The 136,095-nt window shown below is 36.6% G+C and overlaps 4 protein-coding genes and 1 long non-coding RNA gene across 9 annotated transcripts; 2 read left to right on the top strand and 3 right to left on the bottom strand.

The window, feature by feature from the left end:
- Window positions 1-3,491: 3,491 nt before the first annotated feature.
- On the bottom strand, window positions 3,492-17,755 carry LOC126976024 (glutathione S-transferase 1-1-like). Of its 2 annotated transcripts, none has more exons than XM_050824169.1 (5): window positions 17,597-17,755; window positions 14,359-14,500; window positions 6,767-6,967; window positions 5,245-5,450; window positions 3,492-3,840 (listed from the first exon to the last, which is right to left on the bottom strand). In XM_050824169.1, exons 2-5 carry the CDS (start codon window positions 14,497-14,499, stop codon window positions 3,738-3,740), a joined length of 651 nt encoding a protein of 216 aa, XP_050680126.1. In that variant the 5' UTR covers window position 14,500; window positions 17,597-17,755; the 3' UTR covers window positions 3,492-3,737. The 2 variants fall into 2 exon arrangements, with proteins under 2 accessions (XP_050680126.1, XP_050680127.1); XM_050824170.1 differs by having other exon boundaries at window positions 17,509-17,618.
- Window positions 17,756-48,144: 30,389 nt separating this feature from the next.
- Window positions 48,145-100,892, top strand: LOC126976004 (WD repeat-containing protein 44). 4 transcript variants are annotated; one of them, XM_050824132.1, is made up of 21 exons: window positions 48,145-48,362; window positions 49,331-49,487; window positions 50,784-50,896; window positions 56,325-56,413; window positions 63,288-63,386; window positions 64,896-65,066; window positions 68,070-68,179; window positions 70,450-70,573; window positions 71,925-72,005; window positions 75,604-75,688; window positions 81,868-82,004; window positions 83,447-83,570; window positions 85,574-85,693; window positions 87,279-87,332; window positions 88,666-88,867; window positions 89,163-89,300; window positions 89,567-89,944; window positions 90,492-90,789; window positions 92,431-92,711; window positions 93,596-93,769; window positions 96,627-100,892. In XM_050824132.1, exons 1-20 carry the CDS (start codon window positions 48,292-48,294, stop codon window positions 93,740-93,742), a joined length of 2,979 nt encoding a protein of 992 aa, XP_050680089.1. In that variant the 5' UTR covers window positions 48,145-48,291; the 3' UTR covers window positions 93,743-93,769; window positions 96,627-100,892. The 4 variants fall into 4 exon arrangements, with proteins under 4 accessions (XP_050680089.1, XP_050680088.1, XP_050680093.1 ...); XM_050824131.1 differs by having other exon boundaries at window positions 83,414-83,570; XM_050824136.1 differs by lacking the exon at window positions 87,279-87,332.
- A 1,869-nt stretch (window positions 100,893-102,761) lies between these two features.
- On the bottom strand, window positions 102,762-120,094 carry LOC126976005 (paramyosin). Its single transcript, XM_050824137.1, has 9 exons — window positions 118,695-120,094; window positions 117,597-117,830; window positions 116,468-116,722; window positions 113,406-113,609; window positions 110,457-110,683; window positions 108,752-108,854; window positions 107,354-107,471; window positions 105,343-105,524; window positions 102,762-103,482 (listed from the first exon to the last, which is right to left on the bottom strand). The coding sequence occupies exons 1-9, from the start codon at window positions 119,859-119,861 to the stop codon at window positions 103,336-103,338; spliced, it is 2,637 nt and encodes an 878-aa protein (XP_050680094.1). The 5' UTR covers window positions 119,862-120,094; the 3' UTR covers window positions 102,762-103,335.
- Window positions 120,095-124,299: 4,205 nt separating this feature from the next.
- Window positions 124,300-125,721, bottom strand: LOC126976031 (trafficking protein particle complex subunit 1). The gene is made up of 2 exons (XM_050824179.1): window positions 125,355-125,721; window positions 124,300-125,014 (listed from the first exon to the last, which is right to left on the bottom strand). Exons 1-2 carry the CDS (start codon window positions 125,451-125,453, stop codon window positions 124,676-124,678), a joined length of 438 nt encoding a protein of 145 aa, XP_050680136.1. The 5' UTR covers window positions 125,454-125,721; the 3' UTR covers window positions 124,300-124,675.
- A 4,402-nt stretch (window positions 125,722-130,123) lies between these two features.
- Window positions 130,124-131,436, top strand: LOC126976037 (uncharacterized). The gene is made up of 2 exons (XR_007731822.1): window positions 130,124-130,446; window positions 131,089-131,436. It is a non-coding gene; the product is annotated as an uncharacterized LOC126976037 (long non-coding RNA).
- The last annotated feature ends 4,659 nt before the right edge of the window (window positions 131,437-136,095 follow it).

Genomic DNA, 136,095 nt, shown 5'->3' with positions numbered 1-136,095 from the left:
GTAGTGCCAAACGCGGCGGGTCGCTGGTGGTCTGCGACGTTGGCGTCGGATAGGCACTACACTCCTGACCAGGCAATGGTCGGACGTTCCGAGAGGGGCGTCGACAAAGACCTGGTAACCATCGGGATGTGTAGTCAGCAGAAGATCCAATAAGGACGGCATGTGGCTATCCACATCCGGGAGCCGCGTTGGCGACTCAACCAATTGGGACAGACCATACGCCAATGCAAAATTATGCACAGATCGCCCTGCGTAGTCTGTGGTACGTGATCCAAGCCATTCGGCATTGTGCCCGTTGAAATCACCCAAGACTACGATTTCAGCGGAGGGGATCTGTGCAAGTACGTCGTCAATTGCCGCTTGAACGCAGTCCATGAGATGATCGGTTTCTGCGTTACCACTATGGGACCTGTAGACACACGCATAGATGCGGACGCGGTCCTCTATATCTACGCGGAGCCAGAAAGTGGACAGGTCCCTACCCTCAAAATTGCCGAGACGGCGACAGCAGATATCCTCCCTAACGTACACACATACCCCGGCATGAGGCAAAAAATTGTGCTCAATTTTGTACCCGGGGTACGTTAAATATGACGTATCGCTAGGTCGAGATATCTGCGTCTCAGTAAGGAAACACAAGGCCGGCTGCGCCGTCTCAAGGTGGTGGTGGACGGCGTTTAAATTGAGTGAATTCCCCTGATATTGCAAAAGTCCACGTTGAGAGTGGAGCGGGGTGCCGTGGTGATACTGCCTCGTTTGTCCTTGGTCATGCGCGGTTCTGTGCCCTCCCCAGAATACGAAGGGCAGCCCGAGCTAGAGTGCCCGGGGAGGGATTCTCCAAATCTGGTAGAGCCGGTACCCTCCTGGGGTAAAATCTTTTTTAGTTCCGCTGTCGTATTCGGGTAGAAGGGGGGGGGGGGATGGCCACCGGTCCTTGACACTAACCTATGCGAAACATAGCGGCACAAGGCCGCTACTTCACGCCGGTATTCTGTGCGAGTGTGGTAATTAACCCGGACGAGTCTGGCCCGATTGTGCTGACGTCAAAAGACGGCAGCGTGACTCTCCCACTTGCAAAAAGCCCTTCGTCGCCTCTTACGACACCCATGGGCCTGGGACTCTACTCTACTTTTCCCGGGGCCTATTCTTTTTACGCCCCGGGAAAAGTACAGGGCAGTAAAAGTACAAGTCCATGACCTAAAGAATATCTAACAATTCAATTTTGTCGCTAACTTTATTTATTTGGTTGGTAAAATTATAAAATTAAGACTAAATGTAGCAATAAAAACGGACCTAAATTAAAAAAAATCCCCTTTCATTTAATTTTATGAGAAAAACAAAACATAATCGAATTTTTTTTACAACCAGCCAGTATGTCATCAATAACAAAAAAGTATACATACCTATGCACTTTGAGTGAATAAAGACTTAGAAATTAATTAATATAAATGGTAAATTTGTAATATCATGCATGTTGCTTAGACTTTTTTAATGTGTGTAAATTGCCGCGTTGCGTAGTAAAATATTGTAAAAATAATACAAGAAATAAGAAAGACACTGGGATCACATATCATCAGTAACTATTTTGTATTTTATTCATTTAATGTAAAATATCACGAAGCGTTTGTTACAGAATTTGAAAGATGCCATTGTGTGTCACGCACACAAACATCTAATAGTTGCCGTAATAAAAAAGGTATTGTTCTTAGGTAGTGCGTTGGAGCGCAGCGCAGCGCAGCTGAGACCAATTGACTTTATTCTTCTTGACCTATTAAGGACGTAAACAAAACGATTTATTTTGTTACAAACATTGTCAATATGTCTGATGTAGTAGAGATACTTATAAGTCTGTATTCCTAAACAATTACATTATCAATTTCATTAATAACTGTATTATTATATTTTATATTTAACGGCAATGACGTTCTAACTGTATCATTTTATTTAATTGCATTTGTTGATTTCCTTTAACCTGAAACTGTACATAATTTGTCTTTGATAAATTAAGATTTAAACTATTCATGTCAGAAGGTAGAATAATCGTAATGTCACCATACAATATTGATCGATAATTAGTCACTTTAGGAAAGTCATTTACAAAACATAAAAACAAAAGTGGCGCCAATACACTTCCCTGGGGAACTTCACGATTATTAGGAAGTTTGATTGGTTAGAAGTGACTGTATTATTATCAAGAAAAGTTAGGTAAAAAAAGGAAAGTTCCAAATGATAAGACTGGCCAGTCGAACAGTTTGGATACGCAAGTTTCAATCCAAGTAGTTAGCTGTTCTAGTACCTACAGCTGAAATAAAAAAAAAAACTATCCAAATCTTATGAGCAGTTGAAACGAGTCGAAACTCGCATCAAATTTATGAAAGACAAATCTTATCGGTATTAACACTCAATAAAAACTCATAATATTTGGATATAGTATTTTCTTTGATTAACGCGAGTGTTACAACTGTCTGTGTTTTTAAATTAGATTTTGCACATCAACATCTTACATCTAAACTTAACTTCGCTGTCCCAAAAACTCAACCAAGAACTGTTTTTTATATAAGAGCAAGCAAACGGGCAAGAGGGTCACGGGATGAGAATGGTGAGGCAACCGCCCATGGACACCGCAACAACGCAAGTTGTGTTGCCGTGGTGTAACTATTTAAGGTGGGAGTATGCTCTTTTCTTGAAGATCCCTAAGTCCTATCGGTTCGGGAAAACAGCAGTCGGTTATTGATTCCACAAAGTGGCGGTGCGTGTCAAGAAATTTTTTAAAAACTCGCGGATGTGGAATACCAGACGTCAACGTGATGCCGGTGGTATTTTCATTTTGACGTAAAGTCCGGTGGTGGAATTCGGCTGCTGGAATCAAACCGAACAGCTCCTCTGAGCACTCCCCGTGATAAATGTGGTAGAAAATGCAGAGAGAACCTACATCTCTTCGCAATGTCAAAGAGGTTTACAGTAAATTACTGTCTCGCCTTACTGAATATACCAAGCTATTAGAAAGTTGTTACTTGTAAGGAATATAATCCTGTAACTATGCAGGTTCTTATTAAGGTTTATTATAATGAATTGAATTATCGGGGAATATAACACACATCACTATGAACGTGACACATTTAATCGCACTTTACACAATAAAAAAAAAGAAACGGTTATTTCAGGACCTAGATCTAATCTAGTTAATAATCTAACTTAGTTAAATGGCATGTCATTTTCGCCTATAACTGAAGCATTACCATATGAATGTTATTATTGTTGTATTCTACTGTGTCTGTATTAGTATATATACCTTATTTTTTTCCAGAAGTGATTTTTTAAGGGTGGCCCCCGGAATGTTCATTTATCATCAAATGAATTTCCATTCTCTTTCTTCGACTACTAATATACCAAACATTGTTGCTGGTACACGCTTAATTTGATAATTTGGCTTGGTCAATAGTATCGCGTACAATTAAATAAGGGAATTAGAAATAAATGAAACAAAGAGATAAAATAGTTTGTTTTATTGTGACTTATTCCTAGTTCTTATAACGGAATGTAAGTATTGATATAAAATTTCTTCGTGTTGAACCATTTGGTTATGTATCTTAAAATACTTAATCAGTGTGGGTAAGCACTTAACCTATACAAATTTCAGGCTGCAACAACTTAGATTTTATCATTTTCACAATAAAATTTGAAAAACAACACTGATTTTGTTAACAATGTAAAGGAACTGAAATGCTAATGAATGGTTACTTCTTCATCATGCTGTTCACAAGAGCTTTGAAGGCATCTAAACCTTTCTCGTTAGCTTCTTGGTAGCCGGGAGCGGAGGTTTTAACAGACTCGTACCACCTGGAGAAAAAAAAACATTTTTACTAAAGTTATGTTTACTGAATGATCCTATATAACGCTCCCATGAAATAATTGGGAAGCTACAAGATAAACGCCGCTTAATTTGCATTCAGTCGAGTTTCGGAATTATTATCACAATATTTTAATGATGTGTAAGTACTTAAATAAAACACTTATAAAGGCTTAAGACGCGTGTAATTGTAAAACATTTACATAAAATTTTTGCGTAATTATTACATTTTTATTATTATTTTAGTTGTAGGGGGAATGTCCCCCTGAAAACGAGATCTGGAAAGGTCTTGAAAGGTCGGGTTAACTATAGAGTCACTCCAATGAAAATTGAATCCACGACTTCTGCTTCTCGTCTAGCAGACGAAACAAACTCGTTTTTTTTTTGGAATTAAAGAGGAAGTAAGTATCTTTGTCCAAGTCCAAGGCAAGGCTAAGGCTTGCAGCAAGACAAGAATTGGTTATTACAAATGCTACAGTGGGAACGAACTTGTTACATGAATAAATCATAAGAATTATCGCCATGATAAATCACATCATTATGAATCAGTTGGAAGGTTTGTATGCATACTTAAATGTTTATCGTGCAATGACTACAGATCTCCTGTTAGATTCTCAATATTTTTTTATGACAATAAGGGATGAAACGAGCAGGACGTTCAGGTGATGGTAATTTATACGCCCTGCTCATTATAATGAAGTACCGCTCAGGATTCTTTAAAAACCCAAAAACACCACAATTGCGCTCGTCACCTTGAGACATAAGATGTTAAGTCTCATTTGCCAAGTAATTTCACTAGCTACGGCCGCGGCGCCCTTCAGACTGAAACACGATAATGCTTACACATTACTGCTTCTCGAAAGAAATAGGCGCCGTTTTGATACCCATCATCTAGCCGGCATCCTGTGCAAAGGAGCCTCCCGCTGGTAAAGTAAATATAAATAAAATATGCCAGTAACTTGCTACAATTCTATGTTGAGAAGGTTACGAAAATTATGAATACCGTTGATTTTTTACGGCAATAACGGTTAATTAAAATTTAATATTAAATTATTAGTTATAGCTGATACTGGGGTGCACCAGATCAGAGATGACAGCAATTAATACTTCATATTATGTGGTAGGACCTGCCTTATAAAAAGAGTTATTATAATATGGTCCGAAGTGAGTCGCTCTATTGAGAAAATTGAAAACACCTAGTTCCTTCGTAGCTAATTTGGCTTTGCTTTCTAGCTGAAACACGGTTTGTTCTCGATCGATACGCTCTTGACAGAGCGGTCGTAGTTGTCGGCGGCAGATGTAATACGCTTCCCAATGTTTCGTCATTTCTTTCTCTGTTGGTAGTCATTTGTGTTATATTTCTGGAGTACACACACGGGATAAGTCACACTTACCGTTTAACGTTTGCGAATTTCTTGAAATCAATATCAGACGCTTCGAAGCTGGAGACGCTAGCGATGATGCTGAGATCTGCTACGGTGAGGGTGGGCCCAGCCACGAACTTCTGGCCCTCGAGGAAGGTGTCTAGCAGTTTGAGAGCATCCTCCACTTTGGTTAGCTTGTCCTTGTCAGCTGGGGCACCGCCGAACACTTGTGGGTACTATTGGAGAAGATTACATTATTGTGTCATCAAATAATATATTTATTCAAAAACAATACTATGATTACGGGGAAGTGTACTAACAATACTGGCAGCATTTCCGCGTTGGATAGCTAGGCTGATCCGTTGACTGAAATAGCTTCCAATGCTTGTGTTTCCAGTAGCCCTATTGAGGCGCGTAGATAGTACTTTGTACATTCTCCACGCCTGAGGGCCGCACAGGCCAAGTGTCTCGACACCAAACGGCCTAAAAACGACGCTTGCTATCTTTAGAAGTCGACCAACCAGCACCAACTGTCGTAAATTGGACATGAGAAGGAGCCAGTGTGAGTTCCGCGTCCCACAACAGCGAACTGCCCCGTGCCCAAGCCACCAGGGTCATTCCATCAGGAAGCTTGCCATCGCGGCGGGTAATACCATTTGGCTCTAAAGCAGCTTGTATATTAAGAGTGGCAAATGCCCTGCGTATGCAGTAATCATTTATACTGGCGTGACGACTGGTCCAGTCTGCCGATTTTAGGCAGGATAGCCCATGACAACAATAGATTTAATATAGAAGGACAAAATGCAATATTTAAAGACAGGCACACTCTTTGGCAGCAACCCGTAATGTTAAATCTTATCTCATATCTACACAAAAATCGACGTTACATACTTCACTGTCTACAACCATAAATTTTATCAGCCGCTGAATACCTATACCGCTGTACCTATTGTGGATGCGGAGGAATAAAATTTCCAACGCTGTCTTTGTTCTTTATTATTTATTTGTTCGTAGATGTGGTGCGTAGCGTCCAAAGTTAGTAGGGAGATCTTCTTATTCTACAAGAAATAATGGGTAATTTACGAAGCAATTTTGAGCAATACATTGCATTTATTCTTATCCAATTAAGTACCTTAAGTACATTCTGCAATCAATATAGATTTTTATGGCTCTCTTTACAGCATGAAATTTAAATGAATATTTTCGAGGATATTACAGATCTAAAATGCAGGAACATAGAGGTTGCGGAGGTACCGGCCGGGAAAGCATTAGAATGAGTATCATCAAGTTTATAAAGTATTGCAGTCTACGAAAAAGAAAACTTGTTTTTGTAAGTTTTCGTCGTTTGTTATTGAGATATAACGGGATCACTCGGTAACGCATTATATTTATTTAATTTTTACTATTAATTTTTGACAGAACGAAGCCTGTCCGGGCTGCTAGTCATATAAAAAGCCCCGCTAAATTTCTTGCGACTGTCTTCTCAGGCCTAACGTATTTCTTTTCGAAATGGGTGGTAAGAATCTGACCTAGTAGGTAATGAAGCACTTACGAAATAGTCGCTGAATCTCTGATAAAGAGTTCCGATGTCGAAGTAAAGGCGCATGTCGACTAGCGCCCGCGCCTTAGGGTCTTCGGGATACAGAGTGCTGCCCTTGCCATACTTGTTCACCAGGTAGGTGATGATGGCTCGCGACTCGTAGATGGAGAACCCGTCATCCACCAGGGTGGGCACGGTGTGCTGGGGGTTCAGCTGCAACAATAACACATCTTTCTATCACTTGAAAAACATTGTTTTCATAAAGACTTTTATTGAAAGCTTTAACCTAATTTGTCTCGTTTAAATTAAGTAGTTTTAGAACCAATTTACAAACTATTTTGGTTTATTATAATTATAATAATTAATTAATATGTAATTACATAATAATAATAATTTCTTGGAGCAGTTTAATATGTATTTTTAAATTATGCTTATCTCTTAGAAATATTACAAAATTAGCGAACTCAATGTATTAGTTTGGTTTGTGAATCTATTAGGATATTTTAGTACGAAAGGATCGAATATTGGAATAATTTTATATAATTAATATGAATGTATGATTAACTTTTTTATACATTTATAAAATGAAAATAATTCAATAAAACGTTGATTTACGACCTCAATATTGGATTAAGATACAATTTAGTTTTTATTTGAATATTAAATGTAGAGACACGATAGGAACGCTGACGATTATATTATCTTTATTATAAATCCAGTGTTCTGATGTTTGTTTCCAGTAAACTTATAAACTAATGAACGGATGTTGATGGGGATTACTTCATGAATTACAGTCTAGTCCAACTTGAGAGAAGGGTAGTTTTTATTTCGATTTGGGCCCATGATTATCTTTATTTCCAATATTTGTTTCTATTCTATTCTATTCTTCCTACTGTGGCTTCTGTGGAAGATATACCACAGATTTGCCAGAATCACGTTAGATTAGACTACCAAGCTTTGAGTATGTGTCTTCTAAGTTTAACGGTAATAATCGGTGTTCAGATTACATAAAGTTTAATTTTCTAATAATATCTGAAAAAAATAATATACATGCTTGTAAGACTTTAAACGACATACACAAATAGAAATACTTAAATAATTAATTAATATAAGTACTAAATAATATTTACAACTTAATCTTATTTATTTTAATATATTTACACAAAATATTTACAAAAGGAGTGTAAACTAGGGAGAGGAGACATTTAACGGAGGTTGGACGGGGGACTTCAGCGGGTATATACTCGTAATTGTGCAGAGAAGATTGCATCAAGGGACAACTACAGAATAAATGATCCATGTTTCCCTCATCAAGGCCACAATCACATAGAGAATGATCCCTAATTCTAAGTTTAGCTAGGAAGACTGGAGTGCAGGCATGGTTTAAACGTAAGCGGCATATAGTCGAGATTATAGTTTTATTATGAATCCTACATTTTGAGAACCAAGGTTTTTGAGGAATTTCTGGTTGGAGTTCTCCATAAAATTTGCCTTTTAAAGTTTTGGAAACTTGCCAAATGTTTGACCAACTCTCATACATCTTGGGTTTCAGGGTAGAGCACAAGTCATGAGTGAATATTTCAGAATACTGAAAGGAACCTGAATGAGCAGCTGATCTAGCACAGGCATCTGCATTTTCATTACCAGAGATGCCCATGTGACCTGGAATCCAAGCTAGAACTATGTTAATTTTGAGTTCATAGCACTCTTTCAAAGTTTCTCTTATTTTGAGAATGATGGGAAACTGGCTTTTTGACTTAAACGGATTTGAGAGAATTGATTGGAGGCAACTTTTGGAGCCTGAAAGGATAATAGAATTGTTCATGTTGTGAGACTTAACAAATAGAATAGCTTCAAGAATGGCGGTTGATTCCCCTGTAAACACAGAAGTGGTAGGTGGGCAGCTATAACTCAGTATAATTCTTGTTGAGGGAATCCATACTGCAGCCCCAACCGGACTCATGTCTGTTTTTGAAGCATCCGTGTAGATTTTATACCAATGTCGAAAATCTGAGTCCATTATATGAGAAAACGTTTTATTTGCTTCTATAGAAAACTTATCAACACCCAAGTCTAAAATTACTGAGGGTTGGAAAGTAAGAGCATTGAAAGGCATAGAAAATAAAGGCAATTTAGAATATTGAAAGAGAGGGTTAGAGAGCTGAGAAAATAAAAGGTAACTATTTATAACGCAAGGTCTTTTGTCTTCAGGTACAATATTATTATCATTGTATAAAACAGCTAATTGTTCTAATTTTTGGAGTAAGGGATGAGCTCGGCAGCCAGCTAGTTTAAAGAAAAATTTATTGGCAAGGAATTGTCTACGTAGTGAGAGGGGAGGATCCACACATTCTACTTGCATTGCATTAATAGGGCTGGATTTCATAGCTCCCAATACTATACGTAAACATTTAGCCTGATTTCTGTCCAATTTATTTAGACCTGCTTTGTTTGCTGGGATTAAGAAAATAGTGCCATAATCTAAATGAGTGCGAATTATGGCATTGTATAGTAATTTTTGAGTGACGGGGTGAGCTCCCCACCAGACACCAGACAATGAGCGAAGAATATTAATATTTTTCTCACATTTCTGTGAGACATAATCAAAATGGTTGACGCCAGATAATTTGTGATCCAACCAAATACCCAAAAACTTAACATTATTAACAATTGGTAGATCAACATCATAAATTTTAATTTTAATAGATGGAAGAATTCTTTTATTTGTAAATAAAACTACCTTACTTTTAGATGTTGGTAGAGACAGTCCATGTTGTGTTAAATATTCAGAAAGATAATCAAGAGCATTATTTAAATGATTAGATGAATCTTGTATAGACTTGTCAGAAGAATACAGGACAATGTCATCTGCATATTGCAGTATCTGACAGAAAGGTGTAACGGTTGAGGTCATGGGTATACAGATTATAAAGAAGGGGACTAAGGACTGAGCCTTGAGGTAAACCTTTCCAAATTGACTTAGGAGGGAGGTAAGAGGATGGACCTTTAATAGTGATGGATCTCTCCATTAACATGTTACATATGAAATTTTTTGAGAGAATTTATTGACGCTCGGTTTGACAGTTCTGCTGTCAAACAATATCATTATAGCAACAGGCAACATATTTTACGGAATATCTCTTGATGTTATGAAATAATATTGACGAATTCATTCATCAATCTACATAGTACCTATATTATATATGTTGCGAAATTTAATATAATTGTTAAAAACGGATGTGTGTTAGGCTAGTCTAATAATTTGTTATTCAGATAGAGCGGTTTTAGTCGTTCAACTGCAAATTCACATGCGATTTGAACCGTGTGTACAGATTTTGAACAAAATCGAAGCGACAAAAATCGGTTCGGTTGATACCTTTCAATTTCAATTTATACAATTTAAATTGATCATAATATTATATTCGGGTAGGTATCACTTTTACAGAGGTATTATATCCTCTAGTTATCCAATTCCCTCATCAAATTAGACACTCCCATTATAGGTCTTTCCTAAATCAACTCACGTAGGTACCGGCAAATAATATGTAATAAGTACGTACCGTTACGGATTTTTTCGAGATCTTTCTCGAGTGTGTGTGTGTGTTCTTATTAATTTCCACGATTATAATAAGTTACAAGTTTATTTAAGATATAAATTCTATACAATAAGCGCAGTTAGGAATGTCATGATTGCATTTTAAGACTCGATAGAGATCGGAATGTCTTGAAGGTAACCGGTATATTTACCGTAGGTACTTGCTATAACCGTTACATTTACTTGTAGGTACTATTAAATATTCTTTGCCGTTACGGACATTGTGGGTAGTAGGTACCTACTTATTGATTTTGTATTATTAATCATAAAAAGTATTCATATAAATTATTTAACTTTGCAACACGTAGCAGTTACAAAAATACTTCCAGTACCTACCTATCCATTGTATTATAATATAAAATAGTCCATTACTTGCCATGAAGACTTACTTAAACATTTTATTTTTATTTTACAAAACTATATTTAGTGTCCAATTGTTAAATACCAGAAAATATCTTGAGGTCTCATAACCTTTCTCAGTAGGGTAAGGGCTCTGCTAGTTCCTCTGTTATTTCCAGGGTCCTGAGGAGCATGAGGAGCAGTGATCACTGTCCACCTGTTGAGTTTACACCGTCTCTCGTCTACACCATCACAAAAAAGACAGTTTACCTATGACTTAATTTTAGTGAAATTATTTCACCTAGAATCTGTTATTTTGTGCCGCGAATAGCAACCTAAATATAAAACTGATAATAGTATCAAATAGGCACTATTTTGATTTTATCTAGTAAAATAAGGGATAATGACTTCTAAGTTGCTATAATAAAGACATAAGAAACGCAATACATGGGAAAATATTAGCAACAAACATAGCGACCCACTTGTGGTTCAACGAACTTCATGCATAAGTTGTTACATCATGCGAGATATGACCTTCGCGATATTTCAACGAGTTAACGAATCTATCCCTCTTGAAATAAGCCATAGATTTGCACAGCAGACATAAAATGTGTTTGCGTGCCATGACTACTTTTTAACTACCTACCGTCAATTATAATTATTTTGTATATTTTGACCGCAAAAGGTTGTCAGGTGTAGGGTTTGTCAGCTCTAAACCGTGGCAGTGGAATACTTATAACAATTACCTAGATATTATTTATTCTAAAAGGAGTAAACGGGCAAGAGCGTAGGTAGTTACTTATACTTCGCTCAGACTTTACTTATGTAAAACTTAGCTTAAATTCGTTCCTTTAGAGTCCTTTTTGATGTCATTTCGAATATACTAGATACTACTCCCGCTGAGATAGAAGAAGCGGCGCAAGAAACTCTCCCAGCATTCTTTTTTATTGCGCTCTTTTTAATAAAAATACCTATACAATAATGTACTGTCATTGCTATTGCTATAAAATAATCATAATCCAGTCCCAGGCTGTCCGATCACTTCCGATCCGCTGTGGAGCACTAGGATTTACGACAGAGCCATTTTTTAATAAAGCATTTAAATTTATTTATATATAATGCCTGAACAGTGGCTGGGACATTATTATAAAAGTGTATACATTTACCCTTAAAGCTATTATGTATCTTATGAAGCCTACTAGAATTAGTTACAAGCAATCCCTTACTTCTAGTTTTATTATAATGAAAATCACTAAGAGCAAAAAGGTGACGATTTTTGTCACGTTAATTTTTTTCATAAATGTACTGACAATGAACAGTCATAATATTTACTTCTTTAATTTTTTCTTTGAGAGACTGTCTATAATCAAGCTGATATATACATACTTAACATGAGTTCAGCATAATTTCAGCTGTCAAATGACTATAAAAACGAAATCAATGATTGTTCTGAACTTACACTCATCTTTGTTTAATGTAAGTAAAGTCTGAGAGCAAAGTACGCTTTACAGGTCTCAGACTTAGTGTCTGACTTAATGGAAATATTTTCGAGCACTTGAATTCAGTAGCGAGTGGTTGACACTACAATTTGTGACGATTATTTTCGCTAGACCAGAGCCGGATTTAAGGGAGAGCAATCGGGGCTACAGCCCCGGGGCCTCCACAAAAGAATCGCCCCTAATAGAGACTTCGGAAAGAAAAATTCAAATTCAGACTAGTAAACACTTGTAAGCAATTTCTTTTCCTTTTAATATCTTTTTCGCGTTTTACCTTTATCTACAGCACTTTGTACAAACATGATTATATTATCCCCCTTATTTATAATGGTCCGCTAACTTTAAACAGCCGCTTAGGAGTGTTTTTTCTCATTCTGACCTAGGTCAATAGAAGACAGAGTGAGAATTAGCAATGCTTTAGGTTAGCAGACTATTATGAATAAGGGGGTAAATATAAACAGAAATCAAATATTTAATAAGAGAATCTATACTTGGTTCCACAATAAATTATTAATTGGAAAACTTGATTGTTGAAGAAATTGTCAATTTTTTTTGGATAATAATTTGGCCCATAGGCCTCCACTCTTTAGTTGCCCCGAGGCCTCTTGATATCTAAATCCGGCATCCGCTTGACCAAAAAAAAGCTAGAGCGAAGTCATCAGTAACTAGGATCTCAATGAGAGACTGAAGCGAAGACCTCGACGCAATTTACCTTGAAATATCTTGAAAGCACGAAAGGCTGCCAGGCCGAACTTGACGAAAAATCCAAAGCTGAGGGAATACGCATCCCTTGTTGATGAACACTGTATATAGGCCGACGGTACGGACTCTTAGTAGGGAGTGTTCGTACATTATATATAATGTAAATAGGATTATATATAACCATCATCATTATTTCAACCGGAAGACGTCCACTGCTGTACAAAGGCCTCCCCCAAAGATTGCCATGACGATCGGTCCTGCGCTGCCTTCATCCAACCTATTCCGGCAATCTTGACCAGATCGTCGTTCCATCTTGTGAGGGGCCTGCCAACACTACGTCTTCCAAAACGTGGTCGCCATTCGAGGATTTTACTGCCCCAACGGCCATCTGTCCATCGAGCTATGTGCCTGCTACCACTTCAGTTTCGCAATCATCTTGGCTATGTCGGTAATTATGGTTCTCCTACGGATCTCCTCACTACTGATTCGATCTTGCAGGTAAACTGTGGTAGTTTGGACGAGAAGATTATATAAATATTGATAAATATTTCAATTATTAAGAGCAGGTAACTCTGATCAGGTAGGCACCCGAAGTCAAGGTTACATCTAACCGGTCTAGCTTGGAGGTGTTTTTATGCTTTTTTTAGTTCGCAAAAAAACTGAGACAACAGAAGCACAAGTAACGACTTAAAACTATTTTTATCGAACACATATTTTATTGAGAATGACCTAATAATTTAGTGATGTAGCACCTCTACCAATAATATCGAGACGGAGAGAAGACGAGATACATACTCGCTTGTATGTTGGTGGTAGTTATTGTGGCCGTCTTAAGTCTTATTAAACATGGAAAGACTGAGTGCAGTAGCTTATTCCAGCTTGGTTGTAGTTGGTCCTTCCACATTTAATTAAACTATATTTACTTGAAAATCGCAATGTGGGAGAATGCTATACATCTAGACGTTGAGATGATATTTAATTAGATACGATGGTTGAGATCTGCAGCAAGGATCAGCTTTAAAGCACAAAAAATCCTTTGTGATCTATAGTCATAATATCTTAAAGTACTATGTGGACTCTCAAGGGATTCGTACAACCGAACTGGGATGTATAACTAACTGAATTTTTCGTTGCTACCAGGTTGGTATAAAATTTTAAAGGGTCGCAATTGATTCTGACATTTCTCTATGAATGAATAGCATTGGCAGCGCTAAGATTAGAAGCACGTAATTGGTAACGGTAATATTAGAAAATTTCATATCCACTTATGCTACCACACCATTGGACTGAAGCGATCTCCCCCGGTGCTGTAATGACTAATTTAAATTGTTAAAGGGGCACTTTTGGTGGAAAAATTTAAAAGAAAGTCTTGCCAAGTTTAGTGTACCTACAGTGTGTCAAGTTAAATGAAAAGGTTCATTGCAAGTGAAGTGGGCGCACCACGTAAACAGATTTTCTAATAGGTTCGTTACCTTCAAGTACTCAGGCTTCAGTTGTTCCCCATGGTGTAGATCCACCAGCTTCAGATTGAGGTTGAGGTTGAGAGCCCTGGCGGTGAGGAGGACGGCTCTGCACGGAGCCGAGCCGGGCACGTAGTAAAGATCCACTGGCATTCTGGCAAAGAACAATATGACCATTAATATATTATGGAGTTTTATTTGTTAACAGGCTATGAAAATCCCAGTGGCTGGATAAGCTGAACCTTATTATAGAAATGTGATGAATGGCAGTGGCAGTATGAACTGAGTCGTATCTTACGTAATAATATACCACGATCAATGACATTGTAGAGCTCAAACAGAGAGTCATTGGTTACCATTTACTAATTTGAAAAGCCCTGACAAAAATGGATATTTCGTTCAAAATCCGGACTTTCTAGTTGATCTAGTTTAGATGTCATTTCTCGTAACGATTGAAGACTTATTTTTATATTAATTACTATGTAGTTTTATTATTATTATGTCTGGATTAATCTAGACGGATGGTAGTTAACCTTAGCTGTGATACACTCAGATTGTATTGCGGTCTATCAAAGAAATGTATCATGTGTTTGTAATTACACAAACAGTACGAGTGCACTGCAGATGGTCAGATGTTTCGCGACACAAAACCACGGACGAACACTTTACACAGTTCGTATTATTGCTACTTAAATCGTTGTGGCTAGCAAAGTTCAAAAATTCACGATGAGCCGCGATGTGTGAAAACAGGTGCATATAATTTAACAATCAAAAAAGGAGGGTTTCTATTTGTATGTAGTAAAGGAATCTGCTTGTTTCTCACCTACACAAAGACATCCGATTTACATGAAAATTCGCACATGTATCTCGCACAACGGTCATTCACGTTGACATTCTAAATGTTCTTCACGTAGAGCAGCCTCAATTAAAAGCATTCTTGAAACCATTTCAAGCAAATTTGCAACAAAATCCACACAAAGGAGAATCAAAAGTGTTAAAAAAAACCCAAGGATGTTACACCTTTGGTTTCGTCAAATTGAGTTTAAAATTCCAAACAAATAGCTGCCATTCAAATTTTCGTTGGCAACGTAAAATAATTAGAGTAGGTTTATAAATTCGAAATGTCAAACAATGACGTTCGGGACGAAACTTCCGAACGAATAGAAATGTAGTAGGAAACACCCGAAACATCGATCGAACTCTTTTTTCGTTGAATAAGAGTAGACCTACTTGTCCATTGTCATTGGAAAATACAGTATTTCTATTACTACCTACTTTGGTATTGCAGCCTAACCAAGGTCATACTATATGAGAAATAGAGCTTTTCAATAATTATAAATTCGTTTCGTTTAAGCTATAAATTCACTATATTATTATAAGTGTAACAAAATATCAGCGCAATTATATTATTAAAAAAAATATTTTATGCTTTTTAAAGGTGGTGTTTTAGATTTAAGAACCTACGTGGAGACGTTTATTGCAAACAAGCGTAAATTTGGTGTAAAGTTATCGATTAAATCAACTAGGTCATGTACATAACTCAATCATTCTTAATTCTATAGGGTTGAATGCGGAATGACTGGTCATTTGTGGCAAGGCTGAATGAACTAATGGAAAAAACTACTTTGGCGTTTTCCGTTTGATAGCCTTGAGCTAACTACTCATAATACCGGTAGGCGGAAGCTTTGCCAACTTTACTTTTACTTAATTTTTTAATAGATTTACAATGTGAGTATATTGCATTTAGTTGTCGCCAATGTAATGGTATTTTTCAGTTAACTTTACCTACCTACATACTCCGCCTTTCAGCATTAAGGATATCACAGACGGTTGATTGAGTTATAATGAAACAGTGCTCGGAAACTGTGTATAATAATACATAATTGGCATGCGTGGGAACTTGTTCTGAATATGTGTTGCACCGTTGAAAAAATTAAGTGCATACCCAAACCTTTCACTTTGCTCTAATTACAGGAGAAATCGTAGTAGGTACTTATTTAAATCGAACCAATTACTATATCATAATATACATACTGAATTATACTAACTAGGAAGGTAATATCATTATTGTACTTTCTCTAAACACCTTTGAAAGGATTAAGACAGGTGTTATTGTAACTGTGTTTCTACATTAGATTTTTGCATAAAAGTTACATTTTTTTTTAGTTAACCCGACGTTTCAAGACCTTTTCAGGGGGACAGTCCCACAGAAAACGAGATCTTAAGCCTTTGAATGTGTTTTATTAAAATCTCTATTATTTTTATTTTCAAACAACTATGTAGTTAGCGTTTATCTACGAAATAATGCAAGTCTTAGGCTGAGATCGATACATACATGAGATCGTACATAGAGTTTGCTCAGACTTTACTTACGTTCAACTTAAATATGTGTAAGATTAGTATGTTCTTTGATTTCGTTATATAGTTATTTGACAGCTGAAATTATGCTGAGCTTACGCTAAGACAGCCAAATGCAACATTCAAGTTCGCGTTTTATCACACTAAGCTAAGATTTATGTAAGTAAAGTCTGAGCAAATTCTAAGTATAGATCTCAGCCTTAGATACAGACTTATGCAATTATTTCAAATAAACAAATCTGTAGGTACCCACTTAAAGATAAAAATATTAGATATAATAATTAAGTACATACTTGATAATTTCGCAACAGATTTTTACAAACTTTCCAGTAAAGTAATGTTTGCGAATACTACAAATATTAGAAATTTAACGATAAGCACTTGATTAAACGTTTTTGAGACAACAAACAGTGATAAGCGTTTGAATCAGTCAGTTGATAATTATATTACAAACTTACCTTTCTTAGAATGAAATAGTGCATTAAAAGTACTTACATACAAATATTTATTTATAGGTACCTACTTATATCGTCATTATACCTTGACGTTAACTCAAAGTTTGCTCAATTTCATTCCAAAGTTACTCGGGTTAATTTTAGGACCCAAATTTTACTATCAATTCACTTTTTTGCTATTATGTAGCTATTTAATGAATGAAATGAATTCATAATTGAAAGTAAAATAATCAAGGATTGGTGTTATTGTAATTGAATAGTTTTTAGGAGGAAATCTAGTGATTTTATATATCTAATTATATAAATAACGCACCTAATAATGACTAATAATAAGAAATGTAATATTTACCTGTTTTTATCCTTAATGCACGATAATTAAACACAATGAATGTAATAATTACAATAGGAAAGGATCACAATAACACTATTATACTTACTTTAAGATAATTTAGGATTGACGCGTTCTTCTCTCGCGGTGTTCAAGTGATTGTAAACGTTGCCAGTGGGGGCGCCACGAATTTATACCGCGCCGTCGACTATGACGCATATACCGGTGCTTTCCAGATTTTAAATGACTTGCTCACTGTTGACTGCAAAGCTGCGGCGTGGTGCTTCATGGGTAGTAAAAAAAAAATAATTGATTACATCATGATTCTTAAAATGCATAGTCATCGTAATATGGCGTTTCCTCGTCATCAGTAAAATTAGGCTAAAGCATATATACATATAAAGAGAGATAATCCTAAATCTTCGATTAAGATTTGTCTCCAACTAGATACCGCACTACCAAACAACAATAGCTTTTTTATAACAGCAACTATTAGATGCTTGTGTGCGTGGCATATTAACACTCATTGGCATCTTCCAAATTTTGTAACATTTATGCTTCGTTTTATTTTACATTAAAATTAATAAAATACTAAATACTTACTGACAGTATTTGATCCCAGTGTCTTTTTTATTTCTTGTAGTAGTATTATTAAGTTTAACAGAACATGTGGCACGTCAACGTCACACATTGATCGAGACTGGCTCGAGTACGCCTACTTGGGTGTAGTATTAGTTGCCGCACTTTGCGACTGCGCCTGTGGTATCTAGTTGGAGCGCAGCGGAGACCTATCCTTAATCTAAGTCCTAAACATTGATAGAGATAAAAAAATCTATGATAGAAATGTAAAAAAACAAGACATATTATTTGAGGAGTCTGGTGAAACTTTTTATACTAAGAATTTCGATGATACCCTCAGAATTGCCTTTTAAATACATATAGCTTCAACCTCCTATAAAATTTGCGATTTTAATGACTACCATAGAGTAGGGATGGATACTAAATGAATTAATTTAGTTAACTTAATTAATTAATGAATTAGAAGCATTTTTAATTTATTACAAACATAATATAATTGTCTTTAAAGTCAAAGTCAAATTATTTTATGGACATAAAATCAAAAGATTGCTCGTCAACGTCAATCACAAAAAATACATACATATTAATTACACAAAAGTTTAAACATATACATATTATTTTTAAAATAATGCAAATCAGTGAAACAATACAAGTCTGAACCATAAAATCCATAAAAAACAACTATAATACTATTCAATTCCATATTGTAATATCGTTTACGTAATCTTCAATACTGTAATAAGCCTTCGACATAAGTCTGCGTTTAAATTTATTTATTGATAATTTAGATAGACTTTTTGGTAATTTATTGTAAAATTTAATACTATCGCATGCAAAAGAATTGTTTACAAAACTAAAAAAACTATGTTATGTTAAATACTTAGGTGTGGCGTACAATTATAAATTAATTTTCGTTCAATTTTTATCTAGATTAAATGATTGGCATGGCTCCAACTGTAAAAGTTAGGGGTATTTTGGTGATATTTTTTTCGCACTGTCTATAAAAAATAGAAATATGATGATAAAATGAAATATCTTCTCATATTCTGTAGATATATAATTATTTTTTGTAAAAATATAAGGTTTATGTAAACCGTCTAGAAATGGTTTCAACCATGCGCTATTTTGGCGATTACTTGGGATAGCAGCCTTAATAGATTTCACATGTAATCATCAACGCCAATGTTGAATGTAATTGGACGTAATTCCAAAAAAACGATCCAAACTCAATTTCATGTTGAAATTGAGTCAAGAACACAAAACAGGTCACGTAATTCACACCTACTGCCACTCTTTAGATGCATCGTGACTTAGTAACCCAACTGACATGTATCGAATACACTAACTCTAAAAATGAATTTCTTAAAATGTGATGTTTGTGGCTTGGAACGTTTTTCAGGAACTACATCCAATTATAATTAGAAATATTTTAGTAAACGAAATTAAATGTTATTAAAATACTTCCAGTAAGCTGATGCGACTGATAATCTTTAATATTATGATCACACATTAATATTGGTCAGAAACAGTATAAACGATCATTTTTGTACATTATAAAAGATGGATGTACTTTCGGTCAATACAATAATTAATAACAGCTAGGTATCCTTCCTCTTAGAAGTCAGAAATATGTACATTAGAATTACAGCGACTGAGCATAAATAAATAATGATAACTGCCTACGTTTATGTTTCTTATTTTGTAACGAGTTGATAGTTTTTTATGAGAATATGATCTCACAAAAATACAGTCTCGGAGAGGCGAATGCGGAAGGCGGGAGTACCTAGTAGAAACGCCATTCACCATGTTCGGACGTTTTTGTACAACGCGCGATACACTGCGCGCGGCCAAAATCGGAAATAATTCGTTTGTCGACTGTCGCCGTGGCCACCGATTTATTCATGATATAATAATTTATTTCTGTGGTCGCCACGTTGTTTTTGTGCTGGCTGGGTTATTTATATTTTAGGTCAAATGTGCTTGTGAAAAAGAACAACACAGTAATGGGCCTAACAGTGCCTATTTCAAGGGTCAGAGCACGCTTGCATATTTTTATAAGTTACTAGCTGACCCGACAGACGTTGTTCAGTATATAATAAATAAAATAATGTTTTTTTATGAACTTGTCAATAAAATATCATAAAATCAAGAATTGCTTCGTAAAAATGCACCCTGTTGTTGTAATAAAAATGTTTCACAGCATAACAGTCAAACCGTTGCGTCAATAAATTCGACGGGGTACGCATCAAAGAAAAAACAAATTTGTTGTTTTTATTTAATTCCAAGCATTTTCCTATTTATTCACCTTTTAAACCTTCCCTGTACTTTCACAAATAATTCAAGACCAAAATTAGCCAAATCGATCCATTCGTTCTCGAGTTTTAGCGAGACTAACGAACAGCAATTCATTTTTATATATATATAGATAGATATTACAAGCTACCTATTTTTAGAGCTACCATAGTAACAAAACTCCCACCATTTTCTAGATTTGCTAACATTTTCATATATTTGCCGGTAACTGTAGAAAACATTGTTGTTATTTTGTTGAAGTTATATCCGAACTTACTTTCACCCAAATATCCCAGGAGGGTAACCAGCAAGTTCATTTCAAAAATCGTCAAGAAGAAAATCGAACCATCATTTTTACCTCGATGAAAGAAAAAGACTACAGCTATGAATTCAGCTCTAAACCATATCCAAGAATGTTAGAAATTGGAGAAACAACCTGGTATTCTTGCTTCTGATAGTGTTGGTGCAAAATGGTCCATGCAAAAGGTAAAACTGGGTTTTATGAAAACGGACTGCAACATCATGAAGACATGAATTCCGCGAACTTCACAGTGGATGAAAGAAAATAATCTACGGATGAAAAATCAATAGGATGATATTTTGCCGACATCCCTAATAAACCATTGTTAATTCTGCTAAGAAGACTTTCTTAGCGGAATATGGGCGCAGAGGCATTATCTTGCATCAAGACGAATCCAGAATTCATTTACTTTGCAAACAGAATAACCATAATGTTTTACTGACAGGCTACCGAAAATCGCTCATTTACTATACAGTCGTCAATGAAAAGCACCATATCTTATTAATTCATATCTCAGAGTAAATAAAGCGGGAGGATCTTAAAATATTTGGTGGTTGACACCTATATGGATATAGGGATTCCAATAACTCGTCGTTTTTAATTTACTGGTCTTCGTGCAATCGATAATGGATCGTATTGTCGTTGCTAACTGATACGAGTACCTATCCGTTGTCAACTGGAGACGTTGTTACCTACGTTATTGTTAGTTACTTTCTCGGCGTTCTAACTCAACCGGATTAACAGTTACAGAAAGAGCTGTATCCGAACCAGGTTATTTTACAAGCGGTCTGCCAGTCTCTTAGAAGTAGTAATATAGTAACCCAATTAATAACCCATTTAGTAATTTGAAAAGTCCTGACAAAACGCCTGATATCTCAATAAAAGTCCGGACCTTTTATTTGATCTGAGGTAGGTTTCGTTTCTCGTGAAGACTTATTTGATATTAATTAATATTAGGTATGTAGTTTTATTACTATAATTCATCATATTTATAACAATAATATCCGGACTAAAGTCGAAAAGTCCGCACATGTCCGAATTAATCCGGACGGATGCCAGATACTTGGCAGCGAGTTCAAGCAATTTGGATAGCTCGTTGAAAACACTGAGATGCAAACCAACAGACCGCTACGAATTTTACATCTTGGATCATCATAAATAGGTGCAGTAATTTTGTCCATTATATCTTCATAATTAATTTAAACATTTAAAGTTGATGAAATAGGAGATTATTTTCTAAACATTTTCAGTTTTACCGGTATTCTAATGAAATTGTTTCACAGCAGAACTGTCAAACCGTGCGTTTTGTTTAGAAAATGTTTAGAAAATAAAAAAACGGCTTAATGTATAAAGTTGCCAATACTTATATTGTTTTTCGAAGTAATCTCCGTTCCTCTCTACACACTAATGTGACGATCATTCGATGGAACCACTGAGAATAGCAGTGGGCCCATTCTTCCTTAGGGGTCTTTTCTAGGGCATTTTCGTACGCTTTCACCGCATCTTCAGGGCTCGTAAAGCGAATACCTGGAATTTTATCTTTAGTTGTTGGGAATAAATAAAAGTCGTAAGGCGCCAGGTCAGGGGGCTTACTCCTAAAATCGATATTCGATATATCGTGGCATTAATCGTGTCAAATCCTACTCTTAGTTAAATTGTATTCAATGTCCATACGATGATTGAACGAACGAAACATTTTTCGATATTATCGGTCCTAACCCTACTCTTAGTTGAAAATTACAGAGTCGAGTATTCGAATTAGACAAATAATCAAACGTCACTTTTCCGATAATCTCAACGACGACGAAATGATCTTCCTAATCTTATAGAGAAAAAACATAAGGTATTATTGTTTGCAGACGACACTTCACTAATTTTCAAAGTGAAAAGAAACCAAACTATGTAGGACGAAGTGAACGATATTCTATCTGACATCGTATACTAGTTTAGCGCTAATAACCAAATGTCAAAAATGTTGGTGCAAGTGTTTTGTTAAACGGAGAGGTGATAAAACCGGTGGAATCTGCTAAATTTCTTGGCATCACTCTGGATTCCAAATTACAATGGGGCCCCCATATTGAAGGATTGGCGAACAGACTTAGTTCTGCAGCATACGCGGTTAAAAAGATTAGACAATTAACTCACCTAGATACGGCGCGACTTGTATACTTTCGTTACTTCCATAGTATTATGTCCTATGGTATATTGCTGTGGGGCAGCGCTGCCGATATTAATACAATATTTGTGTGTTTATATGGAATACGAACATTTGTTAGAGTAGAGTAGGTGCGATATATTCGGAGTATTATCGTATCGTTCCGAATATATCGTTGTTGATTTTGCGAGTAGACCTCCAGGACTGTATGGCGGATGACTCATTATCTCGACACCTGCCGTAGTTAAATATTAAACAGTCCGTTTTGCGGAGTGCGCTGAAGCATTGCCGTGGTGAAGAAGGATCCTGCTTCGAGGGCGCTGCTGTCGAATTTTCCAAGACTACAGGCAAACAGCGATTGACATACCAGTCTGCGGTAACTGTCCTTCCATCTTCTAGCACAACTGTCGCGAAATGACCTTTTCGACCAAAGAATGTGGCAATCATATTTTTTCCTTGAGTTTTTCCTTTCTTTATCTTATTTGGTTTGTCCTCGAAAGGAAACACTCACTGAGCTGATTGTCTTTTGGTTTCGGGTTCGTAGCAATTTATCCAGCTTTCATCACCTGTGACGATGTCAAATACAGCATTTGAGTCACCGCCGTTAAACTTATCTAACATTTGGCGACACAAGTCCATGCGAAGGTGTTTCTGGTCGTCGGTTAAAGTATGGGGAATTCATCTGGTACGAAGCTTCCTGACGCCTAAATGTTCGTTTAATATTTTTTGAACTTGACTCATAGGCTTGCCCGTATCTGCTGATCGGTCACTCCCTTATCTTCCGCTATCATGCGTCGCACAGCACTGATGTTGTCTTCAGTAGTCGCTGTTAAAGGACGTCCCTCACGCGGATCATCATTGAGATTGCTACGTCCACGCTTAAACTCGTTAAACCAATTGTCAATAGTGGCACGAGATGGGGCTTCATTAAGAAATTCTAATCGCAGCCTATCATAGCTTTGTTGTTGAGTAAGCCCACAACGAAAGTTATAATAAATCATTGACCGAAAATTTTCTCGCGTTAGGTTCATTTTCACGTGTAACAAGAGTTTAAGATTTGCCACCAATTCACAAAAACAAATGACAAATGAATGCAATATACTACATTAGATTACCAAAGAGTTCTAAAATTGAAATTCAAAAAAAGTTTTCATTAGCAATGTTTCTAACTGGCCAGTTCTAAACATTTTCAGTGTTACCCACGTAACAAGGAGCATATTTTACGAAATAATGCCTGATGTTATGAAATATTATTGGCAAAATTCATAAAAACAATATAATATTTATTATGTACAGAACAACGTCTGTCGGATCAGCTAGTAGTATATATTTTTCCCAGTCTTAGTCTAAATAAGAAATACCAATATAAAACGCGTTGACCCAAGAGAAAACACTATAAATACACTTAGATACAACAACATCCATCCTTACTTTGTGCCACTATCATAATGCATGCCTGACTTCCTTCCTCTTAAATTGCAGGCTTTTTCCTGCCTGAGACTTGGTATTGGTGGGGGCATACCAACACTGCGTCTTCCGATACGTGGTCGCCATTCGCGGACTCTCCTGCTCTAAGATTCATATTAATCATTATTACAACGTTTGCATCGACCGGGATTAGGGCCCAAGCACCTCTATATATTGTCAATAACACTTATAAAATTAAAAACATAAATAAAACCTATCTCCTGGGGTTTACGTGAAGTAACAAACGCTAGTGACCGAACGTGATAAATCTATTCTAAAACAGAATAAAAACTATATTAACTTTCACCGAAGTTATCATCGTTTTTTTTAGTTGGATGCGATTACTAATTGAATTCATGCTGTAAAGGTTGATGCATCCAATATAGGATAATTTAATATAAAAACAGTTCATTAATTACTTTTATGAATTATTTGATATAATTATACATAAAACGCTTTGAACACGATTTATATACCTACTGGATGTAGGACCTGCAAACTAATTTGTTAAAATATTACAGCCGTTGTAAAATACTCTCCTTGATTGAAAAGAGAGGCCGTTGAGTTTCTTATATTTACTATACTTTTATCTAACAGATGGTAATTTAAAAGAAATATTTATAATGGCGATACAAAAGCCCTTCATTTAACTAACTTGGACGGGATAATCATCATTAAGTTCAAACCTTAAAAGGCATTTATTTTCTCAAAATTGATTCCTTTAGAATTCTTTTTGATGTCATTTCTAATAACTACTAGATACTACTACCGCTTTGGAAACAAATGGCGCTCTGAGAGAAAAGAAGCGGCGCAAGAAACTCTCCCAGCATTCTTTTTTCTCTTTCGCTCTTTTCAATAAAAATATACATTATTGTACAGTTATTTCTATCGCTATAAAATAATCACAATCTAGTCCCAGGCTGTCCGATCACTTAGATATTCAGCAGTGGAGTAATAGGATTTACAACAGAGCCATTTTTTTGATAAAACATTTAAATTTATTTATAAATAATGCCTGAACAGTGGCTGGGACTTTATTATAGAAGTGTATACATTTACCCTTAAAGCTATTATGTATCTTATGAAGCTTATATTTAGTTGCTTTATCTAATCTTTGGTGTTGGACCAAACTACTCCTTCATATAGCCTAGCAGAGATGATTGATTCTTACTAGTGGGTGGCATCTTTGAACAGGTTGCTGATTAGGTGTGTACCATATAAGCGCCTGCCGTCAATCATTAGCAACAGTTCCGAAGTGTAACCTGATTCCTGCCACCGAAATCCCAATTCGTAGGACACGCCACAAATTACAATATCATCCCAACCATCTGGATGTGTGGCGTTCCTCCACGGTGTGGTTTCACAAGGAACATTCTTCCTCGTACAACCAAGCTGTGGAATGAGCTTCCTTGTGCGGTGTTTCCACGACGATACGACATGGGTACCTTAAAAATAGTGCAAACACCTTGTAAATGACCGGGAACGCTCCTGTTCCTGTAGGGTTTGCAAGATAATGTGGGCAGCGGTGATCACTTAACATCAGTTGACCCGTACCCTCGTTTGTCCTCCATATAAAACATTATTGTGTTTTAGTTGCTAGCTACTTACTGATCTAATGAGACTTCAAATCTTAAGACTCAAATTTTGGGTGATTCAAGAATCCTGAGCGGCACTGCATTGTAATATGAAGGGCGTATCACTTATCAATCAGGTGATCGTATTACTCGACTCGTCAATTGTTATTTTCATTAAAAAAGAGATCAGAGATTGCGTATTTCAAGACGGCTTTGAGTGGCCCTAATCACTTTCCAACAGCTTACTCAAGTACCGTATTTTAATTTAAAAAAAAATGTAAGTCTTAACGGTAGAGCATTAGGCATTACCACGATAAACAAAAAGAATTGATCAAGAGAGATTTATCTCAAACTGTTTATATTAACTAAGAAAACATTTACTATATTTTACGCAAAATATACTACAATCTACGATAAATTATTAAAATTTTTCTAAATAGGTATATTTTTAATAGGTATTTTAGGTAGGTATATTTTGCTTGTATTTATAAGTCCCGACGTTTCGCTTTCCTTCTTAATAATAAGCATAGTTGCGAGCGACACTTATATAATTTAAAGTTCCATTTCTAATTAATTTTTTGTACCCCTGTACCACAGCGCAAAAGCTGATTCATGTAAAAAGTCACTCAGCTGAGAGAATTAATTTGCATACAATTAATAAAAATAATTAATATTTAAGTGGCCTCCATACGACGGAGGGCTGTTTTCCGTCTATATATATTATTTTATGAAGGAGCATATAATAAGTATAAATAAGTATAAAGGTAAGGTAAACCTTATTTAAGAAGGCATAAACTAAGTGACTTTGTGTTTTCATGCTGTATTAAAAAGTAAATTCTACTTATTTTCTGAGTAACGAATAAATAATACATTTTAACTATTCAACACAAGTTTTTTGCCACATATAACATGTATATTGTTATAAACAACAACGGCATTAAGCTGCAAAAATACCAAAAACCTACAAATGAGACCCTTAATATCCAACTTAGCAAATATAAAAACAAACAAATACAACGGCCTATAAAAAATAAAGCGTTACTTAAGTAGAATATGTGTAAAATAAAAACACTTATAAAATAAGTAAACTTTAAATAATTACCTAATTACAATTTAGAATACCTTTGAGTTCATTTTGAAACAAAGCTAATTTTAATAAAATAAGAAATTCTTAAGGAGTCACTTTTGTGTGACTCCTTAAGAATTGCGAAGAACGCTTGGTCGATTTTGCTTGGTAATTTAATATCCAAGATCACTGCAATTCTTAGCAAAAATATTTCTTAATTATCTACTTAATAGGCAACCGTTGTCCACTGTATAATTAGAACCGGTTACACTGTGAGCCTTGTTGCTGGCTAAGAATAAAACCACACCTGCAACTTCTTCTGGTTCAGCGACTTTATTGAGAACTGCTTTAACACCTAGGTCGACATCCAGTGATTCAAACCCAGCATTTAAAAGAAGATTCGTTTTTGTCAATCCCGGGCTTACGATATTAACTCTAACTCCGTGTTGTCCTAGTTCAATAGCAATACCCCTGCTAAAATGGTTGATGGCAGCCTTAGACACAGCGTAAAGTGTAAAATCGGAACGCAAAATTTGGCTTCCTCCAACGCTAGACACGTTAACTATATTTCCTTTACTACGAATCAGGTGGGACGAAGTGAGCCTCGTCAAATTTATCATTGATCTAAGATTCGTTCTTATTACTTCATCAAACACATTCATCATGTTATTATCACCCAGTGTTGTTTGCCGTAAAATTCCCGCACTGTTCACCAGTATATCTATTTTGTCATAATTTTCTACAACTGTCCTGACTATTCTTTCGACATCTTCGTCTTTAGTCAAATCTGCTTGGATTATTAATTTTTTGCCAACGCCTACTTCGCACTCATTAGCAACTTTATTTAGTCTCTCTTTGTTCCTTCCAACTAATACAACGTTCGCGTTTTCCTTTGCAAAAGCGATTGCTATTGCAGCTCCTATGCCCGAGCTAGCGCCGGTAACAATAACCACTTTGGACTCGAACATTTTATGAGTTTCAATCGCCGTACTTGAAACAACTACGACATTACATTCAACTCACAGACATTTATAGTAGTTCTTATCAAGTTTATAATAATTAGCAAAGGTTATTGTGTCATCATTTATGCGTATGCTCATTCTGCGTAAGAGCCTAAGTGATGAAAAAAGGTCGTATTCTATTATGTCTCAGGAGGAAAATACATCTTAACTAATATTATAATTAATTCGAATGTGAGTTTGTTTGCTTGTTTGTTACGGTAACTTACTTCTCAACCTATCATCATTTATAAATGTCAAAAATGTCGAGCACACACGCTGTCAGAGACTACTACTTTTACCAAATTCTTCTTTTTACCGAATTTTTCATGAGTTCCCTCGAGAGGGCGATACTTCTAATGGTGTGGTCCATATTATACATATAAAGAATGGCGACGAAATAACCCTATGGAATCTGTGTGTGTAGTTGTAATTAATTGTAGAGTGTAACGTAGGTATTTATTTAAATAGCTTCGCGTAGGCAACAATCACTAACTAATAACATTAAATATTTTATCTACACCCATGCTTTCCTCTATTAAAGATACTGAAACAGTTAGCTTATTACCAACATCACCACCCAATATCGTAATAACCATTACATCATCCAAACGAGTGTTGTAATGTTGTACTGAATTTCATAACAACACTCCTTGTTTTTTTTTAGATCCCTTCATGCGCAAAGAGTATCAACAAACAGCCACATTCTTATTGCTCGATGCGTGGATCTGTATGAATTTCAAAAAAAAACATTTTCGTTTACGCGCGTTCCACACTACCAGAACGTGGTGCGCCGTAAAAAAAACTAGGTTATTCGAAACCCCGCCCTTTTTCTTGAAAATAGAGCGATTCAAGTTTTTTCAGCACACCGCCGGATATTTTAAACGCTGCAAAAGAACATAATATTCAAGTGAATTTTAATAATTGCACAATACAAAATGTAAATTACTACTAAAATAAATAATTCTTTCATTAACACTTAGTTTATTTGTATAAAATCAATAATGGATGATATTAGGTTACTACTAGGACCGGCTGTTTTAATGTTAGCAGTAAGCTGTTTCAGAATCTTTTAAAGAATTCATATTCTGGGTAGATAAAAGTCTTGTATGCAACTGTTGATAATTAGGTATTAAAACACTTATGTGATACTATTATCACACTCGGCTTCGCCTCTTGTGATAAATCCACATTCGTGTCTTAATACCCCTTATTACACAACAGTTGCATAAATAACTAATTCTAAATAAATCGAAATCTTAGGTTTTATTAAAATTTTAGGGAACGCCGGATTCAAATATTACTCTTAAAATTTAAAATTTTAATTGTGCAACATAAGAACTAACACTAAGAAATACAATATAATTAGTATAATAAAATAAGTAGAAGTAAAGTGGAAATTAATAAAAATAATTAACAAAAACAAAATTTTAATAACAGAAGAACTAAAGTATTACAAAAAATGCATAATTTTTGTTGAATAGTAAATATTCCTGTCTGTGTTTATTTTATTATTAAAAATGTCTATACTTCGATCAACTTTCGGGAGGCTATTGTATGTAAGTATGTCCGAACAATTGTATTAAAAGTAGGTACAAAAGCGAGCTTGGTTAGGTTTTTCTTAGAAAAGGTTCGTGTCTTCAAATTTTCGGGACTGTTATCGAAGCGGATACAAAAAAAAACGGAGTAATCAATTCCACTTATAACAATTTTATATAGAAAGAGAATACCTACAATAAATTCCTAATATCAGACACTGAAAGTATCGCAATGGTTCATAATAGTTTTCTTATGAATTGCATAGATTGGATTGATAGATGGCATATAAATCGTTTTTTTTATTATTTCTTATCTACTATTGCTTATTTTGTAGTGAGGTCACCACACTATAGAGTATAGAGAAATATCTTATATATAAAATTCTCGTGTCACAATGTTCGTTCCCGTACTCTTCCGAAACGGCTTGACCGATTCTCATGAAATTTTGTGAGCATATTGAGTAGGTCTGAGAATCGGCCAACATCTATTTTTCATCCCCCTTAATGTTAAGGGAAGTCCACACGATTTTTTTTTGACCTTTTTTTGTTAAATTTGTTTGATTATGAGTCAGCATTAAAAAATACATACAACTTCAAATTTTCACCCATCTACGATCAACAGTTACTTTTGTATCGCGATTTTAATATCGGCAATACAACGTTTGCTGGATCAGCTAGTTCCTTATAAATTGTAATTTTCGCTTAAATTGATTAAACTCTGCAATTCCTTGTATTTAACGAGAGTAAAACTGAACTATTTCTGGATACCTACAGTAATATAATAAGGAAGGTTAAACAACGATTAATAGTCATAAAAGTGATACAATGCTAACTGACCAATTAATTTAACGAATAACTGACAAAAATACAGACATTCAGAAAACAGCGTCTCTCGAAATTCAAGACTAAAAGGACAAAAAATACAATTACACCTTTCTCGAAAACAAGCAACAGAGTACCTACCTACAAAACAGTTTTGGTTTCACACAGGATTGTTCCACCATCGATGCTGGTGCCGACTATTTCAATATATTTTTAACCGACTTCCAAAAGGATGACGTTCTCAATTCAATCGATATTTTTTTTTCTATGTATGTACACCGATTACTCTGAGATTTACAATCCGATTTACGTAATTCTACACGGTCAGCTGCTGCGAACTATAGGCGCCACCCGACATGCGACACACAGACAAAAAAGTTTGAGACGATGTAATAAAAGTTTCACCTTAAAAATATTTGAATTTATTAGCTTTTAAATAGTGAACTGATTTCTACTGAATCCTAAATTTATTTCTAAAATTCTACTCAACATTTAATACAACTACATTAATCTTATAGGCATTATTTATAATTACAACAAGCATATTATTATTAATTCCAACTTTCTATTTAAATGAAAACTCAATAATATAAATGATAACCTCAATACATAGATACTACAATATAAATTAATTTGTAACATTTTAGAGCGTCGGTCGACGGTGACGCAGCTGGTAACCATTAACTCTCACCACGGTGCCCAGGTTGAATCTCGGCTTTCCTCATTAAAAAAACACAAGCAAACTTATTTTAATTTCCCGACAGATGACCCTGCATGGCACTAGGCTCTCCTCCAATACTAACACCAACAATACTAGTCTTGGATATAAATACTAATGTATATATACCACATAGCAAAGCTTCTACTGGAATACTTAATAGAGATTTGGAGATGTGCATATAAAACGAATTTAAGGCTGATCTTCAAATATTTCAAAATAAACTGTTAAAAATTTTGTTCCAATTAAACTATAGCTTCCCGAGGAGCCTTCCCTTAAAGGAGTCAATTATACGAATACAAAATATGCATACTAGTTAAAAAAATACTTTTAGATTCCGAAACAAACATAAACTACAATTAACTAAAGCTAGGACAAACTATGGTAAGAAAACTGAACAGTTTGAGGGAGCGCTACTTGAGGAAATATTTCAGGAAAAATCCATTTCCAAAATTGAAAGCTAAATTAAAAAAGCGCTGTCAGACACAATAGTTTGTTATTAGAACATAACGTTTTGAATTATTATTGTATAAAATCACCGTACCTTTTTAAATTATGTTTTCTTTTATATTTATTTAGAATTATTGCTCTCGTGTAAGTGAACCTTTATCCTTTTTGAGAAAAACTCTTTTAAACCTATACTAGCTTTTTAGCAGTGAGTGGGTGATCCAGTTGTTTTGGAAAAAATGGCCTATATCCGTGCCAACTGCAAGTCTTTCCTTTCACCCTTACATTTGATGGTCGTCATGAAACGATATTTGGGAAGTAGCACAAGATTATCAACCAGCTTTATGAAAGCTATACTGTGCACTACTGTGTACGTGCATAGATTAACAGTTCATAATGTTGAGTGTGATTTTGGAGAGCAGAGGGGTAATATTAATAGGGCTGCAACTAGCAGAAACCGAAGTACTACGCTTTTTAACGACCATTTTTATGGAATAGGAGGACGACAAACGAGCGTACGGGTCACCTGGTGTTAAGTGATCACCGCCGCCCACACTCTCCTGCAACACGAGGAATCACAAGAGCGTTGCCGGCCTTTAAGGAAGGTGTACGCGCTTTTCTTGAAGGTACCCATGTCGTATCGTCCCGGAAACACCGCACAAGGAAGCTCATTCCACAGCTTCGTGGTACGAGGAAGAAAGCTCCTTGAAAACCGCACTGTGGAGGACCGCCACACATCCAGATGGTGGGGATGATATCGTAACTTGTGGCGTGTCGTGCGAAGGTGAAATTCGGCGGCAGGAATCAGGTTGAACAGCTCTTCGGAACACTCCCCGTGATAAATGCGGTAGAAGACACACAATGAAGCGACGTCTCTACGCAACGCCAAGTGATCCAGCCGTTCACAGAGTACTGGGTCCCCGACAATTCGAGCTGCTCTGCGTTGCACGCGGTCAAATGGATCGAGCTGATACTGGGGTGCGCCAGACCAGAGATGACAGCAATACTCCATGTGAGGCCGGACCTGCGCTTTGTAGAGCGCTAGAATGTGGGCCGGCTTGATGTATTGCCGTGCTCTATTTATGACGCCCAGTTTCTTTGAAACCAGTTTGGCTTTGCCCTCCAGATGGCCAGGGAATTGGCAATTTCGAGACCCAGTATTCCGATACTAGGCGAGGCTTTAAGGGAAGTGTTCTCGAAGAGCGGTGATACGGCAAATGGGGTTTTTTTTGTGGTAAACGCGCAAACTTGAGTCTTCTGGGGGTTAAATTGGACAAGGTTCAACTTACCCCATTCCGCGACCTTCTCGAGAGAGGACTCGATAGAAGACACAAGTTTCTCCCGGCACTGGTCGGTTTCCCGAGAGAGACCTGCATGGCCCGTGTATACGGCATCACCAGTGCTGTCGTCTGCATAGCAATACATGTTGGCGGTGTCCAACATATCATTGATATGCAGAAGAAACAGCGTGGGAGATAGCACACAGCCTTGGGGCACTCCAGCGATCACGGGCTTGGGATTCGAGCAATAACCGTCGATAACGACCTGTATGCTGCGCCCAGTGAGGAAGCTGGAGGTCCACTTGCATAAGCTCTCGGGAAGCCCAAATGATGGAAGTTTTGCGAGGAGCGCCTTGTGCCATACACGATCAAAGGCCTTCGCTATATCCAGACCAACTGCCAGGCCTTCCCCCTTGCTTTCAATAGCCGCCGCCCATCTATGTGTTAGGTATACCAGAAGATCGCCAGTCGACCGACCATGGCGAAAGCCGTACTGCCGGTCGTTGATAAACTGGTGACCCTCAAGGTATACCAAGAGCTGGCGGTTAATTATGCTCTCCATGATTTTGAAGAGTAGAGAGGTAATAGCAATAGGCCTGTAGTTTGCCGGATCCGAACTGTCTCCTTTTTTTGGGATCGGATGGACAAGGGCTGACTTCGATGAATCAGGGACTACGCCTTTTGAATAAGAGTGCTGGAATAAACGCGTTAGCACCGGCGTCAACTCAGGGGCACACATTCTAAGCACGATTGGAGAAATGCCATCCGGCCCGCTCGACTTCCTGACGTCCAACGAAAACAGAGCTCGCCTAACAGTTTTCTGTCGGAACTGTACTTCAGGAATGGAGCTCTGACACCGCGGGATGGTCGGCGGTGTTTTTCCGTTGTCGTCAAGAGTCGAGTTGGAAGCAAAAAGAGTGCACAGGAGATCGGCTTTCTCTTTTGCCGTATGGGCCAGGGTGTCATTCCTCATGTGCAACGGCGGCATGGACGGCTGGCTGAAGTTACCAAGAGCAGCTTTCGACAACGACCAGAACTTGCGTGTTCCGGTCGGGTAACTGGAAAGCTGCTCGCCAATTTTGACGACGTGCTTCGATTTCGCACGGGCGATTTGCCGCTTAGAAAATCTGGAGGCACGGTTATATTTCCTCTTCTGAACTTTGCAGTTCGGATCTTTTGAGCCCAGCGCCGCAACCCAAGTTCGATACGCCTGTTTTTTGCAGTCAGATGCTGCTTCAACTGACGCATCGAACCAGGGCTGTGATCTGCCACCGATCGGTACTACAGAGCTTGGTATAAAAAAATCCATGCCCTGCAGTATCACATCGGCTACTGCAACGGCGCAGGCACTAGGATCATCCGAAGGGAAACAAACCCTGCCCCAATGCAAAAACGCATCCTATCCCAATCTGCTGACTTGTAGTGCCAAACGCGGCGGGTCGCTGGTGGTCTGCGACGTTGGCGTCGGATAGGCACTACACTCCTGACCAGGCAATGGTCGGACGTTCCGAGAGGGGCGTCGACAAAGACCTGGTAACCATCGGGATGTGTAGTCAGCAGAAGATCCAATAAGGACGGCATGTGGCTATCCACATCCGGGAGCCGCGTTGGCGACTCAACCAATTGGGACAGACCATACGCCAATGCAAAATTATGCACAGATCGCCCTGCGTAGTCTGTGGTACGTGATCCAAGCCATTCGGCATTGTGCCCGTTGAAATCACCCAAGACTACGATTTCAGCGGAGGGGATCTGTGCAAGTACGTCGTCAATTGCCGCTTGAACGCAGTCCATGAGATGATCGGTTTCTGCGTTACCACTATGGGACCTGTAGACACACGCATAGATGCGGACGCGGTCCTCTAAATCTACGCGGAGCCAGAAAGTGGACAGGTCCCTACCCTCAAAATTGCCGAGACGGCGACAGCAGATATCCTCCCTAACGTACACACATACCCCGGCATGAGGCATGAAATTGTGCTCAATTTTGTACCCGGGGTACGTTAAATGTGACGTATCGTTAGGTCGAGATATCTGCGTCTCCGTAAAGAAACACAAGGCCGGCTGCGCCGTCTCAAGGTGGTGGTGGACGGCGTTTAAGTTGGAGTGAATTCCCCGGATGTTACAAAAGTCCACATTAAGCGTGGAGCGGGGTGCCGTGGTGTTGCTGCCCTGTTTGTCCTGTGACATACGCGGTACTGTGCCCTCCCCACAATACGAGGGGCAGCCCGAGCGCGAATGCTCGGGGAGGGATTCTCCGGCTCTACAAGAGCCGGTACCCTCCTGGGGTAATTTCTTTTTTAGGACCGCTCTCATATTTTGTTGGGGGGGGGGGGGAAGGACGGGGGGGAATGGCCTCCGGTCCTCGACACTAACCTATGCGAAACATAGCGGCACTAGGCCGCTACTTCACGCCGGTATTCTGTGCGAGTGTGTTAAGTAACCCGGGCTTGTCATGCTCGCTTTAAGCTCGTGGCGGCGTCGTGAGGCGAGTCGTTACCTTACCTAGCATATGTGCGAGGGAAGTGATGGTCCATGGGTCAGAGATTGACCCATGGATTGATTGAGATGGATTATTTTTAAAGATTAATCCCTTCTTTTTCTTTTTTAAGTTATAGAAGTAGGTCAAAGCGTTTGAGTAATTTCGGTGCATCATTTTACATACGTCATTATATAAAATATAAGGTAGATAACTGCTTTAGTTAAACACTGTGGAAATGGTTCTTTTGTCACTTCTTCATATTTAAGATCAACTTTTCTCAATGGTGGTAAAATCTTTGACATTCATAAGTGTTATTTTAAACATTTAGGTAAACTAAATGATTTTTCTTTTTTTTCTATTTATATAATATTAATGGTTTTTACGTCTTTAATATAAAAAAATCATTTGGCATTTGGTTGCAATTTTACCTAACGGTAATCAATCCCTCAATTGACAAATATTTAGGTACTTACCAACGTATTATTATAACGTACGTTTTTATCCAATTCCGACATTTGAAACTTGAAATACAATAAATATGTTTGTGTTATTAGTATTCACAGATCCACGGTCAGCTACCTCCAACAGACGTATCGGGTGTCCGCAGGGATCTCGCTCTACAAAGGAGTCTACACTTCACGCAGACGACCACAGACAATAGCGTGACCCCTGCAATAGGAAATTAAAACCTAGCGCCAGGTTCACTTGGGAACAGTTATTTCAAGCAAATTTAAGTCAAAATCACCTTTCCTGTTTTAATACTATGGCCCTGAGTTCGTCCGTCTATCTGCTTACATCAATCTAATTAATAACAATATAATGTTTTGAATTTCACATCATAGTTCACGTTTAGTTGACGATGCGCTTTGAATGCTTTTATTATGTTCTTCATTTGGCGAGTTAAGGAAAAATTTTTAGCATGTATTATTACGAAGCCTTTTAGTGAACCACAACCAAACGATGAGAATTAAATAAACTTGAATGAACAAATAAAATTTCCAGACATACAAACCTTCACAAAATATATTAGTAGGATAATATGATAGCGATTTTGCTATCTGTCTTTTATAAAAATTAGATAGGTGTAACCTATCAGGTGTCAATATTTTAAATTTTTTATGATTAATTATATGATTGATGTCTACTATCTGTATTTTATTCGATGATATTTTATCATTATTGATAATTGATAAAGTAGCGCAAAGAATCTTTCAAAAACCGAGTTTTTTCGATCGATTAATAATTTAGTGTTATCATTTGTAAATAATGCAAATGTAACATACATGTTACCTCAATGAGATTAAACTTGACTTATAGACACCGGCGCGACTTTATATATTATCAATAATGATAAAATATCATCTAATAAAATACAGATAGTAGACATCAATCATATAATTAATCATAAAAAATTTAAGATATTGACACATGATAGATATCATACCCGCAATTCGCATACATCTCGGTTGTATCAATCTCCTCAACAACATCCAAAACTAGAATCAAACTACAAGCCAATTTATGATCAAACTCCATCGTGCTAGATTTAATTTCAGGCACAGTATATAAATTATTTATTTCTTGGCAAACTTCACGAATATCCTGAATATTTTTTAAAGTTGTAGATACTAATGTCTTACTACTCTAAGGAAGAAAATATTTGCATACGCTGTTCGTAAATAAATTTTGCTTCATTTGCTTCATTAATAAGATAACCTTTATATCTAGATTGACCTTTCTTAGTTAAATATTTTCTAATATCTAATAATTCATTTTAACATTTTAACTAACTATCTAGCATTATACCTAAAACTTAACATTTCAAAGAATAATGAGGTAAACAACCGATTCATATAACATTCTTGCGAAAGGCTACAATAAATTCCACGCGCATCAGCTTCTCCGTCAGCTAGGTATCTTCAACAATTCAATGAGTATCCTTGCACAGTTTTAATTCTATTATAATTTTCTTTTTTTTTCCACATTTTTCTCTCCTCGTTACCCGAAGTACCATCGGCGTGTCTTCGAAGGGATGTCCTTTTGCGTTGCAGTGTAGTCAGTCCAATTTCCTGCTGCATCCAAGGGAGTTGACATTTTCGGTACATCCAGAACATAACGTAGACTATCAGAAGAAAGACGGCGGTGGCTATGTCGATGTTGATGATGCTCAGTCGTTCCAGATGGGATGATCTGCCTTATTGTCTCATCGTTATTAAGTACCTCCTGCACTGTTCTGATTTATAAAAACTACATCCTTCTCGACCGTGGCACGACACATTTTTACTCTATTGCTAAATATTCCTGTTACATCACCTTAGGCATGGTCACCATGACATACTTGTCAGCAGTAAATTGACAGCGTTTGTATAATAGATTGTTAACCGAGGGTCGAAAGAACCAATCCCGAGGTATATAGGCTATAGTTCGAGTAGGAATCGATTCTTTTACCCGTGTTAAATACTCTAACTTTTCATTTCGAATATAAGAAAAATAAAACAAGTTTTGTATCTAAACTATTTATTGGTAATATATAATACTCGTAATATAAGTAGTAACTATTTAAAATGAATTGTCAAATTAGGACAATTTACGTCGACTTTTTAAATTTTAAATATGTAACTCACTGCGTAATTGTTGCGGCTTCTCGCTCAAAGAAGTTTGCGCTAAGTTCACACTGGTTGTTTAGAAAGTCACATGGCCACAGATTTTTTTTTAAATTAGTTTTTTTACATAAAACTCTTGACAGCTACAAGCAGTTCTATTTTCAAAGTTCATTCCAGCCCTTAGATGGGAAGTACAGTGCGTTCACAGTTATTTTACCTCTAGCCTAACGGCTAATATAACGCAATATAACGCTTCTATGACTCCCTCAAACGACAAGTAAAATTTTACGGTATTGATGATATTTTTTTTTTCTTAAAATATAATGATTTGAACGTAAAGTTTGTAATAAGATCTTTTGTTATCGGGACGATTGAACGTATTTAAATTTATATTTGAAGTCATTACAGAAATTTGCTAACCAATTTTAATTTTTGTTATGTAAAGTTTTATGTTTGATATATTTATTATTATAGTCTATTTTTCCTAACAAATGTGGCGTACAGAGAACCAGCTCGTACCAAGAGATAATTCGTACAGATGGGGATGATCGTACGCATGAACGATTGAACTCAATGGTTTTTATGCAGTGAATGAATAGTATCGGGTAGAAGAGTAGAAATAATACAAGTTATTTTAATAGTTTTATTATTCGGATTCCGATGATAAAAATATATCTATCTTATAATATTATTTATACCTATCTTATTATATTAATTTCCGTTCGCTTTGTTATTTAATGTAAGACTATACCTTTATATATATTTTAGAATATGCCTATCTAATAATATTATTTTAAAATAAGAAACAATTAAGTGATCGGGAGATTTCCGTCAGGAGCGAAATTCGTTATTCCAATTTAATAAACTGTTCAGTAAGATACGAAATGATAATAATTACAATATGAAAATAACTCAAAAAATATGTGTAATCTTATCGAAAGTATTAAACTAGTACCAAAGAATAACCAACCCATTTATGAGTTGCTACTTTGTATCTTAAAAAATCACGTTTACTGTATTAATTGTAACCTGTCATTTGTTATTGTATTAGTTAGTTAAACAGTAATAACCACAATATATTCATCCGGATAATTATCTTTATCGGAAATAAAGTAATCTATTTGCGTTTTAGGCTACCTGTCATTCATAGCTATCAAACGTTTTTCACGATATTTCTCTCTTTCTTTCTTACTTTTCTCTACTTTCTCACAAGAAATAGTGAAATAGAGTTTCACAGCACAGCATTTTTTCGTAGGTAGGTATAATTTTCCATAATGTAGTACGACCTCTATGAAAATTGATATCAATTTTTAACTCTGCTAAGAGTTTCTCCAAAGTCGGTACCTCCTTTCTGACGGTATACATTTCAAGTATTTTATTTCGAACTGCACACAGATCAAAATCATACAAAATAACTTTTTTTTCTCGGATGCGTTTTTTCTAAGCGTAGAAATTTTTTGAAAAATGGATGTAGCAGCTTCGCCTTCTTTAGTTATGGTGCTTACGGTTTTTTCAGATATTCCTGAAACAGGAAAAAAGTTTTATTTTATAAAGCCTATTTTATTTTAAATTAAAAATAGCTGTGTATATATGCAGCTATTTCTTACCAATAATGTTCCTATTTACATTTTTACCTAATCGTATCAAATGCTACCAAACGAAAATTGTGGTTCTAACTAAAAAACAAATAGAGGTCAGCTTGGCATTCATATTATTTATTTATTCAAATTAAAACCACTCAAGGCGACTTATACTAATTGACAATGATTACTCTATTAATTTATGAAATCATATAATATATTAAAAAGACAAATATAAAGGACATAGAACTTGTATATCAAATTGAAGCAAATGATTGATTCTTCTTCTTCGTCGGATTACTCTTGACAGAGCAGTCGTGGTCACGTCGAACGACGAACGATTCTACGCCAGTTATCCCTGGCTGTTGCTTCTCTGGCACATGTGTTGAGGGGAGTATTGGTTAGGGCTTTGATCTGGTCTGTCCAGCGCATAGGGGAGCGTCCTCTTGACCTACTGCCGTTGACCCTTCCCTGAACAACAAGTCTCTCTATGGCATGCTCTCCACGTCGCGTGATATGTCCGAAGTATCTGAGGATACGGGCTCTGACTATAAATGAAAGCCTTTCTTTCACCTTGAGCTCTTCAAGTATCGAGACGTTTGTGCGGCGTTGTGTCCAAGATACTCTTAGCATTCGTCTCCAACACCACATTTCTAGTGCGTCAATCCTTTGTCTCTCTCGTTCTTTGACTGTCCATGTTTCGGCATCATATAGTAGTATGGGAAACACTAGAGATCTTACTAACTGAACTTTAGTAGCTTTGGTGATATTCCTGTCCCGCCATATTCTCGTCAACTTCTGCATTGGAGATCTGGTAATAGCCGTTCGCCTTCTAATTTCGTCTTCCGAGCCACCAGTATTAGCGACCAGTGATCCTAAGTATATGTATGACTGTACAACCTCGCAATTAGCAATCTCGACTATATCTGGTGCATTGTTTTGACTTCGATCGACAATCATCATTTTTGTTTTCTGCCGGTTTATTTTAAGGCCATACTGGAGGCTGGTATGCTCGATACGATGTAATAATTCAGCAATGTTTTCCTTACTTGTCGCTATTAACGTCGTGTCGTCGGCATATCGGAGATTGGATATGTTTTTGCCGCCAATTGGTATGCCATCTGTCCAATCTTCTAGAGCTATCCTCATAATGTGCTCCGTATAAATATTGAACAGAAGAGGCGACAAAATGCAGCCCTGCCTGACTCCTGCAGAGGGATGAAGTGGGTCGGACGTGACATTATCCACCTTGACTGAAGCGGAACCATGTTCATAAAGGGCTCTGAGGATTTGCACCAAGTGCTTGGGCACTCCCATCTCTATAAGGATCTTCCATAGTTGTGGCCATTTAACAGAATCAAATGCCTTTTGGAAATCAACGAAGCATATGAAAGTCGGTCTGTTGAATTCCTTTGCTTTCTCTATTATTTGTCTCACAATTAGGATCTGTTCTCGTGTACCTTTGCCCTTTACGAAACCGGCCTGCTCTGGTGCTATTTCCTTCAGAATATAAGCCTTCAGTCTTTCGTTTACTATATGGAGTAAAATTTTGCTGGCATGTGGTATGAGCGCTATAAGACGATAGTTATTGCATTTCGTTGTAGACCCCTTTTTGTGAATGGTATGAAAACAGAGTGCGTCCATTCCTTCGGCCACATTCCGCTCACCCAAATTTTGTTACATATGGTGTGAAACATATCTACTCCGAAATCTCCGCAACATCTGATTGTCTCTATTGGAATACAGTCATTTCCAACTGCCTTCCCTCCTTTTAGATGGTTGATTGCAGCTTTAACTTCTTCTCTAAGAATAAGAGGTTCCAAGTCCTGATCTTCCGGTTCAGTGGAGATATAGCTTCGCGAATCAGGGTCAAAGAAGAGCGACTGGCAGTAATTCTTCCAGACTTCCAGAGTATTTTCCAGTTCGGTCGCAACCTTTCCCTCCGAGTTTTCGATGGTCCATGTTTTAGAACTGAACTTTTTTGTAATTTCACGAATCTTCTTGTGAAGGTCTTTGGTTTCATGCTTTTCGCCGTGGATTTGTATTTCGGTACATATATTTTGAAGAAACCTATTTTTATCACGACGACAAGCCGCTTGAATTCGGCAACTTAGACGGTTCTGCTGCGTAATGTCAGCCCCAGTAACTTTTAAAACACGTCTTTTTTCGACAAGCGCGAGAGTCTCGTCCGTCATCCAACGTTGGCGTTTTGTCGTCACGTCCTTCGGTCGGTCAGCAGATTTTGCGGAATCTATTATAATCGATTTGGCTTGAGACCAGACCTCATCTACTGTACACTGATCAGGTTTCTGGTTTACCCAGTTGTGTTTCTGTTCCTCCACACTTTTGGAAAATTTTTCGCAGTCCACGACACTTATACGAGCGCGTTTCTCAGTGGATCTCGCGGCCTTTAGTTTTACCTTAACTTCTGCCTCCAGCAACTGGTGATCTGTACCACAATCTGCGCCCGGCCTAGTAACGGTGCTTTTAACGGATGATTTCCATCTTGACCTGATCAGTATATAGTCGATTTGATTTTGTAATGCCCGTCTGGTGAAATCCACGTGTAGAGTCTTCTGTGATGGTGTTTAAATATACTGTTCGTAATGGTAAGACCATTATTTGCCGCGAATTGTATAAACCTTATGCCACGCTCATTTCGTTGACCAAGGCCATATCTTCCTATGACCTCTTGCAATTCATCATCCGTTGTCGTTGCTCCTATTTTTGCGTTAAAGTCACCTGACACCATCAGTAATTCCCTATTAGAAGTCTCATTGATCGCGATTTCTAAGGTGCGGTAGAAATCTCCGACCTCGTCATCCTCTGGGGCACAAGTAGGTGCATATACTTGTATGATGTTTAGATTCACCGGATTAGATCTTATTTTAATCGATATGATTCTGTCGCTATAAGACTTAGATCCCATTACGCAGTTGTTGATGTTTTTCGGTAGTACAATTGCTACTCCATTTATACTTTTTGTGTCATGACCAGAATAGTATACGATGTTTTGTGTAGTTTCAAAATGCCCATTTCACAATGATTGATTATATTACTATAAAAATAAAACATACAAAAAACATCACAAGATAGTTACTGTACTCGCAAGAACAACAAGAAGCAGTCTAACATTTATGGTGAGAGAAAATCAAAGTTGACGCGACAGAATTTATGTACTGATGGCGGTAACGCTAAGATATAAAGTTTCCACTAAAATTGGGAAAAATACTAAAGATGGGTAACCCTAATTTACATACCCGTCATGGCGGCAACTCGTTGACGAACATTTCCAAATGGAATTTTTATGAAATTTTATTTGCAGGAAACATTGTACTTAAGGTGTTAACAATATAATGGATAATCCAATATGTTTCGTCAATTGACATGCAAAATATGTTACAAAATTGTCTAAACACTAATCGCACTGTTATATTGAAACATGTCGGATTTCACAATGATATCAATAATATTTATAAAATGAAATTTTAAGATATTATAATATGAGACGTAAATAACTTAATAATTCATTTAGTACCTATGTATAATATTAACAAATTCAATGTCATAAAAGTATATTAATTTACATATATGATTATCAAATAGACTAATTCATTTTGTATTGAAAAATTCATTTAAACTATAGAAGCACTTATTTGTTAACCACTGATGCAGTCTTCTTTTAATTCACTTCTTTTGAATTAAAGGAGCATTATTTTCTTTTTCTCTTCCACAGAAATCACGCACCGATGGTATATTTCTTCCGCTACTTTGAATTTTTTCGGCATGCTAACATATGAAATATCACAAATATGAAAGAAAAACGCTAGGAACATCACAGAACGACCCGACAGGAACACCAATATAAAGAAAACATATAATGACTTCTGTCAGAGGTAAAATAACTGTGAACGGACTGTAATTTGTATGAGTTTTTTCCTCTTCACGGCCCTAAGATTTTCCACCCAATAATCAGATCAAAACAACATTACTTTCCAAGTGTGAGAAATGAAATAGTAGATTGTTAACCAAGGGTCGAAAGAATCAATTCCCGAGGTAGTCCGAGTAGGAATTGATTCTTTCGACCCGTGTTAAACACGCTACTTTTCATTTCGAATATGAGGAAAATAAAACTAGTTGTTTATCTAAACTATTTATTGATGATATATAATAATATTATTAGTACCTATTTAAATTTAATTGTCAAAAGTACAATTTGTGAAATTAAAAGTTACATTTTTGTTTGGAATGTTTATGCTGTTTGATATATCATAACAAATCTGGCTGTTCTTGATATATGTAAAAGTAAGAGATGGGTATTCCATCAGACGATGGATTCCATGGCGGATACTCCCTGGAAGTTGTCGGCTGAGCCAAATTGGGGCGTATTTTTATAGTTTCAGTTTATTTGGTTGAAATTTTAGTTTAATTTTGGACTGAATCCTCAATATAGCCTTCGGTGACTGTGCTAGATTTCCAGCCTCCAGTTTTCTTTACATGAAACTCTTCACAGGTACTACTAATATTATTATATATTATCTCTAAATACCTCGGGAATTGATTCTTTTGACCCTTGCTTAATTATTATTATTTAACTTATTTAATGTAAGAGAGTTTATACACTTCAGATACACTTGTGTTGTTTTCATACCTGTTTCACAAATGTATGGCTCAGTCACTCCTTCATAGCTGCCCCACCAAACCATCACTGAAGTCGGATAGTGCCCACGTTGCACTAGTTGGGAAGTTTTGAGCATAAAGACGGTCATTTTGTTTGTTAAAATGTTGCTCAGTCGTAAAAATAATTCTGTGACCTCGCTTTGCGTACAGCTGCATTAGCTGTTTCGTTTATACCACCCTATACTTTTTTAAATTATCAGTTAAGAAATGAGCAGTACGTCTCTTATAGGCTGCAAGTCCTAAGTTATAATTTAAAATACGCGACATGGTTCTAGGTGCTATCTTCCCGAGATTAAATCTTTTGTTTTCGGACAGGATTTCTTCGAATTCTTTTCCTTACTCCTACCACTTTTCCGTACGAACACTACGTGGACGGTCAGATCTTTTTCTGTCACAAACAGAGGTCTCATTGTACCTATTAATAGCCCGGCATACAAACATTTTACTAATACCAAGCGTATGGAGAGTCTTAAAAATTGCATTGGGCTTAGAATAATAACGCTTAGAACGTGTGTAGGCCCAAGCGAAATGAAGCAGTTTCAATGTGGTCGTTTATGACTACATACGTTTCCCGCTGCGTCAGTGTAATTCTGTCAACTTCCAGGATAATCTGTGCGCGAAATTTAATTAAAAAATGACTTACTGTGCAGTAAAAGGGTGTCACAAAGTGTCTTATAATAAAAATTAAGATTAGAAAATCACATTTCACACCTGAATACTATTTCAGAACTTCAAAATTTAAGCTAATACATTCGTCAAAACAGCAAAATATTTTGTAAACAAAACAGACGCCATTAAAAAATATGTTGTCAGCTACGAATGTTCTATATACCCCGAGTTCCTCCACTGGGATAGTTTATTGTGTTTATTGGTAGATTTTGATAGGAGGCTATAATATACGGCGCCACATAATGTTAAACTAAGGGCTTTGAATAGTAGAATAAATATTTCTCTTAAATTACTGAATTTACCATATGTTCGGAAAAAGTTGAGCTCGTGAGAACATTAACGGCCACTCTTTTTAACCGACCTCAAAAAAGAGGAGGTTCTCAATATGTCGGTATGTTTTTGAAGTGAATCTTCTTTATCGACGTATAAGAGAAATTTTATAGCAAATCATCACGATTTTCAGTTACGCGCCAATTTGTTTTTTCGTTAAATTTACGTTAAATTGACATAATTTGCAATATTTTTTAGTTCCGTCCGTTGTTTAATTGCCTTAAATAACATTCAGTGCTATTAAAATTTGATAGGATGGAAATAATGGTTTATATGTCAATCGATATGTTCTCGTTTGAAGTTTCGCTTATTAAGTTAAAATAAAGTGCTATACACTTCCGCATACCCTTAAGGGGTTATTTTTTATTGTAGGTATAGAAGTACATAACTCAGAGTATTATATTAATTCCAGCGTAATGAAAAAATGATTAAAAACAAACGGAGCAGAAGAAAACCTAATCGTGCTCGTAGTTATGCAGATAATTCCATCGAAATGTGGCATATTGCAGCAGATCGTGCCAAATAAAGTAATTTCTTCATGAGAGCAAACAAGCAATTTGGGATCCCTCGTCAGACCATTGTCAATAAATCCAAAAACATTCATAACAAACCATTTGGCTGAACCACAGAGTTATCCATTGAAGAAGAAGCGCACATCGCAGACATAATGAATCTCTCAGCTCAAATGATTGTTGAGTATGTTAATTAATTTTATGATTTATTCTTCAAACAAGCAATAAACAAGCAATTTTGTAGTGCCTGCTACAACTTTGCCTATTAGCTGAAAATTTTAAATAATACTACGCTGCATTAACTGGTGAGGACAAGCACAATGCCTCATGCACACGGACATCAAACACTGGAAGGATAAGTATATTCGAGATGTCCTTCTAGTATTCTCTTCTTCATTTACACAAAGTTGTAGGCAAACTTGCGTCTTTTACAATTTCAAAAGAGACTGCCTCAGACCTGAGAAGAATGGGCGCAAGAAACTCAGCGGACTTTATTTTATATAAAATATGGATTACAACGTGATATCGTACAATAAACCTTTATAATTAAAGAGCCTGAGGGTGTTCGTTTTATTCCCAGTCCGTGGTGTCATTAAGAAAATCGTTTATGCTATAATAACCTTTCGCATAAAATATTCGCATCTACATTTTTGACATTTGGCGCGGTGAATTTAATATATTTGATTTTGTGATTATTTAACAATAAGTTATTGGCGCTAAACCAGTACACGATGTCAGATAGAGCATTGTTTACTTCGTCATATAAAACTTGGCTTCGTTTCACTTTGAATATAAGTGAAGTGTCTTCCGCAAACAATACCACCTTGTGTTTTTTTTCTACAAGGTTAGGTAGATCATAGATCATATAGGAGGAAGGGTCCAAGAATAGACCCTTGTGGTACCCCCATACCGAGAGGAGTCCCAGGAGATCTCCTGCCATTCACCTCGACCCTCTGAATCCTATTATTTAAGTATGAGATCAGAAGATCGAGTGCAGATCCTCTTATACCATAGTGACATAGCTTCCTGGCCAGCGTTGAATGTTGAACACAATCAAAAGCCTTAGATAAATCACAGAAGATACCAAGTGCATTCTGTGATTCCTCCCAGGCCTCAAAAATATTTCTGATGAGTTCAACACCTGCATTCGTAGTCGAGCGTCCCCTAGTAAAGCCAAATTGTTTTATATGAAGTAAGTTATAAGTGTAAAAGTGAGTAAGCATTTGACTTAAAATAATTTTTTCAAAAATTGTAATTAGGGTCGGCAGCACTGAAACAGGGCGATAGTTATTCGGGTCAGAAGTGAGTCCCGATTTAAATATTAGTGTAATTTTACTATACTTCATGAGGTCAGGAAACACGCGATGTTTAATACAGCTATTAAAAATTTGTGCTAGATATGGTGCTATGTTGGAGACGTCCAACATACATTGCTTTGCAGACGACAGCACTGGTGATGTATACAGACCAGTGCCGGGAGAATCTTGTGTCTACTATCGAGTCCTCTCTTGACAAGGTCGCGGAATGGGGTAAATTAAACCTTGTCCAGTTCTTTTACGTCGTTCGTTCAGTTGTCCAGACTCAACTTTGCGCATTAACCACTAAAAAAACCATTCGTCGTATCACCGCTCTTCGACAACACCTCTCTTAAAGAATCGCCTCGTATCGGAATATTGGGTCTCGAAATCTCGAGCGATTGCCAATTCCGTGGCTATCTGGAGGGCAAAGCCAAATCGGCTTCGAAGAAACTAGCTTCGTAAACTAGAGCACGGCAATACTTAAAACCAGCCCAAATTCTAGCGCTTTACAAAGCGCAGATCCGGCCGCACATGGAGTATTGCTGTCATCTCTGGTCTGGCGCACCCCAGTATCAGCTCGATCTATTTCACCGCCTGCAACGTAGACTAGCTCGAATTGTCGGGAATCCAGTGCTCTGTGAATGGCTGAATCACTTGGCGTTGCGTAGAGACGTCGCTTCATTGTGTGTCATCGCAGTGTTCCGAAGAGCTGTTTCACCTGATTCCTGCCGCCGAATTCCACCTTCGCACGACATGCCGCAAGTTAGGATATCATTCCCACCATCTGGTTGTGTGACGGTCCTCCACAGTGCGGTTTTCAAGGAGCTTTCTTCCACGTACTACAAAGCTGTGCAATGAGCTTTCTTGTGCGGTGTTTCCGGGACGATACGACATGGTTTCCTTAAAACAAAGGGCGCACACATTCCTTAAAGGCCGGCAACGCTCCTGTGATTCCTCTGGTGTTGCAAGGGAATGTGGGCGGTTGTGATCACTTAACACCAGGTGACCCGAACGTTCGTTTGTCCTCCTTTTCCAAAAAAATGAAAAAATCTTGATATAATATCCTTTTTATCTTGCAAAAATTATCGCAATTAGTCACCCCTATCACCTCCTAACGGGAATACGCCGAATTACCAATAACCCTGTATACCTACAAGACTTGATTTAATTTGGAACGCAGACGTGTAGGTATACGTACCTATAATAGTATGATATATGTCAGATTTGACATTGAAATAACAAATATTTTGTAAGTACCTGCTTCGGCCTTCGTACAGTAAATAGTTTATTGAGATTCGAGTATTAATAAATATTAATACTTATTTTTTGAATTCAGGATAAATAAAGCAGTAAACACAACAATGATTTAATTTAATAAGTATATTTACGTGTGTTTGATGTATTCCCTCAAAAATGAGCGACAGTAGTAGTGATTCAGAAGAATTTTATGATGCTGAGGATTTCACTCCTGCAAAAGGATCAAAGTAAGTACTTCTGGATAGTTTATTAGATTATGGACTTTGAGTAAGGAGAGCCAGGTGGTTAATAAGGGCTCTTGTTGACATTTAGTAAATACAAGTTTTTGTTGATTAGCAGGGTCAGTATTGAACTATTAGTTAACAATATGTTGCACCTGCCTTTTCTGGCCTTGTGCTTATTGCTCTACTATTACACATTAAACCATCTTAATACACAGTCACACGTTGCTTTATAGTAGTTTTGTGATATCATCACATGTTAATGTATAGAAATGTTTCAATGTGTATTTATTAAACATTTATATTGCAAGTAAGAATATTTTCACAAAAAGAAACAGTGCACTGTTTTAGTATACTTTTAAGCACTGTATTAGTGATTTCTCTGGTATTGTAAGGAAGCTTGACAGTTGTGATTACTTACCATCTCTGTGTGAAGTACCAAGTCACAAATCATAATGAGTTTTCCTTTGACTCTCTGAAAATCCCAATTGAATTCTATAACTCTTCTTGATAAAACCTTGTTATCTGTATAGTGTTACAGAGGTAATAGCCAATTCAAATTGAAATTCAAATATTTTTATTCAAAATAGGATTTAAAATCACTTATTGAACATCAAAAACTACCACCCATTCAAAAGAGACTGCATCAGACCTGAGAAGAATGGACGCAAGAAACTCAGCGGGCTTTTTTTATATAAAATATGGATTACAATGTGATATCGTACAATAAACATTTATAATTAAAGATCCTGAGGGTGTTTGCTTTATTCCCAGTCCGTGGTGTCATTAAGAAAATTGTTTATGCTATAATAACCTTTCCCACACAAACGTTTTTTAACAATTCTTTTAAATTTCGTAACAATCTGTTGCTAGTTTCCACACTGTCAACACTATTACTCCACATTTTATTTAAAGTTAAGTAGTAATTTATATATGAATGTTAATTCACACATTTTGTCTATACTTGCTACCAGGAGATCATCACTATGCAAGAGTATAAGTATTTCTGAAAAATCCAATTTATCAGAAAAGGAGAAAACCCCAACAATAAAGACCGAAGATTCTTCCAGATCGTTAATAGCTGCTGCAACAAAGGAAACTCCAGTTGATGAAAAATCAACTGTTAAAAATGTAAGTTTTATATTAATTTTTTCTAAATAATAGAATGTAGCTTTACTCCTTCACATTTCTTTCCTTAGTCTCTTTATCAATAATAATCAACAAATAAGTTAATATGAACGGCATGTCTTTGTTTGTGCAAGAGCTAGTTTTGAATTATAGTAAATGGTCAAAACTGTTGTTTTATTCCTACAGGTCCAGGAATATTTCTTTTAAAATTCATGGATTTGCTGTTTGTATTAGCTTAAAGCTTTTAAAATTTCTACTTGATTTTTTTTTTATGGAATAGGAAGACAAACGAGCGTACGGGTCACCTGTTGTTAAGTGATCACCGCCACCCACAATCTCTTGCAACACCAGAGGAATCACAGGAGCGTTGCCGGCCTTTAAGGAAGATGTATGCACTTTTTGTACTTATTTGTGTAGAAGTAACATTGCAACAGTAAAATAGTGGAACACAAAGGTATACAGTACTCTGTGTTATTTTATTATTTGAGTCCTAAACATACAAGTTGTTCCTTTTATATTTTTAGGTTTTTTTCTTATGAGCCTAGTAAGACACCGATTCCGTGTGATATATTAACATTGAAATGATTCTTGACTTGAATACCCAATATTTTGATTATCACCACAATTGGACGTAGTTCCTGAAAAAACTTTCCAAGCCATATACATCACATTTTAAGGAATTCGTGTTTAAAGTTTAATAAATATTAGTGTATTCCATACATGTGGGTTGGGTTACTAAGTCATGATGTCCTTTATAGAGTGACAGTAGGGCTGCCATTTTTTGTCAGTCCGTTAATATGAATCATGTGACCAATTTTGACATGATTGTGGTTTTGGAACGTTTTTCTGGAATTACGTCCAATTGACCTTGTCACTTTGAAGCCTTCCATTTAAAGAGGCGGAGGTGATTAGAATAACACTTATCCAATTCTGTTAAAGAAGGAATCTTGTAAATAAATGTTGTGTATCTCGGAAACTTTGGATCAAATATATTTATAATAATACATGAAATTACATAGTTTCAAAATTCAAATTTCAATCCTTAATTTTACTTTTGGGGATGGTGCTTATATTTGCAAAGCAAATTAACAATATCGTATTTTTATGAAAATAAACCAACCAATTTATACAGTATATTAAATTAATTTCCCATTTAGTATATCATATAAATTGGTAAATAAATTGTCATACTAACGACAAAGTAATTGCGTTTTATCTTAGATTAACATGCTGAGATAGATTTAAGTCCATGCTGACAAAGAAGTGGGCAGAGCTACATATAAAATTGTTTTCTGATAGGTGGTCCAGGGTCGGCGCAGGTTTCAAGAGCTGCGACGTTGTATGCAGACAGAGGAGGAAGATGACAATGATGCTATTACACCAGCTGAATACACATATGCACACCCATTTAAGTAGGTATTGATGTTATTTGCCACAAACTAAACAGAGGGTACTTTAATAATTATGTTTGATTGATGTGCGACTTAGAATTTCTAAATCTAGATAGACTATAGAGCCTCTTGGTGCTAGATAACCAATGAAAATAGGCCAGTTTTATTCGTTTAGTGTGTGTGACAAGCTACGTCTTACACTCGCGATTTGTATGTCACTTTGTTTTAGTTTATTGCATTGCTCAAAATAAACTGTCAACCTCAGTTTTTTCCATAAACTTTGTATACTAGTGTAATAGACAAACACTACAGCGAGACTAAATTTAAAATGTTCACGTGTAGCTAGTCTTACAGGTGTGCTAGTGAGGTGTGTAGCATTTTGCTATTTAACCGACTTCAAAAAAGGAGTAGGTTCTCAATTCGTATGTTTTTTATATGTTTGTTATCTCAGAACTTTCGACTGGGTGAATCGATTTTGATAATTATTGTATTATTTAAAAGCTCCCGTGTACTCCTATTGCAATTTGGTGTAGTCTGACAATGGCATCCATGAGAAAACCATAAAAGTCTTAAATTTGCTGTAAGTATGTGCGCGACAAATTTACAATATCGCGCCAACCGAATTCATTGATTCTTTTTTTTATTGGAAAGGATATATTTCAAAGGTAGTTTGGTGAGAGTTTGGTTAGGTTCTGATTATGGGATCCATGACAAACTAACGGAACTATTCAATTGAATAACACTAATCTAATAGTCCCCAAGCCAATAATCCGCTATTTCTATCAGATCTTTTATGATATCTTATCATATATCTATGATATCTTCTGAACCTAGGGACTGATGGTTTAAATATGTCCACCTCCTTATACAGAGAACAAAATATGCGATACAAACTAGAATGTTGACCATAATTTGTGCGTGTTGTGGGTAGGTTGAACATTTTCCTATAAATTATGCGGCTGCAATGGCGTGGGACTGCCAAGTTAATTTTACATAATAATTGAGATAAACTGATTCATGGCCTCATTGTCTATGATACAAATATAAAATCTGAAATTTTCCTTCGCTATACAAGAGGCGTCATGTCAAAATGCACAAGTCTAGGATTCGTAGCAGACTAACTGACGACAAAGATTATTTGAATTACATTTAAGAAGTAAGGAATTTCGTTTTCTCAAAAACGAAATTCTTCACGACATACTTCATCATAAAGACTTTAGACCATACTATTACAAACGCACCAATCACAGATCGAATCAAGATCATTTTGAAGTATACTCTTCTGTAGATCGAATTTCTCGATAAATTTTTAAATCGTCTGCAACAATTGGAAATTTGGATTTAAATTTTGTGGCTAGATCGTTCACAAAGACCAAGAAAAAAGGAGCACAAAATGGGAGACCTGTGGAACCCCTGATGGCACGGTTCTTTACATTTTGGGAACGGTTCTGCCAATAGGATTGACACCACCGCAGTAGAGAGCCACATATTCTTGCGTGACCAAATTTTTCAATGAGCAGTTCGTGGTCAAACACATCGAAGGCCTTAGATAAATCAGTGTAAATAGCATGCAATTCGTGGCCATCTGTGAAAGCTTGACTAATGTCACTTACAAAATTCACCAGTTAGTAGTTTATCTACCATGTGCCATCTACCAGAAATCCGTGCTGTATGGCATAAGGTGGAAAAAAATATTTTTTTGGTTCAGTAATTCAAGCAGCTTACCAATAGCAAACAAAATTGAGATGGGCCGGTAGTTAGTAATATCTCCTAGATCTTAGGGTTCTCTCTGCATCTTCTACCGCATTTATCACGGGGAGTGCTTAGAGGAGCTGTTCGGGTTGATTCCAGCGGCCGAATTCCACCATCGGACATTACGTGCAAAGTACCATCCGCATCACGTAGACGTCTGGAATTCCACAACCGCGCGTTTTCTTCGAAATTTCTTGCCTCGCACAGCCACTTTGTGGAATCAACTACCGGCAGCGTTCTTCCCGAACAGATACGACTTAGGGACCTTCAAGAAAAAAGCATACTCCCACCTTAAAGGCCAGCAACGCATTTCTTGACACACCTGTTGTTGCGGATGTCCATGGGCGGTTGCCTCACCTCTCCCCATCCCGTGAGCCTCTTGCCCGTTTGCCCCCTCTCATATAAAAAAAAAAAGATCTCCCTTCTTGTGAATTGGACTGAAGTGCGCTACCTTCCATCTTGAAGGAAAAGGTCCACATAATAAAGACTTATTGAAAATCATTCTTAGCGGCTCAGCCAATTTCGTGCCACAGGCCTTAAAGAAAGCAGGAGATATAGAATCTGGACCAGGTCCTTTATTTGCATCTAGGCTTTTGAGCGCTGATATGACATATGGGTCCGTAAACGACATAAACTAAGTGAGAGACGTTTTACATTCGACGGTTTCGTTGTGTTTAGGTCTTAAAAATCAATCCAATTAATATCATTGTATGGTGCTTCCAGAGCGATGGTTATTTTCAAGACATGCGTAGGTAAAGCGTGCACTACCGACACGCTTCTGTGATTCCTCTAGTGTTGAGACTTGAGATTATGGATTGCGGTGATCACTTACCATCAAGTGACCGTACGCTCGTTTGCCATGTATTCTATTCTTCATCTGTGGCTTCTGTGGTAGGTATACCACAAGCTGACCAATGTCACGTTAAAGTAGACCACCTAACTTAGAGTATTTGTTTTCTAATTTTAATGGTAGTGATCGGTGCTAAAGATTTTTTTTATTACAATAAGGGACAAGACGAGCAGGAGGTTCAGCTGATGGTAGTTGTAACGCCCTGCCCATGACATTGCAATGCCGCCCCGGATTCTTAAAAAACCTACAAATTCTGAGGGGCACTACAACTGCGCTCGTCACCTTGAGACATAAGATGTCAAGATTAAGATTGAAACAAGTTTTATTTTCACAATTTTTACCTGAAACAAATATGCTGTTAGACTATAAAGGAAATACACAAATATAATTACTTAAATTATTAAATACTAGCTGACCCTACAGACGTTGTTCTGTTCATAATTAAAAAAAAAACTCGGCGAAAGGAATATTCCTACCAATTTTCAAGTCTCTAGGCCTTATGGTTCCAGAGATATCGTGATGAGTCAATACATAGGTGGAAATATCTTATATATATCTATAGATAAGTACTTGTTATAATTTACAACTTTATCTTATTCTTTTTAATATATTTACACAAAATATTCATTAATGAAGTGAAAGCTAGGAAGAGGAGACATTTATAGGTATTTGGGCGGGGAATTTCAGCAGGAATAAAATTTTACACGGTTGCTCTCTTACGGCCCTTCCCAATATTCATTCTAGCTCCGGTTGTGGTCTACTGGAGATAAAAATCGTAACTATCGTTGACTTTTCCGTCCCAGTAAACTTATCTAGGTAACTCACCTTATCCGTACACGCTGTCTGTCAATGGGAAGACGTATAGCTTAGCAGCGATAGAAGTTTGTGTGGAAATTGCAATTCACGTGTCCCAATATAAAGCGATAAGACTGACTTATCGGGTATATTGGGACAGCTTCAGATTACTGACAGTAGAAGGTAGTAATTTATCTCTATCTGTAGATAGTATATTGGGAACGGCCGTTAATCTATAAAAAACAGGGTAAGACACAAAACCAGTAGAACATGCCAGGTAATTATTGACATGCTAGATATTATGCAATAATATTGTTGTTGATTCTTGTAAAAACAGTCGCGAGTTGCGACCATCCGTAACGAAACTAAGTACCTAATATCGGATTCGAATTGTAAATTGCAATCTAATGAAGTGTCTGTAAAAGTCGTGTTTATAAAGTGCCTTATTTAATTATGTGTATAAAAGTCAGTTCTTAATTATTTTTTCTTGGTGAGTTAAAAGTTAAAGTATTTATATCTTATATCTTTTGTAGTGGTAAGCTCTGCCAAAAGTACCTATCTACATCCAATCTATACTAATATTATAAAGCTGCAGTGTTTGTTTGTTTGTTTGAACGCGCTAATCTCTGGTACTATTGGTCCGATTTGAATGATTCTTTTAGTGTTGGGTAGTCCATTTATCGAGGAAGGCTATAGGCTATGTTTTTTTTTCAAAATTAGGGATCCGTAATAAAATTGCTATTTTGTAACACAAGGTGTAAAATCGAAAACCTATTTTTGCGTGCGCTGCAAAAACTATTGACAATAGAACAAAATGATGTACAGGCTATTATATAGGCAATATTTTATTACTTATAAAACTATCGCGTGAATTATACTTTATATGGCAAAACAACGTTTGCCGGGTCAGCTAGTATATATATATAAATATGTATATTTGGTATATCTGAGAATAGATCGTAATGTATTTTTATAGCACAATAATTTTATTATTGATATTTTTTTTATTAATTTATAGGGCAACGTTTGCCGGACCAGCTAGTATCTTTATAAAGGTTTGAAATTACATTTTACCCTGAAAAGCCTTCCTCGATAAATGGACTATGAACTACTGAAAGAATCATTCAAATCGGACCAGTAGTACCAGAGATTAGCGCGTTCAAACAAACAAACAAACACTGCAGCTTTATAATATTAGTATAGATATGTAGTAAAATTGTTATTATAAACTATACATGAAAATTTATCGTACTACAATTATTATATTCAATTGCCATCTTGCAATAGAAGAACAAAATAATATAAAAATCGCGATGGGTTTGATCGTGGGTGAAATGGGTGAAAATTTGAAGTTGTATGTATATTTCAATAATAAAATAAATAATTTTGGTCAAAAAAAAATATTTTGGGGCATCATTTAGGGGTATGAAAAATAGATGTTGGCCGATTCTCAGACCTACCCGAAGTCCAAACAAAATTTCGTAGAAATCGGTTCAGCCCTTTCGTATGAGTTTGGTAACAATTAGATCTAAAGTAAAACTGCATTACTTCATGTGCCTGTTTCTGTGATTTAAGTTTTTGTGCTTCTATTCAAATCGCGATATCGTTCATTTCCTTTATGTGTGTATTCACCCTAAATAGTTTTATTTATCGGGAAGTTATGATGAACTCTTCATTTTCCATCCCTGTTGCAAGTAATGTGGTCACGGGTCGACTGGCAAATACGGGTGGATGAATCTTTATATTGTTTTTAAGCAAAGATATCTGTTTATCGTATTCCTTAAGTTTTTTGCTACTTTTACTCTTGGATTTCCCTTATTCGTCACTAGCAACAAAATATAGGGAAACATAGTTTTGAATGAGGGTTTTTACGTAAATTTACGCCACTAGTTGGCGCTACTTTGTCAAGAGATCTTGCGCGCTGTGAGGTTTTTGCTAGTGTCATAGCGTACAACAGAAAACAATAACCTTACTTATTGACTCAACCCGAGTCACTCATAACAATGTTTTGCAAGTGTTGTTTACATTTAGTTGAATGTTTGCACGTTTCAGAATAATATCGCACGACACAATGAGTATGCAGAGCATGACGTCACTGGGCAGGATCGGCAGGATCTTGAGTGGAGCAGCCGAGTCGCACCGTGAGTTACGATGAAGTTTTTTTTTTATGGCACTAAGGGACCAGACGAGCAGGACGTTCAGCTGATGGTAATTGATACATCCTGCGCATTACAATGCAGTGCCGCTCAGAATTCTTGAAAAACCTAAAAATTCTGAGTGGCACTACAATTGCGGTGGTCGCCTTGAGACATAAGTCTCTTTTGTCCAGTAATTTCACTAGCTACGACACCCTTCAGACTGAAACTAAATGCTTACACATTACTGCTTCACGGCAGAAATAGGTACCGTTGTGGTACCCATTATCCGGCATCCTGTCTTGCTTTCTATGTGTGACTATATTTTAGATGAGCAAATTCGTGGGTAATCCTCGACGCTGGCTATTAAAATATAGAGGGTATAAAATTGGTAAGAGAAATCAACAAATTGACAGTTATCTCTCTATAATATTGGTATAATGTAGGCTTATATCATTTATACGTCTAGAGTGCATAGTTTCTCAACCTTATTTTGCTCACCGCCCACTTTGAGAATATGTTTTTTTCTAGAGTATTTTCGTGTATTTTTTGCCTTTTTAGACTATATTTTTCAATCTACCCACGCCCCATCTGCGCCATCTCGATGAAATATAATATTCGATGAAAAAAAAGCCCGCTGAGTTTTTTGCGCCGATTCTTCTCAGGTCTGAGGCATTCATTTTGGAATGGGTGGTAGTTTTTTGACTTTCAATAAGTGATGTCACATCCTATCTATATACATAAAAATGAATTGCTGTTCGTTAGTCTCGCTAAAACTCGAGAACAGCTGGGCCGATTTGGCTAATTTAGGTTTTGAATTATTTGTGGAAGTCTAGAGAAGGTTTAAAAGGTGAATAAATATGTAAATGCTCGGAATTAAATAAAAACAACAATTTCATTATTCCTTTGATGTATCCCCCGTCGCGTCGTTCAGAAATCAAATTGAAAGAATAGTTTAAAATGAGTAAGCTAATTAGAATTTTTATATCTTTCCAACTTTCTCACGAGGTAAAAAATAAACTTAATTTAAACTTACTATAGTTGGTAGATTACTTACAGCTGTTAACTATCTATCAGATTATTTTTATATAAATTGATAAAATATGTTTTAAGAAATAAAGATCTTTATAAGTACTACGTGTTTTGTCATGTGTTTATGCGGACGAAGTCGCGGGTATCAGCTAGTTTTGAATAAAAATATTTGAATTTGTATTTGTATATTGGTTAAAATTTTTGTTTGTTTGTCGGTGCTTTTGTACACGCATATCAAAAACAGAAAAAAAAATAAACGCCGAATTCTATACTTATCGGACTTTTCTTAAAGAGCACAATAAGTAGGTACTTTTATTCGAATGGATACATTCTGAAAAAAAAAAGAATTGCCTAAAAAGCAATTTCATATAATTTTACAATAGCTATGTGGCCGATACATACAGTAACACGTACACTATACCTACATACATTTACACAACACATAACTGTTATTACTATCTATTTACTATTTATTATTACTAATTATTATTATCTATAATATATATTGTCTTACACTACAATAACTACAATATTAATATTCACAAACATACAAATTAATATTAACAATAATCCCACATATAATATTCAGTATTGTGCAGTGGAAATCCACCGCTTGTAACCGGTGAATATTGCGCCTGCGCAGAACGAATATCGTTCAACGACCCGCGCCCGCGCCGGTACAGTAGTCGTGTCTTGATCATTCGCCGCGAAGCCCGTGTCGCTTGTCTATAAGATTTACCTACTTTGCAACTGTCGTGTCGTAATATCTGTACCTCTAATTACTGTGTTTCTCCTTCTTTCTATATTGCAATGGTTTAACTTCATGTGTATCAGTCTACTTAATGTGTGTGTGAATTGTTAAAGTATATTAAACTGTCATAGTGTTAGAATTGAATTAGTTTTATTAAATCGCCATCAATACCACCATATCACTACTGATAGCCACTCAACGACCATAACTGGTGACCCCTGAAGAACACAAGTATACCAGATAATCCAGGTACAACTATGAGTGATAGCAGTGAATCTGTAACAGATGTTGGTTCGCGTAAGGACGACAACGTGACAACGCGACGAACTCGACGAGTGCGCGTTTCCACTGAGCGTGAAAATAAAGGAATGCAGATTTTAAAAATTAAAGTTCCCCCGTTCTCACCCGAGGATCCGGAATTATGGTTTGCACTTCTAGAAGGTCAGTTTCTAAGCCACTTTATTACTGATGACGTCACAAAATTTTATAATGTGACAAATAATTTAGACGTGCAGTTTGCAAAACATGTGAAGGATGTAATTATTAACCCTCCACCTAACAATAAGTACGACAAGATTAAGACAGAGCTTATTAAGCGCTTATCCGCTTCGCACGAGAAAAAGGTTAAGCAATTGTTGACGCACGAAGAGCTCGGTGATAGAAAACCTTCACAATTTCTGCGACATTTGCAAGACTTGGCTGGCCCTTCTGTACCTGATGACTTTCTCAAATCCATGTGGTCCAACCGACTCCCGCACAATATCCAAACAGTACTGGCGTCACAACAAACCCAATCTCTGGAGCAGCTGGCAGACCTGGCAGACCGTATCCATGACCTCACGTCACCGTGTAACGTCGCCGCTGCTTCCTCAAGCAGACATACATCGAACCAGTCAGATGAGATTGCGGAGTTAAAGAAGATGGTTCAGCACCTGAGTCTTAAGCTGGAAGAGCACACTAAGACTTCTTGCTATTCTATGGACCGCTCGAGACCACGTGACCGTCGCCGCTCATCATCGCGACACCGGAACCGGTTAGAATCCAGCTATCGCAAGTTCCCTGTGTGCTGGTACCATAGCAAGTTCGGAGCACAGGCGCATAAGTGCCTGAAACCATACGACTACAACAAGGCGGGAAACGCCGCCGGCAGTCGGTAGTGGCGACAAACGACTGTCCATCGTATAAGGGTCGCCTCTTCATCACCGACCGCAATATGAATGTCCAGTTTCTGGTGGACACCGGCAGTGATCTTTGTGTCTACCCTCTCTCTGCGCTTCGTGAACGTCGAGCCAAAAGTAACTTCGAGCTCACCGCGGCCAACGGGTCTGTTATAGATACATTTGGTTTTATTGAGCTCAACTTAAATCTAGGCTTACGGCGCAATTTTCCATGGAGATTTATTGTAGCTAATGTAACCAAGCCAATTATAGGCGTTGATTTTCTTGGTTTTTATAATTTAATAGTAGATTGCCGACATCAACGCTTACTAGACAATACTACAACCTTGTCAGCAAATGCTTGTATTGCTAATAATAATGTGTTTTCTGTTAAAGTTCCAACAGGCGACACGCGCTTTCACGCTATTTTGAGTAAGTATCCGGAAATCACACGTCCCGCAGGTACGCCTGCGTCTCCAAAGCACAATACGGTACACCACATTAGGACCACACCCGGCCCTCCTATTTCATGTACCCCTCGCAGACTGGCACCGGATAAACTTAAAATCGCCAAGCAGGAGTTTGAACTCATGCTTAGCAATGGTACAGCGCGTCCCTCTGATAGTCCCTGGTCTTCTCCCTTACACCTTGCACCCAAGAAGGAAAACGGCTGGCGACCTTGTGGTGATTATAGGATGCTTAATGCACGGACCATACCTGACCGTTATCCTATTAAGCACATCCATGACTTCACCCACGCTATTTCTGGATGTACTGTCTTCTCGACAATTGACTTAATGAAGGCCTATAATCAGATTCCCGTTTTTAAGGAGGATATACCGAAAACCGCGATCACTACTCCCTTTGGCTTGTATGAATTTCCCTTTATGACCTTTGGTCTAAGGAATGCTGGTCAAACTTTCCAAAGGTTTGTTGATGAAATGACGAGAGGCCTCGACTTTTGCTACTGTTTCCTTGATGATTACTTAGTCTTTTCAAGGAGCGAAGCCGAGCACGAAGCCCACCTTCATCAGCTATTCAACCGCATGAAGGAATACGGCGTCCTCGTCAACACGTCAAAATGCGTCTTCGGTGCACCAGAGGTAACGTTTTTAGGTTATCGAATATCTGCATCTGGCATTAAGCCATTAGATTCTAAGGTTCAGGCTATAATAGACTTCCCCATACCTGCGACAGTCAGACAACTCAGGCGATTTTTAGGGATGCTCAACTTCTATAGAAGATTTTTACCCAAGTCAGCTGCCATACAAGCCCCTTTAAACGCTTTACTTACTGGCAACGTCAAAAATTCGCATTCTGTCGACATTACAGGAGAAGCTCTATTAGCTTTCAATGAGTGCAAGCAAAGTCTGGCCAATGCAGCATTGCTAGCGCACCCCGACTGTCAGGCGGATCTTGCTCTTGTAACAGATGCTTCCGACCTGGCGATGGGTGCAGTGTTGCAACAATACAAAAATAACATATGGGAACCTCTCGCATTCTTTTCGAGAAAGCTGAGTCCTTCTCAACAAAAGTACTCGCCATATGACCGGGAGCTATTAGCTATATACGACAGCATTAAATACTTTCGTCATATGCTAGAGGCAAGGCATTTCACAGTGTTTACTGACCATAAGCCGCTCAGTTACGCTTTCAATGAAAGGAAAGCTAACTGCTCACCAAGGCAATATCGTCACCTCGACTACATCTCACAGTTCACGACCGATATCAGACACATATCAGGCAAAGACAATGTCGTCGCTGACCCACTGTCGCGTGTCGAAGAACTACAGATGCCAGTAGATTTAAATGTTTTGGCCTCATCGCAAGAGTCAGACGTGGAAATGACTCAACTTTTGAAAGATTCTTCACTTCGTCTGAAAAAGTTGAAGCTTCCAAACTCTCACATGGAGATTTATTGTGACATCAGCACCACAACGCCTAGGCCCTTTGTCACTAAAGACTTGCGGAGACAAATTTTCGATAGTCTTCATAGTCTCAGCCATCCAGGCGCTATCGCAACGGCTAAACTTGTTTCCGAGCGATTCGTTTGGCCTGGAGTACGCAAAGACTGTCGTGAATGGTCTCGTCAATGTGTGCCATGTCAACGGGCAAAGGTGCATCGCCACGTTACTTCTCCATTGGGCAATTTTGATCTTCCCCGCGCTCGATTTGCTTTTGTGCATGTCGACATCATAGGCCCTCTGCCCATTTCACAGGGGTATCGGTACTGCCTAACAGCGGTGGATCGTTTCACTCGCTGGCCTGAAGTAACACCTATGGTGGATATTACCGCTGAAACGGTTGGGAAGGCATTAATATCGTGGATATCCAGGTTTGGATGTCCTACTGATATTGTCACTGATCGTGGTCGACAGTTTGAATCGTCACTTTTCCAATATCTTGGAAAAATGATCGGATTCAAGCATCGCAGAACAACCGCGTATCACCCAGCCTGTAACGGGCTAGTCGAAAGATTCCACCGCCAACTCAAAGCAGCTATAATGTGTCACGCGGATTGTAATTGGGTAGACACATTACCCTTAGTCCTGCTTGGGATAAGGAGTGCATTCAAAGACGATCTTAAGTCATCTTCTGCCGAACTAGTGTATGGTGAGCCACTACGCCTTCCTGGAGAATTTTCCCAGGCTGGTTCTTTTAACAGCACAGATATTTCGGATTTCACCTCTCGTCTGCGCCAATTTACAGCAAAGTTAACACCGATTCCAGCTTCTCGTCACTGTAAAGACAAAATTTTCGTCTACAAAGACCTTATTTCGTGTAGTCATGTATTTTTAAGAGACGACACAGTACGTGGTGCTTTACAGCCGCCTTACACCGGGCCTTATGAAGTTCTGGAACGGGGTGAAAAGACCTATAAAATACAAGTCAAAGGGAAGAGCGTTACGGTATCCATAGACCGACTCAAACCGGCCTATATACTGATGAACCCCTCTAACGAACCTCTTCCTATTCCCACTCCTATCAACAACCACCAACCTAGCCCTGTACTTCACCCTGACCCTATAGAGCAGAGTGCCCCAGCTCAGGGTGACATCAAAAGGACTCGTTCAGGCCGCACAGTCCGATTTCCAGATTATTATCGCCCGTAGTGACGGTCTCTGGGGGGGAGTGATGTGGCCGATACATACAGTAACACGTACACTATACCTACATACATTTACACAACACATAACTGTTATTACTATCTATTTACTATTTATTATTACTAATTATTATTATCTATAATATATATTGTCTTACACTACAATAACTACAATATTAATATTCACAAACATACAAATTAATATTAACAATAATCCCACATATAATATTCAGTATTGTGCAGTGGAAATCCACCGCTTGTAACCGGTGAATATTGCGCCTGCGCAGAACGAATATCGTTCAACGACCCGCGCCCGCGCCGGTACAGTAGTCGTGTCTTGATCATTCGCCGCGAAGCCCGTGTCGCTTGTCTATAAGATTTACCTACTTTGCAACTGTCGTGTCGTAATATCTGTACCTCTAATTACTGTGTTTCTCCTTCTTTCTATATTGTAATGGTTTAACTTCATGTGTATCAGTCTACTTAATGTGTGTGTGAATTGTTAAAGTATATTAAACTGTCATAGTGTTAGAATTGAATTAGTTTTATTAAATCGCCATCAATACCACCATATCACTACTGATAGCCACTCAACGACCATAGCTATATTTAAAATTGGTACATGTACCTACATTATGTAAATAACTTGTAAATACTTTATGTTAAAATTTGACAAAAATTGAAAATTGAACAAAGCATACAAGATTTTATGACGATACGTCACTCGAACGGATAGCTCAGTTGGAAGAGCACTCACACGGAACGCGAGAGGTCGTGGTTTCGAGTCCCGCATCGTTCATAAAATTTTATTTGTGTATATTTTCTAACTTTTAGCGAACATACGAGATAACATTGGTATGGCACCCTCGGCCACATCCAGGGAACCCTCGACGATATCCGACGAGCCTACTGCAGCGAAGAGACCCCAAAATGGTGAATTTTTTTTTATTATATATTCTTGATAATGTTATGTATGTAAGCACATAAGAGAATTATCTACACACTTTAATAACTATTTTAACACCAAGATCAAACATAAACTTATACTCGACCAAGTCGAATTAGTAAATGTTTTTGGGCCGATGTACTTATAGGCTTTTACAAAAAGATCCTAGAAAATATTCAAAACAAATGTATTTAAATTAAAAAGAATCGTTAAAAACGTTTGTGTGGTAAAGGTTACTATTACATAAATGACTTTCTTGATGATATCGCAGATTGGGAATGGGGCAACCGCCCTCTGGCTATTAAATAATAAATTTTATTATACGACTAGCCGACCTAGCAAACGTTGTATTGCCATATAAAATACTGAAAAAAAAATTAATAATTAAAATTTTTGGGGTATAAAAACTAGATGTAACCGATTCTTAGACCTACCAAATATTACATAGTACTACAATTATTGTATTTGATTGCCATCTTGCAAACCTATAGCGGATTTGTGGATGGAACAGAAAATAAAAAAATTGTCAAAAAAATAAATATTTTGGGGAGGGTCACCCTTATCATTTAGGGCTATGAAAATAGATATTGGCCGATTCTCAGAGCTACCCGATATGCATACAAAATTTCATACAAAGTCGATTCAGCCGTTTCGGAGGAGTTTGGTAACAAACACCGGGACATTTTATAATGCTAAACTTTTATGAACTATAAATTTTTATAACTTACCCAATACGTCATAACACACATGCTTTTTCCTACTTTCTTCATTTTGCGAACGGCAAATTGTGGATTTATCGCCCCACGATTTTGGGTTCCGCCCGAGCGCTCTTACCAGCTGAGCCAACTGCCCGAGTGACGCATCGAACGTAAATCCTGGCATGTCTTGTCGCATCGGCCATAAATTATGGTTACAACTTTAATTTGTATAATTAATCCCAGAAGTGAGGGATGACACTGAAATAACATAATGTAACACCTTTTTGCTCTTAATAGTGATTTTCATTATTATAACACTAGAAATAAGGGATTGCTTGTAACTAATTCTAGTAGGCTTCATAAGATGCATAATAGCTTTAAGGGTAAATGTATACACTTCTATAATAAAGTCCCAGCCACTGTTCAGGCATTATCTATAAATAAATTTAAATGTTTTATAAAAAAAATGGCTCTGTCGTAAATCCTATTAATCCACTACTGAATATCTAACCTGGGACTAGATTGTGAATATTTTATAGCGATAGAAATGACTGTACAATATTGTATATTTTTATTGAAAAGAGCGCAAAAAATATGCTGGGAGAGTTTCTTTTTTCCTTGCGCCGCTTCTTCTCTCTCAGAGCGCCATTTGTTTCCGGAGCGGTAGTAGTATCTAGTAACTACTAACTAACACAATATCTGATAACTATCAGAAATGGCATCAAAAATAATTCTAAAGGAATCAATTTTGAGAAAATAAATGCCTTTTGCCTTTTGTTACTTTCGCTCTTGGTTCAGTTCTAGCGATGGCCGAGCCGGACGTGATAGCGAGCACGAAAGCGAACAGCTTGAAGCAGAGCCGGCGTGCGAGCGGGACCGCAATAGTCACCGTGTGCGCTCCGAGCGGGACGGAAGCACGGCCTGTGTCGCTCACCGGGCCCGTGGCGCCGCCTAGGAGAAAGAAGCGAAGTAAGTATGGTACCCACGCGTTATTCAAATTCAAATATTTTTATTCGAAATAGGATTTAAAATCACTTATTGAACGTCAAAATCTACCACCCATTCAAAAGAGACTGCCTCAGACCTGAGAAGAATGGGCGCAAGAAACTCAGCGGTCTTTTTTTTAATTTAAAATATGGATTACAATGTAATATCGTACAATATACATTTATAATTAAAGAGCCTGAGGGTGTTCACTCCATTCCCAATCTGTGGTATCATTAAGAAAGTCATTTATGTTATAGTAACCTTTACCACACAAACGTTTTTTAACAATTCTTTTGAATAACGTTATACTTTTGTTTTGAACATTTTCTGGGATCTTGTTGTAAAAGCATATACATCGCCCAACAAAAGACTTACTAACTCGACCCAACCGAGTAGTAGGCACAACAAGTTTATGTTTGTTCCTCGTGTTAACATTATGAATGTCACAGTTTCTAGAAAATTCCTCAATGTGCTTATGTACATACAAAACATTATCAAAAATATATTGAGAAGCAACAGTCAAAATGTTTATTTCTTTAAATTTTTCTCTTAATGATTCTTTAGGACCTAGGTTATAAATCGCGCGAATAGCCCTCTTCTGCAGCACAAATATTGTGTTAATATCGGCAGCACTGCCCCATAGCAATAAACCATCGGACATAATACTATGGAAATAACTAAAATATACTAGTCGCGCCGTATCTATGTCAGTTAATTGTCTAATCTTTTTAACCGCGTATGCTGCAGAACTAAGTCTGTTCGCCAATCCTTCAATATGGGGGCCCCATTGTAATTTGGAATGTAGAGTTATGCCAAGAAATATAGCAGATTCCACCGGTTCTATCACCTCTCCGTTTAACAAAACATTTGCATTTACATTTTTGACATTTGGTACGGTAAATTTAATGTATTTAGTTTTCTTGCTACTTAACAATAGGTTATTAGCGCTAAACCAGTACACGATGTCAGATAAAATATCGTTCACTTCGTCATACATAGCTTGGTTTCTTTTTACATTGAAAATCAGTGAAGTGTCGTCCGCAAACAATACTACCTTATGTTTAAGCATTACTGTGTTTCGGTGTAAAGTGCGCTGTAGCTATTGAAATTACAGGGCAAACGAGACTTAACATCTTAATTGTAGTGCCGCTCAGAAATTTTGCGGTTTTCAAGAATCCTGAACGACACTACATTGTAATAGGCAGGGCTTATCAATTACCATCAGTTGTAATTGAACGTCCTGCTCGTCTCGTCCCTTATTTTCATAAAAAATAATCATATCCATACACCGGTAATCATAAAAAGTCATTGTGGCACATTGCCGTTCGCAAACAGACGATTGCTTGCTGACGTCACACAGACGATAATATTACAAAGTCAAAACCGATCGGTATTCCAATGCACGGAGTTATACAATCTATACCAGGGGTGCTCAAGCTTGAATTGCTGGCGATCTACCTCTTGTTAGACTACGATCTATCGACTCTGAGAGCCTGCAAGTATGTATGATGAAGGATTGTCGTCTTGGTAGGTGCATCGTGACATGCATGTTAGTTTTGCGTACAATATGCATTTTATTCGTTGACTTATAAAATGTATATCGTGCACAGAACTACCTTGAGGTAAGAGTAGGTCTGCTCTGAAATTTCAAAGAAAAAACTCATAATTATTCAAAATTGCGATTTTATTGGCTTTTCTTTGACAAGTACCGCGCGTTCGCCGCCTTTTGCCGCTAGCAGGGGATTATTTCGATAAAAGAAAGTGATGAGGGGGTTATTGTGTGGATTGAATAAATGTTAGTAGTTTATTCATAACATCTTGTTTTAGTTACCTAAATCAATAAATAAAACAAATCTGTGAATATATCGGATTTTTTTTCTCGAGATCGACTCAAAACGCACTCGCGATCGACAGGTCGATCGGGATCGACCGTTTGAGCACCCCTGATCTATACTGTCTGTTAGGTCGAAGATCCAAACTCACACAAGAAGGCAAAACTTTAAAGGCCAATTAATTAGTCAATTCTCAAACCTATTTGGACATGAGATTTAGCTTTGGGAATCGGCAAGTATCAGTCATTTGATTTTTAAAAAGTTAATGATGTCATTTTACTGATTATGTAATGTGCTTTTATCTACACCCATGCTTTAAATCCTCTATTAAAGATTCTGAAACAGTTAGCTTATTGACAACATTAAAACACCCAATGTTCTAATAACCATTACATCACCCAAAAGAGTGTTGTAATGTTGTACTGAATTTCATAACAACACTCCTATGTTTTTTTTTATCCCTTCATGCGCAAAGAGATTCAACATACAGCCACATTCTTATTGCTCGATGCGTGGTATCTGTTTGAATTTCAAAATAGGAAAATTTTCGTTTACGCGCGCTCCACACTCCCAGAACGTCGCGCGCTGTAAAAAAAAAGTAGGTTATTCGAATCCCCGCCATTTTTCTTCGATATTTTTATTGTTTTGTTTACAAAAAATGAGCGATTCATTTTAAACGCTTCAAAAGAACATTATATTCGAGTGAATTTTAATTATTGCACTATACTAAATGTAAATTACTACTAAAATAAATAATTGTTTCATTAATACTTAGTTTATTTGTATGTAATCAATAATGAATGATATTAGGTTACTACGAGTACTAGGACTGGTGTTTTAATGTTAGCAGTAAGCTAACTGTTTCAGAATCTTTTAGAGGATTCATATTCTGGGTGTAGATAAAGTCTTGTATGCAACTGTTGATAATTAGGTTTTAAAACACTCATGTGATACTATTATCACATTCGTGTTTTAATACCCCTTATTACACAACAGTTACATAAATAACTATTGATATCAGTTTAAAGTTTTTCGATATTTGTTATAAGTTACGGAATAATCGCCTGGTCACACGTATCGATGACACCTGTATATGCATGCGGCTGTCTATCTGTAAAGTAATAGTTATGTTATAGTTTGATGTGTTTGTCAGACAAGTTGCACGGGTCGCAGTCCCTGTCGACGACGGATTGCGATAACCTGAGCGTGTGCACCGACACCGACGATTACCTGCGACGTCGTCACTCGCCGCGTCTATCCGAGGTATGTCCGTGAATACCGGGCCGCCATCTTAGTGACGTCACGTGCAGTCGGCAACAAAAATCTTCAATTAGTAGCACCGTTTGCAAATTGAACGAAAATAATGGGACAAATGATGTTGATAAATGCGACAACGCCGCAAACTTACGGCCGTTCCCAATATACTATCTACAGATAGAGATTCTACCTTCTACTGTCAGTAATTAGCTGTCAATAATCTGAAGTTGTCCCAATATACCCGATAAGTTATCGCCTTATATTGGGACGCGTGAATTGCAATTTCCATACAAACTTCTATCGCTGGTAAGCTATACGTCGTCCCATTGACAGACAGCGTGTACGGATAAGGTGGGTTACCGTCGATAAGTTTATTGGGACAGAAAAGTCAACGATAGTTATAATTTTTACAAGTAAGAGATAGACTGAATATTGGGAACGGCTGTTAGACAATTGTATATTATGTTATCTGTTTCCAGGTAGATACTTTATATGGTTACCTACTTTCAAAAAAGCGCAAACTTTATGAAAATAAGGGACGAGACGAACAAGGCGTTCAGCTGATGGTAATGGATACGCCCCCCCCATTACAATGCAGTACCGCTCAGGATTCTTGAAAAATCCATAAGATCTAAGTGGCACTACAATTGTGCTCGTCACCTTGAGACATAAGATGTTAAGTCTCATTTGCCCAGTAATTTCACTAGCTACGGCGCCCTTCAGACTGAAACACAGTAATGTTTACACATGACTGCTACACGGCAGAAATAGGCGCCGTTGTGGTACCCATAATCTAGCCGGCATCCTGTTCAAAGGAGCTTTCCACTGGTAAAAAGAAAAAACTCCTTCAAAGACCACAACTGCTTTCCCTGCCACTTTGAAGAATCATTTGCCGGATGTTCTATTCCCCAACGACATACGGACTTTAGTTTGTCATACTGCTAATTGAAAGTTGTTCCTGAAAAACGTTCCAAGCCACAAACATCACCCCCCTTATTCATAATAGTCTGCTAACTTAAAGCATAACTAATTCTCACTCTGTCTTCTTCTATTGAACTAAGTCAGAACGAGAAAAAACACTCCTTAGCGGCTGTTTAAAGTTAGCGGACCATTATGAATGAGGGGACACATTTTAAGGAATTCGTTTTTAAAGTCTAATAAATATTAGTGTATTCCATATATGTGGGTTGGACTACTAAGTCATTTAAAGAGTGACAGTATTGCTGTCATTTTTTGTCAGTCCGTTAATATGAATGTGAGCAGTTTTTTGTTCTTAACTCAATTTCGACATGATTGTGGAGTTTGGAACGTTTTTCTGGAATTACGTCGATTTCAATGGTCGAGAACCCATATCCTGATCTTTTGTATTGAAGAAACTGGTGGCTGTTTTTGACTTTTCATACTTAATAGTCATTGAAAAACTTAAAACTCGTTCGTATCTTAAATTATTTACATATTGTTGACTTACGACAACTACGTTTAATATGTGCCCTTGCAGCAGGGATGTTACTAAATTCTTTTGGCTTACGGTATTGCATCCCGTGCCAATGTGTTACTGAGAATCTGGGAATATCCTGGACACCAAGATGGTTGACTACTCACTGTTGTTGTGATGTCTAAAGTCTGTTAACTTGTAGCACACATAGAAACCCTGTCACCATAGCTGATAGAATAATAATAATAATAATAATATTGACACACACCACACAAATTATCTTGCCCCATGTTAAGCATATATAGCCTGTGTTATGGGTTACAAGACAATGATATATTTAATACAGTATACTTACTTAAACATACATAAATACATTTAAACATCCATGACTCGGAAAAAAACATTCATATTCATTATATAAATGCATGCACCTATGCACCGGGACCTCTAGCTTAGTAGGTAGGATCGCTAACCACTCGGCTATACAGGTAGTCAGAATAGTAATTAAGAAATTATGTAAATGACTGTAGTTTTTTTTAAACATGGTGATCTATAAGGTTTTGGTCACCACAAATGATTTTTTTTATTAACCCACTAGAACACAAATTATCTTGGCCCAAACTAGGCATAGCATGTGTTATAGGTGCAAATCATCGATATATTTAATACGATGTACATACATAAATACAAATAAACATCCATGACTTGGAAACAACATCCATATTCATCATATAAATGTTTGGGCCTACTGGGATTTGAAACCCGGACCTCTAGCTCAGTAGCTCAATACCAGGTTATTTATATATTAATTATGGAGTTTTTTATTCAACTACTTCATCAGTTCCAGGGTGTGTGTAGCGCGGGCGGCGGCAACAACAGCATGTCCCTTCCGAGTCCCACCAGCACCATAGAGTCGCTCACCAGAGAATTCCAGGACTCTCTCCATTTATCACAGACCAAGTATGGTGAGTACTGTTCACTTATAAGCTATTGTCAAAGATAAATGCGAACCGAAGCGAACTGAAAGCATGGCGCATGCGAACCGAAGTGCAGACCAGTGGGAGGCTCCTTTGCACAGGATGCCGCTAGATTATGAGTACCACAATGGTGCCTATTTCTGCCGTGAAGCAGTAATGTGTAAGCATTACTGTGTTTCGGTCTGAAGGGCGCCGTAGCTAGTGAAATTACTGGGCAAATGAGGCTTAACATCTTATGTCTCAAGGTGACGAGTGCAGTTGTTATGCGGCTCAGAATTTTTGGGTATTTCAAGAATCCTGATCGGCATTGCATTGTAATAGGCAGGGCGTATCAATTACCATCAGTTGAACGTTTCCTGCTCGTCTCGTCCCTTATTTTCATAACAAAAGATGTCAAACTACAAAGTACTCACAGCAAACCGAAAGGTAAGCGTTGTGAGACGCCGCTCGTGTCAAAGTTTTGTAAATAAACACAACCACCGCTCTGTTTGACGTCGGTCATACAAAGCCAGCTAATACAACTATCTCGCTCACACCTTGCTTCGCGCCCTGGCCTTTGGTTAAGGTACGGACAGACGTGCTCAAAAAAAGCGTGCTCTTAAGTATGCTTAAAGTTAGCATGCTCATGCAACTGTTCACATTTGCCAGCAATAAGCATGCTTGCTTAAGCATACTCATAAAAAAGCATGCCCAAGGCAAACGTACCGGACAGACGTGCTGCTATTTGGCACCAGGCTCTTGGACAAAATGGATGTACAAAGATATAGTGACAGTGAGATCCATACAGAACTCAATAAAATAATCATAGTCGCCCGCCGCGGATCGAGATCAAATCGATAATAGCATGCTAATAAGCAAACCTGTTCAGACGCGCTCGGAGCACGCCCCCTTCTACCCCCGCCTCAGGTAGCATGCACGAAAATCAAACGTCGATTGATTTTTAAGCACGCTCTAAATAAGTATGCTCATTACAGTACACACGTGCTACTAATGAGCACATGCTCAATAAAAGCATGCTTTCGTGCTAGTAATGAGCACGTCTGTACGTACCTTTATTCCTGACGTGACACGCCTTTCGGTTTGCTTTCGTTTTTCTGTGTGACTAGATTCAAACTATAGCATACATAACAAAACGCTTCGCCACACATTCGGTTCGCTGTCTGTTACTCAAGTACAAGAGCTTCTCGTAATATTTAGTGGTTATTTTATTCCAATCTGTTCACAATCAATAAATTTAGACTCATTGAAATAATACGCCGAAAACTACGCGGGTAAAGGTAAAGGGCGGCTGTGAGTTTATTCGACTTTGACTTTGAATAAATGGTTGTTGTGATCGCAGGCGACATATCTCGGTTGGTGAAGCTATCTCCCGCCGCGGCAGGGTCTGCCACCGCCGCCGAAGTCAAACACCCAGCAGGCGGTGAGTAATTATTAGAAGATAGCAGTGGACCGCAATGATAGAATTTTTATATTAAAAAAAAACACGTGTACAATTCACACGTGGTAGAAGTGAAACATTAAAAAATTATGTAATTATATATTTAATTATTTTTATATATTTTATGAAATGCCTCTATTTATTTACGGTATGTGTGGATTGATGCATCTACTATACTCAATAACTCTTGTGTTTATAAGTATTAATTTACTTTTTTTTCTTTTTTTGACTTACTTGTGTAAGCCTTTCAGTTTTTGACATTTGAGAATTTTTGTTGCGTAACTTTGCATATTATATTGTAATTGAAATGATTTGTAAAACAATAAAAATGTAAATCTTGACTTAAAAGAGTGGCAATGAGTTTCTTGCTTCTTCTTCTCATTAGCTCAAGCCTTTACGAAGTAGCGGTAAATTCAATAAGAAACAATATTTTTTTTTTGACATTCATAAGTGTCATTTCCGTGACCTACATGAATAAAGTGTTTTTGAATTTGAATATAAAATAATAACAAATCTCTACAAACTTATAATACGTACACTTATACAAAACACTGTGGGAGTTTGCTTTGGTACATAGAAGTGGAGGGGTGGCATTGTGCATGAATCTCTTAACTGCCTATGAAGTCCTGGTAAATGTTGCTAGGATGACACATGATTGCAACCGCTATGAAAGACATTACAATCACCGCTACCATATTTATGTTCTCCTGGTGTCTATGTAGTAATACGTCGTGCTCATGACGTCAGAATATATTAAGGTATACTCGCGTCATACATAAAACAATCTCTTCTTCAACTATAATCGCCTGGTACCAAAACACTGTATAATGCTTCCTATCTCATTTTCTCTAACGTCAAATCTTATGAATTTATGTGTCTGTCTCATTCTCTCGCCAGCTGAATCCTATACCTGTTTGTGTCTGTCTCTATCGTCTCGCTTTTTCATTTCATCTAGTTTCAATTCACAACGATTCTAAAGAAAATTGAGGAATACAGTTTGGTGGTAGCTATATAATTTGTTATTTCAAATTGATATCCCTCGCGGAATGTATGTATTCAATTCAATTATGTCTTAATATTATACAAATTAAACCTGTCATCAAAATTTACGTCCGAACCAAACATTCGTGACGCATTGATCGTAAATTTTGGTTACAAATTAAAGTATGATGTGGTTTTATATTTATCATCCAAAACTAAAATTTAGCCAGCTAAAAAATCAAAGAAATTGTTGCGTATTGTTCTGTGGAAGTAAATTACTCGGTAAATGGGAAGCACTCCCAGTTTGGGGAATATTAGCTGCCTGACATAATTAATAAATTTTGCGTTCAGAAAATCTGAGTTTTAATTTAAATTGTGCGCTATTATATTACTTAGATTTTATATAATAAATTGCGTTGTACTTTTAGTATCAAAAAATTTATAATATAACATAGTAAATATTTGCTCACTTGATATCTCTTCTGACCCCAATATTTGGACTCTGAATCAAATTTCTATATTGAATAATTTTTAATTGGCCAAGTGAACTTGATATTTTAATCCATTTTTTTCTTTTGGTCTTCAATCTATGTATGAGTTCGTACGTTCAATAACTAATTATGCCAATTATAACCAGCCTTTATTAGCGTGCCACTTAGATTATAATTGAAATGTGTATGTGTGTAATACACACACACAAACATACAGTTTATCACAAATCTTTTTACTTTCACTTACTCTTTTAAATTTAGTAGGAAATCTCTAGTTAAGTACGTAATGATATTCAGTTCGTGATAATTTTTATTCACTGTAAAACTTTATAAGTTACAAGAGTTTATTATAAAATATAACACAATCCACTTTAAAAGATTTTGCAATTTTACAGGGCCTAGTAGATGGAATTGCGAGTTTATGTTTGTTTCGAGTATTGACATTATGTACATCACACTATTCTTTTTCAATTTGTTTATGAGCGTATAGGAGGTTCTCGTATATGTACTGGCAGTGTACTGTCATAATATTAATTTCACAAAACTTTTCTCTCAATAAATCCCTTGAACGCATTTTATAGACTGCTCGAATTGCCCTTTTCTGCAGGACAAATATGTTGTCAATATCTGCAGCCCTACCCCACAATATAATTCCGTAAGACATGACACTATGAAAGTAGCTGAAATATACAAGTCTAGCCGTTTCAACATCTGTCAGCTGCCTAATTTTTTTTATCGCAAATACTGCAGAGCTAAGTCGATTACATAAGTTTTTTATATGAGCACCCCATTATAGCCTAGGAATGTTGTCCTTTCTACCACATCAAGTTTGTCATTATTAATTTTTATAGGTGTTGGTTGGTGCTTTATATTTGGAAGTGTAAACCTTATACATTTTCTTTTCCTTTCGTTTAAAATTTACTACTTCAGCAATGTCGTCGTCAACCTGACAGATTTTTTTTGCTGGCGTTTTATTTTAAATAACAAAGGTGTATTGTCAGCAAACAGTATATCATGTTTATCTTGAATAAGATATGGTAAATCATTGATGTAAACCAGGAACAAAAAAGGACCCAAGATTGAGCCCCGACACAAGTACGATTTTATTAAATCTAGAGAAACATCTCCAACCCCATAGTGGGAATTTTATTAAGTAAGGTTTCATGATGGACGTAGTCGAATGCCTTGGATAAATCACAAAACAATCCTAACGCATCATAATCCTCCTACGCATCCAAAATATTTCTTATTAGCTCGATAATAGGATCTGTGGTTGAAAGACCTTGAGTAAACTCATATTGTTTATTATGCGTGAGGTTAGTATTGTAAAAATGGTTAATTAATTGCATTAACATATTTTTTTCGAAAATCTTGCTAAAGGTTGGTAGTACTGATATGGTTCTAAAATTGGTGGGGTCAGCTTTATCTCCCGACTTAAATAGAGGAGTGATCTTGCTCTGTTTCATTTGGTTTCGAAATATACCGCAATCTACACTTATTGAAAATTTAAGCTAAGTCTGTGGCTACAATTTCTATTACAGATTTCACTATGTTAACAGATTCCCCAGAGATCTTTAGTTCTCATAACGCTAATTAGTCTAAACGTTTTAATAATCTCTATACGATTAACATGCTTAAATTTAAATTTTGTATTACATAAAGATACGTTTTTCTGTAGCAGTTTCATTGCAGATGTAGGTGAGGAATTTAGATATTTTGTCGTTCTTGTCGTCGTTGATCTCCTCATTTATAATTTTCCAATTTGTTTTTATTTTGTCATTGCTATTTTAAACTTTAAACTTGTGTTGTGAGACTTAGCTAGTTTACAATTGTTCTTGAATTCTTTAGAATATAACCTTACATAATTTTCAAATATTTGCACTTGTTTTAAAAAAAGATAAAGTATTTTTTGGAATAAATGATTTTGAAATGAAAATAGAGTTAAACAGTTTAGTAAATAATTAAAAAAATATGTTGTACATTCAATGACAATCACAATGTAGTCATAAAAATAAGCTTGTAATATATTGAAAATTACTGTAATTTAATGACAATGTATATGTAAAAAGATCGATTTAAATGAATTATTATTATTACTTTGTTTGCAGGCGAGGCGCACGACACAGACCGAGTCCGCACGCACAGTGAGGGACGACCCTCTCACGCGACCGCAAGCCTCTCATCCAACCATAGGTGATAAACATTCTTTATATGTTACCATCTTGTGTAATTTTGTTCAGCTGATGATAATTGATACGCCGTACCCATTACAATTACTCAGGATTTCAATTACAATTATTTTACCCCGTTGTTTGAAATGCATAAAAATAAATAATAATTTATAATGCACAAGTACATATTATGAACTTGAAGTTAAAATTCAGCAAGAGGTTCAGATGGTATCGTTTTTGTTTGCTTAAAGTATTGTTTAATACCGGAAGTACTTTTAAAATAACTTTTTTTTCTCTTTTTTTTAGCAACTACTCCACTTAATTTCAAGTCAATGTGAAATCTATAACACTTAAAAATCTTAAGTTGAAGTGCTCGGCCTTTATGACTTTTTATAGTCACAGGAGACAGTTTTTTTTGTTCGGCGATTAGGACCACCTCGAAATGTCTTATAATCTCTATATTACAACGGTATATTTAGTCTGAAGCTGTCTAACCGGAATACTGAGAAATACGATAAAAGTGTGAACATCAAATAAACCTAAAGAACTTAAATATCCATTGTGGTTCACACGTGATTTAATAAAAATAATAGCTGAAAGAGATAGAATTCGCAAAAAGTATAAGATATATAAAAATCCTAGGGATAAGATAGAAGCAAAATAATGTAGTAAGCGGGTCGATTCCATGATTTCATCTTGTTATTCCGATTATATAAATAATACTGAAAAAACAATTTTTCAAAATCCTAAAAAGTTGTGGTCTTTTGTCAAACAACAACGAGGTAGTGTTTCAAATATGCCTGCAGAAATGTGTTTAAATGAAAATAAAGCTCATACAGGAGAAGATATTTGTAATTTCTTCGCTCAGCACTTTTCATCTGTTTATTCTACGTCCTATAATTCTATTAGTCTTGACAAAGGTGACTCTTTTCCTCAGCTATCACTTAGTAACATTGTCATAACGGAACGAGCAATCGAGAACACTATAAAATTAATTGACGTTAGTAAAGGTGCTGGACCAGACGGGATACCTCCAATATTTATTAAAAGGACAGTACATCAGTTAACACTTCCTCTCAAAATTATTTTTGAAAAATCTATTAATGCTGGTGTATTTCCTACTGATTGGAAGATTGCGAATGTTGTACCCATACACAAAAAAGGTGATAAATGTAATACCAAAAATTATAGGCCCGTATCATTCTTAAGCATATTTCCTAAGATATTCGAAAAAAATATTTGTCCAATTTTAACCAGACATCTGGAGAACGTTTTGTCGAATGCACAGCATGGTTTCCGTAGACGCAGGTCAACTCTAAGTAACCTTCTTGGTTATGTAACGGATCTTTCTTCGGGCGTAGACAACAACGCTGAGATTGATTGCATATACACAGATTTTTCCAGCGCTTTTGATAAAGTGAACCATAAAATACTTCTTTCAAAATTAAAATTCTATGGGATTCATGGTAAACTATTAAATTTGTTACAATCTTATTTAAAAGACAGTAGGCAGAGGGTCACTGCAAATGTTTACACTTCACATACCTTTTTTCCTAAATCAGGCGTTCCTCAGGGCTCACATCTTGGTCCTGTTCTTTTTAACGCTTTTATAAATGATATTTTGGATCAAATAACATCTAGTAAATGTTCTATGTTCGCAAAAGACTTAAAAATTTATAAATAAATTAAGTCTCAGAATGACATAAGACTTCTTCAAACTGACCTGGATAATATTTGCAACTGGTGTAATGTAAACAAAATGATACTAAATCCGGAAAAATGTATACATATCAAGATCACTAGAAATACAACTGAGACTGCAACATCTTACGTCGTTAATAATGTACCTTTGGAACAGGCGTCATCAGTTCGTGATCTTGGTATTCCTTCTTCTTCGTCGGATTACTCTTGACAGAGCAGTCGTGGTCACGTCGAACGACGAACGATTCTACGCCAGTTATCCCTGGCTATTGCTTCTCTGGCACATGTGTTGAGGGGAGTATTGGTTAAGGCTTTGATCTGGTCTGTCCAGCGCATAGGGGAGCGTCCTCTTGACCTACTGCCGTTGACCCTGAACAACAAGTCTCTCTATGGCATGCTCTCCACGTCGCGTGATATGTCCGAAGTATCTGAGGATACGGGCTCTGACTATAGATGAAAGCCTTTCTTTCACCTTGAGCTCTTCAAGTATCGAGACGTTTGTGCGGCGTTGTGTCCAAGATACTCGTAGCATTCGTCTCCAACACCACATTTCTAGTGCGTCAATCCTTTGTTTCTCTCGTTCTTTGACTGTCCATGTTTCGGCACCATATAGTAGTATGGGAAACACTAGAGATCTTACTAACTGAACTTTAGTAGCTTTGGTGATATTCCTGTCCCGCCATATCCTCGTCAACTTCTGCATTGCAGATCTGGTAATAGCCATTCGCCTTCTAATTTCGTCTTCCGAGCCACCAGTATTAGCGACCAGTGATCCTAAGTATATGTATGACTGTACAACCTCGCAATTAGCAATCTCGACTATATCTGGTGCATTGTTTTGACTTCGATCGACAATCATCATTTTTGTTTTCTGCCGGTTTATTTTAAGGCCATACTGGAGGCTGGTATGCTCGATACGATGTAATAATTCAGCAATGTTTTCCTTACTTGTCGCTATTAACGTGGTGTCGTCGGCATATCGGAGATTGGATATGTTTTTGCCGCCAATTGGTATGCCATCTGTCCAATCTTCTAGAGCTATCCTCATAATGTGCTCCGTATAAATATTGAACAGAAGAGGCGACAAAATGCAGCCCTGCCTGACTCCTGCAGAGGGATGAAGTGGGTCGGACGTGACATTATCCACCTTGACTGAAGCGGAACCATGTTCATAAAGGGCTCTGAGGATTTGCACCAAATGCTTGGGCACTCCCATCTCTATGAGGATCTTCCATAGTTGTGGCCATTTAACAGAATCAAATGCCTTTTGGAAATCAACGAAGCATATGAAAGTCGGTCTGTTGAATTCCTTTGCTTTCTCTATTATTTGTCTCACAATTAGGATCTGTTCTCGTGTACCTTTGCCCTTTACGAAACCGGCCTGCTCTGGTGCTATTTCCTTCAGAATATAAGCCTTCAGTCTTTCGTTTACTATATGGAGTAAAATTTTGCTGGCATGTGGTATGAGCGCTATAAGACGATAGTTATTGCATTTCGTTGTAGACCCCTTTTTGTGTAATGGTATGAAAACAGAGTGGGTCCATTCCTTCGGCCACATTCCGCTCACCCAAATTTTGTTACATATGGTGTGAAACATATCTACTCCGAAATCTCCGCAACATCTGATTGTCTCTATTGGAATACAGTCATTTCCAACTGCCTTCCCTCCTTTGGTATAGTTATAGACAAAAAACTAAATTTTATAAATCATATTGATAACATCATATTTAAGTCTTGGAAAATTCTGGGTTTTATTAAGCGTACTTGCAAAGATTTCAGAAATCCATTTGCAATTGTGTGTCTTTACAATGCATTCGTACGAAGTGCACTTGAATACGTTTCACCGGTTTGGAATCCCCAATATAATGTCCATATTGATAGATTAGAGCGTATTCAACATAATTTCACTCGCTTTCTAGCTTTTAAAGACAAAACCTGCCCTTATCGTGCAAACTATAAAACAAGACTGGACCATTTCAATATGAATTCGTTGGAGATAAGACGAAAAATAACTGATGTGTCTACTTTACATAAAATTATACATGGTAGAATCATATCCCCAGAATGTCTTATAAATGTAAATCTTACAGTCCCTAGAAATAGACCAAGATTCCCTATTAAAAATATTTTCAGCCCAACAATCAGCAGAACTAATATAGGTAAAAACCTCCCCTTAAACAGAATTATGAGCCCTTAGAACGATATCACTGCAAAAAATGGTAATATAGATATTTTTCATATGACTAATATCAATAAATTTAAAACCGACTGCATTAAAATATTAAGATCTTAGTTATGTGAGTTAAATATAAGAAATAAACTAATGTATTGTTGTATAGTTATAAATTTTATAAATCTCTTTTTTTAAAGTAGTAATGTATTTAAGTCATATTTTAATATCATCATTTTTGTATATCTCTTCATTTCTTTAATTTTAATTGTTCAACTTTGTTACTCTTTTCGCACTATTGTAAATGTTGTTTACACCTGTAAATACATGTCATATTGTACTATCCCTTGTGTACTTGCTAAAATTTTAATTTTATAATGATGTGTTGTTGGTGTAACTATCTAAATAAATAAATAAATAAATCGTAATACCTAAAAATTTTAATAATAAGCTATTACGAAAAATACAGAATTCTGTTTTGACAACATAAAAATCAAAATGACAGATGCACAGTTCACAGAGATACTTTGTCTATGTTACTTTATTCCTTTGCACGGTAATATTAAACTATGTACTTATTGCTAAATTAGTTTTATCTCTAAAACAATAATTGAAATGAAGTTCATGTAATATATGTTCACAAAAATCGTCACCTTTTTGCTCTTAATAGTGATTTTCATTATTATAACACTAGAAATAAGGGATTGCTTGTAACTAATTCTAGTAGGCTTCATAAGATACATAATAGCTTTAAAGGTAAATGTATACACTTCTACAATAAAGTCCCAGCCACTGTTCAGGCATTGTCTATAAATAAATTTAAATGTTTTATAAAAAAATGGCTCTGTCGTAAATCCTATTACTCCACTGCTGAATATCTAAATGATCGGACAGCCTGGGACTAGATTGTGATTATTTTATAGCAACTGTACAATATTGTATATTTTTATTGAAAAGAGCGCAAAAAAAAAGAATGCTGGGAGAGTTTCTTGCGCCGCTTCTTCTCTCTCAGAGCGCCATTTGTTTCCGAAGCGGTAGTAGTATCTAGTAGTATAAGAAATGACATCAAAAAGAATTCTAAAGGAATCAATTTTGAGAAAATAAATGCCTTTTATGCCTTTTATGGATCCAATAAATATTTGTTACTTTTCAAAAGCCGATAATCACTGTTACCACCACGTTTTGCAGTAACATTTTTATTTTCTCACATGAATGTTACAAATGTTTCATTATACGCATTTTATTGCCATGGTGACCATAGCTGGATACAGGAAATGTATCAAGAGTTTGCCTTTTTATTATAATTTCATGATCCCGGATAGATTTTACAATTAAATATGGCCTGTTCACAATAAAAAAATAATTAAAATTTTACTAGCATAATACATAATAATGCATAATACATAAAAAATTACCTCCTTTGGACCTACATAGGGTACTTTCGGTAATTATTACAACCCGCTCTCGAATTACTTTCGGTCTTGCCAGGATACTTTCATATTTTACTTTTAGTAAAGAACAAAAAATATATAATTAAATATCCGTTGCCCTTTTTTTAGAAATTGATCTTGATAAAGTTGGGTATGCAAGTTTACATATTAGGACTTAGAACAGTCATGGGATATTATTTTGAGTTCCATTATACCCCGGTATATTCGATGTAGGTACAAAACACAAGTTTCAATACTTCTATTTAAACAGCAGTTGCATAAATAACGATATGTGTCACAACTTTTACGGAATCTAAGTTATAATAATACACGCTCCAATACCATATACATATATATCGTAATCAAACCCCATAAAAAAGTAATAAAAAATGTTTTGTGTAATTTCTTTTAACTTTATGTGACAGCCCTACTAAAATAGGTAACAATTTTGCCTGCTCTTAAGAAGCATTATCTCTGTACCGTTAATGTACTCATGTGGTGATATACACACACACACACACATACTCACGCCTTGTTCCCGTCGGGGTAGGCAGAGACAATAGAATGCCATTTGCTTCTATCCTTACACACCTCACGCGCTTCCTCTACATTCATTACTCTTTTCATACATGCTCGCCGGTTGCGGGTGCTTCAATGTGGTGATATACTTACAATATTATGTGTGTTGATAGCACGCGGCGGCCTGAAGCTAGCAGAACTTTGATTGTTAAGAAGCTTTCTCCCTGTAGCGTTTATTTACTCATGTGTTAACTTACAATATTATATATATCGATGGTACGCGGCGGCCTGAATGTAGCAGAACTTTGTTTGTTAAGAAGCTTTGTCTCTGTAGCGTTTATTTGCTCATGTGTTTCCTTACAATAGTATGTATGTTCATAGCACGCGGCGGCCCGAAGTTAGCAGAACGCGTCGGCGCTCGGCGGGGGACTCGCCCGCAGAGGGCGCGGGGTCGGGGCTACGGACTCTCTCTGACATCGAGATCCTGGAGAGAGTCACTGTACTCAACTTGGACACCGGTACGTTATATACCATACATTTTGTTAATTTTAATTTTATTTTATGTGGAGGCATTTAGCGAGTATTACATAATATGTAGATGAACATTCTTTTTGTTATTTGGTTGAGTTCTTGTGCGAGGCGTGAGCGAGATAGTTGTATGCATGACGTCAAACAGAGAGCGAATGCGAGGCGCGAAGCAAGAGTGAAGCGCGGCGGTTGTGTTTATTTACAAAATTTTGATACGAGTGGCGTTTTCAATCACGTATCTCTAGTTACGGATACATTGCTGTCACCGTCTAATGACAAGATCGTAACTATTCATAGTTATGTCTAATATAGTTATAGTTTAGAGTTAAAAGAGAAATCCATTAATAGATATTTTTTGGCTTTGATAAATAAAGATATCTAATATATAAAATTCTCGTGTCACGGTGTGCGGGGACCGAACTCCTCCGAAACGGCTTGACCGATTCTCATGAAATTTTGAGTGCATATTGGGTAGGTCTGAGAACAACAACATCTATTTTTCATCCCCCTAAATGTTAAGGGTGGTCCACACGATTTTTTTTTAAATATTTTTGTCATTTTTTTTTAAATTTGTTTAATTATGTGTCAGCATTAAAAAATACATACAACTTCAAATTTTCACCCATCTACGATCAACAGTTACTTTTGTATCGCGATTTTAATATCGGCAATACAACGTTTGCTGGATCAGCTAGTTAAATTATAATATTTTTAACAATTCAATTTTTAATATGACTTTTAACAATTCTTCTTACCGTTCTTTATCATATTTGTATTATTCTATAATTAATAAAAAATATTATATCATCAATAGAATTAGATCATTGATTCATATAAACGAAAAAGGTTATTATTTCAGTGTGTTTTTCAAGCAATAAGCGTTTGAAAATACAAAAATGATTGATTATTTGGTGATTTGATTATTAAAAATAAATTTTTGTTAACTAAAGTTCAAGTGGTAAAGGATAACCTTATCTATGTTAGGTATGTGAGCATTTCTAATCAAAAATAATGTACATGGGGGATTTCATACCTTGTTGGATATTTGTATGTTTTACATAGTAGACTATCTAATAAAATTTTATTTATAAAGACTTTTTTATATGTATCGACTGGTCAGTCAAGGGACTCAGTTAGAAAAATTTAAATAGTAAAGTTAAACGGTATTTTACTTGTCAATGTAAATTAAGAGAGTGAATGGATCTCCTATTCACGGAAATGTTTTCCAATCCTGCATATCCATTCTTGAATATTGTATTTCTTGCGAATCATAATGTTGTTAAAAATATATAAAAAGTGCCTCGAATGACCAGCTCACATGAACTATGTTGTGTATATGTCATGTGTATGTGTAGTGTAATTGTGTCCCAATGTGATTTTGTCCCCGATAACGCAACAGAAAGTATGCTAAGACGATTAGTGTCGTCTTCAGGCGAGCGCATCCCGCTGAGCGTCGCCGAGCACAAGCTGCCGCAGTGTATCAACCCGCTCAGCCTGCACATTATGAGGCTGACCTCGGAGTACATCGCACGCACCCACGATGACGACACCGCCAGGTAATGAAATCAAATTCCTTAATCCATTTTGGTACAATTTGTACGCTTGCGAAAATCTAGAGAAAGAGACTACCAGGAGGAGACTTTTATTTTATTTCAATCTCAAATTGACTGAGACCGACTGAGTTTAGAAGCTCAATGTTGTGCTCGACGCACTGGGGATTTCACCTACTCACTAAAATATTGCTAACAGATTTGCTACTACTCACGCACTGAACATTTCACCCACTCAATGATAGAATCACCAAACCTGGTCATTTACGGACGTGTTATATATTGATAACAGCCACGTGTGCCATGTAGTCTCCGCTTCTATTAGTTCTAGGTGGTTGTGTGTATGATAAAGACGATGAGTTCCGATTCTGTAGAGGGACTATTGTACCATTCACTCAATAACAAACTCACGCACTGACAATTTCAATCACCTAATCAAACATTCACGCCTTGAATATTCCACCCCTTCAATAACAAACTCACGCACTAACAATTTCTATCACCCAATCAAACATTCACGTATTGAAGATTCCACTACTTCAATGACAAGCGCACGCACTAACAATTTCACTCACTCACGCATTAAAGATTCCAGAAACTCAAAGACAAGCGCATGCACTGACAATAATTTCACTCACTCAATCAAACATTCACGCATGGAAGATTACACTCCCTCAATAACATGCGCACGCACTAACAATTTCACTCACTCACTCACGCATTGAATATTCCAGAAACTCAAGGACAAGCACACGCACTAACAATTTCACTCACTCACACATTGAAGATTCCAGCAACTCAATGACAAGCGCACGCACTAACAATTTCACTCACTCACCCATTGAAGATTCCAGCAACTCAATGACAAGCGCACGCACTGACAATTTCACTCACTCACGCATTGACGATTCCAGCAACTCAATGACAAGCGCACGCACTAACAATTTCACTCACTCACTCACGCATTGAATATTCCAGAAACTCAAGGACAAGCGCACGCACTAACAATTTCACTCACTCACACATTGAAGATTCCAGCAACTCAATGACAAGCGCACGCACTAACAATTTCACTCACTCACCCATTGAAGATTCCAGCAACTCAATGACAAGCGCACGCACTGACAATTTCACTCACTCACGCATTGAAGATTCCAGCAACTCAATGACAAGCGCACGCACTGACAATTTCACTCACTCACGCATTGAAGATTCCAGCAACTCAATGACAAGCGCACGCACTAACAATTTCACTCACTCACGCATTGAAGATTCCAGCAACTCTATGACAAGCGCACGCACTGACAATTTCACTCACCCACGCATTGAAGATTCCAGCAACTCAATGACAAGCGCACGCACTAACAATTTCACTCACTCACGCATTGAAGATTCCAGCAACTCTATGACAAGCGCACGCACTGACAATTTCACTCACTCACGCATTGAAGATTCCAGCAACTCAATGACAAGCGCACGCACTAACAATTTCACTCACTCACGCATTGAAGATTCCAGCAACTCTATGACAAGCGCACGCACTGACAATTTCACTCACTCACGTATTGAAAATTTTAGCCATTCAATGACAAGCTCGTGCTCTGAAAATTCTAACCACTAAATGACACTCACTCACACACTCACTGATACGCTGCCATTTTCACCCACTCATCGATATTTTCGCATTGAAGTAATAATTGAATACATTTCTGTATCCACTCCAATTCATCCAGGGAGACATTCAGAAACGATTTGAAGCCTGATCATAAAAAACATGTGGTGGCGTAACGGACGATTCTTCCAGCCTAGCGAAACTCTCTAAGAAAAAAGCGATTCACTCGATTGTATGGAATGAGCAGTCATTGATAGATTGACAGATGACGGCTATAATCCCGCCTCTTATTATGTAGTATTTACATCCTCTTTGGATTCTTCTATTAATTGTTAGATGCAAACATTGATTGTGGTTATGGTGACGTCACGCTAACTTCACCTTATTTTACATTTAGGGAAACGGATGAAGAAAGTGAAAGTGTTTGCGTGGGCGGAGTAGAAGACGAAGAGACGAAGGAGGCCAAGCGTGAGTCGGCAGACAGGCAGACCAACGCCATCAAACGGAAAACAGCTAAGTGAGTTGACATCTTTACTATATGTTTTTATAAAAACCATAAATTTAATAATATTATAATGTTATATAAGAATATTTTGTATTACTCAGACATAGTTGAATGCTACGAGACAGGAGCTGGTATGTTAAATCCATTGGGATAGGGAGATAGTTATGATAATAATAATAATATTGACACACTTTTTACACAAATTATCTTGCCCCAAGTTAAGCATATATAGCCTGTGTTATGGGTTACGAGACAATGATATATTTAATACAATATACTTACTTAAACATACATAAATTCATATAAACATCCATGACTCGGAAACAAACATCCATATTCATCATATAAATGCTTGCACCTACCGGGATTCGAACCCGGGACCTTTAGCTTAGTAGGTAGACCACTCGGCTATACAGGTCGTCTATGATACTTAAGTGCTACGACAAAGTAGCTACTTTATAAGAGCACCGTGACATTTCTAAACATTTCACTCTATTTAACTATTGTTTATTTATTTGGAGGTAATTTAAATATACAGGTACATATTAATTCGATATTACAGAGGCATAGTTTAGTGTTACACAGCAGTTACTCGATATTAGAGTACCGTGACACTTCCTAAAATTTAGCTTTAAAACTGGAATTAATATAAATCTAACCATTTATTGAATAGTATTTGAAATACACAGGATGATTGTTGGTGCATGAATTCTTGTAGATTTATATATATAGATTGGATGGATTTTGGATTACCTACGTCACCGAAACAAAGAATATCAAAACCTAGTTAGTTTCAAGTAGAAATAAATATGATGGCTACAATACTGGAAGTTTTGAAGGGAATACTCACAAGACAGGAGCACACCTATTTTGCCAATTCAGATGCCACACTTAATTATTTTTCAAATTCTTTATAAGTTATGGTAGACACGGCACTGAAAATTGTAAATAAACAGTTTTCCGGGCACTTGATGGATCTTAGTTTTCTATATTTTTCATGAACGACGATGCGGTTACGTACGCGGCCATTAATAGTGTTTTTTTTTACTAATCGCCAGACAGATGGCGCGCATATCATGGTTGTGCATAAGGAGGGAAAGTTTGAAAAGGAATGTTTTAGAGTTTCAGGACAAGTATCAGGGATTGTTCTGAAGCTGCAACAATGATTGTAGCTTCCGTCTGGAGCTTTTTAAGTGGTGTGTTTTATAAGCTCACCAGAAAGCTCGCACAAGGTCTCAGAAAATAGCCTATTAGCATCATAAGATTTTAAATCTTTCGAAAATCTCCGTAAAATCATTACACCCTATTCTATTTGCGCACGGGTAGATAGGTGAATTAACGTAGTTGTTAGCTGATTTATACCAATGATATCTCCATTGTTTTACTATATAATGTAAAATAATAGTATTTATTAGTAAATTAGTTATTCATACTTTTTTTCTTAAATAAGTAGACCAGTGTTTTACTCTGATTAATTAATATAACCTATTTTTAACACGACTTTATAAAAATCAGCCTGTATAATTAAATGGCAGAACCATATTATATAGCGACAAAATATTAATTGTCTCTAATACATGTGACTGTTCGCCTGTAGCGTGATTCGGGCTGATCTAGTGAAGTGCCACTCGTACGACAACATCAACATCAGGTGACACTTGCCGCTTGACGTCGCGACAAGCGACAACCGCTATTCTTCTTGTTTTGGCAGCTTTACTTTTGTGTGAAGTGTGTTTGCAGATCTCTTCTTCAGTTTACTGTATAGATCTGATGAAAACATTGCCAAATATTTATAATGTGTATTCATTTTTATAAAAAATTTTTGAATTTCATCAAATATTGAGAAAAATTTGAAGATACAATTATTGATTTGTCTTTTATATGTATCACATTTTTTTAGTACTAATAAAAGAAAAATCTTTAGATAATCTAATCCCTCTAAAAATATCCAATTAACATATATTAATTATAACGAAAAGTTTACATGAACAATATATGAATATAATTTATCAAGCACTCTGGCTACCATTACTATCTATTCTCCAGATCTTTGGCATGGTTATTCCTTTAGATCTATACAGAAATAAGAGTAGAGGCACTTTACAGGTTTATTTTGCAAGTTAATAATCTGATGCGTTTTTATTTTAAGTATATAACTCAATTGCTGCGCAATTTGGAGTGACTAATTTGTTTTTTGGATTGCTTTTTTGTGTTGAACACCAAACAAATGGTTTGGTCTTTGAGAATTGTTAAATTGATTTTTGTTTTCACTAACATGCTGTCATCTGAGCTATAGAAGCATCAAAATTTCATATTTATCAGTTTTGTATACTAAATGGAGTAGTTACGTATACTTTACGGTTGAAGTCACTACGGTCGAAAGCGTGCAAAAATTGCCTTAGATATATCAGCTCTTGCAGCCAGTGCTAATAAAATGGTATTACGTATATTATCGACAAGGATTTTTGCTAATGTTTCTTGAAAATGAATTACTTTAACGTCACTAGCATAGATCAATGACACATATGTTTGTGACATTTATAAGAGTGAATGTGTTTAAATTTAAAAGGGACCATATTTTTAATGCCTTGGTTCCAATTTACCACTAGCTTATAATTACTAGAAAAAGACGGGCTATGTAGAATAGAATGTAGTCAAGGGATTGTAAATATGATGCCTGTATTTTTTTTAATAAGATAGAATGATTATATATTATCAAACTTAACAAACTAGAAATCCTGCCAATAATTGTACAGAGTATCAATGTAGAAAGCATTGTTATTATCTTTATAACAAACAATCATTCGCGCCAATGTTTTTTAGGTTACGCGATATACGTTTATAGTCCTTCGAGCCGGAAACAGTAAAAAGAATAGTTTTCTGTACGCCTGCTTCGTATAACTTTTATTATTGAAAAATTTAAATGTCTTATCAATCACCGCCACGGCTTCATCGATTGTTGAGACATTGTTCGTTGGACGCAGGTTGAAGCGGTTTTTCGGCAGCACGGTGAAGAAGACGGTGGACGCAGCGCGGTCTCTGGCGCAGGAGGTGTCGCAGGCGCGGCACAAGGAGGACGTGGCTGAGATCCCAGACGCCGTGCATGGAGACCAAGTCATCAAGCTAAAGGCGTCCAACTCGCACAAGGGGCCCTATGACTTCGAGGGTTCCACCAGATACGTCCAGGTTACTTGTCTATGTAATGGTCAAACTCCGAACGGTCGTGCGCTGCCCTCATCCAACCTATTCTGGCGATCTTGTCCAGATCGTCGGTCCATCCTGTGGGTGTCTACCAACACTACGTCTTCCGGTATGTGAAACGAACTGTTTGATTCATCGGAATTCTGTGATGATTTAGTGATTCTATAGTAGGCCTTCACTTTTTCCCACTGCTGGCGATATTGTGCATTTAACTTATTCATCATTGATCGACAAACTTGTTGATAATGAAGATAATATATCATTACGAATTACTCGGCAGGAGCTGGGTAGTGGCAGCGGAGAAGGTGGAGCGGTGTGGTGCTGCAAGTTCAGCGTGTGCGGCAGACTTCTGGCCACGGCAGGACAGGATCGCTTGTTGAGGATTTGGGTCACTCGACACGCCTACCACATGTTTCAGGTAATCTATGTCTAGAAAAATATTTTTATACACGAAAGCCTGAGTCGCCCTTCCCTTCTATTTACCTTAACACTCTTTCATTCCATAGCTATCGCGTCGTTTATTAGGTACATGTGTATCCAATAATGTTTTTTTTTGTGCTCGACACATCAAGCTAAACCTTTATCAGTACGTTCCGTAGTGTTAAAGTCATAATTAAAATTCGGATTAAATATTTTCTTTAAAATATAATTCCAGCACAGTAAAATCAAAATTATTTGTTTTAGGACATGCGCACAAAATACAACGCCGAACAAAAATCGTCTCCAACTCCCTCTCAAGAGTCACTAGCGTCTCTCGCGCCGCCGCCAAGTCCTGAACACCCGTTGGGTCCGGCGGCTCCGTTCTGTCCCAAGCCATTCTGCGTGTACGCCGGCCACACGTCAGATCTCCTCGACATATCCTGGTCTAAGAACTACTTCGTGCTGTCCAGCTCGATGGACAAGACAGTGAGGCTGTGGCATATTTCCCGCGGGGAGTGTCTCTGCTGCTTCCAGCACATCGACTTCGTGACGGCCATCGTGTTCCACCCGAGAGACGACCGCTACTTCCTCTCCGGCAGCCTTGACGGCAAGCTGAGGCTGTGGAATATTCCAGACAAGAAGGTGAAGCTATCTGAACTGTCACCGTTTAGTCTTATTACCTTTTGTAAAACTTTAATACAATTGCTTCCGAACTTAATGGTGAAAATTGTATTAACAGTAACGTATTACAAAACGACTTATAGCGAAGCGTAATGTGATCTAGCCCTAATCACACAGAACCATTCTCTAAAAAATAATTGAGGAACTACTTGGCTGTAGATTTTTAGGGTGCCATACCCAAAGAATTAAATCGGAACCCTATTACAAATACTCCGCTGTCGGTCCGTCTGTCACCAGGTTGTATCTCACGAACCGTGATAGTTAGACAGTGGAAAATTTCACAGATGATGTATTTCTGTTGCTGCTATAACAAGAAATACTAAAAACACATTAATGTAAATATTTAAGGGGGCTCCCATAGGACAGACATGATTCTTTTGCCATTTTTATAGATAATGGAACGCAATCGTTCGTGCTAGAGTCCGACTCCCACTTGACCAGTTTTTTTTTGTCGATAAGCTGACCAGTTTTACAGTTCCGCAGTAATGACTTAATTAATGACATGTAGGTGGCGGTGTGGAATGAAGTGGACGGGAAGACGAAACTGATCACCGCCGCGAACTTCTGCCAGAACGGCAAATTTGCGGTGGTGGGGACATACGACGGCCGGTGCATCTTTTATACCACCCACCAGCTGAAGTACCACACGCAGATCGACGTGCGCTCCACGCGGGGCAAGAACTGCGGCCGCAAGATCAGCGGCATCGAGCCCATGCCCAACGACGACAAGATCCTGGTGACCTCCAACGACAGCCGGATACGACTGTACGACCTGAGGGATCTCAACCTCTCCTGCAAATACAAAGGTAACAAACATAGATAAATTTAAGATTTTAGCATATTACACCGACTCAATGGAGCCATTCACTCGGTATCAACGAGTTGTCGGCTCTCAATGCCACGGTCTCCAGTGGACAACTTGGCTTGAGTGGGCAATGCGTCGTTACTGGGAAGCGAAGCGAAGGGCAAACGGGTCGTATACTTTCAACTTACTAGTTGACAAATACAACTCTTAAGCAACACATCATAAAGCTTATGGGTAACACAACAGCGCCTATTTCTGCCGTGTAGTGTGTAAACTTTACTGTGTTTCAGTCAGAAGGGTGCTGTAGCTATTGAAATTACTGAGCAAATGAGACTGAACATCTTATGTCTCAAGGCGACGAGCGCAATTGTAGTGTCGCTCAGAATTTTTGGGTTTTTCAAGAATCCTGAGCGGCATTGCATTGTAATGGGCAAGGTGTATCAATTACCATCAAAAAGTCCTGCTCGTCTCGTTCCTTATTTTCATAAAAACAAAACATTTAATGCTTGAATCTGCAATGTATGAAGACCTTTAACCCATCTGAGAACTGAATGTTTTGTCTATGAATATAATATATAAAATCAGCTAGTTACTTTTGACACCAATGACTGCCTCACAATATTTTTTTTCTGTGTAAATATTTTTGTGTCTGTTGTTATAATTTGTATTGCTTTTGTCTTTGAAGTGTTGATTTTTTATTTATCTTATATTATCTTAGATCATTTATACGTCTAGATAGTCTATGGCAGCTGTGAAAAAATCGAAAAAATTGAGTTTAGCAGTAACATAAAGTGTCATACAAATCGCGATAGTAAGACATAAAATTCCTCGCCTGTTATTATCGGTCGGTATCTAACAGCAAGAGACTCTATCCAGACGTATCAATTAAAAACTTAGATAAAGTTACATATTATTTACTTTATTTCTGTTATTAATAAACATGTTCATGTTATAAGTTGTACCTGACTATTGACTTACAATATACAAGCATAGCATAGACAAAGCGTGAAAGAGTAGTGAAGTACATCTCTAACGGAGATACAAATAAAGAAATCGTATCTATTATAAGTGTAACCGATTTTGATTGACAAGTCGTAAACAGTCAGCCACGCTTAGCATTAGCTCCTTTGTATTTTGAATATGAAACCACTAGCTAACGCACACATTGACAAATCAAAATTGTTCACCCATTATTATACATTCAGGCTGTCAGGTCGCTTATAAGCCGCACTGGTTCATTTTAAGTCTATGGACGTGACGTCACTGAGGTGCCTAATGTAATAATGAGCGTGATACTATGGGCCTTATGAGGAAGCTCATTTTCGCTCAGAAAGCAATGGAGAGGGCTCGCTCGGAGTTTCTCTGCGAGATCGAATCAGTAATGAGGGGATCCGTTGGGGAACCACTGTCACCGACATAGCCAGGATGGCTGCGAAACTGAAGTGGCAGTGGGCGGGGCACATAGCTCGACGGACAGATGGCCGTTGGGGCAGTAAAGTCCTCAAATGGCGATCACGTAATCACGATCTGGTCAAGATCGCCGGAGTAGGTTGGATGAGAGCAGCGCAGGAGCGATCGTCATAGCGTTCTTTGGGAGAGGTTTTTGACCGACTGAGATGAGATAATGAGTGTTCGTTTGCAGGCTACGTGAACGTGTCGAGCCAGATCAAGGCGTCGTTCTCGCACGACGGCAAGTACATCGTGAGCGGGTCCGAGAACCAGTGCATCTACGTGTGGAAGACGTGCCACGACTACTCCAAGTTCAGCTCGGTGCGCCGCGACCGCAACGACTTCTGGGAGGGCATCAAGGCGCACAACGCCGTCGTGACCTGCGCCGTGTTCGCGCCCAACCCCGACCACATCATCCGGATGGTCTCCGAGCGGGAGGAGGCTGAGGCCGCGCCCGACGACAAGCTCGAAGTGGTGAGTCTTCAACTAGTCACTAGTAACACACGTTGTTGCGTGTTTAATCATAAAATAACCATACAGTATAGAAGTATAATATATAGTCTAAAGGGCGCCGTAGCTAGTGAAATTAGTGGGCAAATGAGACTTAACATTTTATGTCTCAAGGTGAACAGCGCAGTTGTAGTGCCGCTCAAAATTTTTGGGTATTTCAAGTGTCCTGATCGGCACTGCATTGTAATATGCAGAGCGTATCACCGTTCGATCAGCTTCAATTGACATTACAGGACGTTCACGTCCTGCTCGTCTCGACCCTTATTTTCATTAAAAAAAAAACCACTGTGAATGGCTCGATCTCCTGGCGTTGCGGAGCGAAGTTTCATTGTGTGTCTTCTACCGCATTTATCATGGGGAGTGTTCCGAAGAGCTGTTTGGCACTAACAAATTAGAATATCATTCCCACCATCTGGATGTGTGAAGTGCGGTTTTCAATGAAATTTTTCCACATACAACCAAGCTTTGTAAAGAGGTTCCTAATGCGGTGTTTCCGGGTCGATACTGATGGGTACCATCAAGGAAAGCGCGTACCTATACCTTTCTTAAAGGCCGGCAACGCTCCTATGATTATTTTCCAAGAATTCAAGTGTTATTACTATATCGCTCGTCTCCTTGAGACATTAGATGTTAAGTCTCGTTTGCTAATAATTCACTAGCTAGGACGCCCTTCAGGCCGAAACACGAAAATGCTTACATATTACTCCTTTGAGGCAGAAATAGGCGCCGTTGTGATACCCATTATCTAGCCGGCATTCTATGCAAAGGAGCCTCCCACCAGTTTTTACCAAAGTGAATAATTTAATATTGATTAGTATGCGATGTTGATCAAGAGTGTGACCTTGCAGCAGAAAGCCAACGAGAGCAGCGGCATGGTGTCGTCGTCCCAGACAGGCCAGGTGCTGGTCAGCGCGGACTTCAACGGAGCCATCAAGGTCTTCCTGCACAAAGCCAAGCCCAAACACAGCTCACTGCCGGCCTCCGCGCTCGCGTGAACCCCGCCGCTTGGGGCTCACTGCACGGTGGGTAACATCTACTCCCTCTTACAACATCTTATCTCGAACATCATGTTCACGAAGCATTTTTACAAACAATGAATTCAAGCTGTGAGGATTGATGCATCCAATATTCGATAATTTATATTTATACATTTAATTCTTTATTACTTTTTATGAAATAATTTATATTATTTAAACACGACTCATATATTAGATGCAGCACCTTACAAACTAATTTGTTATGTATATTACATTAAAACCATTGTAAAATACTCTATTTGATTGAAAAGAGAGGCCGTTAAGTTTCTTGTATGTTCTTCTCAAGAGCCCAGCTTTTTACGAACATCCGTAGGTAAATTCAGTAATTTAAAAGAAATATTTATAGCGACGCTTAGTTTAAGCCTCATAGACTAAAGTTTATTTGACTTTGACTTCCAACTCCGTAAGAATTATTGGGGACCAATGACGTTCTACGGCGTGCGTTTCTTATGGCATTCATTATCATTTATTGGTCCCACTGGAAGATCAGCGCTGGTTGCGATAGTAATCAGCATTATGCTGAAGTGTGGCACCAATTTGTGATAAACACTAACGTGTTATTTGTTTTGTATTTATTAAATTATGTTAATACACGGACGAGTAAAACAAGAAGGACTCCGCGCCGTAATATTAGCGGATAAAAGTGAAGCACCGTTATGCTAGTGTGTGTGTGGTTACGGGGGATACTAGTTACACAATTTTTTCTCCCTTAAATAATCATATATGGCCTCAAATACTTATAAAGTATAGTTTTTACACTTTTTCACAACGGACGACGGTATTTTTAAAATATTAAGACGCAAACTGATCTGTCACAGACGATGACAATCCTCATAATGGCCGCCTATCGGCCTGTAGTAGTGTAAGTGTGTGCGTGGGGCTATGTATTTACACGTTAATCGGCTTGTTTTTGAGCTACACTGTTATGTAACACGGAGTTGACACGGAGTCCTTATTTTATTACTAGTCCGTGTGTAAATATTGTATTTGTTGCAAATAAATAATAATTTTCTTTCTTCTATTAAAAAAAAGAAAGAAAATCTTAAAAAGTCACAAATTATACTATGAAGAAGTTAAACATTTTTTATTTATTTAGGATGTACCAACAACCAACGAATAACTCAACTCAACATTAACAATTGATTTGCACTTACATACTAATTCTAGGTTGGTTATTCTAATTAGGTACATTCAGCATTTTAATTATGAAAAAAAAATTAAGTAACTTAGTAATAAATATTAATTCTAGAAACTATACAATGTAAATAATTATAAAGTGGTAAGTGTGGAATTACAAAAAATAAAACTAAGAATAATAAGTCATAAACATGCGTTGAACACTTGTTTTAAAAAATTTATATTACAAATCTGGTCTTTCTGCGGTCAATAATCTTTAGACATTGTTTATAATTAAACACGAGTCGAAGCTTATCTAAGGTCTTTCTAACATACTGGGTTGCCGAGAAGTTGACGTCCAAAGCTAAAATTTGACTTTGGCTCATTTTATTGGCCAATGTTCTGGGAAGTTTTTTAAAATAGAAACCATAGGCTCCTCATTTTTTTTTTTTGATACCTTGAACATTTTCATGAATTTACCTGTAGCAGTTATCTTGAACTTACGACTCAATTCTAAACTATTCATAATTTCTTATGTGGTTATTGGAACTGTAGTTAAAAATTATCAACAATAAAATTAACTAAAAGTGTTCAAAAAAATTAGAAAAAAGTCCTAAACCACAATTAGGTGAAAAAAGCGGATAAAAGGGAAAAAGAATATTATCTCCTTAACTACGCAACATTGTAGAACATACATAGGGGTGATTCAGATACTCATCACCATGAGGCTTTCAAAAATCAAAAAGCTTTGGACGTCAAGTTCTCGGCCATCCTGTATATATAATATTCGGAAGATTTAGATAATATGATGACGTTCCTTAAATTGTCTCTGTATACTTCAGTTTAATGTGTTTAACGTTTAAGTTAAACACTCTATTGTAATAGAAAAAGATAAACTCTTTTTAAACGTCGTTATTATTAGGTCACTGTCTAACAAAACACGTGTCGAAGCTTGGTTTAAATTTTTTTTTTTTTTGTATTAATACCGTTACAGTTCAGATTTGATTCGGATAGTGACAGTTCACACATGATTAGTAGATGAACAGTGCAAATTATTATTGTCTCATTTGTCTCGGGATAAATAATTTTTATTATCATTTCGCTACTTACTTTTTATTGGTATTTCGTTTTTATTAACATTTGAATACTTATTGAGCCAGGCGTCTTGTGACTTTAAAGTATAATTGCTTAGTTTATTAAAAAATTGTTAGTTTTAATAACAATAATTTCTGAGCAATTTAAACCACTGATGTTTTTACTATTGCTAATGTAGTCTACAAGATCTAGTTTAACGGTACTTAATGGTATATAAAAAATAAAAAGGAAATGTATTACGCACGTGAGAAGTGGTATTGGTATTTTGTAGCTAGTTACGTACACTAAAGTAATAAACCTGGCCTGCTTTCATCGATTCTCTAGCACCAAGAGACTCTCTCGTATAAATTATCTAAGAAAACTATATTGAATACAAAACTTTTTATAGGTCTAGAAAGACTGTGACAGCTGTGAAAACGTCACTAAAATAAATTGAGGTTGACTGTTAACCTCTATTTTGAGCAATGCACGCTAACACAATGTGACATACGAATCGCGAGTGTAACCGGTTGTGTTTACCGGTTTGTCTGCAGCAAGAGAGACATCTTACCACAGTTATTTGCATACATTAGAAGTAAATAAAGAAATGATAATGCAACTTATATAATATCGTAAATTTATCATTTTACAGATGTATTCACTTTTCACTGAGCGAAGCCCACCCTCCTGAGATTAATCCGATAAAAGTATACACACTCCAAATATGTCTTGAATATTTTATTTTTAAAATAACACCATCACAATTCATGTAAGTTTTCATAAGTTATTAAATATGTTATGTCGTGTTAAAAGTAAAGTTCTACATTGAATACCATGATATGTGTAAATTGCCCTTCTGGCGTTCTTATCCCCAAAATAGCCTACTTAAGTATATATTAATAACATTACTTAAGTAACGTTTAGTTTTTTTGAAAAACCACAAATGTAATTTCAAAATAATTCTGGTCGTCGTTACCTGTTTTTTTTTTTAAACATGCAAGTTTTGTCAACCGTTTAAGATACTAATTTATTAAAGTAGGCGTTATTTTGCGGAAATCCATAATTATACAAATGATTTAAGTTTTCTTTGGTGTTAATTCCGCCAATATTTGTTTTTAAACAATTCGACACGTGTTTCGCCTCTCTTTTAGTCTCGTACAGGTTTTGGCGAGACTATAGAGAGAAATATAGGCGGAATTAACACTAAAGAAACCTTAAATCATTTGAATAATTGTCAGTAATATATTTTTAATATTATATCATGTTAAGTAACATAACTTTGTTTTGTTATAATCAATGTATATTTTAAATTGTAATCTAACGTTATTTTTTTTCGTAGAATGCAAACTTTCAATATTCGATCTATGAATAATGTGTTTTGACACAATAATTGTTTCAGAATAATAGTAGACACTTATGTATAAGTGTAGAATAGTTTCAACAGACTACCTAAAAATTAGTAGTTGGTAGTGCTAGCTCATACAAATTAATTTTGTAACCAAAATGTATGAGAGATGCCATCCGTTCGATTGACGTATCGTTATAAAATCTTGTATGCTTTGTTCAACTCTCAGGTTGTGGCTCCATCTACAGGATCATCTACTTTACAGTTGATAACCTGCTCCACCCTAATAATTGCATATTAGGAAATTGACTTGAGATGTCACTCTTTCAAATCTGAAAATATTTTTATTTGTTTTTAAAGTAAGAGAGGACGCCGGTTTGCGTCCCGCATTGTTCATAAATTTTGGTTATTTATTTAATTTGTATATTAAAAAAGTGTGTTAGTACTTATGTAAGCACGCAAGAAGTTATACTTCTTTGGCCTAACGAAGCAAACCTTATTGAAATTATTTATTCCTCGTGCTATTCTACGTTTTTAGTAAAAATCTTGCAAAAATGGCTCTGACAATTAATTATTAAATAATGAATACGGCTGTATGGGCTTGAACCCTTTGCCTGTCCTAATAATGGACGAAGAAACAAAAAAAAAAATAACGAATGACGCAAACGTCAAAAAATTTTCCAATTTCAACTTATTTCACTCTCATTATTATTTCATAACGCGCCTAAAGAAGTATAACTTCAAAAATTGTTTAGTACTAGCTCATTTTGAATGCAAGTATTAAAGTCGGTTCTTATAAAAGAGAAAATGTTTATCTTCATTCAGCCGTAGTTGTGTCGATCGAATATTGTCAGTGCCTCTTAATATTTATAGTTTATTGTTATTTTATAGGGAAATGCAATATTAAATCTTTGTTTTACATATTTTTTATAATATTATGCAGCGCTACATGTCAAACACTAATTCCCTACTGTAATATGATTACTACGGACACGTCAATAATAATATATGTTACTTAGATTAAGGATTGGTCACCGCTGCGCTCCAACTAGATACCGCAGGCGTAACCGCAAAGTGCGGCAACTAATACTACGCCCAAGTGGGCATACTCGAGCCAGTCTCGAACAATGTGTGACGTTGACGTGCCAAATGTTCTGTTGAACTTTGCTAATAATTGAAACTAATATGCTGGGTTACATGGTAGAACTTGTAAAAATAATACTACAAGAAATAAGAAAGACACTGGGATCACATATCATCAGTAAGAATTTTGTATTTTATTAATTTCAATGTAAAATAACACGAAGCGTTTGTTACAAAATTTGAAAGATGCCATTGAGTGTCAAGATGCCACGCACACAAGCATCTAATAGTTGCCGTAATAAAAAAGCTATTGTTCTTAGGTAATGCGGTATCTAGTTGGAGCGTGGCGAGAAACCAATCCTTAATCTAAGGTATGTTATGTGTTAGATTTGCATTTTAATATTTTTTAAAGAAATTATTTTTGGAATACATGCATATTATTAAAATTGAATACTGCAGTCTAACGGCCGTTCCCAATATACTATCTACAGATAGAGATAAATTCCTACCTTCTACTGTCAGTAATTAGCTGTCAATAATCTGAAGTTGTCCCAATATACCCGATAAGTCATTCTTATCGCCTTATATTGGGAAGCGTGAATTGCAATATCCATACAAACTTCTATCGCTGGTAAGTTATACGTCGTCCCATTGACAGACAGTGTGTACAGATAAGGTGATTTACCGTCGATTAGTTTATTGGGACAGAAAAGTCAACGATAGTTACGATTTTTATCTCAAATAAGAGATAGACTGAATATTGGGAACGGCCGTAAATAGAAAATCACTTAGAAAGGACAGCAAAGAACGCTTATTAGTTTTCGGTTGTAGTGTTTCACATGTGGCACTTAGTACATACAGAGAGTATATTTAGATACATGTACATATTATGTATGTTATGGACGATTGTGAGACGGGAATAGAAATGTCAAGTTACACCAACAAACCTTATTTTCATAATAATAAACACTGCGCTATTTTTTGACTCGCTAAATAAAAAACATCGTAATCAAAATATTTTAGTTAAATAGGAAACTACCTAATTTGTCCGTAGAACGTGGTCTTGTAACCAAAGAAAAAGCAAAAAAGCCCAAGAGAACCTCTAAGGAAAAAGCGATTGTTAGATTGACAGATGACAGCTATAATCTTGTAAAAAACGGAGATAGCCGAAATCCAGTATGTTTATAGCAACTGTTCGCTTTCAAACTAAGCCGGATTATACTTCGTCGCCATAATATTGTAATTACTATTGATGTCAAATCAATGCACGATTCATACTAAATTCAATTATTACTTAGGCAGTCCCGGCTCTTATGACGTAGTACTTAAATCCTCTTTGGTACCGAGGTTCAATATCTCGTCTGTTGATTATTATTGTTGTTTGCGTTTCAATAAAAAACGGTAAATGACGGATCAGGTATTTGTTTCTGGCTGTATGGGCTTTTGACCCCTTTGCCTGTCCAGAAGGACGAACAGAACCAAAAAAAAATCAATAAAAAAACGGTAAATGACAGATCAGGTATTTGTTTCATATAAAAACATACTACAATGGGGGGTGGAAGCAAGGAGAATCATCTCTTATAGGAGAAAAGTTCAAAAAGCTTCCACAATGGCGCTAGTGTAGGCACAGGGTATGGTGTGAAGTATGGTGAATGTAGCAAAAACGAATTGAAGTATGCTGAGTTAAAAAAAATTATATTATTGTCGACTAAAGTCATGTAGTAAATATAACCTTAAAGAATTATTACAGAAAAACCTACATTGATTAGTATTGTTTTATATTTGGCGCTTCTTTTAAGATTTACCCTCATGCTGCAGTGGTGCCACCCTAATTGAATGCATTTATTTTATGGAATAGGAGGACAAACGAGCGTACAGTTCACCTGGTGTTAAGTGATCACCGCCGCCCAAAATCTCTTGCAACACCAGAGGAATCACTTTAAGGAAGGAGTATGCGCTTTTTTTGAAGGGCGTATCGTCCCGGAAACACCGCACAAGGAAGCTCATTCCACAGCTTTGTAGTACGTGGAAGAAAGCTCCTAGAAAACCGCACTGTGGATTATTTTGTATTCTGACGGACACTTTCTCATATACACAGATGATTCTTCATGGCTCTACCCTCCATAATTGCGTGTTAACTAAAAGAAGGTAAATGACAGAATAGGTACTAGTTTCTTATGGAGACTTATGACAATTACAGCGCCGTTTGAAGTTATAATATTTGCTATGCGTAAAAATTATTGTCAAAAGGTCTCATTCTCATCCAGACGGTTCTATACGATATTATACTTCATTTATATTCATTATCATCCACCCAGTTATATTTGACTATTATATAACGACGGTGTATGAGTTTTTGCCTGTCTAGCGGTATGTATATTACGTGGGAGTGTACTATAAAGGATATCTGTATATTGATGACAATGTATTTCTTTATTGTTGTATATAAACTCGCATTTATTTTTATAAATATATCGATATTAACATGTTTATTTGCTGTTTTATTTATCCGTATCTATGTCATTTAAGTGTTGAGTAATTACTTTCTTTTCCCCATTTCCATTTTCCATTTAGGGTCTAAATGCTGTTTACAAGGCAAACAATAATATCATGTATAGATGATTGTTTATATATTGTTTATTGTATAAGTAGGTAGATGTAAAAACCCTTGGATGCCCTGCATATAGCCATCCGGTAACTACATGATATATATTAGTAGGTGACTGGACGCAGCATAAGAAAATTTGGTGAAACTAACTCGCAGGTTACATAAAAAGTAAATCAAACGATAAATCCTTTGAACAAACATCAGTTCAATATAGGCGTCACAGACAGGCGTCTTATCTGTAGACCTTGCACGGAGGCATAAGAGACGGGTGCACATTCTAAGTGACCAGATACCGCGGCCTGACGTCACCCAGGATTATTTATATCAGATTACTCGCCCACTCCTTCCCTAAAAATAGTCGCTCAGTAAACATAGTGCTCGACTGACGGACGAATAACTCAATATCATGAATTCGATGATTGATATTGGAATTCGAGGACTCTCTACTACTCTTGCAACATCAGAGAAACCCAATCACAGGAACGTTGCCGATCGAAGTTGTATGCGCTTTTTCTGTGGAAACCAATGACGTATCGTCCTTGAAACACCGTGCAAAGATGTGCATTCCACAGTTTGGATGTACGTAGAAGAAAAGTTCTTTAAAAACCACACAGTGAAGAAACTCCAAACATCCATCTTTTAATAGTAACACTTTTACGAACCACTTGAATAGAATATATTCAATTATTTCACTATAATCACAACTATATACAAGTAACATTATAGTTATTTATGCAACTGTTGTGTAATAAGGGGTATTAAAACACGATTGTGGATTTATCACACGAGTGTTTTAATACCTAATACGTATACAAGACTTTATCTACACCCAGAATATGAATCCTCTAAAAGATTCTGAAACAGTTAGCTTACTGCTAACATTAAAACACCCGTCCTAGTAGTAACCTAATAACATTCATTACTGATTATATAAAAATTAACTAAGTATTAATGAAACAATTATTTATTTTAGTGGTAATTTACATTTTGTATGGTGCAATAATTAAAATTCGTTCGAATATAATGTTCTTTTGCAGCGTTTAAAATGATTCGCTCATATTTTGTAAACAAAATGGCGGGGATTCGAATAACCTACTTTTTTTTACGGCGCGCGACTTCTGGTAGTGTGGAACGAGCGCAAACGAAAATGTTCTTTTTTTGAAATTCATACAGATACCACGCATCGAGCAATAAGAATGTGGCTGTCTGTTGAAACACTGCTCATGAAGGGATCGAAAAAAACATAGGAGTGTTGTTATGAAATTCAGTACAACATTACAACACTCGTTTGGATGATGTAATGGTTATTAGATGGGTGTTTGGGTGTTTTAATGTTGGCAATAACCTAACTGTTTCAGAATTTAATAGAGGATTTAAAGCATGGGTGTAGATAAAATGATTTAAAATAATTGGGCAGTCGGGTGACCAGCAGCCAGCACGTCCGATACTTTCGACTGCCCCAACAAGAAGGTCCCAATAGCCGAGAGCAATTCGTAACAGTTACCCAGTTACTACCAACCTTAATAATAGGAAACTACCAACATCATAATAAAGTGACATCACTAAGATAACTGAATGTTGGTACTAATTTGAATGTCGAATAACCATAACAATATGGAGATGATGATATTTAAGGTTGTTTTGTGAGGTGCAAAGGTGGAATTGGATGACAGGGGTCAGAGTCGATATAATATATAGAGACTATAGAGCCGGTGATGTTTGAGTTGTATAACTTACAGTAAAACTCTAAATTATTTATAAAATTATATTACAAGACAATATTTGACAAAATATAGAATATTACAGGAACTTCTTAATATGTAATAAATATCTAACTGATTAATTACTATTTCATATTATCTCGAGGGAGATTTGTATAAATAGCATAAATTACAAGGCACATACCATGTTTAATAATTTTAATATTGTATTTGGCAAATATAGGCGATAAATTATTTCATAATGGAACAGTAAACAGTTAATGTCATCTGTCAAAAGAGACAGAAAATGCTAAAGGAATTCTAAAATCAGTCTATTGTAATAAATTATCAAGTTGAACTTCAAAACCATTTTGAGCTCAATTTGAATGATTTAAGGTTGGTTTTATCTAAAAAAAAACAGGCAAGCATTTTATAATTATAATATATTACATTTTGTTTAAAATTATTAAGTCTCTTGCTTATTATTCTCAACATAAGCTTCCAGAATCAGGTGTACTGATTACACATGTATGGGTCGATTCAATTTTTTTTTAATTTATAATTTAAAATTATCGAACATCTTTCCTGGAACTATGAGTGGAGCCCAGGTAACGGTTCGCCGGCGTCACGCCTTCCACGGTGGTTTGCTGCCGTGTCCGGTCGTCTGTCTGTCCGGGTGTCGCTCGGCTCGCGCTCGGCTCTCGTCGCTCTGTCTGTCTCTGTCTCGCTCAGGCTTCTCGCTCGCATCGAACTTAACCGGCTTCGAGAGTAACTGGAAATTAATCAACATAATAATTACCGATCACTGCGTAGTATGTGTGGGGTAAGACTGACTGATAGAATTTCGAATGCGGTAATACGAGCGCGCTGTGGTTTGAAAGAGGATGTTGTGACAAGGACTGAAAAAGGAATGCTGAAATGATTTGGACACGTGGAGCGAATGAGTGAGGAAAGAATGACGCATCAAATATATAAGGCAAGTGTGTGTGGGCAAGTCGGTCGCGGGAGACCTCGAAGAACATTCGTCGACCAAATTGGGGACGTTTTGAGAAAAGGAGAGGTCCGAAGCACCCGCAACCGGCGAGCATGTATGAAAAGAGTAATGAATGTAGAGGAAGCACGTGAGATTTGTAAGGATAGAAGCAAGTGGCATTCTATTGTCTATGCCTACCCCGACGGGAACAAGGCGTGAGTGTGTGTATGTGTGTATAATAACTACCAGTCAGTGCATAGCTCTATATATTGAAGTCGGCATTTAATATTGATCGGCATATGATGTCGCCTTTTATTATGTTGACATTTTAATCATTACTTTTAATTTATTTAATGCTTTGTTTTTATGTTTATGTATAACCTCCTATCTTGTTTCGTTTTCTTTATTTAATTAAATTTAATGTAATATTCAAACACCAGTTACACTGGTAAAGTTTATAAGGCTCATCAGAAAGTATTCTCGACCTATTGTAACTGCATTTTGTTGAATAAAAAATTCATTCATTCAATAATTCACCGCATTCTATAGTCATTAAAATTAATAAACAAACATCTAACTACATAAAAATTATAAATATCTACTCAGCAACTCGAACATGACAGAATTCTTCGATTTTTGATTTGATAAACCTTCTCCGCCATTTTCCTATCTGGCGTATTAGGTACAAGAAAAAACTAAATAATATATCTGCACTTTTTTTGATTGAAAATAATAGAACAAAAAAAAATCTCAACTTAGACCTAGTTAAAACACCGAAGAACTCATAATATGTTAAATATAAACAAAAACACACTCGTCATGAAGATGACGTATTTGATAATGAGCGCCGACCGTCCCAGGGTGTTCCAGAATGTTAGGCCGAAGTTCGTATTCGGTTCAAACCACATTCGGTCCATAACTATTAATTATTTTATATCGTTTATAATTATATATTTGTGGAATGTATTCTTTGGGCTTTATGAGAAAGCTCATGGTCGCTCGGAGTTTCCCTGCGAGATCGAATCAGAAATGAGGAGATCCGTACGAAAACCAAAGTTACCGACACAGCCCAAATGATTGCAAAACTGAAGTGGCAGTGGGCAGGGCACATAGTTCGACGGACAGATAGCCGTTGGGGCAGTAAATGATCCTCGAATGGCAACCACGTACCGGAAGATGCAGTGTTCTTAGGCCCCTGGAAATTTTTGGGGGAGGCCTTTGTCCAGCAGTGGACGTCTTCCGGCTGATGATGGAATGTAATAATAGGTACTTACTAGTTCCCTTCAGTTCCCGTAGATTTTCAATAAATAATTTTCAAAGAATATGACATTGACAAAACAAATGTGTGACCAAATTATAAAGAATTGTTAAAAAATGTTTCTGTGGTAAAGGTTACTATAACATAAATGATTTTCTTATTGATAGATATCACAGACTGAGAATGGAGCGAAGAACACCCTCAGGCTATTTAATTATAAATTTTAGTGTACGACATACATATGTCGTACACTAAAATTTATAATTAAATAGTAGTAATTTAGTATAAATATTGTAACAAAATGATGAAGAAAAAAAATGAAAAGCCCGCTTGGCTTTATGTTCAATAAATGATTTTAAATCCTATTTTGGATAAAAATATTTGAATTTGATAACACTTACAGTCCTAACATAGTCGTGCAGCTCTGTGTCGCTCAAGTCGTCGCTGCGATCCCTCGGCGGGTCCTCGTCACCCCTTCCCATCCCTCTGTGCGCTCCCTCACTGTCCCGCAGTAGCTTCTCTAAGGAGGGAACGCTCAGCGGAGGTATTTTAGACGTGTACTCTTGTGGCCGAGGAGTTTGGGCTAGCAACATATTTATAAGTTAAGGTCGTAGCTCACTGCACGCGCATATGTATGAATGAATAAGCCTTTATTGTAAACAATGTAAAGATTAGTACAATATATATATCGGAGCAAATACTACAACACACCTATTATAAAAACGAGAATAATTCAATTTAACTAATTTTAGTAAAAATTAGTTCATAATTTGTCCTTTAATTACATTGTGATGTGAAATTATTGTAAGGACATCACGAATTGAAACACGTGCGCGTGCACCGAGCCCCATGAATGCGGCCGCATTTCAAAATACGGCCGCACGGTCGACACTGGAGTCAGTCGTGCTCGGGCTGTCGTACGGTACGGACCTCTCTGGGACGTCGTAATGCTGCCCGTTGAATATACGAAAGTAATAAAATACCTACTCGTGTAGTTTTCTTTAGAATAATCAATGAGTGATCTTCAGCAAGATAGCAATTGTGAGGTCAACAGTAATGACGTCACACCTTTTAAAAACACTATAGAGGTTCTTTCCTCGTCATATATAATCAAAGTATTATTCTAATCTAAGTTATATTCTAAGCTAAGTATTATGCAAATCTAAGTAATATTCTAATCTAAGTGATATCATTAATCTTCATCATCGTTCGCTTGTCTTCCGATATAGGTCTCCTCCAGAATTTTCCATTGTGATCTGTCCAGAGCAGATCGTCTCCTCGTTGGTCCAGTATCATTATGGACATGTAGGCATAAAAATAATTACCTATTTTAATACATTTCAACCGCGAAAAAACAGTTCGTAATTGAACATGATTGATAACCGAAACCATAGCTATAATATTCCAATTGGAATGTTGAGGTTTCATAAAAAAAATACAACGATATATTTTATACCAACCATCATATTACAAAGTTTACCAGTTACCATTACTTCGAATAATTTCCTCTAAGCAACTCGTTGGAATCAATAATATTTACAGGGTCATCACTTTACAAATTATTTTAAGTAAGACAACCCTAACGTCGTCAGAAGAAGTAAAAGTTATGTGATAGAAAGAGAGGAAACATCTAGGTAATAAAAATAAGTGTAGGTAATACGCGTTGTGCAAACCTATTTCTATAAATTATTATGCGTAGTGAACCTTCCGTATTATTTGAACTGGTATGTATTATTTGGTTAAGTCCCTGATTTGGCTCTTTGTACCAAACAGAAACACTTGCTCACTTTGTATCGAATGGTTTTCATTGGTGTGTATCCACTCACACACACACACGCGTGTGTATTGTATTTTAGGAAGTAAACAAGCCAATGTCTGTCAATCTGAGGTCAGTATAATCGTTTCGAAACACTGTAGGTGGTAGAAGAGTGTGAAAGTGTTAGAGTAAGAAGTTGTTTTGTAGTCGACAAAGTAGGAGTTTAGCAATTTCACGTGAAGTGATAATAAAATACCAGTGTCTGAAGACGTGGTCACTAACTATGGGCCTTTGAGGGAAGCTCATGGTCATTCAGAGGGCAATGGTCGGCCATGCTAGGAGATTTAGAAGTGAGGAGATCCGTAGGATAACCAAAGTCACTTGCTGGGATGATGCAAGTTGCGAAACTGTAGTGGCAGTGGGTAGGGCACACGTACTCAACGGAAAGATGGCCTTCGGGGCAGTAAATTTCTTGAATGGCGACCACGTACCAGAAGACTTAGTGTTGGTAGGCCCCCCACAATATGTACCGATGATGTGGTCATGATCGCCGGAGTAGGTTGGTCATTTCGATCTTTGGGGGAGGCCTTTCTCGTGGACGTCTTTCGTGATGATGATAATGACCGTGAACAGTCCCGTGGCAGAGCGACACCTACCTTGGTGATGCGTGTGATCGGTGAGGATGGACAGCGCCTGCCTCCACTGCGCCTCCATCACGGAGTGCAGTTGTGCCGCCAGTTCACCGCGCCGACGCCTGTATCCATCCACCTTGCTCTGCGATACATGAACATCATACATATGTTACGAAATTTAAAAGAATTGTTAAAAACATTTGTGTTGGGGAGGTTACTATAGCATAAACAATTTTCTTAATGAAACCACAGACTAGGAATGAATATAAAAATAGCCCGCTGAGTTTCTTGCGGCCGTTCTTCACAGGTATGAGGCAGTCTATTTTGAATGAGTGGTAGTTTTTGACGATCAATAAATGATTTTGAATCCTATATTGAATAAAAATATTAGAATTTGAATATAGGTTCTCATAATAAGTTGTATGTTACTATGAGAACCCACACTCTTCTCTTCTCGGGTCTATTGCATTATACATATACTCACAATATGGGTTTCCTCTGCGGTGCTTCACAAAGAACTATGGAATCGTTCTTAGGTTTGACGTTTCCAGGACGATTAGACATATTCCCTTCAAAAAGCTTGTACACTTATAAAAACGGCTCCTGTGATTCCTTAGGTGTTGCTAGAGAGTAAGCGCGGCGGTGATCACTTAAATGAATGCGACCCATACGCTCGTTTGCTCTCCTCAGTTCCTTAAGAAAGTTCGTTGTTGTCTATCGTTTTAAACAAACAAAATTTACAAATCGAAATCGATTTAATCGAATCGTTTTCAGATCTAGGATTCTTGTGTATGGATATCAATGCTGTGTCATCCGCATACACATCCGTAGACCACAGCATCATCTGTTGTACGTGTTGGTAAGTGTGCAATATAAATATAATGTAAAAAACTGGACCCAGTATACTTCCTTGGGGCACATTTGATTTAACTTCGTGCAAATCCAATTAAATTTTGGCAACATTATTACCTGCGCTATTTTCCATTGACCTGGGGAGTAACTAAAGCATTAGCAAGCATTCAGTATGTTAAGTATTGCAGCAATTTCTTTTTTTGGAAGATTTTTCACGAGAGTGCTATCTATAAGATGGAGATTTGCCGTCTTTTAGTTATTTAATTTCGCTGACTAATTCTTTTGCTTTTCCTGATCTGATGTAACTAATTATTCGGACGTTTTCGGAGTTTTACGTAAGTAAAGTCTGAGCAAAGTCTAAGTATAATCTATAGATCTCACAGAGACTTAAATGTTAAGTCTTATTAAGCCGAATCACGAATAATATCTGCATTCTACTTCGTGATGACAGAAGAAGGCTCCGCTGTGATACCAAACCTAGACAGGCTTAAGCATCCTGTGTAAGAAAGCCCCCCACATTATTTTATGAAAACATCTCTACAAAGACTACCACAATAACATTATACTAACTTCCAGCAATCCAATCTTCTCAGTAGCCTGTGCCAGTTGCAGTCTGCACAGCTTTATTTCTTCCTTCTGTTTCTCTTCCAGAACATTCACCTCGAGGCGATGTCTGAAAGAAGAATGACAAAAAGTTATAAACTGTTGATGCTTTTAAATTGAATTTATGTATATCTGTACTAGCCGACCCGACAGACGTAGCTCTGTTGATCATAATATTTAAAGTCTCGCGGATAGAATTCAGTAAAATCCGCTGACTTGACTTGACTGCTCTGCGCTTTTTGGTTCTAGAGATATCGTGCTGAATCAATACATTGGTTGAAATCACTTACAATGTGTAGATTAAAATATATAATCACCAAAGACACTATTATAGATTTAAATAATACCATCAAACAACAGTCACTCGTAACTGCACTATCATTTCACACTTATATGTCAAGAGTTAACACTTTGTAGTACATGTAGGTTCTGTCACATTATGGGCTATACCAGGGTGTCATTGTGTCATCAGAGCTGGTGAGGTGAACATAAATTTTCAAGAGGCGTTGAGGAGATAATATGTACCCGTCCCGGCCAAAGTAATTGATAGGTATAGCAATTGCCAAGTATAACACAACATTGCACATTGATGCAGATTGGCTTAAAACATTTATAAATAAACTAGCTGACCCAGCAAACGTTGTATTGCCGATATTAAAATCGCGATACAAAAGTAACTGTTGATCGTGTGGTGAAAATTTGAAGTTGTATGTATTTTTTAATGCTGACTCATAATCAAACAAATTTAAAAAAAATGTCAAAAAAATTTAAAAAAAAATCGTGTGGACCACCCTTAACATTTAGGGGGATGAAAAATAGATGTTGTTCGATTCTCAGACCTACCCAACATGCACTCAAAATTTCATGAGAATCGGTCAAGCTGTTTCGGAGGAGTTCGGTCCCGCACACCGTGACACGAGAATTTTATATATTAGATGTACTAAGATTAATTAGAAGTAAATACTGTCGTTTTGTATTGGACTTAATTTTAAATTTAACATATGATACCCTGTAATTTAACTAACATAATTAACTACTGTACCGAAGTTATATAATATGGTATGAAAGGTAACAGCTATTGGTGTATAATGCTGTAAGTTATCTGTACACTTAGATATACACTGTGTGAAAAAAAACCTGTACGATGATCGACACGGATATGAAGTAAAATTCGGAGACATCACTAAAAATAAAATCAAAAATCAAAACCTCTTAGATTAAATGCCCAAGTAGAAAGATCATATCATATTATATGGATACAAAAATCATGAGAAACTCTTGACCTTACTTATTATGCCAGAAACTAAGGTCATCGGCCTGAACTCGGTTAAAAGGCGTGTAGCATCAGCTGAGCGGCGGCTCAAGCCAATAAGGCGGGGCCTATCGCACCGTTCTATGCCGCTGTCCTTTGACCGATGCCGCCAATACAAACTGTGGTTGTTTGTCGCCGCCCGCGCGCCCTTCGTAGGTAACATGAATGAAATGGGTGTGTGGGAAGGGAAACATGAAAATGGCCGCAAGCAGAGGTGTCTAAACTTTTATAATTGGATACGTTATTGCTTTTTTTTTTCACTTTTTTTAATGTGAATATATCATTAAAATCGATATTTATATGAACTCACTACTTGATTCCAACATATGCCTTAAGATACAGTACAGGATTTTAACTCACTGCTCTTCGATCCTCAATATCTGCTTATTGTATGATTCAACAAGAACATTCTCCCGGCGCCTGGCCGCAGCCTCCATATCTCTCTCAGCGAGGTCTAGCTGTTTCTGGAACTCTTGTAGCTTCCCTATCACTGCTTCCTCTAACTGCTGCTGGTAATGACTCTTCAGCTCACTCTTTTGAAGTTCGAGGTGCTTTCTGAGGTTTTTAGTTTCATTATCTAGACTGTCCTACAAATAGTATTAGTGTTACTATTAATATGAATGGTTCAACATGACTTTAAATTAAATTTGTATCCAAAATTTATGAACGTTGCGGGACTCGAACCCGAGACCTCATATCGCCGCACTGTTCATAAATTTTGGTTAGAAATTTAATTTAATAAACCCCAGAAATGAGGTATATCACATTAAAAATAACAAATTGTTTATGACTTTTTTTTTAATTCTAACGTGTTTCAAACCAACATTGGATAAGATGAATGCGTAATTATTATTTAATACATTATTACTGTTTATTATTGCTATTTTTATTCTTTTTTTTATTAAAATTGCTTTTCTAGTGTTGCCCTTAGTAACATGGACTTGAGTGATAATATACCATTCCACAGGTGAATTTTTAAAATAGCAGTAATTTTTGAGTTAATCACTACCAAATAAAACTGAATGAACTACATAAAATTCATAATCTTTAGAGGAGCAATTGAAGGAACAAGTAGTTTTTCTTATTACACAGCAACTGCCCATATGCAAATTCATTTATTTATTTTTAAAAATATTTTTGAATTATATTTCTGAAATTAATTTTGAATGCGAAAATCTACCATCCTGTAGAGATATAAGCTACAGAACTGAGAAGAACACTCACAAGAAAACCCTTACAATTAAATTAATTCATTATACAGCTGGCAATCACTCTACTGCCTTGGTGTGGTAACATTTACGAAGTCATTTATTCCATACCTGCTAAGTATACCTTTGGGGGCGTCCATATATTACGTGAGATATTTAAGGGGGGGAGGGGGTCGAGTCAAATCGCATCTAATCTTACGTTGGAGAGAGGGGGGGTCTCGGCAAATATCACGCAATTTTGGTTTGGACATGTTGGTCCAATAGTCTCTCTTGAGACCGCGCATGATTCTCCATGGATTGAATTAGAGTAGATATTCTTTTTTTAATCATAGTAGTTACGATTTAAGTTATCTATTGTTAAATTTTTATTACACTACAATATTGGTAACTAGTCGTAAATAAAAGCACGAAGCATTTTTTTTTACAATAACAATCCAACGCGTTTACGTAAAAAACCCACATTTTGGAAAATCTCACGTGAGATTGGGGGATGGGGGAGGGAGTTGAATAAAATCTCACGACATCTCACCATGGAGGAGGTTATAGAAAATTCAAAAAAACACCTCACGTAATTTATGGACGCCTCCTTTACAGTTTACTATACAAAAACTTGTACACAATTCTATGGAATTTTGCAACAGTTTTTTTTTAATTTTCTTGGATCCTGTTGTAAAAGCATAATTTGTGGCTAGAAAACGATTTTAAGACAACATAGTCTAGTAATAATCATAACAACATTAAGGTGCGTACAGACTGGGGAAATGTAACATGAAATGTATCATTCTACCTTTCATTACATGTTCGCTACAAGCGTGGACTCATACTTTACCAGTGGGAGGCTCCTTTGCACAGGATGCCGGCCAGATTATGGGTAACACACAACGGCGCCAATTCGTGCCGTGAAGTAGTAATATGTAAGAATTACTGTGTTTCGATCTGAAGGGCGCCGTGAAATTACTGGGCAAATGAGACTTAACATCTTATGTCTCAAGGTGACGAGCGCAATTATGGTGCCGATCAGAATTTTTGGATGATTTCAAGAATACTGAGCGGCACATCATTGTAATAGGCAAGGCGTATAAATTACCAACAGCTGAACGTCCTGCTTGTCTCGTCCCTTAGTGTCGTAAAAAAGACAATACCGCGCTTTCACTACGAACCTCCCGCGTACGTCTGAGTCCCTCGTAGTGGTCGAAAATGATCGTAGCGTGCGCGTGAAATGTGCGTTCTGCGCTCACAAGACTTCACTACTATGAGATATTGTTACAAAGTTTCATCATAAATAGCAGCGATATGTACGACAAATTCTTTCATTGCGTTATACATTTCATGTTATGTTTCACCAATCTGTACTCTCATCCAATCTACTATAAGATATAATGTGTCACATAATACAGTGGCACACTATTAAACAAGAACACAGCAGAAATGGTAAGGCCACTAGTCAAATTCAAAATTCAAATTCAAAAACACTTTATTCATGTAGGTCCCGGAAATGACACTTATGAATGTCAAAAAAAAAATTGTTTCTTATTGAATTTACCGCTACTTCGTAAAGGGTTGAGCTAATGAGAAGAAGTAGCAAGAAACTCATTGACACTCTTTTAAGTCAAGATTTACATTTTAATTGTTTTACAAATCATTTAATCAATATATGCAAAGTGATGCAACAAAAATACTCAATGTCAAAAACTGAAAGGCTTACACGAAAGAAAAAAGAAAAAAAAGTAAACTAATACTAATAAAGAGTTATTGAGTATAGTAGGTGCATCAATCCACACATACCGTAAATAAATAGAGGCATTATGTGAGCATTTCATAAAATAAAAATTATAATAACTTTAACTTTAAAGGAAATAATAATAATAAACAACACATCAAGCAGACCTCCCGGTAACAAGACCATCCAGCCACCACGAGTAGCACCCGTTCACGAGCATGACGCATGGACCAGCCATCGCCTCCCTCGACCATATTTTAGGGAAGGGAACGGCCCGCCCCACGTCGCCGCCACAAGCAGAGGCATTTAAGGTGAAATTAATTAATATTCGAATAAATATTAATTAATTTCATCAAATAAAATACTGACAAAAAACCTTACACATTTCCTCAACATATCGCTGAGCTGGTTCTGTGTATCACAAAGCTGTCTCTCCAGCATACTGCTCCTCGCTTTCTCCTCGGTGATTTTCACCTTCAGCATGTCTCTCTCTTGCAACACCAGAGATTTGTCATCCGTCATTTGATCAATTTTAATGTTCAATTCATTTATTTTAGCCTTCGTTAAATCATGATCAGATTTTTCCTTAAAATGATACATTATGTTACATTTTTAAACAATAAAGAAATCCTACACAAACATTATGGTAGTTTACAAAGATTTTGAAGAATACGAGGGCTGCACTAAAAATATCGGGAATGGAATACTTCCACTGTTCCTGTCATATTAAAATCTTTTTAATTGAAAACTCCTTGGTTTTAAAAATCGAATACCTACCATTTATTTATTTAAAAAGAGTCTTATCACAAGGTCTTTTCAAACTTGTTTAGTCGTTGAGAAAATGGAATTGACTCGAGAAAATTCTAGAGCGATGATTTATTATGACTTTCGAAGTGGTTTAATACAAAAACGGTGTGTTGACCGGATGATTTCTGCATTTGGTCATGAAGCCTCACACCGCACACAGAACAAAAGAGTTTTTAGAGCAAAAAAACATAGAATTATTAGACCATCCGCCGTACAGCCTAACCTAAGCCCTAATGATTTCTATACTTTCCCTAAAATAAAGAATAAATTGCGTGGTCAGAGATTTTCATCACCTGAAGAAGCTGTGGACGCCTACAAAACGGCCATTTTGGAGACCCCAACTTCCGAATGGAATGGTTGCTTCAATGATTGGTTCCATCGTATGGAAAAATGTGTCAAATTTCGCGGAGAATACTTCGAAAAGCAATAAATACATTTTTAAATAGCAATGTTGTGTCACTTCCTTGATTCCAGATACTTTTAGTGCAGCCTCTTGCTGATAGAAAACTGATGAAAACAGGACAGTTTTATTACTTCAGTATGCGTGACAAGCTACGTCTTACACTCGCGATTTGTTGGTCACTGTGTGTTAATGTGTGTGCATTGCTCAAAATAGAGGTTAACAGTCAACATCAATATTTTTCGACGTTTTCACAGCCGTCACACTCCATCAAGAAGTTTAAATGATCTAAGATGCATTTATTGAAAACCAAAGCCTGCTTACAATGTCTTAAGAATAATCTTGCTGAACTGTATGATACAATCTTTCAACCAATACTGTTTATGAAACCTGTTGAAGGTTATACTTTTTTTGTATCGATGCAATCGTTTAAGTATTACTAAATGTATTTTAAAAATGTTTCCAGAATCTGAATTAACAAATACAGAAGCAACCTTCATTAAACTACATTCTTGTTTCTAATGCCGCACATGAATAGATGGGCAGGATGCAAAATAATTGCTCATCCATTCCACCAAAGATCAATAAATTCTAACCTTAACTACATCACAGAATATACTGGGTGGTCTGGTGGCCGAGAAGTTGACGTCCAAAGCTAAAATTTGAATTTGGCTCATTTTATTGGCCAATGTTCTGGGAAGTTTTTAAAAATAGTTAGAAGCCATAGGCATTTTATTTTTTTTTTTTTTGATACCTTGAACATTTTCATGAATTTAGCTGGAGCAGTTATCTTGAACTTACGACTCAATTCTAAACTAGTTCCGTATTGTCTAAACTATTCATAGTTTCTTATGTGGTTATTGCAACTGTAGTTAATAATTATCAACAATAAAATTAACTTACAGTGTTCAAAAAAATTAGAAAAAAGTCCTAAACCACAATTAGGTGAAAAAAGCGGATGAAAGGGGAAAAAAATTATTATCTCCTAAACTACGCAAAATCGTAGAACATACATAGGGGTGATTCGGATACTCAGCACCATGAGGCTTTCAAATTTTAGCTTTGGACGTCAACTTCTCGGCCACATATTCTGTGATGTAGTTAAGGTTAGAATTTATTGATCTTTGGTGGAATGGATGAGCAATAATTTTGCATCCTGCCCATCTATTCATGTGTGGCATTAGAAACAAGAATGTAGTTTAATGAAGGTTGCTTCTGTGTTTTTTAATTCAGATTAAGATAGTACAAGTATGGAAGTCTCACTCCGCAATATCAATTAAATAAATAGAGACTCTTCCATACATACAATAAGGTGTAATTCAGATCGCATATCGCTATTAACCTACATTTTTATTCAGCTAGAAGTTGCTTCTCTTTCTATCGCCTGACTCTTACCTCTTCTAACGACATTAGGGTTAACTTCTTTACCTAAAACTGTACTTACCTAGTATAAGGTCATCTTTTAAAGCTCAGTTTTTTAATAATATACTTAGGTCTATAATCGTAATTTTAAATCAATATTCTTCCGTTGTGAAACCTATATAGTTGTAGATAGCAGTGTATGTTAGAAGACCACGACATAGTCAAACCTACTTAGTATAGGAAATAAATAGGCAGCTATCATGATTGGTAATTTCATTATAATAATACCCAATTTAAATTAGATTGTTTCAGCGTGTTTATTAAGCTTAAAAAATTTAGATTTGGATCGCAATGGCCTTTAATATGATTTGCTTTATTTGTATTTCTCCATTTTAATAATATCGGTCGGATCTGTGAAGGCCGCCGTACCTACTTACGATTTCACTACCTATATACAATTTCTGCAGGTACAAAGTACCAAATCCGGAGGTGTATAGTAATACTAGCTGACCCAGCAAACAATATATTGCCGATATTAAAATCTCGATACAAAAGTAACTGTTGATCGTAGATGGGTGAAAATTTGAAGTTGTATGTATTTTTTAATGCTGACTCATAATCAAACAAATTTAAAAAAAAATAAAAAAAAAAATTCGTGTGGACCACCCTTAACATTAAGGGGGATGAACAATAGATGTTGTCCGATTCTCAGACCTATCCAATATGCACTCAAAATATCATGAGAATCGGTCAAGCCGTTTCGGAGGAGTTCAATGTTTAACACCATGACACGAGAATTTTATATATTAGAAAATCAACATAAATCTCATGTGCAGAACTTATCAAAACTAAGACATCAAGATTTAATACATACTCTTTCTAATGCATCTTCAAGATTCTTAGCACAGTCAGTGGATTGTTTGTTAAGTCTCATCACTGTTTCGTAGTTCTCCTTCAGAACTTCTATTTCTCTATCCTTGTTCCTTATTACTTCATCTTTGCACGTCAATGCTTCATTCACAGTATCTTGTAGTACAATTTTTTCTGTACTCAGCTGTTTATACTTCTCTTGATAATCATGGGCTAAATCTAGAGCTTTGTACAGTTCAGACTCAAAATGTTTTGTTTTCTGAAAAGTAGTAAAAATAATGAATAAATACAAGTTCAGCAGATCTTAGATCTTTAACTTAGACTCACGATGCTCCTATAGTCCAGTATGACAGTACTGGAGATGACATATACACTGACCACAGTGCAGCTTTCAAGGAACTTTCTTCTACATTCTACAAAGCTGTGGAATGTGATTCCTTGTGTGTTTTTTCCGGGATGAAACGATATGGGTACCTTCAAAAAAAGTGTGTACACCTTCCTTAAACAATGGCAACACTGCTGTGATTCCTCTCATGTTGCAAGAGAATGTGGTCAGCGGTGATCACTTGTGGCTTCATAAATTTTGTTTTCAAATTTAATTTGTGTAATTAACCCCAGAAGTGAGAGATATCTTTTTAAAAAATAACAAATTGTTTAGATTTGAAACAGCAATCTCAAATCAATTTCCTAATATGCAAATATTGGGGTTGAGCAGGTTAGCAACTGTAAAGTAGATCATGCACCACAAGCTGAGAGTTAAACAACTTTTTATCACTCAAACGGTTGGCTCAGTGGAATAGTGCTCGCACGAGGTTGCGGGTTCGAGTCCCGCATCATTCCTAAATTCAAATGTTTTCAAAGTGAGGGTAAATAAATAAAAAATTGTTTACAAATGAGTTATTTTATAGATTATACAAATTTAAAAAGTAATTTATGAATTAAAATACAATACTAATTAGGTGGAAACATAAATGACCAACAAATAAATAAATCCAACTCAAGGGGGATGGGTTAACTAAAATAAAAATGTAACTGTTACGCAAAAATCTAATATAAAAACAGTTACAATTACACATGTTTTAATCCTTAAAAAGTGTTTTATTTAAATTAATAATTGTTATTATTATAAATACCTTCTGGGCTTCTTCGGCAACAATCTTAAAATTATCTACTTGACGATTCATCTCATCAAGAGCTGATCTGTGTCTTTCTTCTGCTTTATCAAGACTACTTGTGAGTCGAAACCAAGATTCCTTCATTTTATTAATTGCTGCATCTTTAGAACGGTCTACTTTGACTGCTACAGCTAACTTCTCCTGCTGCTCTAAGATCTTCCTCTGCAGTTGTTGTATCATTGCCTCACAATGCTAAAATTACTTTTTGACTTTATATATAATATTATGATTTATACTATTTTTTTAGTTAGTTTATAGTTTTATTAGTTTTTCCAATACTTGATTATTTCATTATCAACCCATTTGTTCTAACTATCCAAAATAATAGAATCATCAACAAAGTCACATTTTCAATTCTGATTCTGATGCATGTCTATAATTAGGAACTAGGAGATACCTGTGACATTATCCGCATACACACATGACTCAGCAAAAAATAAATAAAATATTATTATTAGGCCGTTAGGCGGCCCTTATGAGAATTGTCATTGTCTGTGACAGATCAGTTTGGGTCTCAATAAAATATTTTAAAAATGCCGTCGTGCATTGTGTAAAAGTGTAATAACGATACTATAAAGGCATACAAGGTATATAAAGGCATACTATATAGGCATAAAAGGCATTTATTTCCTCAAAATTGATTCCTTTAGAATTCTTTTTGATGTCATTTCTAATAACTACTAGATACTACTACGTATGAGTATTTGTGGCCATATATGATTATTTAAGGGAGAAAAAATTGTGTAACTAATATCTGCCGTAACCGCACAAACACTAGTATAACAGTGCTTCACTTGCTAATATCATGGCGCGGAGTCCATAACTTTTTATTCATCCATGGATATCTCAATAATATTATTTTAGATTGTCTAAGGAAAAACACTCAGAAGACTTAATTGAATCCTATCCAGTAGTTTTTCAGTGATGCACACACAAATGAAAACTTCTATGATTTTATTTATATGGGTAAGTTTTTTCGAAAGGCTCTTTAGCGATTAGGGTATACACCAATAAAAAAAATATATAATTATGAATTTTGATTCAAGAAATACTTACCTCTCTTTTCAACCTTTCTTCCTCTAATTTGTTATTGTCATATTTTTCTCCCCCCTCCCTTCCACCCCAGAGCTCACTCAAACTAATAAGATCAGTATCTATTGTATCTATATTATGCAATTTATGTTCATCTCTGCTCTCTAATCTAAATGGTCGCATTTGGGGCATTTTAAACTCTTCCTTCTGTGCATTGGTCTCCTGTCTTGAGGATTGTAAGTCGCAGCTGTAACTCTGGGATTTATTATACTGTTCTAACATTTTTGTGGCTTGGTTGTATACTTTATTTGAACTCGGTTTAAATGTGCACTGTGAATTTGTAGACTGTCGTTTTGGTGTTGACGTAGATTGCACATCTCTGCTTTCAGAGAAATTAAGTCTTCGTACAGTGGGTGACTTAGGTTGATTGTCACTAGGTATACTTGGTGCTTTTTGATCCATTTTTAGGGAATCATGTGATGCTTCTGAATGAGTAGGATTATTTAGATATATGTACTTCTCCAAAATGTTACTGTCAGGTATCATGTTAGCGGAACCAACATTTCTGTTACTCTTGCAGTCATATTTACTCTTCAGATAATCACCTGTTGCTTTGATTATATTCTCTGGACTAACAGACTCATGATCCCTTCTGTTTGGATTTTGAAATGACTCCACTTTAGACAAATACTCATCAATTTCATTAAGAAAAAGTGTATTGTTTTTTTTACTTGGAGATGAAACAATGCTACTTATATCACCATCCATACTGTGGCATTCATCAAACTCAAACCTAGCATTCTCTTTGAACTTAATAATGTTGCTGATTGTATCTAGACTTGTTAGTGATGAGTCCTTAGCTTTATCTTTTTTATATTTTCTACGACGGCGACGCGGGAATGTGAAACACTTTCTGTCAATGCTACGACATCTAATGCTCTCCGAATCTCCTGTTATATAGGAAGAGAGCGAGGCGCTTATATTGGAATCCAATTCTATACTTTCAAGCCTAGATTTGAGTGTGTGTACCTGATCAACAAGTTTACCAAGTACCTGAGCAGTGCATGAAACTGGTTTGTGAACAACAGTTCTAGAGGACTCCAGTGGTGAAATATCAGAATCAGAAGACTGGACGAGGAAAAAATTTGGAGGTATTAGTAGGAGAACATCCGTATCGTCTGTTTCACTCATCACAAATATTGCTTAGGATCCGGCGGCAAACAAATACGGCCATCATAATATTGTTTACAAAAAATTTCAAATGGTAAACAAACAACACTTGTTTCCAAGGATAAGTTTAATTACTACAAATTCAAAGTTAATAAACCGGAATTAATTCAACAAAATGATCTATTCCTAGTTGGTACTAATCTACACGAAAAGTTCATATTAAAACTGACTTTATAACTGGAACTGGCAGTAGAAAATTAAAATGTTATGACTTTTTGCATTCAATTTCTTATTTCCTGGCTAGGCCAAGGATCATCGACCATACAGCCCCATAAATTGTAACCTTCCCACATCAGCGCCCCTCGGACAAATAGCAAATAGCCAGGTTTTCCCAGTTTCCTGGATTCCCCCCCCCCCCCACAAACCTCATGTATAAGTTTTTTAAGCATAATAAAGTTTTATCCCTCAATACGTAGATAGGGTTGTAGAAATAAGTTTTCTGATACCTACATATATAAGGCTTAATTGTAAATTGCTTTAATAAGTAGATTTAAGTAATTTTGTTACAATTTAATACCAAATATAGAAATCTTGAATTTGAATTTGATTTTTTTTTTTCAGCGCCCCCCGCCTCAAAATGTTCGCCTCAGTTCGGCGCTCGTGCAGCGTTCTCCCCGTGCGTATTATTTTACGTGTAGTAATAAAATTCTTATAACTAGGATTTGAGTGACTGTCACTGAATGCTATTGAAACAAACTATAAGACCATGTATAAATTATTCATATTGTATTTTTATTTTATTTCACACAGACTTTTCTTTCGACAATAAGTGTAAAAATAGGTATATTTAGAATAAATAATGATTTTCGATGATCATTGTTTTATTTACTAACTTTTATGTTTTTTTAATAAGCACTATATGTTCTTTATAAAATAAAACCAAAATATAGATGCCTTCATAGTAATATTTTGATATATTCATGCAGAAACATACCCACGAAAATGATGATCAACAGAAATTGCTCGCGTTAGGAGCCGTTCTTCCAAAACGAGTTTATGAATAGATATTTAGCTTCTAGACTTTTATTTATATACCATTCGGTAGGAAATTTAATCTAGATTTTTTTTAATAATAGTATATCAGTTTATTTATAAAGTCCTATACTGTTTGAAGCAAAATTTTTTTTTCAAAATTAGGGATCCGTAATAAAATTGCTATTTTGTAACACAAGGTGTAAAATCGAAAACCTATTTTTGCGTGCGCTGCAAAAACTATTGACAATAGAACAAAATGATGTACAGGCTATAATATAGGCAATATTTTATTACTTATAAAACTATCGCGTAAATTATACTTTATATGGCAAAACAACGTTTGCCGGGTCAGCTAGTTCATTACAAAATCCAAAGATTTTTATCCTGTACATTTTGTCATGATAATCTATGTTTTCTGTTCATACACAACATCTATCAAAATGGCAATGAAATGACCTTTTCAGCAATATATAAAACATGTACATCATAAAACTAAAACACTCGAGTGCCTAACATTTTACAAACAATACCTACAGTTTAATCCCAAATATTTTTAATTAGAAAATACTCCAACAAAAGTTTTTTTAATGAACTAGAAAACTGTAATACACTCATTTGAATGGTACGTCAAAAAATGCAGCTGACAGTATACGGGGTTTTGCACGCAATGGTAGGAGCGTCACTGGCAGCTGAGTGAGTGAGACAACATGCAGCTCTATAGTAATTAGTGGTGACTGGTGACGCGACCAGCGTGGTGGCGCGACCAGTAACAGTCTGTCCACGCATCCGAACTGGTTGCGCCGCCAAGTTGGTTTCGCAAACAAAAGTACACCAGGTGAGAAACTCCCTATAAAACTATATTTTTAACAGACTTCAAAAGTTCTCAATTCGCCGGTATATATTTTTTTATTTTTGTTACCTCAAAACTTTCGAGTGGGTGAACCGATTTAGATAATTCTTTTTTTATTTGAAAGCTGGTGGTTTCCAAGTGGCCCCATTGTAATTTGGTCCAGGTCTGACAGTGGAATCCATGAGAAAACTATAAAAGTCTTAAATTTTGCTATACATACGTATAGCAAAGTGGATGATAAATTTACGAATAGGTAACTCAATATCGCACCAACCGATTTCGATGATTCTTTTTTATTTGAAAGGATATACTTCAAAGATAGTTTGTTGAGAGTTTGGTTAGGTTCTGATTACGGAATTCATTACAAAGTAACGGAACACTATCTGTAATCAAAGTGCAAAGTACTTACGTTCATTGCTGCATTGATAAATTTCGTATATTTATACATATTTAGACAAATTGTTAGATAGTGTACTTCAAATTCACTTAAAATCATAAAATAAAAATAACAAAAAAACAACCGCCTTAAAAACACTATTCCAAATCAATAGATAATAATGGCGTATTTTTATACAATCTAATTAATTAATCTTATTCTATCTATTCTTCCCCCGATCCATTTGACCGCGTGCAACGCAAAGCAGCTCGAATTGTCGGGGACCCAGTGCTCTGTGAACGGCTGGATCATTTGGCGTTGCGTAGAGATGTTACTTCATTGTGTGTATTGTACCGCATCTATCACGGGGAGTGTTCCAAAGAGCTGTTTGATTCCTGCCACCCAGTTCCACCTTCGCACGACACGCCACAAGTTAGGATATCATCCTCAGCAACTGGATGTGAATGTGGGCGGTGGTATCCACTTAACACCGGGTGACCCGTACACTCGTTTGTCCTCCTTTTTTATAAAAAAAAAAAGGGTTGGATATCTGTTAGGCCCGGAATCCACGAAAGCGCAGAGGAGAGGAGACGAGAGTAGATAAGCCGCGAATCTGTCAGGCTATTTCCATCAGAGCAGAGAGGAGATGTGAGCTGTTTTTATAGCAACTCTTTTGGGTGTGCGAGGCGCAGGGAGAAGGCAGCCGCCGCGCTGCTTGATCGCTCGACACAAAATTCTACAGACAAATGAGACATCTCCTCTCCTCTCCGCTTGATCCATTTCCACCTGGTGGTGGTGGTCGAAGTGGAAATAACGAAATCTAATTGGTAATCAAAATAAATCTCCTATCGGCTTTGGTGGATACCGGGCCTTATGGTTTCTGAAGAATTAGAGGCTTCAGAGGACTATAATTAATTTTTTTATATTCATTTTTAAAAACCCATTTTTTTTTAGATTTCATTCTAGATTCAAATACAGTTGTAATAAAAATTGTGAATTATTTCGTATTTTTTAAATTTGTTTATAAATGAGTGACTCAATAACTAGGTTTTCAAGCAGATTTTCAAAACAATAGTATAACTTACCCAAATGTGAAGACATCTCAAAATATTACAATTACTATTTCAAATATGCTTCCATGCATTGGTTCCATAAAGGCAAAACCAAATAAAGGGGGGTATAATTTTGTTTTTGTACAAACGAAGTTTAGATTTTGCATGTAGCCATTACAATCTCAGAGAATAGTATAATACACTCTTAATAAACTGACTGACCTAATTTTATTACTAAAGCCTTCATTTTGATGGCAAACTTTTCAAAGTAAGAAAATTTTTGGGCTATGCAATGTTTGGCATCTAAAATAATGATATTTTTTAGACTCATTCAGTCTAATTTACATAAAGTCATATGATTTAACCTTTCCGAATCGGCGCGCTCCGGATCTCGCTGTACACTGTAGATCGGCAAGCTTCCGGCATTTTCGCGGCATTTTCCCCGTGTGTATTATTTTACGTGTAGTTATAAAATGCTTATAACTAGGGTGATTTGAGTGACTGTCACTGAAAGCTATTGAAACAAGCTATAAGACCATGTATAAATTATTCATATTGTCTTTCTTTTTTATTTCACTCAGACTTTTCATTCGAAAAAAAGTGTAAAAATAGGTATATTTTAAAATAAATATTGTTATTATTGTTAATTACTTGTTTTATTTATTTCCTTTTATGTTTTTGTAATGAATAGTATATGTTAATTATAAAATAAAGCTTAAATCTCCACAAAGAACGATCTTCGTGTAAAGTCTTGATAACGACCGCTCGCTGCGCCGGCCGGGAACAAGTGGACACATAAGTGCTTTGTCCGTAAAGCTATGACGTCGAATATTGGTGGCCTTGAATCGTAACGGATCGAAATGTGTTTGGGAATTCACTCGTTCATAACTACGTAGGCAAATAAACCATCTTGTACACCTAATAAGGGTGAAAACTGGATGAGGTAAAAGAGTGCCCCGCGGCACAGCCGCTCTCATTGTTTTTTGAATTACCAGTGCCCGCGGGCACGGCCGATGCGGAAAGGTTAAAGCAGGGCAATACCTAAAGTGGTTTTTATTTGGCCAAATAACCAGAGGTATCAGCTAATTTTGGAAAATTAGTGTCTTGCCGTAAATAGTTTAGTAAACCATAATATTTAGCACAATGTTTGTCTTTACTTAGAAAATATTGCTGCTTTATTTATCTGTGTACATTAGCTTATTTATGAGAGGGTTTTCTTGCTATTATATATAAATATAATTTATTTGATACATAAAAAGGATTCTTTAATTGGATGTAGTTCCTGAAAAACATTCCAAGCCACAAACATCACATTTTAAAGAATTAATGTTTAAAGTTTAATAAATATTAGTGTATTCAATACATGTGGGTTGGGCTACAAAGTCATGAAGTCATTTAAAGAGTGAGTAGGGCTGCCATGTTTTGTCAGTACGTAATTAAGTATCACATGATCCAGTTTTGTGTTCTTAACTCAATTTTGACATGATTATGGTTTGGAATGTTTTTCTGGAATTACATCCAATTATGAAGCTCTAACAGCAGTCAAAGGTGCTTGTTTAACAAATATATCTAACTTATTCTTAAACAGTTCACTAATTATGGGCTCTCCTACTCCACAGACTGGATTCCGTACAACATATTTAACATAAATATCAGCATAAATCTTCTTCAATAAATCTCTTATTCCTTGAGCTTGGTTGTCAGTATTCATCACAAACTTTAAGCCAGAAGCCGTCTCTAGGCAGTGTAGAGTGTATTTAGAAGTTTTGTAGTTAATAAATCCATCCTTTGGGTCTAATGGTGATATTTTTGAAACAAATGATTTTATAGAAAATAGCATTCCATACATGAGTTTACCTTCCTGAAAAGAGTACAGAATTTTTTAAATTGTTGAGGATCTCATATAAGAAACACATACCTATGTTGTTATAAATAATTTTACTGTTATTAGAGAATAATAATGTAGGAATGAATTATCAAACACTTAAAGATCAAACTTACATTGTAGATTTCATGTTCAGGCTTAACTTTGTCTTCTAATAATTTATATAGTAGAGATTTGTTTTTAACTTAGAATTTGCAATGATCAGCCTACCACCCAACCCTACCAACGAGGAAGGATCATTCATTTAAATTTAAGGCATTTCTTGTTGTTGATTATTACTTATTTAGAAAAATGAAATTTATTATGAAATACCAACCTCCTCTCTAGACATTCCTGATTGTTTAGTTCTATTCCATTCTCCATAGTACAAAAGGGTACCATATCTATCAAATATGTACATATTATAAATAGTCATTGTGAATTTTTGAAGTAAAACTATTCATTAATATTATCTTTATTTTAACTTTATTATTGTCTTTTCACCTAAAGTTACAATTATAGCCTGATCACTGACGTGAAGTTTTTAGCCTGATAATATCAATCTATCTCTGTAAATAATCTCTTTAGAAATAATGATTTAATGCTCCTTAGAATTACAAATTTACAACAACATTTTATTTTAACTATAAATTTCAATGAATATTTCAAAATTCCGAGTTCAAAGTTCTTCCCTATATATTATTATACTCTTTGGTTCAGACCACAGAACAAAAAGAATTTAAACACTACGTTCCCACAGAACATGCGTAAGCATCATATTAGTCTGTGCACAGAACTGAGAACACTTTCACTATGGGTATGTTCCGATACGCACTACGACTACTGTACATTGTGATGTCAATTTAGTATACTGTGAAGCCGTTCCTTTATAGCCAGTTATACTGGTAACAATTTAAAATGGAACGCAACCCCGTATACTGTCAGCCGCATTTTTTGTCGCAGCATTCAAATGAGTGTATTAAAGTGTACGTTCCGATATGCACTGCGAGCACTGCAGTGCTATCACTGTAGAAAAATTCGTTCCGTAATGGACTGCCAGTATACTGCCGCAGTAAGCTAGGTAAATATATAACTGCATAAATCACCGCCATATTCTACTGTGAGCACTGGCGTTTTCGAGGTAAGGTACTCGCAGTACTTTGATCACGTGATCAGTCAAAACCACTCGAGTGCCTAAAGTCTTAATTAAAGGGTATGTTCCGATATGCACTGCGACCACTGTTCATTGTGACGTCAATTTAGTAAACTGTGAAGCCGTTCCTTTCCTCGAAAACGCCAGTGCTCACAGTAGAATATGGCGGCGATTTATGACGTCATATATTTCCCTAGGGTACTGCGGCAGTATTCTGGCAGTCCATAACGGAACGAATTTTTCTACAGTAATAGTACTGTGCTGTGCGGTGCTCGCAGTGCATATCGGAACATACCTGGTCCATAACGACGTTTAGACTTCAGACCAAAGAGATTTTTTTTTGGTTCTGTTCGTCCATCTGGACAGGCAAAGGGGTCAAAAGACCATACAGCCAAGTCTTCATTTTTATTTTTCTATTCTTCACGTTACACAGCTTGTTCAAAGTCAAACAATTATTTTATATAGTCTTCATCTTCAAACATAAATAGTACAATTTCCCATAAAAGTAGTATTTCGTGTTCTTCATGTTTCATTTTCTTCATATACATATAGGTTCGCATGAAAGGCCGAAGCCAAGTCTTTTATTGATAATATTCTTGTTCCAATGAAGATCAAGCTTAGCCCCTTATTTTTAATAATAAACTTTTATGATATAATACTAAAATATAAATCTCATATACGTTATAAGAAATATATTATACATGAATTATAAGTAATAATGATGAATATTAGTTGAATATAATTATAAGATATTATGAAACTAATTTAAGGTATAACTACAAATATAATATTTACATTAATACATTAAAATTTACATTATAAACACAAGTCCAATAATAATTTATGGACGAATATGTTTTAAGTCTGTGTAAGGGATTGTGTCAAAAGCAAGTCAAAAGCCAAGCCGTATTTTCAAATTTCGCCTACCGTTGAAACTATAAATTTGTAAAGCGGTACGAAGCAGTCATAAGTTTTCAATAACTGCTGAAGTGAGCGCGGGATGTCTTCAGCATTCTTATAAATATCCAAGAGGCAGTCTATCAATGTAAATCTTTGAAGATTATATTGGGGACAGTCAAAGAAAATGTGATCAAGAGTTTGGATGGATAAATTACAGAATTGACAAGTTGGAGAATCTAAAACACCGATCCTAAATAAATGAGCACCACTACGAGAATGTCCCAGACGTAACCGACAAATTGTGGTGTAAAATTTTCTGTGTAAGTATTTTTTCTTTTTAACAAACCAGGGAGGAGATATTTCGTTTATAAAGCTTTTAAAAGAAGTGAACTCTGACAAGGTGCCAGTGTGTGTCGCCAAAGATTTAAACCGTCTGCCGCCGGTCACATTTGACCACGTGGATGTGACCCGCCTCTTGAAGGATATAACTTTGCTCAAACACGAGTTGCAGAACTTACGTAATGACACTATTTCCAAAACGGAATTAAATAATTTTGAAACGAAATTGTGTAAACAATTAATAGAATTACGTTATGATAAAACTAAAATTAACAAAGCCAGTTCCCATCATCACCCTGACTGCATCCCAAACGTCAAAATGACGAGCAATCAACATTGCGTAAATACTCAAGGAAGCGATGCTACGACGGCTGGCACAGCGGAACGCCTGTATCATACTGATAGCACGCTCGCGTCGCACGCGCCAGCTGCAATCGTACCTACCTACAGGGATATTGTATCGCATGATTCACGCATACTTACTCAAACTTCAGACTTAGAAACGCGAAGCATTATTGACGAAACTGAACCATTAACGTTAGTGACAAAAAAAGGCGTAGTAATAATAGAATGAGAATTAATATGCGTGGTACTTCGACAGGTAATTGTAATATAGAAGTGGCTGAGTCATATGGTGCAATATATGTATCACGTTTAAAGAACACATAACTGCCGATAATATATCAGCGTATATCCAAACTCAAGGTCAAACATGCACTAACGTGGAGCACTTAACTCCTAGCAGAGAGACACTGTTTAACTCTTTTAAGATTACTGTGCTACGTACACAGCTACCTATATTTTTGGATAAGGAGTTCTGGCCAGTAGGTTCTGTATTCCGCCGTTATTGGGAGCGTAAAAGGACAATAGCGTCCCCACGAAACCTAATAAACATAGAACATGAACAGTACAAACAAAGATAATACTGCTATAATGGCTTCGTTTAACTGTAAGTCTATTAAAAGAACGATTCAACACATAAGATCACTCTGTAAGAGGGCTGACGTCATAGCCATTCAGGAAACGTGGCTGCTTCCGCATGATCTTAATTTCCTAAATAAAATTGACGATGATTTTGGGTGCATGGGAAAATCATCGGTTGACACGAGTGTAGGAATCCTGAGAGGGCGTCCCTACGGCGGGCTGGCCATCCTGTGGCGCAAGTCCAAGTTCTCCAGAGTGACTATAGTGGAATGTAGTAGTGACCGTTTATGTGCTGTCCGTGTTAATACAGGTGCCAGTGAATTTCTAGTCATTAATGTGTATATGCCAGTGGATTGTTTAGACAATCTCCCTGAGTATACTGATCTGTTAGCTAGTCTGGAAGTGTCTTACGTACTAGGAGACTGCAACTCACATCCCGGTACCAGATTCGCTGATGAAATGTTATCATTTTGTACGGAACAGCAGTTGCTGTGTGCGGATATGGAGTTTCTAGGATCTAACTCTGATACCTTCACGTTTATGAGTGACGCCCATGGCTCACGACGCTGGCTAGACCACTGTCTAACTACTTATGCTGCGTGGGACACTGTAACTAAAGTACAAGTAGACTACAACGTTAATTGGTCAGATCATTTCCCACTATTGATGTATTGTAATATGAATGTAATCATATCAAAATCTAGAGTGACCGATGTGCCAAATATTATTAATACTAAGATAAAATGGGGTAAAAGAAATGATGAACAAATTGATCAGTATAATAAAACATGTAATTATAATTTTATGACTATGTCTCTGAACTGTGATAATTTATCTAGTGATATATGTTTTAATACGTCTATTGACACTTTTTATGCTAAAATTATAAATGTACTTTACACTGCATCCATTTTAACTAGTGGTACTCGCTGTGGTCGTCAGAAAAACAAAAAAGTAGTGGGCTGGAACTACCACGTTCAACAAAGTCATGCAAAAGCGTGCCAAGACTTCACATGTTGGCTTAATGACGGTAAGCCTAGAACCGGTTTTATATTTGAAGGAATGTGCAATAGCCGTAAAATTTTTAAGAAAAAGTTAAGGTGGTGTCAGGATAACGAAGAATCTATTAAAATGAATATTTTAGCCGAAAGCAGAAAGAATAAAAATTTTGTAAAATTTTGGAAAGATACTAGAGTTTTAAATGGTAAATCTAGTGCGCCAATTACAGTTGAAAATTTGGAAAATCGGAAGGATATTGCAGACCTGTTCTCTAAGCATTTCAAGGTTGAGCCATCCGCTCCCACCCACACTGCTTTGTCTGTGACTGAGGCAGCCACCGACGGGGCTGTTCATATACCTCCAACTTTTTCACCTGACGACGTCGCGACTGTAGTGCGTCAAATGAAGCGAGGAAAGTCACCTGGCTTCGACCACCTCAGTATTGAACATATACAGTATGCGGGTGTTGAAATATTTAGAGTTCTTTCCGAACTATTTAATGCATGCCTAAAATATGAATACCTGCCGTGCAACCTTATAAGAACCGTAGTGGTTCCAGTCCCTAAAAATAAAACTGGTGATTTATCTAAGTTAAATAATTATCGCCCTATTTCACTTGGAACTATTATTGGTAAGATATTCGAGAGACTACTACAACCCGCACTGGTAAGGGAGATCGAGATAGATGATGCTCAATTTGGTTTTCGTACTGGTCTCGGGACAGATACCGCAATATTTAGCTTGAAGCATCGTTAATTATTACGTTGCTCGAGAAACCTCTGTATACCGTAAAACGGGGTGATTAGGGATCCAGGGGTGAATAGGGATAAAATCAAAATTGAACCTGAGACGAGAAATTAATTTGCTTACCATAGATTACTACATACTTTTTGGAAGAAAATCGTAGTAGAATATATACTCTCTAGGTTGGCAGCATTTGTTTAACATGAAGTCAAGCAATTCGGCGTAAGATTCACTACTGAAGTTGTTGCTCTGTTACCGGTGTTTTTTTGTGGTTCTAAACTTTCGAGATAAATATATTTTTTTAGAACTATTTGAGCTAGTTTAGTTTTATTACGGTATATTAGTTATTTCTAGAGACGTTACATAAAGGGTGAGTACAATTTAAGCGCTTATTTGTAAATTTAACGGTTAAAAGTGGGTGGAGATACTTTTTATCGAAATTTGAGGTGAATAGGAACGCCGAATGGGGTGTATAGGGATGGTTAGTAAGTCTAATAGGGACGCCATATTTGGTTAATAGTGACGAGCTTAGTGACTCAATGGGAATGTAGAAGGGTCAATAGGGACAGGGCTGTCACCACAATGTTCTTGTTTTTTATCATATAAATAGTTACAAAATTAAATATCGGCTTTAAACATGCAAAGATTATTAATACATGATAACTAAAAAGTAAAAAATAAATTATGACGAGTAGTAATTATGAGGGGGTAACACCTTTACAATTCAAAGAAATCGTTACTTAAGATGTGGATATATAGGAAGAGCATGTGTTATGATAATTCTAATAAGCACAAGCTCAGCTTGGATAGTTACATGGTTCCATTAAGAAGTTCCGATGCCCACTTTCCGACTTAATCACCAGATAAGTTTGCTGGTACTATTGTGATTCCATGTGAATTTGGTTAGTTATAATATATTTTTAATGCAATAGGTAGACAAACGAGTTTATATTTGTTGAACAATAATAAGAAATAAGTGCAATTCTATCATTAAATCTCTTTCTTTTTTCAGATAACATCTATTTTTGGACAACGCCGCGTGATTACCAAACTAGTCGAAACACAAATTATAAAAAATATGACGATTCTGTAATAGAAATAGCACTACACGAGTACAATAGCTCTAACCTTTCCTTTAAAGATGTTTCACGGAAATACGATATACCGAAATCAGTCCTGCATCGGCACAACACCCGTGTCATGAAAAAACAAGGAGGCCAAACTGCCCTAAGCCGGGCTGAAGAAGCGTACTTAGTAGAGTACGTAAATGTATGTTCAGAATGGGGATATCCTCTAGAACCCATTGATTTTAGATTGCTGATAAAAGGATACCTGGATAAAATGGGAGTTGATATCAAAAGGTTCAAAAATAATTTGCCAGGTCCTGATTTTATGTCATGTTTTCTTAAAAGGCATAAAAATAAAATTAGCAAAAGACTCAGTCAAAATACAAAGAGAGCAAGAGCAGCTGTTTCACCAGAAACCATCGATGAATATTTTAGAAAACTTGAAACGTCTCTTCGAGGCACACCACCTGCTAACATTGATAATTACGATGAGACCAACCTCAGCGATGACCCAGGACGTCAGAGTGCTGGTTAAGAGAACAGTCAAATACCCTGAAAGGGTAATGAACCATACAAAGGGTTCCACATCTCTTATGATGACTTCTGCAGCTGACGGCACTCTTCTACCCCCATATGTTGTATATAAATTGCAAAATATGTACGATACGTGGCGGCAAAATGGACATAAATATTGTAGGTACAACTGCACACCTTCCGGCTCGTTCGATGGTAATATTTTCCAGGACTGGGTTTGAACTATTGCAATGCCGTATTTCAGTGATAAAATTGGATCTAAAATTTTTATAGGTTATAACCTGGCCTCTTATTTATACTTAATATAATAATTAATATGTTAATTATAATACTTTAAGTATAGTATGTTGATTAAAAAAAGATTTTAATACTTCTATAATGTTGATTATTACAGTGATTTTATATTTTTGAATTCATTTGTATTATTTAACCTTTACCCGACTGTGCAAAATAATGGTAATATTTGACTTGGCCGTGACAACCCTGACTGTTTTTTTCTATTGTCCCATAGCTGATCCCTATTAACCCCTCTAAGAGTTTAAATAGGGATGGGCAACATTTTAAGCTATCATGAGTAATTCGTAAATTTTTTAAGTTCTTTCTACATTTTATCTAATAGAGATAGTTTTAACTCAAGTTTTTAAATATAAATAACATAGGTTTTATAGAAAGAAATCAGAGAAAATGTCATCTAAAATCTAGTTTCGTCCCCATTCACCCCGTTTTACGGTATGCATGTTTTGCTAGATCTTAGTCGTGCTTTCGATCTTGTAAACTATGATTTACTTTGGTCGAAACTTGCTAAAACGGATGTTGATGACAGTATTGTGGATCTGTTGCGGTACTGGTACGAGAACCAAATTAACAATGTTAGATGGGCCGACACGCTCTCTAGTGATTATAGGCTAGCTTGCGGTGTGCGGCAGGGGGGGTTGACCTCTCCCGACCTTTTCAATTTGTATATAAATGACCTGATCTCTGAACTGAGGAGGACCGAAGTCGGGGCATATCGGGGATTTGTGTGTAAATAACCTGAATTACGCTGACGATATGGTCCTCCTCAGTCCATCGATCAGAGGTCTCCGAAAACTTCTTGGTGTATGTGTTAAATATGCTGAATCACATGGTCTTAAATACAACGCCAAGAAGACAGAAATGGTGATATTTAAATGGAAAAGAGGCCCGGAGAGGATACCCGAAGTTTGTTTAGATGGCACGCCAGTGCGAGTTGTAGGGTCCTTTAAATACTTGGGGCACATACTTACCGATGATTTGAAGGACGACCAGGACATGGAACGGGAAAGGCGAGCCCTGTCAGTACGGTGCAACATGCTCGCGCGGAGGTTCGCCAAATGTAATGATCAGGTTAAACTTACTTTGTTTACAACTTTTTGTCAAAATTTTTACACCTGTCAACTTTGGTCATCATATAACAGAAAATCATATAGCTCACTCAGAATACAGTTTAATAACGCTTTTCGAATATTAATGAAAAAACCTCCCTACTGTAGCGTATCGGGCATGTTCGCCCAGGCAGGAGTTGCCGATTTTATTGCGATAATGCGTCTCCGCATCGAGTCGTTCTGGAGTCGTCTGCGCGGCGCTCAGAATCGTATCTTTCGAACCATCGGTGAATGCCCGGATAGTCATTTCTTCAGGCATTGGTTGTCCGTGTACCACAGCGTGAATCAAATATGACCGTGTGTAATTTTATTATTTTAAATTGTACACTTTTGTTTTATATTTTATATCTTATGTTTTAAACTTCACTTATATTTCAGTATATCTTATTTGTAATTTTATTTTGTGATATGGACTTGCTCTGAAATAAATGATTTATTATTATATTATTATTATTAATGTCGGCTAACCATTTGCCCTTTGTTTGAACAACTTGTTGCCAATTATTCTGAAAGTCTTGCAAGAATGTACCTTTAAAATGAGACAGTGCATCTGTGTGTGGAATGGGAATGTTCAAAGCAGTATGTATCTGATTACTATTCACAATAGATTTAGCAAGATAATCAGCTTGTTCATTTCCTTCCACGACTATGTGTGAAGGAGTCCATAATAAAACAATATCTTTTGTTAGGGATAAGCATTGATATTTGTCTCAAATATTGTAAATGATGAAATTAGTTGTAACATTACATTTAGGATATTGTAAAGCTTTTAAAACACTCATGCTATCTGTTATAATGAACCAATTATTATATGACTGTTCTCCAATATATTCTAGAGCAGCATATATGGCAGCACATTCTGCTGTGTATATACTAGCCAAGGTTTTTAACCTATGACCAAACCCACTCCGCAGTTGTATGTCATAAACTGCCATAGAGACAGCAGTATTACTTTTAGATCCATCAGTATAAAGTTGGTTATAATTTTGCCACTCTGACAGCATACTATATACATCTTCCTTATATTTTAATGATACTTGTAATGATATAATTGTTATTATTGTATAAATGTTATGTTCCTTAAGCATTTATTTTGTATTTTTTCTAATTTATTCACTAATGTAATTACTCCACCATAACAAAAGAAGGCATACTCAAAATGGCTACGGTCTAATGACTTATATAGTGTTAGCAAGATGCGTGGGTCTGCACCCCAATATGTACCAGCTAATGATTTCAGAATATTGCAGGCCTTTAATGCTCGATTTTCTAATATCTCGACATTTATTTATTTATTTATCAAAGATACAATGTAACATTACAGATTAAATCTAAAGCGTTACAATGATATTATACTAAAGAAAAAACAAACGTCGCATTACAGGCGCGTGCTTATGCGCTTGAGTGCGTGCAGGTGGCTGCGCTAATAGTGCGTGTCGCCGCGCGCGTACGTACGAGGTCGGTACAAAGAAACGCAACAAACGTTGTAATAAGTATACGCAGTCCACTCTGCCCCGAATTACTTTGAGAACAAACTTAGTAAGAGCTACGTACCTACATAACTGCAGTGAATCAAAGCTCAGATGTCCTTGTAAAAAGAGTGTTGGGTACATAAACGGATAGTATCCATATTGCCTCTTATACAAATGTCTAAGGAATTGTTTTTGGACTTGTTCGATCATTAAAGTATATTTGCTCTCATGTGGGTTCCAAACAACTGAGTTGCACTCGAGAATACTACGGACTAGCGCCGTATAAAGGATACGAAGTGCTTGGTTCGTTAAATGAGATGCATTACGTAGAACAAATACAAGCCGTCGGTAAGCAGCCTCAACAATAGTCTCCACATGTGAGTGAAACGTGAGTTCAGGATCGAATACAACCCCGAGATCTCGTACTTCCTGTACTCGCATCACCGGCACATCACCAATTAAATAATTGAACTCTTGCACGGCGGAGGAGCGTGAGAATGACATGAATTCACATTTCGACAGGTTAAAAAACAGCTTATTATCAACACTCCACTTGTAAACCCGATCTAAGTCGTTTTGTAGAGATAAGGAGTCCTCTGAGCTCTTTACTGCCTTGACCTACTTAAGATCATCAGCAAACAGTAACACCTCAGAATCCTGCATGATTTCTGGGAGATAATTTATGAATAGGAGCAAAGGTCCCAAATTAGACCCCTGACTAATTCCAGAACGCGTTCTATAAGGATTAGATACAAACTCACCATATTTAACAAATTGCTCTCTTTGAGATAGGTAACTTGCAAAAAGCTTTAACAGTTTTGGCGAGAAACCCATCATCCCCAATGTGTGAATCATGACGTCGTTATCAACCCGATCGAACGCCTTCTGGAAGTCCAGGTAGATGACGTTTTTTGTTTTTTTATTAAATAGGAGGACAAACGAGCGTACCTGTTGTTAAGTGATCACCGCCGCCCACAATCTCTTGCAACACCAGAGGAATCACAGGAGCGTTGCCAGCCTTTAAGGAAGGTGTACGCGCTTTTTAGCTAAAGCTAAAAGAATTGCTATTGGCCGATAGTTTTCCACCGGAGTCTTGGATCCCCTTTTGAGAATAGGAGTAACTCGAGATTTCTTCCATACTGAGGGATAGTTACCTGTCTGTAAAACCAAATTAAACATATAAGTGATTGGTTTAATCAAAATATCAACGCAACCACGAATTACATATGCTGGTATTCCATCAGGTCCTGGCGAAGAAACAGCCTTAAGGTTTTTGATAGAAGTACGGACGTGAGACTCCGAGAAGCATTGTATATTCACGTGCCTTGCATGGGAGTACGAATTGGCATTGGTACTCTGCCAGTCTAAGCGCGGCTCCTAATCTACAAATACTGAACTGAAATGCTCCGCAAAAGCATTTGCACTATTGACTCCCTGATACTCCTTACCGGCTCGTGTGACTTTAATCTCCACACCACCTTTACTCCGCAAGGCGTTAACAAATGACCAGAACTGTTTTGGTTCTGTTAACAATTGTGTTGAA

The sequence above is a fragment of the Leptidea sinapis genome, chromosome 39, assembly GCF_905404315.1.
Source record: "Leptidea sinapis chromosome 39, ilLepSina1.1, whole genome shotgun sequence".
Lineage (NCBI taxonomy): Eukaryota > Metazoa > Arthropoda > Insecta > Lepidoptera > Pieridae > Leptidea > Leptidea sinapis.
The sequence above is the reverse complement of the archived record's forward strand: the minus strand, read 5'-3'. Positions and strand labels throughout refer to the sequence as shown.

Coding starts and splice junctions, on each gene's coding strand:
- LOC126976024 (XM_050824169.1), bottom strand. CDS start 14,499: ATGCCAGTGGATCTTTACTACGTGCCCGGCTCGGCTCCGTGCAGAGCC. Junction 5,451..6,766: donor AGAGATTCAGCGACTATTTC/GTAAGTGCTTCA, acceptor CTTCTCCAATAG/TACCCACAAGTGTTCGGCGG. Junction 3,841..5,244: donor AAATTCGCAAACGTTAAACG/GTAAGTGTGACT, acceptor TTTTTTCTCCAG/GTGGTACGAGTCTGTTAAAA.
- LOC126976004 (XM_050824131.1), top strand. CDS start 48,292: ATGAGCGACAGTAGTAGTGATTCAGAAGAATTTTATGATGCTGAGGAT. Junction 83,571..85,573: donor CACGATGACGACACCGCCAG/GTAATGAAATCA, acceptor TTTTACATTTAG/GGAAACGGATGAAGAAAGTG. Junction 92,712..93,595: donor CCGACGACAAGCTCGAAGTG/GTGAGTCTTCAA, acceptor GTGACCTTGCAG/CAGAAAGCCAACGAGAGCAG.
- LOC126976005 (XM_050824137.1), bottom strand. CDS start 119,861: ATGAGTGAAACAGACGATACGGATGTTCTCCTACTAATACCTCCAAAT. Junction 108,855..110,456: donor ATATTGAGGATCGAAGAGCA/GTGAGTTAAAAT, acceptor TTCTTCTTTCAG/ACATCGCCTCGAGGTGAATG. Junction 107,472..108,751: donor AGAAGATTGGATTGCTGGAA/GTTAGTATAATG, acceptor CATGTATCGCAG/AGCAAGGTGGATGGATACAG.
- LOC126976031 (XM_050824179.1), bottom strand. CDS start 125,453: ATGACTATTTATAATATGTACATATTTGATAGATATGGTACCCTTTTG. Junction 125,015..125,354: donor CAGGAATGTCTAGAGAGGAG/GTTGGTATTTCA, acceptor TACTCTTTTCAG/GAAGGTAAACTCATGTATGG.